Source organism: Lycorma delicatula, chromosome 7, assembly GCF_047948215.1.
Source record: "Lycorma delicatula isolate Av1 chromosome 7, ASM4794821v1, whole genome shotgun sequence".
Classification (NCBI taxonomy): domain Eukaryota; kingdom Metazoa; phylum Arthropoda; class Insecta; order Hemiptera; family Fulgoridae; genus Lycorma; species Lycorma delicatula.
The window spans coordinates 92,884,169-93,028,347 of record NC_134461.1 but is presented as its reverse complement, the minus strand read 5'-3'; the positions used below and the strand labels follow the sequence as shown (position 1 = coordinate 93,028,347).

The window sequence follows — 144,179 nt, the reverse complement described above, 5'->3', positions numbered from 1 at the left end:
TTCAGATATGAATTATAGTTGTAACGTTTTACCAGCAGACATTTCGATGAGCTTGTTTTGAATGTCAAATGGTAACTTAGCAGCTGTAACAAAATTTTCACTAAATGGATTCAGTGCCCATCTCTCCGAGAAATCATTTTTATATCTCGGGAAATACTCCGCCAACTGAATTTTTAGTTCACGCAAATGCATCTTCATGCTATTCAACTGTGGTGAATAATAGTGTCTTCATCAAAATTTTTCTGAATATAATTGGAAGTGAGTGGAAACATATCAAAATTCTTGCTTTGAAGGCGAATAATCCAGATATCACGGTTCGTAATAAAAGCATGAACTTTGACAATCATTAATAAAATACTGTTATCATGTCCTTGTAAATTCACGTTCAAGTAGTTTAAATGCGAAGATACATGATCTAAGTAATGTAACAGCAATGTATACTCATTATTTTGTACAGGCAATTCTAAATGATGACTCAATTTAGTAACTACATTTCCTGAAAAATACATTGACTGTTCTACATAGTAGTTGAGAGAGTAGAACCGAAAGTTACGAATAATATCGCTAGAGCACATGTAGTTGCGTAAACGACCGCTAGAGTGCTTACACCGTGTCAGTTGTGAGTAAAACAGCTTTAATGCAATACAAGGTTTTATATGTTCTTGAGTACGGCCATCTCAGCGTGCAGCGTGCGTTTCGTTTCCCTTTTAAGATTGACCCTACAACAAAGAAGTGCATATGTCGTTTCACCAGTTCGAACAAACAGGGTGTCTCTATAAAGGCAAGAACACGGGTCGAATACGTGCGGCAGAGAAGAACTTGAGACGAACTGAAGAAGTTTTGTATGAAGCCCATGAAAGTTAACGTATACACCGAACAGATAACTTGGAACCAGCCAACTGTCTGGCATGTTTTGAGGGGCCGATTATTTTTCAACTCGTACCGCCTACAAGTTTTATAGGCTCTTGCGGAGGTGACAAACCAAAGCGTATTGAATTTCGTGATCAAATGCTTGAAAACATGGAGGATGACACTTTTCTTCAGCGTTTAATTTTTGAGGAAGAAGCGACGTTCCATTTCAGTGGAAAAGCGGATAGACACAATGTTTGCATATGGGGTCTACAAAGTGCCAATGAGATATTGGAACAGGAGAAAGACTCCTCCAAGATTAATGTGTTTCGCCTCCTATCGAAAACAAACATTTATGGACCTTTCTATTTTACGGAACACACGTACCAAGACGTGCTGGAAAACTGATTTTTTCATCAACTAAATGAAGATTCACGTTTCCATTTTTCAACAGGAAGGAGCTCCATGTTCGCACCTACATGTTCGATGATTGAATCTCTACCTAGACGATGGATAGGATACATCCTATCTAAATGAAGACCTGGCTCTTCTTTCTGGCCTCCAAGATCATCTGATCTCACGCCATGTGACTTTTCCTTCTGGAAATTTGTGAAAAATGCAGTTTACGTGGCACGTCTATCATTAAATCTGGCCGACGGAATCGTATCACAGCTGCGGTGATCTTAGTAAAAGAAGATATTCTTTCTCGGGTGAGGGACGAGTTCAGCTACCGCTTAAAAGTGTGCCGTGCAGCCAGAGAGGGCCACATTGAACATTTATGAGTTGTATCTGCAAACTTTATTGCGAATACTATCTGATGTAATTTACTTCAGATTTGTCATTAGTTTTTTATTTGTAAAACAGAATTACGAAATTGAATCTATCATTCTGAGTTACTCTGTACAATATTAGCGTCGAACAGGTAATCCAAAAGCCAAGAACGCAGAATCTGTAAATATACATCTCCATAAAGGGTATATAGGAAAATTATTATTAAGCCGTTGGTAACACTGAATTTTTTCTTAACGTGGCATCCGATTTTTCATCTACAGCCTCCCACACTTTTTCTATGAAATGTTTGTCGTATAAAGAAGTCAAAAAGAATTTTTTTTCATTAGATCATCGATTTTTAATTTTTTGAGAAACTTTTTGGCAGACGAATTCTTATATACATATACAAGAACTGTTTCGGAATACATGTCCTAACAATATGAAAATATTCAGTATAAAATATCTGCTCGATTGTTTTCCTAAAATTAGTGATATAGAAGACAATGCGCGCTCTAGTCGTCCTTCAGTACTAACTGTGTCGAAGTGATTGACCACATTAAAAACAGATTCTCTTTGAAGTTACTAGAATAAATCATATTTTCAGACAAGGATTTGTAAAAGAATATCGGTTTTTAAAAGAAATACGAAGAGTAAAATTACGACTACAAAAATTTGTATCGTACTAAAACGTAAAAAATCACACAAGTTAAATTAATTACCATAAACAATTTCAATTTTTTACTGTTTATTAGATGCTTATTTTTCAATAATGAAGCATTGTTTCATCGAAATGACTAAATTAAAAGCACAAGATAACCAAATTTGAAGCAGTGACAATCTACACACGTCTCAAGAAAGACCTTTTTTTCATTAAAAAAAAATTTGATATGAAATTTCTCATAGTTCAACTTTTTTTTTAATTTAGTGAATAAAAATGTCAACAAAGAAGTTATTTACTATTTTTTGAGGCTTAAGTTAGTTATTACCAAAAATAAAACGGTGAATTAGGACAGCGGTCGAAACCTCAAAATCGTTTTGTGAGATTCTAATTTCAAAAGTGTTATGAAGCTCCAAGGTCTCCTAATCTCACATCAGTAGATATTTTATCTAGGAATAAACACTGTACATAACAGTAATTCTCATAATACTAAAGGCATATAAAAAATTCCTCCCAGCAAAAAAAACATCATGGGAGATATTCAGAAATATAATTAAAAGAGAGAAGGCTTTCATAGAGATAGATTGTGGCCATTTTTAAATATTATTATATAACTCTACTATAAAATTTTAAAAGTCTACTCAATTAAACGCATTTTTATTTATTTATTTAACTGTTTTTGAGTCACATGATCTTTTAAACGCCTGGTACTTTGGATGCGTTTATATTATATAACAGGTGTACAAATTTAATAGCGGGTTATATATGGATTTACAGCAGAGAACTTTACTGATAGAAAGGCTATTATAAAACCTTTATTTACTATTAAAAAACCGCACGTTCTATGGAAATAATACTAACACTGGATGCTTTGAATTAATGAATGAATGACGTAATCGAATGAATATATAAAATTATCTATTTTTATATATAGTATTAAAATAAATTAATATCAGATTTATCTACAATGTTATGGAAGGTCAAGGAAAACTATTTTTATATAATAAAAAATTACTTACCGGTACTTTACTTAGAAAAAATTGAATATAAATTAATTGAAGAACTTTCACTAAATAAATATTAAACGAACTGTCAGGAAAAATAAATAACCTACAAGTAATGGTGTTGCAGTAATGGATTAACTGACAATGAATAAGTTACTCCAAGTAGTAAATAACTAAGCAAAGTAAGACTCAATGAAAATTATAACCGTACGTATGATTTTTACTTCCTTGTACGAAGTAAAGGAAGTCTTGTGATCGCGAAAAATTTCAGTTTTCAGATTCCAACGGAAATATCCATTTTGACCATCCCTGAATCCATTTTGACTAGTTTGGTCGTGGCGTCTGTACGTACGTGTGTATCTCGCATAACTCAAAAACGATTAGTCGTAGGATGTTGAAATTTTGGATTTAGGACTGCTGTAATATCTAGTTACATCTAATAATGTAATATCTAGTTCGCCATTTGATTGCAATCGACTTGACCAGAAATGTCAAAAAAAAGCCCAACATCAAAAAATTTGGATTTTGGACTTTTTCTTAACTGAAAATAAAAAAAAAAAGTTATAAGTGATACTTATTTTCACTGTTTCCAGAGTTATAGCCAAATAAAAATAACATTTGGGTCTTACAAGGGAAGGCAGATCGGTTCGAATAAGACTTTTTTCTCCTTGTTTATTTATTTAATTTAAACATACTGATTCATTAATAATTATTAATATCTGATTGTAAACAAAATTTTAACAATAAATAATAATTCAATAATAACAATACAAAAAAAAATATATGAAAAAATATCAGAAGTTATAAGTGAAATAAAATTGTATGTACCTTTCATTTTAATTCAAAAAGTTTTACATTCAGAGGTTAATAATTATTAATAAACCAATATATTTGAATTAACCAATATTTTGAAAAAATAAATATATGTATATGAAGTCGGATTTGAATCGATCTGTGCGTGGTTACGGATCCGAAACGTTCTCACACTTATTCCATATAACTACCTGAGCGACATGAAATAAAATTAATATATAAACTAATATAAAAAGCTGATACGAACTCCCCAAAAAAAACTGATGCAATGTGGTGTGAACCACAATGCAATTGTGTAACTATCCACTTTATTAAAGAATTGAAGGATCGTATCTCACTTTCAAATGAAATAAGTGTAAATGAAGTGCAGCAAAAAATGTGGATATAGAATTTATTAGGCTACAAGGAAGTCATGTGGTGTTCACATCAAATTTTTACTCAAAGTCCAGAAAATTCTATTATATGAAGTGATTAATGTAATCTTTAGACACTTTACAGTTTATTATACAGAATCTTCGTAAAAGAATGGTGTGGTTCTGAACGCGAATTAAATGAAAACAAAAATACTTACAGATGATTTTTATTTATCGAATTTATCACGTCAAGCTGCTTTTTTACACAGCTAATAAATTTCAATATGTGCACCATCAGTCGCTGTGCAAAAGTATCATGTCCGATCGATACTCTGTTTCTACCCACGCGCAAATTAACATATCGTCTATTATGGTTCCAATTGCTTCATTAATCCTTTCCTTTAAGTGAAGTAGGTTGCGTTTTTTTTTTGGGAATAAAAATACGTGACAAACAAAAACAATGTTTTTTGTATACAATGTTTTTTTTATAAATAAAAACAACGTGTTTTATATACGCCACGAGAAAAAATCGCAAGGTATCAGGTTTGGACTCCTTGGAGGCCAGGGTAGAGGTCCATGCCGGCCTATCCATCGATGTCCAACTTTTCTGTTCAAAGCCTGGCTGACGAATGCATTAAGGTAGGGAGTGCGCCATCTTGTTGGAAATGAATTCGTTGTATGTTTTCGAGTTCATCCACTTGAGGAAAGCAGTAATTGTTTAAGATATTGAGGTGAACATTTCCATTAATAATCTAATCGGCAAAGAAGAAGGTCCGAATACACGAATTTTCATCACACTACACCAAGATTAGCTTTAGTGTGTCACGTCGTTTCTCAAAAATTACACGTGGGCTTTAAGATCCCATATTCGTGAATTGTGTCTGTTAAAAAAAGATCACCCTACGATCTATGATTTTCCATCCACCGATTTGATGGAATGTAGATTCATCCGTAAAAACTATATCGTATAAAAATGATTCGTTTTCATTAATTTTGTGGAAATTGAAAAATTTTTTCTACATCAGGTTTCAATTCCTGCAGTAGATGGATTTTACATGCGGGTAATTTCCATCTTTTTTGTAAAACTTTGTTAATTGTAGTTTTCGGAATATCTATCTCCAGGCTTCATTGAGGAATGGATTTACTAGGACTTCTAATTGCAGATTGTCTAATTTGTTCAACATTTTCGTCTGATTCTCGTAGTCTGCCGGTTGATTTTTATTTGAGAAAAGATCCAGTTTCTTCGAATTGTCTGAACAAACGTCGTATATTATTTTCATGCGGAGACACTTTTCCATATTCATGTCAAAAAATATGTTGAACTAGAATTACGGAATTTAATTCAGCTAGCCACACGCACACTTTGATTTTTCTTGAACAGTGAACACAGTAACGAATTAAAAACATCTCAGCAACAATACAAAAAGTGGTGTAGTGGTTTGAACTGCTGTTAAAAAAACTGTTAGGTTGGAGGCTATCAGGGCTACCAAAATAACTTCTCAAAATTTCCCTCCTGCCTTGATTTGAATTACAGAAACCTCACCGTTCTTTTATGAAGAACCTTATTACAATACACTTTTTACCAATTTTTCTAACTTTTTAGCGAGTTAAACAGCAACATTAATAATTGAAAAAAATAAGACGGAAGCCGTAATAAAAAAGGGAATCCAACAAGGATGTTCCCTATCCCCGTTACTTTTTAATCTTTACATAGAACTAGCAGATAATGATGTTACAGACAATTTGGTTCCGGAGTAAAAGTGCAAGGTGAAAAGATAAAGATGATACGATCTGCTGATGATATAGTAATTCTAGCTGAAGGTAAAAAAGATTTAGAAGAAACAATGAACGGCTTGAAGGAAGTCCTGCGCAAGAACTTCCGCACAAAAATAAAGAACAAAACGAAAGTAATGATAGTAGAAAAAATGTAGTTCGACCACTGAATATAAAAATACGATGAGAAAAGATTACGAAGGTAGAAGAATTTTGTTATTTGGGAAGTAGAATTACTAAAGATGGACGAAGCAGGAGCGGCATAAAATGCCGAGTAGCACAGGCGAAACGAGCTTTCATTCAGAAATATAATTTGCTTACATCAAAAATTAATTTAAATTTCAGGAAAACATTTTTGAAGGCATATTTTTGGATTGTAGCTTTATACGGAAGTGAAACTTGGACGATCGAAGTACCTGAGAAGAAAAGATTAGACGATTTTGAAACGTGGTGCTATAGGAGAATGTAAAAAGCAGACGGATGGATCCAGTGAAAAATGAAGAGGTGCTGCGGCAAACTGATGAAGAAAGAAGCATTTGGGAAAATATAGTTTAAAGAAGAGACAAACTTATAGGCCACATATTAAGGCATCCTGGAATAGTCTCTTTAACATTGGAGGGACAGGTAGAAGGAAAAAATTGTGCAGGCAGGCCACGTTTGGAATATGTAAAACAAATTGTTAGGCATGTAGGATGTATACTGAAATGAAACGACTAGCACTAGATAGGGAATCTTGGAGAGCTGCATCAAACCAGTTAAATGACTGAAGACAAAAAAAATGAGTTAATAAAACCGAAGATTTTTTTCTTTGTATAAGAAAAAATTGCAAATAGAAAAAAGATCTTAAACATAGAATAATTAAATTATTTAATAGAAAAATTTTAAAAGGTGTTTAAAAACTATTAAAATCTATAAGTAATGTGGGGTTCGACTGCTAAACATTCATATTTGATAAATAATGGTAATTAGTAAAGGTAAACAAAAAATAAATTGCGTTACAATTTTTATTTATCCTTAGGTTTTGTGTACAAAGTAATTTCCAACTGTATCATTTGAATAGAGTTTAATTGTTAGCTGTAATTAAAGATTAATCTATAGTAAAAAACGAAAAAAATCATTGAATTCACTATACTATTACTTCCAGAACAATCATTAAATACAAAAGTTATTAAAAAGATTTTTCAAAAACTTTTATTTTCATACGGAAATATGTTTTTTTTTAACGTAAAATGAGTGGTGAAAAAAAATTTTAATTAAAAAGAAAAATACTTATTCTGTCTATAATTATAAAATAAATTGAACTGTTATTGAACTTCTTTTTGTATATGGATTTGAACTAGAAAGTTTATAATTCGGTTAATACAAAATTTAGATAAATCTATATTACAATGTACCACCTATCAGTAGCACAAAAAAGTAATCCATATACATACGAATAATCTCTGACAAATTTCTGAAAATAAATCAATAACAGGCAACGGAAAAAAAAATTATAATAAAGAAACAAAATAAGAGAAAGGAATTGCGCAATTGGTAACAAATGTTATTTTGCTTTAAATAATTGTTTTGTAATAATAGGTGTTACTATTTTTAAATAATAAAACGCAACGCAAAGGACAATATTCTATATTACACCTAAAAAATTCTTTCTAATATTTAAGGAAAATTTACAAAAATATAGAAGTCAGGTCAGGGGAATACGGAATATACAACTGGAAAATAAAATAGCAGAGCCTTCATCAATTCGATCGGTCAGTTACATTCTGATAAACCTTATTAACACGTATGATCATCAAAAAGCAATTATGAAACGGCTAATATAACATTACACACTTTAGGCTACAATAGATATTTCAGTTAATAATTATAAATACAAGAACATTTTTTTCATTTTAACTTTAACAAAAAAAAAAGAGGTCAAATAGGGCGGCATAAAAGACAACATTAAATAAATTTTAAAAATTAGCCTATTATAACACTAATAAACTATAATACCGAGCAAAACTATTGTACACTATTACACCGCACGAATAAATAATAAAGGAACAAGGCTACAACTAAGCTTCAAGCTAAATATCAAGGTCAAATAAGAAATAATAAAAAAAAATTATTAATTTATTAAGCTAACAAAAATAAAATGATCTACTTTCTTATACGATATATAAACATTTATTTATTACGTGTAGCAACTAGTAGTAAACCTAAATAAAGCAGTTCATTATAAAACAAAATATCAATCGAATAATCTGTTTAAAAGCTCATTGAACCTCTGACCGTCGATTATTTCTAATAATATGACATTGATTCAAATCATTATTATACATACAAATTTATGAGTCTGAATTTTTTTTATTTAAAGCACTAATGTTGTTAAAAAAATAATTAAAAAGAAAAACGGTTCACAAATACGCCTCAAATTATAGTTAATCTTTATTAAATTATGTAAACAAATTTATGGAAAAAATAATTAAATTATGAAAAGGAAGAAAGATGACACTATCCGGTGATAGGATAGTCTAGACCGGAAATGGCTAAAAGAGAGTTAAAAAATAACCAAGACTCATATCTATAACATTAGCTAAATAAAAATGCCCACAGCAAAATATATGTCTAATATACGTAATATATTTGATAAATGAGTTCCTGTTGTTAATTTACTAAGAATAATAATAAAATGATACAGTCAGAAAATAATGGGCGTATTTAACTCAGATTACAGAGGATATAATCTGAGTGAGGTATGTCAATTAAAAGATTTTGTTTTTACTTTATTACAGTAGTAATCGTAATTGAAAAAGACAAACAAAGAATTCTGCAGAAATATTGATTTGAAGTCGACAGTATGTCAACTTATGCTATCATTGCAAAAGATAAACGAACAAATTCATTGTAATGAAAGTTTATTCTATTTTTATTTCGTTGTACGAAGTAAAAGGAAGTACTGTGATCGCGAAAAATTTCGGTTTACAGATTTCAACGTTATTATCCATTTTGACCAACCCTGAACCCATTTTGATTAGTTTCGGCGTGACGTTTGTACGTACGTATGTATCTCACATAACTCAAAAAAGATTAGCCTTAGGATGTTGAAATTTTGGATTTACGACTGCTCCAACAGCCAGATGTGCAATTACCCTTTTTATTGCAATCAACTGGACCAATATGTCCAAAAAAGCCCAAAATAAAAAAGATTTGGATTTTGGAATTTTTCTTAACTGCAGAAATAAACCCTCACTGAGAGCTTTTCAACGATTTATCATAAGTTACATATTTTCATTGGTTCTAGAGTTATAGCCAAACAAAATTTAAATTAATGAAATATTTGGATCTTATAAGGGGAAGACACATCGGTTCGAATCAGACTTCATCTCGTTTTTTTTTTTAACTTTTTCTTTTTAATTTAAATTTATTTATTTATTAATAATTATTAACCTCTGATTGTAAAAACACTTTTGCGATAAATAATAATTCAATAATAACAATAAAAAAAAAGAAAAAATATCATAAGTTATTAAAGATATAAAATTTTATGTACTTTTCATTTTTTTTTAAATCTGATGTCAACACATGACTTCCTTGTACGCCGATTAAATTTAATTTACACGTTTTTTTCTTGCCGTATGGAAGTCAGGATGGTTGATAAAATTATTGCCAAAATAAATTGGAACTGGAATCATAATTACAATTTAAAATACAAAAAAATTCTTGTGAAGTTCCGTGCATGAGACCGACTTTTCGTTACGTTATTTTGTATAAAAACACAAAATCTACTTAACCTCAAATTGAAGTTATGTTGTCGACTATAAATTAAGCGTAACTCAGGAAATTTTCACATTTAAATCAAGTTTTCACATGCACAACATCAAATACACTACAATAGCACATCTAAATCTCAATGAAACTGATCACGTAGTTTTGGAGATTTTCGGGTCACAAATTTTATACATAGGCCTATGTATATATATATATATATATATACAGGCCTAAGGAAATTATATTATTTTATGGAAATTATATCTTATGTGAATGGTTTTTCGAATTCCTCATACCTCAAAACGTAAGGAAAGTTCAATTTCATTCTCCAATCCTACTGTGAGACGGAAAGTAACACCGTACGTTTCTTCTAAAAGTTTGTAAAAGTTTATATTATATTAAACGCACACGGAGAAATATTGAAAGTGTTATTAAAGCCAAAGTAAAATTAAAATGCAAAAAACGTATTTAATAAATAAAGTAAAAATAAGTGTAATCCTTTTATATTGTCACGCAATGTAGAAAATTTTAAATAAAATTACCCGTGTAATAAAGAACCAATCATTACACATATTTTGACATGATGACCGAATAAATCATTTTTCCTGGAATTGTATATATTAAATAAAAAATAAGAATTTACATAACGTACAAGAATAAACGTAATGCAATCCAAGAAACAATATATTAAACGTAAATAATTTTAAATTATCCCGCTGATAGAGCGTAGAAAAAATAACATTAATAACAGATTGAAGTCATCTAAAGCTACTAAGTTAAACACGCCAATTTATTTCTATATTGTTGAAAATTTATAAGACAAAGGAAAACGATTAAGATAAATGAAAGTTTAAGCAGCATCTTGCTTTAATCAGTGACATAACTACAAATTGACATTTATCGTGAATTAAAAAATAGAATTCGTACGGTGTAGAAGTGTAAAGATTAATCGAACAAAATAGAGGAAGAGAAAAAACGAATAAAAAAGTGAAAGAGAGAAACAAGGAATCGTATCCATTTACGGCAATCTTACGAAAACAGAATATGATGGACGGTTATCTTTCAGCATTTCAGTTTTAGCTGTTTTTATTTTAAATCTTAATAACTTCGCGCATGACTTTTGATTCAAAGGAGCCAAGATATAAATATAATGCATAATAATTACCCTAAAGGTAAATTATTGCTGACCTATGGTGACTATTATAATCATTTTTTTATACAGCGATAAAGAAGTACAGTACTACATAAACGACCCTAAGGGAAAGGAACACCCATACCGAAATAAGTTATAATAACTATTCAAAGAGAATAACAATATAATGTGTTATGTCACAAATAAATTAAAGTAACAAGAGATATGTTGTAAGTTAAAATTAATATGTTATGACACTAATACGTTAGTAACAGATAACTTTATAAAACAATGCTACAAGGATACGCCAAGCCGGTGAAGTTCTTTGCTCCATTATTTTTATAAATGTACAATCTTGTTTTACGGCTTTAGTTTAAACAAATAAATGCCATAAATAATGTACCAAAACCTTAAAAGAACATAATCGAACTTTTTTAAAATAGATCAGTGAACATCTACGGATTCTGTAGAATTTTGATCTTTTTTGGAGGAGAACAACGGAATTGATCATAATCGCCCGAATTTCAAGACCAGAAAACCACTCAACAACAAATCTGTTTTACGTAAACAAAATATAAAAAATATGCATCAAAAAATCAAATGACATGAGAAAAAAATTAAAATTTTTAACAGCGTCGTTAGACAATTAGGAGCAATAAAGGGACTTAGCTGACTCAATAGAGATTTTAACCACCAAAACTAGTCAAAATGGATTCAGGGATGGTCAAAATGGATATGTCTGTTGAAATCTGAAAACCAAAATTTTTCGCAAACACAATACTTCCCTTTACTTCATACAAGGTAGTAAAAAAGAATATAATTATTTAAACATACAATTTTTTTCATTAATACATTACGAATGAAACAAAGCTGTCTCACTGTTTCAATCAGCAAAAACTTATTATCAAAAGTTAAAAAACATTCCACAACCCAAATTTTGCAGCCTTGTGTAATAAGTAATATTTACAATACGTTAGTTTCATCATTTAGTGACAACTGACAATAAGACTAGTATACTTTTTAATTTGGTGTTGTAAGAATTCATTATGAATATGATTTGGAAAAATACGTATTACAAAAGCGTACCCTAGTGGACACGAGCTATTAATTATGTAATTTGTTAACAAATTAAGGAAAAAAATTAATTTTTCGCCAATAGGGGCTTTATTTTTAATCGCATGTAAAAATAAAAAGCACCAATATATAGCTGAGGAAATTTCGCATAAAAATCCTCCCGGGTTTTTATGAATAAAACTAACGGCATTAATTTTACAATACTCGCTCTAATTACGGTACTGTAACATACTCATACGAAGTCAACATAGCATTCTGTTCTTGAGCTTACTAACTACTAATTCGATAAGGGATATCTTATTTAATTGTTTATTTATTATTATTTCAAAATTGCATTTTTTAGAAAAAGTACCTTTGCTTTGGTAAGTTGGCTAACGCTCAAAACCAATCATTATTAATTCTGTTTTTTCAAGTAGGCAGTGATGGTTATTTAAAAAGTTTAATTTTTCAATTTGTTTTGGGAAGTAAATTTTAATAAACTTCGTAAACTCATGAAAATGACGAAAAACCAAATTGTTAAAAACAATTAATGTAAACAGATACTTTTATACAACTTCGTAGATTTACGTAAAAATAAGTCATTCATCAATATTTAACCTTAGATTTGATAGATTTTGAAAATTTTTTGCTGTTTGTAAAATTGTTTGAAAAATTATTTAGTCTTTCGTCAATATTTTGTTTAATTTTAATCTTATGAAGAAATAAATAGTTGTATTAGAAAACTAATAATACAACTTTGCATCGAAACACTTTTTTCTACAAGCAAAATTAAGAAATTATAGATAAAATATTAAGTTATCCATTTAGTCTTAATGTATACGAGCAGGTACCAAATTTCCAAGCTATTCTACCACAGAGCGATTTTGGTACTTTTTGTAAAATTCGCTAGCGCCCTTAGTTTTCTCGTAGAACAAGGTACACGGGAAATTTTTTATGCAAAACTTTCTCGACTATCTATTGGTGCTTTTTTAATTTTACATGGGATTAGAAATAAAACGGCTATTGACAAAAAACTAAAAGTTTTTCCTTTATTTGCTAATAAAGAAATTAAATAGTTATTCGCTCGTGTCCGCTAGGGCACACTGTTATTCTACATACTTTTCCAAACCCTTTCCAATAATTTATATGTTGTAATGAATTTTTTGAAGTTAAGACCTTTTTGAGACTCTGTTGACTGAGCTATAAACATTTACTTAAGGTAAGTGTTCCTGTCAATTAATCAAAAGTTCATAAAAAAAACTTAATTTCATTAAAAACTCTGAAAACTTTGAAAAAGCTTGTTAATTTCGGCCATTTTATCACCCAAAATATCGTTAATTCTGCGTTTTAAGTTTAAATTTACGACGTATTAATGTTGTTGATTCTTGATCAGTATGGAAAAAGCACCTCCTAAATAAAACAAATTTTTAATCTAATTCAAACTTGAGAAAAAGGTTAATTGTAGGTACCCGTAAATAAATGAAAAAGAGGGGAAAAGGTATTGTACATACTGTAATCTTAATTAAAAATTTATTGTTTCTTCTTTTTAATTATTATGTATGATCATTAAATTAAAAAGAAATTTAAACAAGTAATAAAAAACTTAACTAAGTGTGATTTATAATAAAGTACAGTTAAGAAAAAAGTCAAGACAAGTTGGTCATGTAAAGTGCACACGATATGCACGAAACACGTGCAACAAAAACTACAGCAATAACAAACAAGTAAGTAACATATATTAACTGGACGAAACGCAATACACGTTCACTTTGATACAATTTCATTTACTCATTCATTCCGATATTGTTTTGTAAGAGCATTGGTGCAGCTGTCTGGCATAAAGTCTAAAAACAGTTATGTAAATTAACATATTATACTAGCACACATGCATCACAAATAAGATATCGTTGATTATTTCTAGCTTCAACCCATAAGTCCTTGAGATATTTGCATAAAATGTTTCGATATATAAAAACACTCTCCCTCCATAAATACGTCTTCCTTCCGGAAAAAAGTAATAAAGTATAAAACCAATTTTTTTTTTATGATAGGCACAAAAATTAATAACTACTTTAAAAAAAAGTATATGTAAACGCAAATATTCAAAGAAAGAAAAGGAACTGTCCATTTTCATACTCTTGACCAAAGATAAAACAGGTTACATATATGTTGTATAATAGCTGACAATATTACAGCGTAAATGCAACCTAATAAAACTTTGTATATAATCAACTTTCTTATATTTTTGCATTAATCTTTCTTAAAACATAATATTACGCATTATAATTAATAATATACACTCCCACTCCATTTTCCTTATTATTGATTAAAAAAAATATTTCATTTCAAATTTAGTTAAAGCAGAACGATCATCTTAATAAATAATAAATATATATATATATATATATATATATATATATATATATATATATATATATACACATATATATATTTTAAATGTACGCCACGAAAGAAAAAACTTATCTTCGAAAACATCTATTCTAAAAAAAAAAAAGAAATGTAATTTGATATTGGATTAAAGCTTTTTTTATGTTACTGTTGAAAGTTTCTACACATAAAAAGTATCCCTCGTTTTCGCAGCTTTACGAAGCAGTGAAATTTCAACGCTACAAACTTTGTTAAAAAGTTATATAAAGAATAATAATAATAATAATGCTGAAGTACATTTAACAACAGTAATTTTTCTGTTTTTCGCTTAAGTATCTTCCTTAATTTATCCGATAGTTTTTTAATCTGAGAAATAAAGGGAAAAAAATCGTGGGTAACTTGGTGAGTAATTGGAATGATAAAAAACTTAACAAAGTTGTAGTACTTTCTTAGTTATTTCTTCTTATAGTGTAAAAATAATTACACATGAAAAAGGTTACCTAAATTTTTGTTTTGAGTGGGGGCAATTTATGATAGTTTTATTGCAGAATTATCATTATTTGTTTAAACAAATAAAAAAAAGTTTAAAATAAACAAAAAAAAATCAGTATTTTTTTTTTATTTTTCGGTGCCCCCTTCCACCAAAATCACCTTCCAAGAAATGTTTTCATTTTTCTACGTTTACTATGTTAAATGAAAAAAACTAAAAAAAAATTCCATTGAAAAATGTACAACCAATAAAAAAATGTTACTATAAAATTTATTTTTTTGGGGTAGGGGTGAATTATGACGAACTTTTAATGTAATGTTATGACTAAAAGTTTAAATAAACAAAAAAAAAATTGATATCTTTAAACATTAATCGGCTCTCCCACCCTCAATATTGCCCTCAAAGTATTTTTATTTTCAGATCACTTCCCCTATAACTATGCCAAGAAAGTGATAAAAAATTCATTCGTGGATGATGATTTGTAGCGTGTGAAAATGCCATGCCTGGCCGGGATTCGAACCCGGGGCCTGCGGATGAAAGGCAGACGCTACCACTCGCCCCACGGAAGTCGGCTAATGCCGGTACCTTTCTTTTTCCTGATTAGCCTCCGGTAACTACCGTTTAGATAATTCTTCAGAGGATGATATGTATGAGTGTGAGTGAAGTGTAGTCTTGTACATTCTCAGTTCGACCATACCTGAGATGTGTGGTTAATTGAAACCCAACCACCAAAGAACACAGGTATCCACGATCTAGTATTCAAGTCCGTGTAAAATAGCTGGCTTTATTAGGACTTGAACGCTGGAACTCTTGACTTCCAAATCAGCTGATTTGGGAAGACGCGTTCACCACTAGACCAACCCGGTGGGTCTTAGTCACATAACCTAATCGGTCATTACCACACTCATCCTTAATATTCGCTTTACCAGCTTCTGATGCACAAAATTTTAGCGCCCACCTACTCACAGTATTTCGATCAACAGTTTCATCATTACATACGCCTTTTAAATAACAATGAGTGTCACTAGAGTTCACTTTTTCCAATGTTTAAAAATTCAATTACTGCACGTTGTTTTAATTACGAAAAAAATTTTTTTTTGAAAAAACGCTTTTGTGTTATCATCACCCGGAATAAAAATATAAAATATAAGAAATAATCAAACACAAACAACTAAAACTAGACTAAAAATTTTAAAATTAAACAAACAAAAACTTACAACTAATCTCATACCCAAAATATTACTTACAAAGCACTTAAAACTAATATCACAGTCGTAAACTTAAAAAATAAAATTTCATGAAGTCCGAGAGGAATGTAAAGGACCCCTTCTCAGATACCAGAAACATTAAAGAATTTACATTAAAAAAAAAACACAAAAATTATAAGAAAACAAAAACAATATAGCAAAAATAATATAAAAACAATATTAAATTCTGTATACAATACTGTTCCGCCGGAGAAATAACACCCGGTATAATACATTTTTATTATTACCTACAATCTAGGATTTCTTTGGTAATTTGCGACGAAAGGCCGCATAAAATTCACAAGGATGTGTCGTACAGTCAATCGGCAGTCGCATCGTATGCATAGTGGTGCATTTTCTGTTGACATCAGATACCCGTGGGTAGTTCTCGTACGTTCTAACCGCAATCGGGAGAGGATCATATCCTCTCGGCGATATTTTCCGAATGAAAAATCCCAAGGCAACACCATATCTTTGATAAGTCAGCGTTTATTATCCACAGAGAAGGGGATAGAATTAATAAAATCGGTAATAGTAACACGAGTGGTGAAAGACGGTTGGCTACATGCTTCTTTAGCAGCGGAATCCAACACATTAGTTACCCAGGATTCTCACATGGGTAGTGATGCAGTTAAGATTTACTACGTTGTGACGATTCAACTTAGCGATTGTATTATGAATTTCGGTGGCATAGGATGTCTGGAATAGAAATCCACTAAAGCTTGGAGAGCATTACACGAATCGCTGCAGATAGGGGTGTGACGATTTTTTCATTTAATAATATTCAAAGCCATATTGATGACGTACAGTTCAGCATTGTAGACACTTATAATACCAGGTAGACAAAACATTTACAACAAAAACGCATCCACCGGTATCATACTGCTTCGACCCATCTGTGTATACTACTGCGTCTGGATTTGTCTCGGATAAAAAATAGTAAAACGATAAAACAGCAAGCGTACTCGACTCCATAACAGTGGCGACTGACAGAAAATGATAGGACGTGGATCAATGAGTTTTGGATTGTTAAGTACGGTAAGTTGAATATTAGAATGTTAGATAAGGTAAAGAAACTACAAGAGGGCAGCAGCTATTACTTAGCCCAACATTTTGTTTTTCTATTACGATCCAGTGCCTTGTGGATTACATTTCAGCCGCCCATCGTATATCAACGAAAAAAAAATGGGTTTGTAACGATGTTATCTGATTCCGTATTATATAACGGTGTAATTCTTTTAAGTGTAAACATAAAAAATGAAAAATGGGTAGGTTCAATTATCAAATTCCGAAAATATGGTTCTGATTTTAAAGAAAACTATACATTTTTTATCTATAAGTTATTTCACAGATTTATTTACTAAACTGATTTATTATGTAATTATTTTTCAAACTATTAATTTACATAATTATTATATATTTTAAAATTTAATTAAATAATTTATCACGTACCATTTAATTTTACCGCGTTATTAATATGAAATTTAACGAATTAAATTTATACTAAACGAAATAAAATTCTATGATTGATTTTATATCGGTTAAATTAGAATGATATTTAATTTAATAAATACTTTATTTCAATTAAAACAGAAATATTTTAATTTCATATAAATAAAAATAGAAAGTGTACCGTAGATAACATTTTTAACAACCAATGACGAAGTTTATTTTAATTTTTGGCGCTGCACGCAAAATTAAAAGTTAATTATTTCATACGAAATTATTATCATTATTTAATACAGTTTGATTTCTATTCAGGAAGTGATAACCTGAAATAAAATTCCAATCTAATTAACATAATAAGTATTCTCTGCTTCAAATGAAGTGTGTTAAACTACTTTGTAATATAAAAGTAATACTTTTATTATTATCAGTTATGTTATGAAATAATAATTCTTTGTAAAAGGGTAATGATGCTTGATATATTATCCTTTTAAGTTTTAGAAAGATCTGGGTCGATTCAGTGGCTTGTATTAATATAGTGGTATTAGATATTACGAACGATCAGGTAATCCATTCAGACAACTAGCTTGCTTATGGTAATTGCATTTATGTAGCCATATGCGTAATAGGTGAGAGGTTATTAAACATGTTGGTACAATTTTTACAGCTTTGATATTTAAAACGTGAAATGATTTACGGAAAACAAATTTTGTGATTACTAATAGACTTGATAGTACTACTAGAAAAACCGTAAAGTGATAAAATGGTAGAAGTGATGGAAAGTAGCCTCTAATCTTTGTTACTTTTCTGGCTGTTAGAAAAAGTATTACTTTTGGTAAAAAAAAAAATTCTACCAAGATTTTCGGATTTTTTCGCTTGAGTTCTGAAAATATTCTTAACCACTTTTTGCTACATTTTTTTCATACTAAATTACTAAAATATAAACAAAAAAAAAGTTAAATTTTCCAAAATGATCTCTTTATACGTATAAAATAAGAAAAGCCATTAAGATTTTGTGTTGATATTAAAAGATGGAGAGGAGATAAAGTGGTGAGAGAGAGTCGGGTGGCATATTGTGACGTGTAAAGGTTAATGAAAAATTTACTCAGAAAAATTCTGAAAACTAATTAAGACATTTACAATAATTCAAAAATAATTTTTAAACGCCAACCCCCAACCCTAAAATAAATAATATATTACAATCATTATGATGAGATTATGACTTCCATATACGGGAAATTGATGTTTTACAATTTTAATAATTTAAATAATGTAAAAGAGATATTAATATAAATTTTAAAAAAATGCTGACAACACAGTCACCCGTTACGCAGCCGTTTTGATAAAACGTTGGACTTTCCCGTTACGCAGCTTTTTTTTTTAATTGAAAGTTTGATAAATCATTAACAAAATGAACATTACGGAACTTCACAAAATTTAACCTTTCTCTTTTTCTCTTTCTCCCTTTTCCCATTTTAATTTTTACCAAATTCCCTTTCCCCTATTCCTCCTTTCCCTTTCCTTCCCCCATTTCTCTTCCGCTTATTTCCTTTTTCCCACCTTCCCCATTTTTTCTATTTTCCTCTTTACAATTCCCTGTTTTCCCATTTTTCTTTTCCCTATTTCCCTTTTCTTTGCGAGTAAATCAGTCCAGTAGTTTTTTTAGTCTGGAACGGACACACGCTTCGGAAACATTGATATGGAATCATAAGATATTTAGTATAGCGTGTGTTGCTTTTACGTCCAACAAGTAGCGATGTGTTTAAAAAAAAAACATGTTTTTACCTGTTACAGGTGTGACATCTTAGGTATTTAAAAACACGCGCGTATTCGAATGCAACGTTGTGTCAAAATTTCAAAGCAATAGGTGAAGAACTTATGGAGATTTAAGATTTTGAGCAAACGAACATTTACATTTTTATTTATATAGATTTAAATAAATTTTTGTACAGCTGTACGTCAGAGCTACACTAGCGCTGCTTGTGGCGACAGGGGGTACTATTGACATAGTATACCTACTTAGCCATCAATTAAGCATTTTTTGTGTTGGAGTAGCGATTTAAAAAATCTTTTTTTGCAATTTTTTAATTGTTAACAAATGTGTCTAAGAAAAATAAGACCTTAATTAGGCGAAATCTCGAAATACTGAGGGTGACCTTGATCTACAGCCTCACACTGTTGATCTTTTAAATTGAACATTTAATGCCATCAATGCCCCGTATACAGAAGTAATCTGATCAATTTTAATCAAAATCGGTCCAGTACTTCTGGAGATATAAGGTGTGAGACACTGAACACACACACGTACGTACGAACGTCCGGAAAATTTCCAACCAATTTTTTGGTTTATTTTAGGTCAAGACCCGCTAAAAACCGCATATGCACAAATTGGACCGATTACAATACTTTCCCCTTCTGCAGTTATATCTCTGTTAGAGCGCTAGACGAGAAAGTAAAAGTAAATTACATCGACGAGTACTTTAAAAAAATATATATAGAAATCTTTCCTTATATTTTTCGAATACGACACATATTAAACCAACACTTCCCTGTTGTGGTGAGAAAGTTATGGAAATCACTATTTTTATGTTTTTTTTTTTTTAAGATATTTATGTTCCTTACGACTTAATTCTTGTAGCATTTTTAAACGAAAAAAAGTCTTATCTTTTTTCAAAAATTATATTTTATTAATTATTCAATAAAAATTTTGTATTTAAAATCTTATGATCTTGTTTGTTATTGTAAAATAAACGAACAAATATCAACACAGCCTTCTGAATAAATAACAATAACTCAATAAGAAATTAACTAAAAAAAAAAATAAAAATTTCAGGGGTAAACAGTAAAAATAATCAGCACATACTATTCATCATCCGGAAAAAAACTAGATTAACAGACGCGAAAATATTAAGAATTCATTTTTTTTAGATTACAACGGTTGCTGATTGTCGATCTTAATTTTTAATGTTTTTCAGTTGTTTTGGAAACGGCCTATATTAAAAATATATATATATATATTATTTTAAATTTGTCTAGCAAGAAAAAATATAAATAAACAAACAATTTATTTAATAATCGATAAGATGAGGTTGATAGCAACGTCATGGTTGAAGTAATCGTACAACCGAGTTGTCCTTGATAGGTTCAGTACCCATGGAATTCATATCGCAGTTATTACACTATCGTATATGTTTATTACAAAAAGATTTGCCTATTTTTCAAAATATACAAGTAAATAGCCCGCGGATCTCACCAAAGAGTAATGAATATGAAATATTAAAAAGATTTTATCTCAGATTTAAAATGTTCTCGGGTCGACGAACTAATCCTCAAGTTTCTAAGATATTTTTGGTCAGTAAAATTCGAAACGCATTTGCTTTTATACGGATTTGAATGCTAGATACCGATGTTCTTTGGTGGTTGAGTTTCAATTAATCACACATCTCAGGACTGGTCGACCTGAGACAGTACAAGACTACAATTCATTTGCATTCATACATGTCCTCATTCATCCTATGAAGTAATACGTTACGATGGTTCCGGAAGCTAAACAGAAAAAGACAAAATTCCAAACGATGATTCCTTTAAAAAATTTAGGAAACGCTCAAACCAAAACACAGTTTGTTTAGTGTTAGATCCCTTGATAGACTATTGGTTGGAGAGACTATTCCTTTTCAAAACTAAGTTATTACAGAAGAAACAAAAAAATATTTTTTCTAAAAAAAAATTGTAAATTAACTTATATTTACCCTTAAAATAACTAATTTTCTTCATAACACCAATTACACTTAACCATCATCTCACACTTTTCAACCTTTCTGTATAATCACATTTTAATGGCTCTTGGTCGAACTCAACTTGCCCGTGGAAAATAAAATCAATTTCTGTGTCGGTTTATCACCATGATGTGTATCATTCTTATATAAGAGTATACGAGGTGTGGCTATTAAATAACGAGACTAATGCTGCTACAGAGGAACTGCACATGCGCCAAATTCGTATGACCAGCAGCTGTGTAGCGTGAAACCTTCTCTTTCGATTGTTGCTTCTCCAGTTTCTGTAGACATATTAGTCTGGCTGTGGCCTTCGTTTGGATACCATCTGTTTTTTTTTTTTGCCGAAAAAAGGATTGTCGTGAAATTTCAAATGAAACTTGGAAAACCGCTACAGAAACTTATATTTTATTTAAATAAAAACGTACACGGCAATGAATATTTATCACTTGCGCGGGGTTTTGAGTGGTTTGAGTGTTTTCCAAGATGGCCGAGAAGACATTGAAGATGATGATCGCCCGGGTCACCCTTCCACGTCAAAAACGGATAAAAATATTGAAAAAATTGGTAATCTGATCCAATCTGACTGTCGGTTAACTATTCTTGTCTTTATTCAAGGTCCTTGTTCAACTCCGCGAAAAAAAAAAGAAAAAATGACACGAATTGTAGAACAAGTCGTAGGTTCTTCATCAGGACAACGCACCGGCTCACACTGCATTGTCTATCAAGAAGTTTCTAGCCAAGGATAATATCCCAGCGTTAGATCATCCACCATATTCGCCTGACCTGGCATCATGTGACTTTCATCTGTTCCCCATCGTCAAATCTGCATTCAAAGGAACACAATTTCAGACCGTTGAAGCTGTAAAAGAAAAAAACGGCACGCGTCATGAAACAGCTCACGGAAGAAGACTTCCAGCACTGTTACGAACAATGGAAAATTCATATGGCCCGTTGTAGAAATAAAAGAGGGGTGTATATTGAAGGGTATAATAACTAAATATGTATAAATTTAAAATAAAATATTTTACAGCATTAGTCTCGTTATTTAATAGCCACACCTCGTGTCTTATCATTATTTCAAAGAAATCTATTGCGGTTGCGCTAGGTAAAGTTAAAAACCACGGAAAATAAGAACGTGATGATTATTCTTTCTCCTTCTCCCTTACAAAATTTTGAATATTCAAAAAAAATTTTTTTTTTTTTTTTTTACAATACATCACGCATAGAAACAAAAACTTTTTTAAAATTTTTTGATTATTATTAGATATATCAGTAAACTATGCATGCCCATAGGGCCAGCTCCTCCTACTACATTTATAACAGTACAACTAACATTTTTTTAGCGCGACAAAAACACAAAAATTGTAAATAATATTTTCTTGGTTTTACGATGTAATAGTAATAATAATAATAGAATAATTTTTAAGTATAAAACGTTTATCTTTTACCCAGTTTTGAAGATTTTATAATTTATATTTTTTATCAATCATAGGTGTCTTCGCATCATTAGCAAAGAATTTCGCATTTCCCGTGACAGTAAAAAAGTTTCAATTACAAAATTTGCTTTCTATGGGAAAACAACTAATACTCTAGAATAAATTACTTCTCTGGAGTGTAAATCATAAAAAAATCTGATACGAACACCATATCACTTCCTTGTTCGCCTATTAGATTACATATACACATTTTTTTTAAAATGAAAAGTACATAAAATTTATTCTATTAATAACTTCTGATATTTTTTCATATTTCTTTATTTTATTGTTATTATTGAATTATTTATTGTAAAATTATTTTTTTACAATCAGAGGTTAATAATTATTAATAAATCAATATATTTAAACTAAAAAAAAAGGTGATGAAGTCGGATTCCAACCGATGTGCCTTGTAAGATCCAAATATTTCATTAATTAAAATTTTATTTGGCTATAATTCTAGAACCAATGAAAATAACTACCACTTATGTTATATCGTTGAAAAAATCTCAATGAGGGCTAATTACTGCAGTTAAGAAAATATTTAAAATCCACATCTTTTGGATTTTGGACATTCTAAGGACAATCCTAAATCCCAAATTTCAATAACCTAAGGCTTATCGTTTTTGAGTTATGCGAGATACATATGTACGTACAGACGTACGCCGAAACTAATCAAATGGATTCAGGGATGGTCAAAATGGATATTGAATGGTTGAAATTTGAAAACCGAAATTTTTCGCGATCACACTACTTCGTACAAAGAATTAAAAAGGAAATTTTACATGAAAATTAACTGATGATTAATTTTAACTAGTCAGGAAATTAATTTTCCAAAACCGAAATAAAAATAAACGAAACGATCTTTATCCATGTACTGTATAGCCAGTTATTTACAAACTGGAACACTAAGGCAAACAAACTATCGAAAAAAATTTCTAACGGTTAAAAAACAAACCTACAGGCTTATATTGACATTAAAGAAAGTACTAAAATTTAAATAAATAATTTAAAACAATCACAGCCCCTACTGTAGAAAATAATTATGCAATATTTATTAAAAAAACTACTGCTCGACCATGATATCTTTAACGATCATAAATAACCACATTAAAAAAAAAAGAAAAAATGTAATAAAATTTGTTATAGATTTTTAATGATAGGCCTAAATATAAGTTACAACAACATAATAAAGTAGTAGGAGTAACTGCAAGCTGTTAAACCGGTATAAATAAATTTTTACTTACTATAAAACAACCGAGAGAATAGAGCGATATTGATGGTGAAATAACAAGAAATTAAAAGTTTAAGGACCAGAACAGCATAGAAAAAAAGAATAATAATTAAGGCTGGAAATTGAAGGACGAAGTAAATCGTAAGATAAAAGAAGAATAAAAAAAAATTATATATATATATATATATATATAAAACATAAACCAAACCAAGCCTCAATGTCTACTATGATCAACTGGGTCAAAACAACATCAATAATAATATTAATGAAATATATTAAATCAACCGGTCCATTCTTTGTTCAGAAATAAAACACAAATGTAAAGAACCTACTAACCAAAAAACTTGTCTTAATTGCAAATCACGTGAATAACAAATCTACTTAAAAAATAATAACAATAAAAAATGTTACCTACCAAAAGTGAGGACATCACCCTCGTAAGACGATGACTGAAACAAAAGAAAAAAGAACAACACAAATGCAATCTCAAGGGCAATGGCTGTAACGTGATAAAAACCCGTTATGCAACAAAATTGCCACTGAACTTTGAAACAAAAGGAACGTTCTACTACTTAAAATAAAAACAGAACAAAAAAAATCAATAAAACAAACAACACAAAGTAAAAAGTTTTAAAAACCTCAATAAAATTGAGTCGTAAACTTAAAAAAAAATTAATATCAAAGTATATGAATTTTACCGTAGAGATCTCTATATAAAAGAAATAGGTATATATTTATAATTCATAATCTTTTATAATGAATCCCGATTCTAAAATGTTCCCGTCCGAATTAAATAATAAATCATTACAAATATTTAAAATTTATTTATTTAAAACCAAACAAGGAATATATAAAACACCATGCTCGATCAATAGATGTAAAAAGTTATATTGGCAGACTTGATAGCTTGAACAAACCTTACAGATAAAATGTGATAGAGAATGGATTATTATACGGTCTAGCTATTATTATCAATAAAATTAAAATAATAAATAAAAAAAACAAAATAATACCTCGGTGAAAAATCACGTAGAAGGGGTAGTCAAATGTATGTAAGGTAAAAAATACTAAACGATCACTGGACTACTTTTTGAAAATTAGTTATCGTATAGAAAATATTTTTCTGGGCGCACAACCAAGTATCGTCATCAGTGCCCTGACACGGTATTTATACAGTAAATAAATAAATATTAAAGATTAACAATTAAAAATTAAAAACCAGTAATATAAAAACACGGCATAAATGGAAAATGCCTACGACGTATATTAAAAGCGAAATAAAATCACGATGAAATATTACACCGATTATTTAAATTAAAATAATAAAATTACCATATGCCACCATACGTCAAACGGCATAAAATAGCTGAAACATAATACAGAAAACTCAAATATTTGAATATAAACGGACGGCCCTAAGAAATCGCAAAATATTCAATAATATCTCATTGTTTCCTAAGATATTTCGAAATTTACTCCCTAGTTCAAACTTCCAACGCAATGCCGCATGACAGACACAATCCACAAGGATGTGGTGCACCGTTAGTTGGCAGCCGCAGCGAACACAAACGGGTGGATCGGTCTGAGTCATCCACGAGTGTGTCCGGTGTGCTCTATACGAAAACGGCAAATAACCTCCTGTGGTTATGCCTGCATGAGGATCTCCACGGTGATACAGTATTCATAACGAGATGAAGTTTATCGTCTACGGTATTACTCCATTCACTTTGCCGTTAATCACGGATCACCACCCTCTTCAGAAAACAGACAAGATCATCAGAAACAGCACGATTAGTGAAAGGAGACAAGAATTATGGCTCTTTTGTCGCAGTATCAGCACGTTGCGTGAAATTCCAATATGGCTGGTGATCCCGCAGAAGCTCACAGTTGTGTTACACTGAGTCACTTCAGAGATAACAGACTGTATGTCATAGACGACAGTGTGTCTGAAGAACATGTCTCTAATCGTATGTAAGGCGCTTATGGAATCTGAATAGACAAGTACGTGTCGAAATGTTAGGTTAATTATATCTAAAGCCTAATTAATAGCATACAGCTTCGCAACGAAAAGACGGAATATGCTGGGAAAGCCAAACACGTATGTTTTATTGCCAACCACACAACCAGAACCAATAGAATTAACGTCTTTAGAGCCGTCCGGATAAACTATAGCATCAGGATTCACGCTATTTATAAGATTATGTTTTTCGTAATATAACCGGATTTGTGTTTTTCTTATGATACCGAAAAATACTAAAATAGTAATTAACGAGAGAAGGCCGCCCTGGGGAGTAATAACATGCAGCAACAGTAACAAATGAAGGTAATTGTATGTAGAAAATCTGTAAGTGCGTACTAACAAACTATTAAACATTTTCTACGTTATATTTTATAGCATTAAGGCATACAACACGACAGAGGTATAAAATAGAACCTTTTATTCATAAATGCTTAAGTTACGGTGGATGAATACTCATTTTTTTACGGCTGGATGTTAAGAGTTCATGGGAGAAAACAGAAAAAGAGAAATACTGATCACAACGAAAACAAAGAGATTCTAGTATCTCTTTGAGGTACGGATAATTGAATTACTATTAAATAAAATATAAATAACTATAAATCAGTATAGACGTAAGCGGTTCATTTATTATAACTAGTTCACATAACCTTATATGCTGTTTTCTTAGGGTTTTAATTGAATAAAATAAGTTGAATTAAAAATGCTACAGTAATTCACTTCATACATCATCTTCATACTTCATCTTTCGATAGCCGTATCGAAAGAAATAAAAGTTGATGTCATCTGTTGAAGAAGACATTAAAAGGGATAACGGCAAGGAAAAGTGGTGTTCACATCTTTTCCTTACCATGGGAAGGTTGGTAGAAAATCGGGTGAAGAATTCAAAGTTAAAAAAAAATTTTGTTTTTCTTAAACTCCTACAATTAAGAACATCGGAAAATAAACAATGATAGTCTCTAGTTGATCTCAAAAATTTTGAACAGACAGATACTAGAACCGAAAAAATCGGTTAACAGGATTGGTATAGGCCAATCTTACCTTGAGCGGTCATCAGGTTCCAGCCGACTTACTACACGAGCTTATGTAAATCAGCCTGACCCGATATAGAACAGTCCGGTATGAGAAACGAGCACTGGTCTGAATTGGCGCCGAGTAAGATGTAATCCCGACCGGTTTGAAAAAAAACAGTTTTCTCATTTTTTTTGTGAGGAAACAAACCTACAAATTCAAATCTCAATCGGCTGACGAGTGAACATTTCAACGTTATTTTCACGTCACAAGAGCTAATCTGTGGAACGAGACTCATCATAGATTTTTGAAAAGCCAGAATATTCCCCGAATCCTGCACGGGACTGAGCTCTGGGTGTACAATAAATTAAACACACAATTAGTTTTACTGTATTAAATTCTCTTATAATCTATATGACAAATTGGTCACTGGATTAATTAAGGGCCACTATCATGGGAATGATTAGCTCGAGAAACTAAGCTTATTATACGTGTAACTAAGCTTATTAGACTATTGAGGTATTATATATTATGGGAAAAAGTTAAGATATACAAATTGATATAAAGTTAAGATATACAAAAACTATATTTTCATTATAAAGGTAAAGTACAGTATAACTGTAAGAAATTATACGTATTAATTAATTAATTAGTACAAGGTTTTTTCCGCATTTGAAAAAACAAGTTTTTCTTCAACTATACAGAATAGTTACAAAAATAACAAATTTTTCCAATAAAAAACCTATGAGAAAATGTCTAATTTATAAAAAAATTGCTCAACAGTTTATTTTTCAGAAACAATTACAATCACAATAATTGTATATTAATGAAATGATAATTTGTAAATTAAGGAATGGACACTCCCTTAAACCAACAAATAATTATATACCACGATAATTGAATGAGGTACGGATAATTGAATTACTATTAAATAAAATATATATAACTATAAATCAGTGTAGACGTAAGCGGTTCATTTATTATAACTAGTACACTCAACCTTATACGTATGTTGTTTTCTTAGGGTTTTAATTGAATAAAATAAATTGAATTAAAAATGCTACAGTAATTCACTTCATACTCTCGCTAATCTAAGTTACTTTATACGTTATATGCGTTTGCGCAAATAATTTGGAAAACCGGGAAAATATTTTAGAATTTACCTGAGCGATAAAATAAAATATTCCTACGAATAGAAAGTCATAGTTTAAATCAAGAGAAATACTAAATTAATGATTAAATAACTGATTTCTATTTAAAAATAATTATAAAACTAACACCTGCATTTTTTTATAACATTGTTACAAAGCAAGGTTTTTAGAAAATTTGTACATATTAAGTGATAGAAATCCAATGTATCCAATGTATTTTTACGTATGCGTATACACTACGCAAAAATCATAAAAGGAGGCAAAGATTAGACTACCGCCATTCGGTAAGAACGGTAAAATATTAGTTGCACAGAGAGAGAAACAATTTATTTATGTTTTATTATAAAACAATAAATTCTGGAGAAAACCGGCTATCTTAAAACTTAACTGGGATACTGATGAGCTAAATACTATGGAACATATAAAATGTCAAGATGAACTGGTATGCTCTTCAAGAAGAAATGGTGGCTGTTTGAACTGGTGGACACAATGATTGTGGTACGCTCACTTTTCGATTACAATAAGCTCAAAAGAAATGTATTTTTCTGTTGTACACTTTATAAACGTAGGTATAAAGTAAAACGTAACTCATTATAGGGGGGAAACGCACGCGCGCGCGCGTACACACACACCGATCTAAGTTCTGATTTTGATTCACGATACAAAAATATCTGTCATATTTGTAGTGTTTCGAAGCCGCTAAATAAATGAAAAAACTTGGTTAGATAAGTTACGAGTAGGAATGATCGTGTTGAATCTCTGCTGATGAGTTTGAAACTGAATAAATTAGCTTTGTAAAAATTTTACACAAACGACACCGATCTTATTTTATTCCGCTGTCACTTTGATTAAAATATTCCCGTTCACTTCTATTGCTACAATTGAACGTAATGTAAAAAATTAAATATAGACCATTCAAAGGAAAATATTTTCTTTTTGATCTAATTTTTACAAAATGAAAATTTATACATAAAACAGGATAATTAACAACGAATTTAATAATAACATACTGAAAGATTTTTTTCATTGTTCATTACTATGAAATTAGCTCCATACGCATCGGAAAATATATAATCAACTAACATAGAGATGAAATTTCCGTATATAGAATAACTTCTCCATATGGAATCTGTACTACAGATTGGAATCAATGTATTGGTAACGCGTAAGGTATAGTCTTTTTTCTAATCGATCAATCATTTAACTAAGAAACCTAAATAAATGTACTACGCTTGTCCACAATATCAATCCTAAAGCTCTGCGAGATAATGTCTTCAAGATTATAAAAACAAATTTTTACACCGATTTATTACTTTACAAAAAAAAAAAAGATTTCTCAAATATTATGCGTCTAAGATTAACTCAAACTCACGTTAACTATTGACTAATCGATCTTAACAGGTCGAAGTTTTGCATGCACAAACAAGTAAATAGTCAAAATATTTTAAAATAACAGATAAATAAAACCAGTTTATTACTCAATTAGATCATTTCATCAGTAAACGCAATTTTAATTATCTAAAAACTTTTAACAATTAAATCAATCAATGACGTCCTAATTTTATTAAAAATTTAATATAATGAAATCGAAAGGTAAATTATATTACCAAATCAGAATTTAAGTTACCCTAAAAAAAAAAAAATTAAAAAATGAAAGAATCTTTATATGTAATACACTATTATATGCTAAATTACTTATGTAATAGTTTCATGATCTAAAGGTACGATAAAACTACAAATGTTAACTTTTTCAACGTACGAAATCATCTGTAATAATATTCTGATTCTCATGAAGTGAAATAACTAGTAAATCATAAAAGAAATTTACTGCAACCTTGACCGATGATGGAAGAAAAAGTAATAAAACGTATATCAATTTATTTAACAATATATAGAAAGTATTAAGACATTAAATAATCATTCTACGACAACAAGAATGTTACATTTATATTACATGATGTAAGCAAATATTTTCTAACATACGTAAAATAAAATTTAAAAAGATGTTTTAAATAAATTTTGTGACCGAACGAGAATGTAACAAAAACCGTAAAAATAAAAAAAAACGAGTGCATCGGTGTGTAGACACTCAACAAAAGCAATGCTTCTTACGTAATATTACAAGAATTAGTGGTACAAAATAAAGTATACGAAATATACACGAATAATAACATTTTTTATTGGTAAAAATATGTACGAACAATGAAATATACATATAAAAAATATTTATTTGAAGCGTATATGCGCGGGCGCGCGCGCGCGCGTGTGTGTGAGAAATTAATAAACATTCATTTATATAATAAACATATATATATATATATATATATATACACGTACTCAGAGTCTATCTAAAGTGGTCAGCTGGCTATCCATTTTCGATTTTAAGTGTTAATGAACAAAAACTATGAAGAAAAGTTGATTTTTCCCTAGGTTTTCCTTCTATCCGCCATTTTTTGTTTATTAATGGAAACTTTTTATCTCAAGATCGGATTGAGGAATGGCAATAATATTTGGTACACACATTTATACCAACACTGTCTAATAAATAAGAAATTAATGTGTAAACAAGTTCAGAGATTTCATAATGGAAATTTTTTATTGATTTTCAAAATTTCATATCAATTTTTCAATCATTTACATCTCAATAATCCTTAATTTTATCGTATTTTATGCGTTAACCGTTTTGTTGTGAAAATAAGACAACTTAGTTTTGAAAATGCGTTGACAAATAACCAACTTCTGAAAGAAAATGTTTGATAATTTTCTGCCAAATCTCATCATCTATTTGGAAGTTGAGAGTTCTAGCGTTCAAGTCCTAGTAAAGGCTGTTACTTTTCTACAGATTTGAATAATACATCGTGGATACCGGTGTACTTTGTTGGGTTTCAATTAATCACACATCTAGGAATGGTCGAACTGAGGCTGTACAAGACTACACTTCATTTACACTCATACATATCATTATCCTCATTCATCCTCTGAAGTATTATATGAATGGTAATTCCCGGAGGCTAAACAGGAAAAAGAAAGCCTGCAATTGCTCGAAGTTATTCACAAAATAGTCCGGAATTAGTTCAGTGCTACTTGTATCGGTTGAAGTTTTGTTCATCCTCATTCATCCTTTGAAGTAATACCTAAACGGTAATTCCCAGAGGCTAAACAGGGAAAAAAGATCTCATCATCTTCTCTATTAAATCAGATAATCAATTTATTATGCTAACAACTGAGTTACAAAATAAGAGGATATAAAAACAAATTTTTACATCGATTTATTGTTTTATCAAAAAAAAGATTTCCCAAATGTTATGTGTCTAACTCAAACTCATGTTAACTATCGACTAATTAATCTTAACAAAGTTTTGTATACATCACATTTTAAGCATAAAGAAGAAAGGAAAAATGTAGAAAATAATTAAATATTAAATTAAATTTATTATTAAAAATATAACAATAAATGATCTAATCTATATAATTGCACTGAATCCCTTTATATAAATTGTTAAAAACGCTATAAGGGTTTCAAATAGTATTTAATTTAAAAAACTCATGAAGTTACGAAAAAAATTGAAAGGATTAAAAACATTTTTAATAAAGCGATTCGATTGAAAACCGAAATGAAACAAAAGTTTGTGGATTTCGATCTGAGTAAATAATTTCAATAGTATCAAACTCACTGAAATGTTAATTATTTCGTAAATAACACTATTTAATATTTTGATCTCCGAAAATCTGATTAAATATAAGGTTTATAATTCATACAAGATATACGTAAAACGATAATGAAAAAAAAAATAAAATAGGTTAATTTTCAATAAGCGATTTTAAAAGCGAATGATCGTGGACTGAAAAAAATTGGAATGATTGAAATTGGATAGCAGAAATTAAGAAAGAAGTGGGATAAAGGAAATGAAGAAAAATTATGAGAACCAAAAAAAAAAAAAAAATGAAAAACCGCCACATTTCAGTGATGTATCGGTATATAGATCAATATTATAGGAAACCTTAATATTATTCAAATATTTTCAAACTCTGAAAATATTATTCAAATTAAATTTCAAAAAAGAAAAAATGTAACCCCCTGGGATGGTCTAATGCTAATTTCGTCGTCCCAAATCAGTTGTTTAACAGCTGATTTTCGAAGTTGAAGGTTCTGAGGTTCAAATCTTACTAAGTTACTAAAAGTTAGTAACTTTTATACGGATTTTAATACTAGACAGTGGTTACCGGTTTACTTAAGTGGTTGGGGTTCAATTAACCATATGTCTCAGGAATGGTCGACCTTCTTTACATCTTCATCACATTGTTTCGGACTTATTGTTCATTAGTTAAACAAATTGCAACGTATACGTTAGGAAAATAAAAAATCTGTTGAGGACTCCACATTACATCCTTGTACGCCTATTAAATTACAAATACATATTTTTAAAAGTACGTAAAATTTTATTTCACTAATAACTTCTGAATTTATATATATATATTATATATATATTTTGTTTTATTGTCATTATGGAATTATTATTATTTATTATAATCATTTTTTTACAATCGGAGGTTAATAATTATTAACCTAATAATTATTAATAGATCAATATATTTAAAATAAAAAAAAAGTTTAAAAAAAGGAAATGAAGTTGGATTTCAATCAATGTGCCCTTTCTCTTTTCCATAGTCCAATTTCTTTTTTGGACACTTTTGGTCCAGTCGATTGCAATCAAAAGGGGAGGTGGACAACTAGATATTACAACAGTTCTGAATCCAAAATTTCAACATTCTACGACAAGTCGTTTTTTAATTATGCGAGATACATACGACGTACGTCATGCCGAAACTAATCAAAATAGATTCAGGGGAGGTCAAAATGGATATTTCCGTTGAAAAAATGAAAACCGAAATTTTTCGCGATTACGATATTTCCTTCTACTTTAAAAACAAAAGAGTCAGGATAGAAGTTATAAAAATAGATTAACCCATTGTGCTGAATGAATTTACATCCAAACATTAATAATGAACTAAGTATTGACAAATCAGCCACTGGTTATCATTAAACTAGTAGTAACTCTGGGATTTTTTATTTTTATTTAAATTCGGAAATACTGGGTAGACCAATTAGTTAGTTTTAAACAAATCTTGTTCTTATGAAAAAAAATTATTTTTATATTTTTCTTTTAAATAAACAGATAATACCGTTGGATATCCACGTCTAAAAAAAAAAATAATAAATAGTGAAACAGGAAAAACAGAGATCCATTATATAAGTTACAACAATTAAAAAACAAATAATTAATGAAGAATGCAAACAAAACACTTACAACTAAAAAAAAAAAAATAGGTAGGACCTAAAGCTAGGGACTGTAATAATTTGTAAATAAGTTACAAATGTCTTGGCAATCAACGAAAAAATTTAGTTAAAAAATGTAGAAGTAAAAGAGGAATATTTTTGTTATTTTTCTGTTTAGCCTTCGAAACCACCATAAGGTATTACTTCAGAGGATGAATGAGAATAATATGTATGAATGTAAATGAAGTATGAATGTAAATGTAGTCTAGTACAGTCTCAGGTTGACCGTTCCTTAGATGTGTGGTTAATTGAAACCCAATCACTAAAGAACACCGGTATACACGATCTAGTATTCAAATCCGTAAAAACGTATCTACCTTTACTAGAATTTGAACCTTAGAACTCTCAACTTCGAAATCAGCTGATTTGCGATGACAAGTAAACCACTAGACCAACCCGGTGGGTTGAAAAATAGGAATAGTACGAATAAGATTGTTAAAGCCTTTATTGAAAATTTCCGTAAAAACGTCTCCTTAGAAAAATTAGTATGTTAAAGAATAAAAAATGAAAATAAGAAACAAAACGCTTCGACATTAAAATTTTACAACTATCATTAATAAGAGATGGCCAACTTGCTGGAGTAGTAGTATCTCCGTAACTAATCTGAAAGATCCAGTTTTTGAATACCGATCGAGCTTGGAATTTTTCATGCAATCCAAAACTTTCATTCTAAATTCTCAAGTGTAAAAAAAATTTCGAGCATTTGTGGTAAATTTTATTTAGCGTATGGCACCAAGACACAACACCAATTACAGTAAAAAATTACAAACAAACATCTAACAAATTAATATAAGCTATTGATTCCTGGAGTCGCCATCAAGAAATCTTCAGGACTCCATAAGCTGTCCTAGGGCAAAAATCTGTGATGTGTTTAACAGTTTGATTTTCATTACACTCCCAAAGAAGCGTCGGTGTTTTACTCCATTTATACAGGAAATAGACGCACCTACCATACTGAGTTCGTATTCTATTTAACGTTAACCATGTCTTATGTGGCAAGTCAAAACCCGGCGGCTTTTGAGTAATACATGGAATTTGATTATTCTGCTTTGTGGTCCATTCTTGACGCCAGGCGTCAGTTAGGATGAATCCATCCTCTGAGACAGCAATTGCTGTTTTGATAGGTGGATTTCTAGATGAAGGCGACCATGATTAGCATCCTCAATGTCCTCATGTATTTGTGGTAAAATAATATAATAACAAAGAATTATAAATTTTATTCAAATAAAATCAATTAAAAACGAATGCCTAATATGTTTTAATAAATAAAAAGGAAAAATAAATAGATTGCCTAAGGTAGGCAGTTATATAATATACAGTTATATAATACACACACACAAAAGTTTCATTAAAGTAGATAAGAAATTAAAATTTTAAGGGTTGCTTCCTAAAAAATATAGTAAAACTATATTAACCGCATGTTTTATTAATATTACTTACAACTAAAAATAAACAGATAAATAGAAAAATCTAAACTGATAAGAATACGCAGGGGTGGTCACATCACACCGATTACACTAGTAAGTAGGGGTCAAGGCGTGGTGTGGCGGCAGTGAAAGGGACGGCTGAGGCCCCGGCCCCGGCCTCCCGGTTTATGCTCGGCCGAGTTGCATCATTCAGCATACGGTCAACCAATATATAAACCTCCTCCGAGGAGTCCTGCAGCACACCTACCTGTTTCTCATCGCTGCACAGTCAACAACAGAACTATCACACAAACATGGCATACAAGGTAAGAGTGTTATTATACTCTGTATAAAACGTGTAGGCTTGTAAAATAATACGTTTCATTTCTTTTTTTTTTAAATCTAATAGCTTGCTTATAATTTTTAAATAAATCTAATTAATAATTAAGGAGATTCTAAGGAATTAAGGAGATTAAGGAATTAATTAATAATAAGGAGATTCTAAACTTAAGCGATCAGAAACTAGATCACTTTTGTTTGATAAAATTATTTACATATTTCGTTAAGAGAAAAAATATATTTCAAAAATACTAATAAACAGGCCTGAACAGCCAAATAATTTTCTTTACATAATTAATAATTTATTAAAATATAATAAATACAACTTTTAAGAAAATTAATTAAAAAAGAAAATAGAAAATGATTAAAAAAAATTAAAGATCAAAGATTACACTTTTCAATATAGTAAGCAAATATGACGGAATGGTAGCGTCTCGGCCTTTCATCCGGAGATCCTGAGTTCGAATCCCGGTGAGGCATGGCATTATTCATACGCTAAAAAATTTCATTTCCATATTCCATGCATAAGTTTTTCAAGCTTATGTGGTAATATTATCAAGTCAAAACAAAAAAAAATTAAATTTATTTATGCACTTGTATTATTATAATAATAATTATTTACGTATTTTAGATTATATGCTTATCATAATCACCATATAATTTTAACTTAAATAGGTACACTAACGCAATCTAACAGTTAAGAGTGAAAATAAAAAATAGCCTAGGTTATATAATAGTAATAAAATTTTTAAATACGAAATTTCCCGATGATTTGTTTAGTTTTATTTACTGATTTAATTGTAAGTTAAAAAACATAAAATTTTCATTACACAGTAATTACTTTTCAAGAAGTCTCAATTACAGTAAAAAAAAATATCTTTGCTAAGGAAGTGTTCTGCATCAACACAATATTGAAATTACATCGAGAAAATAACATTTTTAAAACTAATATATTAATTTTAAATACATAATTTACAAACCATGAATTATAGCAGTTTTCTTTACAAACATACACACACACACAGAATTGCTGATTATAACTGAAACAAATATACTATTATAATTCAAAGAAAAAAGTAAATTCATATACATATAAAATATTTGTTATTAAAAAAACCTGCTTAAAATTCAAAGAAATATCTAATGCATAAAGAAAGAATAAAAACTGCAATATTATACAAATGCACTGATTGCGTAAAAGATCACTGACTTTATTATTATTATTTTTATTATCAAACATGAAAAATTCTTCACTGAACGTAAGCCAACATTCAACCAGTTATGTTAATTTTAATCTAATATCAGTAGGCATATATATATATAGCAGAATAACAAATAATAAAATACATTTAGATGTAGTATAACAAGGCGTTATATGTTAATCTTTTAACGTTATTTAACCGGTAATTGCATATAAACAAAACTATTACTTTAAAATATAGGCTCTATAAAAATAAAAATTCTGAAATTAATATTGGTTATATAACAAAAATAAGAGTAAATAATGTTTATTTTTACAATGTAATAAACCTTTTACATAAAACCTATATATTACTGAAGAAGGGTACTAATAAATAGTTTTACACTGATCATACCTGTTGTTTATAAAATGCACAATAAATCAGTAATAAATAGAATAAAATTTAAAATTTGATACAGTAATATTTAAAAAAATATTTAATTCAACCTAAGAAGTTATAAGATTATTTGCTAAAATTACATGTAAATGAGAATATTATGAACTAAAGTACACGTAATAGTTACTAAAATACTTAATTACCGTGAAATTATATAAATAATTATTAAAGTTAAAGTACGATTTTTAATTAGACATAATACTGAAAACAAAAACCATTAAACATACCAAATACATACATATTACATAGATTTTTCAGTGAATACATTTATGTTATGCGTATTGCATAACTAAAGCCTTACTAAGCATTAAGGATTAATATTTACTTAAAGCATTGAAAACTATTCAAAGGCGTTAGTTATGTAAAAGCAGCATGGAACATTTCGTATGTATATGTTTAGATTACATAAAAGTACAGAACAATGAATAACAATTCATCAGCTGGGAGAATCTATCAAACGGCACTGTCAATTAACCTTCTTAATAAAAAAAGTTTCGTAATTCTAGATGACCCAAATTTAAATTGAAATTCAGTAAATTTTTATAATACAATTTTATTTTCAAGAGTTCAATAAATTAAAGGAAATGACTTATGAATAAACAATCCCAGACTGGAAAATACTAAATCCAATTTTTTATAAATTATAATGGAAGGTGATGAAAACCTCCAGATTTTTTTTTTTTTTGTAACGCAAACAATCAAAAGGGTTATCCCTCTGAAAACACAAGGAATGCATAATATCAACCTGTTACAAATTTAAAAAAATTCTATTAAAATTTTGACAAAAATTTATAAAGCACAAAAATAAAATAATTTTGTTAGAATTTAATAAAAAAAAAGAAATAGCAGAATACAGTAAATTAAAGATGACGGAAAATACATTCAAGTGCCTTAGTAGTGTGTAATATACAAATAGTAATATGTAATACACTTACTAATCTATAAGTAAATAATGTAAGTATTGTATTATAAAGAAAAGCCAAGCAAATCATAAATTTTAGAAAAACTAATCAAAAACAAGTTTTTTTAAAAAAAAAACCACCGGATTGGTCTAGTGATCATCGTAAATCAGCTGATTTCGAAGTCAAAGTTTTCATGTTCAAATCTAAATAAACTTTTATTCGAATATGAATACTAGATCGTGGATACCGGTGTTCTTTGATGGTTGGGTTTCAATTAACCACACCTCTCAGGAGTAGTCGACCTGAGTTTGTTACAAACTCAGGCTACAAACTTACCGGTACAGTTATATTACACTGTAAGTTGCTAATGACTTTAATTGTTGATGCGACTATAAATAAAAGTATTAAAAAAAAGAAAAAAGTCTTTAAAAATGATCTAAAGAAAATGTAAAAGTAAAAATTTTAAAAACAATAAAATTATATGTATATGCTACATGACTTTTACAACAAAACATAAATGCAGAACATTCTTCATCGTCAACGATACTGAACAAATTACTGTTTCAAAAATTAATTTCTTCTAATTAACACATCGTTTAATTTCTTAATAAAAAACTATAATCGGTTGATTTAAACAAAGATCTAAAAAAATAAATAATGATATTAATTAGTAGTTTTCTAACAATAGAAATTTTTCCTTGAAATATTAACGGACAAAGAATGTCTTAGTAAGATAATTAAAATATAAATTGTAAAATCAATAAAACTTTTTAGTAATTTATTAAAAGTGAATTTTAAAAAATCTTAAATTTAATGGATGAAAAAACCACTAAACATACGTTTAATTTAGTTTAATGTAGTTTAACTACAAAGTAAACAGGATGATTACACATGTACGAATTTTAACAATAAACCATTCCAGTAATATAAAAAAACGAAGATTATTTCCAATATATATTTTTTAGATCCAATAATGATATTAATGTAGGTAACTCAACACAAAAAAAATTGAGAAAATGGGTTCAAACATTTTGTAGAATGATAGCCAACCATTCAACCCATTCTAAGAAAAACAAATATCCAAATCCACCCGAGCATTCAAAAGAAAATTACACATTTTTTCCTGTTAGCTTCTTCATTAATCAAATTTTATTATAGGGATTGGTTTGCAGTACAAAACATCATTACTTAAAGAGAGAGCAACTTTGACTGGGCTCTTTTATCAAATCTTCTATAAATTCGTTACAGATATACATCAATTAAGTCAGATATTGTAAACCAAACAATAATGTACCTTTGTATCATGAAATAGCTTACTGTATAAAGCAACTACATATTGCAGAATTTAATTAAATAATTATGACTGCCTTAAAGTTAAATTCAAAGAAGAAGAAGAATATATATGCAAATATTAAGAAAAAGGAAAAAGAAGTTATAATTATAAAAGAACATATAAAAGAAATATTAATTTATGTATTAATAACAAGGTTATTTTCTTAGGAAAAAAATTAGTTAATAAGCGGTAAATTGTTTAAGGTGAAGTACACTAAAGGTAGTTGGAACAAAACGACTATAAAAACCGGTAATAAATGAACATAAAGAATTAGGTTAATGCGGTAAAATAGCATAAGGTAGACATAAGAAATATTATTCATATAGGCCTGGTATTAAATTATGAAATTCCAAGAATAAAATACCATAATCGAATAAATAAACTTTCAGAATATAATATAAAATCGTAAAACATATACGCGTATGTCTAGACTTGTTTTACTTTTTAACATTAAACTTTTAACGTCATATTATGTAATAAAGAAAGAGTATTTAGAATTTTATAAGTATACTGTAATAACATATATCGATTACAAGGAAGTATAACACGACCTAAAAGAAAAAAAATTCCCCCACAATCATTTTTTTTATTTATTTAATGAATATAGATAATACATGTTCTAGATTTTCACACAAAAAGTGGCACTATATGTATGTATATATATATATATGTAGTAGCAACTCATACATGCGCATGTACGCACATATGTAACAGAAATAAGATGCTAGATATTAATCATAACTACTATAACTCACAATATTATACTTTATAAAACTAGTTTTACTCATTCCAGTCGATGATTTAGTTACAATTTTAAAAGATCAAAAACACGTATACGCAAAAAACTTTCTAAAAAAGTTTAATAAAAAATTGTAAAAAATTATTATCAACATCCTTTTTAAGTTCATAAAATGGGAATTTTCTATGTATAAAAACTATGTTGTTGTTTTACTATATTTCTCCATTCTTTCTTATAGGTATGGTTCACTTAAAGCTTTAGAGATACAAGCATAATTTGTCGAAAGTAATTTTCTCTGATATTAACGGTGTTTATTTCAGAATCAATCCCTACGGTGAACGGAATGAAAGTTTGTTTTTTGTAGAGTTGTAAATCCCCTACATATTCATGCGGTTGCCTTGATGATTGTATAAAAATACGTATAAATAATTAAAGAAAACAAAAGGAAATCACTTCACTCCTTGAGTTCCTTATTAAGTTTATAATATGGAACGATTGTTATCTTGAAAAAGTTTATATTAATTTCGGGTGTTTGTCTCATCTTAGATCACATACAACTTCTTAGGTAGTAGCATTTTACTACTACTGTTTATTTTACTTGAAAATACTTTAAAACTATGCTTTACTTCAAAAACTTTTAAACTATTTTCTAGTACTGATTTCCATTAGAAAAAACGATTAAACTTTAGTTCATTTCAACTTCTATAACTGCAATAATTGTATATTTTAGAATTCATGATTAAATAAAATAATACAGAACGAGAAAAACAAAATGGAACAAAAAATTATCTTCTATGATCTGTAAAATAATAAATTGTTATAAAAAGTTTCCTATTTGTAAAATTAATTTAAAAAAAAATTCTCTAACTGAAAAGATTAAACGGTAAAAGGGGGACGACGGTTTGTTTGTTTGCTAAATTTTTATTTTGAATTGAAGCACAAACTTTAATGCGTTAAGGGTTTGAACTGAATGATTTGAATCAATCGAATGATAAATATGACAAAAAAAAGCTTCATTTTTGCTTTATTTTTCTGGGAAATTTCCTTTTTTGTATTGAAAAAATAAAGCAAAATTATCGCAATTCTTTTTATTACTTTTTCATTGCTGTTACAATTTTAAATTATTTAAATTGCAAGCATCGTGCTTATAAATATTTATCTAAAATTATATTTGTATTTTGTGTATGAAAAAGGAAAATAGTGGAGTTAGAGCTGTGTTAAAAAATCACAACTCATGAAACAGTTTAAGGATTTTGAAGCTTTTCGTTGTTGTTAGTACGCTAAATTCATGAGTGTTATTTAGTTACAATTGGTAAAAGCATTTAACAAAATCATGTATAATGAAACATAAACCATGTAACATTTTCGTGACGGACCATAGGCCCATCATTTTTCTAGTATGTAATTAAAACCTTCAAATTAATTTTGATTTTAAAGCGCTATTGAATAACCATGGGTTCCCCAAAACATCATCAAATTTTCATTACTGGAAAATGTAGGTTTCAAACAGAATACTATTTTTCAAGTTTCATACACAAGACGTTACCAAAAATTCAAAAACAGTAAGCAATATTTTATACAATATTTTTTTTTTTTTAAATCAGTATAATTTACTGTTATAAATTAAACAAAAAAATTAATAAAAACTTTCTTGATTTTTAAAGAGAAAGTAAAATATTGGATATAGTACAAGATATTTATTTTTTTTTCAAGTTTAGAATCCAATAATTTTAAAATTTAAAAAAAATCTAAAGAAAATTTTAAATTCAAATTTAAGAATATGTAATCCATTACATGAACATTAAAACAATACTCAAATTTCAATATGAAAGAAAAAAAAATACCTTTCTATAATGATTAACATCAGAATTAACTTTTAGTTTCTTTCAAAAAGAAAAGAAAGCAAAATTCTTTCATAATAATAACAATAATGGAACGTTCATCAATAATACTGCACATATCCCATTATCTGTTGATCTAAAACGAACTTTCTCATTGAAAATTATCGTAATAACTGTAATAAAAAATTAATATTATCACCATAATTACTAAAATTAGATAGAATTGTTCGTGACTATTTTGATTCGACGTGAACAAATGAAATAAAACACTAAATGAATTTCAATATTAACAGAACAACTTTCTCACGACATAAAATTTTAACTTTCAATCGTAACTCTTACGTTGAATTATTTGAAAATTATATTCATAATTACTGAAATCGTAATATGAATAAAAAAATATACACAGAGGGACATTTAAACTAATACAACACAAAGAGATGATAATAATGAATAACCTTCTTTACACAGTTAGTATGCAGCCTACAATACACGTTAGGTAACAACGATTCCTAGTGAAGCAATAGTAGGATCTTTAAGATAAAACCGATGTGATAAGGGCAAACAGTGAATGGTGTGCCCGTTGTATTGAAAAAGAGCGTGATGCTGTTACGTTCCCGATAAGGTGGGAATAACAGTAAGAAGGGATATAATAAACATTACATTACAACGATGATGCTGTAACTCGTGTGAAGTCACAGAATATCTGTTAATCCGATAGAAAATCAACAAGTAAAAAACAACGCAGATTGAAATTGTTGACACCGTATACTGACAGATCGTGAGTTCCTTCTATTATTTACTGTAAACAAAATACCGCCGTAATGCTTTAATACACGCATACTCATACAAGCGTAACAAGTTATAAAATAAAAACACAGGAAATTATTAATAACATAGATTTTTTTTTAGAATTCTAACACTGTAGATTCATAAAATCTTCTTTTTGTAAAGATTTCAACCCCCCACATTAAATTGATAAACTCACCGGGTTGGTCTATTGATGAACCCGTCTTCCCAAATCAGCTGATTTGGAAGTAGAGAGTTCCAGCGTTCAAGTCCTAGATACTTTTATACGGATTTGAATACTAGATCGTGGATACCGGTGTTCTTTATTTGGTTGGGTTTAAATTAACCAAACATCTCAGGAATGGTCGAACTGAGACTGTAGTAGACTACACTTCATTTATACTCATAAATATCATCTTCATTCATCCTCTGAAGTAATATCTGAACGGTAATTCCCGGAGGCTAATCAGGAAAAAAAAATTCAATTGAATAAAAAGATTAGGTTTAAAATTTTATACCGTACGGGTAATGATAAAAAGAATTGTATTTATTTCAATTCGAAAAAAATTGTATTGCACTTATAAATTCGTTTATACAGAATTAACGTCAACTATTTTTATATCTTAAAAATGTTTATTGCTTCGACTTAATTTCACGTAGTTTGCTGCTCGCATGACTCGCTCCAGTGCACAAAACAAATGAATCTTTCATCTGGTATCTGATTTCAAACAACAATTATCCTAATTTACTGCAGTTTTTTAATTCATCATAATATAGACCGGACTTTCGAATCTGATAACGGATGAAACATTCATTACTTCGGAGTGAACAATCAAATTGGAAAAATAAAATTAAGACCGTCACAAAATAGTTCAAACATTACAGGAAATCATTACTGTTAGATGAAAATATTGTGTGGAAAATGTTAAATTTAAGTTATTTCTCCATAAATTATGTTAACTTAGAATTCTTTTTTCTTTTTCAGTTCGTCTTGTTAGCTGCTTTCGCAGCAGTCGCCCGTGCCGGTGTTATCCCAGTCGCACCGGCATACGCTGCCGCACCGGCTTACGCCGCTCACGCCTACGCAGCTCCAGCATACGCTGCAGCTCCGGCATACGCCAAAGTTGCCGCCCCGGTAGCATACGCTGCAGCTCCGGCATACGCCAAAGTTGCCGCCCCGGTAGCATACGCTGCAGCTCCGGCATACGCCAAAGTCGCCGCTCCGGCCGCATACGCCCCTGCCTACGCAAGACCCGCTGAAGAATACGACCCAAACCCACAATACAGCTACGCCTACGACATTCAAGACCATCTTACCGGTGACTCAAAGAGCCAACACGAAAGCCGAAGCGGGGACGTCGTACAAGGTAGCTACAGTCTCATCGAACCCGACGGCACCAAGAGAACCGTAGAATACACCGCCGACCCGCACAACGGATTCAACGCCGTCGTACACAAGGAACCCGCCGCACACCCGGTCGTAGCTAAAGTAGCAGCTCCAGTCGCTTACGCCGCCCCAGTCGCTAAAGTCGCTTACCCGGCCGCTGCAGCTTACGCTGCTCCCGCATACGCCGCCCCAGCATACGCTGCATACCACCACTAAGTCATCGACGCTCATGTATAGTAAATAAATACAAAAAAATCTCCTTGTATGCCATACACATTAGGTTTAAGTGTGTCTGTGTTCGTTTGTTTTGTACCAAAACAATAATAAATTAATATTTGTGTTAACAAAAATCTAGCATTTTTTTTCAACTGAAACCTATTACTATAAAATTAAAATTCAAATAACGCCGAAAACCAACAACCAGTATAACAAAAGAAAGAGAGAAAATAACAAAATATCATTTTTTTCTGAAGTTATAAAACTTGCTTCAAAAAAATGATAGATGTTGTAACAATTTAATGATGAAAATAATAATCTATAGAAAAAAATTTTAACAAATAAAAAAAAATTAATTTTAAAATCAAACTAATGCAACTGTAGAAATACATTTGAAACAAAACGTTACAATAACAATAATAATTAATTATGACATGTTTTTATTGTTATATAAAATATTTCAGATGAAAATGGAATTTTAAAATATTTCAGAGCAATATTAAAGTGAAAAGAAAGGAAATGATTTTTTTTTTATATATTGGCTAAAAAATCTAATCAAACAAAATATTCTAAGGATCAAATTTATTAAAAAAACTTCTTTAAATCTATACAGAAGCAAAAAGAAAAAAAAATTGATATAATTTTTCAACACATAAAAGACAAAAATGTAAAACAAAAAAACATAATACAACTTAATAAGTATTATGAATAAAATTCTCAAAACTATTTTGTATATATTCCTTCAGAAATCCTCAAATTAACAGCTTAACAATTAAATTTCCATTAAAAAGTTTCAACAAAATTAAAAAAAGAAATGTATACAACACAAAGGAACACCAAAGAAATCAACCATTAACTTAAAAAAATAACAGAGCATAAATTTGTTTAAGAAAAAACAAATTAAAAAAAAAAAAAGAATAAGATAAAAAATAAATAAAACAAGAATTATAAAATATTAATTTAATAAAATAACAAAAAATGTTATTGAGAAAGAATAATAAAAACCGTAATAAAAATTAATTATTTATTATAATTATCTGAAGTTTATTTTATTAAAAGTTTTCTTCAAGTTATATCCAACAGATTAAAAAAATTGCAAACAAAATAAACAGAATTTCAAAAAGTTATGTAGGGTACAAATTATATTACAGAAGGTAAAAAATGAGAAGTGGACATTAATTACATATAAATAAAATTTTAGAAACATATACAAATTAATTTTCATAATTTTGAATATCGGTAACAATTATTTATCTCGTCAATTTTATACTTAAACAGTTCTAGAGCTAATTTACAGTGATGAAAGATTTAAATTAAAAATATATTTCATGATTCTTGTTATTCTTGACAACAAGAATATGTCGTTTTCGGATGTAATTGGGATTCATGTCACATCATTTACAATCATCTCGGTAAAACAAAAATATAATTACACATCTCTTAAATAATTATTTATGTTAAAATATTAACTAAAATATCACTACAAAATATGTCATTTGTATACAATTTATAATATACCTATATACATTAACCTGCATTAACTGGAATAAACATTATACAACTTGATGTATAGTTTGCATTTTAATTTACTAATGGTAGTAGTAAAACGCAATAAAAGAACAAATAACACAGTAATATATTGATATAAAATGACGTGTATGTAAATTGAAATGATTTAATGTAATTGGGTTAAAATGAAATCAAACATATTTATTACATCAGACATATAAATAAATAATGTTGCCAAATACGAATGCAGACGAATAATATAATTTGATAGACCAGCCAAAAAAAAAATTATTATTAGGTTATAATATAAAATTAAAATAACGAGATCAGAATGGAATATCGCCAAATTTAAAACAATAAGGAAAGATATGGAAATACAGGTATTATAGTGCTTGGAATATTAATGAATAATAACATACTTCCTTACCTAATAAAACAGAATAGTATGCAAAAGTGATACGCAATCAATAACCTTTATCTTTATATCGTTTGGTAAATGGTAAATAACATTATTAACTGACCTGTTTAAAACCAAACTTCAAATAAATAAATTAAAAATTTGTCTACTTTAAAATATATTTCAAAATTATTAAAGTGAAAAATTTTTTTTTTAAATATTCTTCTAACTTCTAAAAAACTAACAAAGATAGGGAACAACCCAGAGGATTAACAGCTTTATCCAGATGCAATTTGGTAATAGCTTTATTTGGATATTGTTTTTAAATACTATTTAGTAGCTAAAAATTAGGTTCCTTCACTTCACTCTTACCAAAAACAAAGCTCCTCCCCAAAATAAACAAATTCTTGCGTAGTTCTGCGCAAGAAGACCGACTTTTCGTTATTTTATTTTGCATAATTATTGTTTGTACATTTTTGCACAAGAAATATACAAAACATAAATGAGAAAAGTAAAAGAGGTATAATTTTATTTAATATTAAAATACAATTTCTGTTAAAAGAAAACTAAATTATTATTAACACAATTTGATGAAACGATTAAAAATAACGAGTAGAACTAACTACTATGACTCACTGAATAAGCGCGTATGAAAAATGCTAAAAGTTAACATAACCTCAAACTGAGGTTATAACCTTAAATTGAGATTGTGTTCTGTTGCCGACTTTAAATTGAACGTAACTGAAGAACGACTCGACCAATCTTCATAAAATTCACACAAATACAACCTCATATACACTTCTAAAACATACCCAAATCTTAATTAATTTGATCAAGTAGTTTTGAAGATTTTCGAGCCATAAATGTTTCAATTTTATGAAAAGATTGAGCGTAACTGAATAACGATTCGACCAATCTTCATAAAATTCTTCGATATACATCAGATATACTACTACATAAAGCACATCTAAATTTCAATGAAATTTGTCCAATAGTTTAGAAGATTTCTGAGCTACAAAGCTCATACATAGGACTTTTATATCTTTATATATATACATATATATATATATATATATATATATATATATATATATATATATATCCAAGACCCTTCTCTTGGAAAGAGGAGGGTACTTTTATATTTTTATGTAATAAATAATTACTAATTTTCTTTATTATTATTATTGCTCGTTAATTAAGAAAATCAATAAATAAGAATAATTAGGACTCAAAGATTAAAATATGACGATCCAATATTTGACAATATGACGAACATAGGAGAAAAACGTTATCTAGTAGAGAATTTATTTTTCGTTTAATCTTACATTTTGGTTGATATACAAATATTTTACAACGGTGCCACCACAGGAATTTCTTGTTTAAAGTAAAACAGAATAATAAGAATCATTCGAATCGCTGAATAGTACAGATGTTCCAAACGATGATAAAAAAGCTGTTAACAAAATTTTTATAATTTTCTGGCATTGGTTATTTATTCTTATTTAGTGAAAAAATAATACACGTAAAAATTTAAGAAAAAAAAATTTAAATAGATAAATCAAAAAAATCGATTAAAAAATAAGCAATAAATAAAAAACAAAATATTTTCGAGGTTTGGGAAAAGGAGAAATTTTTTTTAAATAATAAGATTAGAACGTACTGAATTTAATATATAGTGGGGTTATGTTTACAAAATTTTAAGTAAATTGACCCCAAATAAACTATCTACCCCACCCCTTTGAAATACTGACCCCAAACTAAATTACCCGATATACACAAGTATCTGCAAACTTTCACAGAAATCGCTTTATCCAATCAAAAGTTACTACGCGTCAAACAGTCCAACACACTGACATACGTACGTACAAACGAATACCACTCCCTTACTTCTTTTTTGTTTCATGACCACAGGTCGAAAAAATACAAACAAACCCATACCCCATTTTTTTAACCGATTAACATAGGTTACGTTTTGCAGCAGAGCTCTGATTTTTAATATTGCTATTTACATTTAAACTGAATAAATTTTCCAGCTATACTTACGAATATTTTTATTTGGATTTTTGAATTAGTTTTTATAAAATGCTTAATATCCATTAGAATAAATGATACTAGACTAAAAATAATAATTTTATTTTTTAAATTCATCAGGACGGTCTAGATGTAGCTTGATCAAGTTTAAAAAGAATGTAAGCCTAAAAAATCTGTTTACATTATAAAAAATAATATTTATTCCAGATTGAAATCAAATAGATCTAATTTATCAATTCTTGCAAAAATTTCAAAAATTACAAAAAAAAATTAATAATTTAATCCTTGTTCGCATCGCTTAATCAAAAATAAGTAGAAAAAAACACTATTTAATACAAATAATAAACTGTACAAATAAAATCAGTTTTTAAAAATATCCAATCAACTTAAAGAAAAATTTATGAAAAAGTAAAAAAAGAAATTAAATAAATTTTCAATACTTTTCAAAATTTTCCGGAGTCAAATTAAAATGATAAGACTTATCCTTTTTAATTAAACTTCGACTGAAAAGTCGAAATTTAAAGAACTTGAAAATAGTTATTTTTACTTTCTTGTACGAAGTAAAGTAAATATTGTGATCACCAAAAATGTCGATTTCCAGATTTCAACGGAAATATACATTTTGACCATCCTTCAATCCATTTTGACTAGTTTCGGTGTAACGTCTGTACGTAGTACATATGTATGTATCCCGCATAACTAAAAAACTATTACGTGTAGGATGTTGAAAGTTTGGATCTAGGACTGTTGTAACATCTAGTTGTACACCTCCCTTTTTGATTGCAATCGACTGAACCAAAAGTGTCCAAAAAAGCCCAAAATCCCCCCCCCCAAAAAAATAGATTTTTGACTTTTTCTTAACTGCAGTAATAAGCCCGCATTGAGAGCTTTTCAACAGTATATCATAAGTGGTACTTATTTTCATTAGTTCCAGACATATATCCAAATAAAATTTTAATTAATGAAATATTTGGATTTTAGAAGGGGAAGGCACATCGGTTCAAATTAGAGTTAATCTTCTTTTTTTAACTTTTATTTTTAATTTAAATATATTGATTTACTAATAATTATTAACCTCTCATTGTAAAAATATATTTTCAGTGAATAATAACTTAATAACAAAAAAAATCAGAAGTTTTTAATGAAATAAAATTTTATGCACTTTCCATTAAAAAAAAAAATTGTAAATGTAATTTAATAGGCGTAAAAGGAAGTCTATGTGTTGTCCAAACCAGATTTTTTTTTAATGTTGTGTTATTTTATTTTTTTAATTTGATTTACATATAAAATATGAGTAAACTTACACAAAATACTATCCGTATTTAAAAACTGTCATCACCAACAAAATGACGAAACATAATAATCTAGGAGAAAGATTATGCAGAAAATCTGATCAGGAACCGGCTAATCAATCGGTCCAACCTAATCTTTTGAAACTGATCGGATACTTTTGAAACCCGGTGACAAGATATAAAAGAGTAAAAAAAAAAAAACAGTTTAAAACGAAATGTAAAATTAGACAACTATGAAAATATATAACGAATACTTAAAATTAAACTAATTACGGAAGACTTCCGGGGAAATTCTAGAAAAAAATAAAAATATATTATTTTGTTTTCAGCGATTTTTGTGACGATAATACATACAATAATCACGCATGCGCCTTGGGTAAAAAAAACTCTCTAAATGTAAATTTACACGCATTCACTTTCATCATATAAACATTTTCATCATATAAAAAAAAAAAAAATTCATCTATGAAAAAATAGCACTCAAATCATTACGTAGAAATAATAATTATTTGAATTACAATCTAATAAGAATGTATAATAATTTAATATCATAAAAGTAAATTCTTTTTTATTAATTATATAATAATTATTAAGTAAAGACCCTAATTCAAATCGGAAAGTTAGTTGCAAATGTTAAATTAATTACCGAATCCATATAGAGTAAAGAAACAATATCATAATAATAAATCTAAAGAACTTCAGAAATTTCTACAGCTTCTGTCAGTTATAATTACATCGTAGTGACGTTATATTAGAAATATATTAGATTTAAAATAAAGAGTATTAAAATAAGGTAACGGTCAAAATAGAAGAAATAAATCATACGTACGATTAGATAAAAGACATACAAATATGGTGAATTAAAATCGCTTTTAATTAATTCAATAATTGCGTAACAAAAGAAACAAGTAACTTATTGCGCTAATCATATTGTAATCACACAGGAAATTGATTACAAGGGTGTCGGCATTGTCGGCAAAGTACTGATAAAAATAGCTCTACAGAACGATGTAGTACTGTACGCCTTAAACGTATAATATGAGTATACTGTACTAATAATAAAATTGTTGGTTCAAACAAGACAGCCCGCAGTAGAATACGGAATAATAGATTAAACAGCAAAGCAAGTTATAGTTCGACAAATCAATACTGTATTATATAAATTCATTTGTTAATTAAGGGTATTTCCTGGATGTGAAAAATACAATATTCTAAACCTTAATCATCTCGTAATGTATTATTTAAAAATTACGGCCCAATCTATTATTCCCTCATTTCGCCCCATTTGATAATATTTCATATCATTATGAATTAAAAAAAATCATATGTGAACACCACATGACTTCCTTGTACGCTTATTAAATTACATATACACATTTTTAAAAGTAAATAAATTTTTTTTTCATAAATAACTTCTGAGTTTTTTGAATTTTTTTTTTTTTTACTGATATTGAAATATTATCAATTGATATTAATATTATATTTGAAATATTAATCGTAAACATTTTGTTTTACAATGGGAGGTTAATTATTAATAAATCAATATATTTAAATAAAAAAAAGGTGATGAAGTCTTATTCGAGCCGATCTGCCTTCCCCTGTCAGATCCAAATATTTGATTAATTAAAATTTTATTTGGCTATAACTCTGGAACCTATGAAAACAGGAACCACTTATGATACATCGTTTAAAATCTCTCAATAAGGGCTTATTACTACAGTTAAGAATCGACTGGACTTTAGGTTCAGTCGACTGCAATCAAAAGGGAAAATGCCCAATTAAATGTTACAACAGTCCTAAATCCAAAATTTTAACATCCTACGGCTAACGTGACGTCTGTACGTACGGCGTACGTACAGACGTCACGCCGAAACTAGTCAAAATGGATTCAGGGATCGTTAAAATGGAAATAACCGTTGAAATCTGAAAAGTGAAATTTTTCGCGATCACAATACTTCCTTCACTTCGTACAAGGAAGAAAAAATTGAACTTTGATTAAGAAAACCATTAATTTGTTCTCCGTACACGTATATATGAAAATTTGAAATTTAACTTCGAATGTAAATTTGTACCATCAAGATTAAAAAATTTCAAACATCCAAACTTCCCTCGGACCGACCCTCCCAGATTTACATGTGGGGGGGGGGAAGAAATATTATATTATAATCTTCTTTTTTCTTTCCAAAGTATGAACTATAGTCAAAAAATTAGGAAACCGTAATGGTGTTCATACTCCCTTACCACATAAGAAACTCTCCAGAAAATTACAAAAATCTGAATTATTTTCTGGTCCCCCACCTTTAAAATCACTTTAAAAATTTTTATTTTGTTATTTTTCTACGTTTACTATGTTACAGAGAAGATACTAAAAAAAAAACCCGCTAAAAGTTGAACAACTAATAAAAAGTTAACAATATTTATTTTTTGTGGGTGGAGGTGAATTACGATGTAATATTATTATTAAACTCAAAAAAGTTTTATAATATTAAATAAATTCGATATTTTTAAACCGTTATGGGCTTTCCCCACAACACTGGTCATAAAGTACTTTTTTGGGTCACTTGCACCATTTCTATGTATAGAAAGACGTAAAAAATAAAAAAAGATAGCCTTTTTCGATTTTTTTTGAAAAGGGGCGATTTTGGGGAAAATTTGTTTGTTTTTAAAATAGTAAGAAGAACATGCGTAAAAGCATTTATCCAGTTAACGTTTCATACATTTTAATATAAAGTTTATTTCCACTTTATATTAAGTATGAAGCTCACAGTAATATAAAGTGGGGTTATGTTTAGCAAAATTTTGAGAAAACTGTTCCCAAACTTTTATCAGAAAATTACCCCATATTACAAGGTTCTATACAAAATTTCAACAAAATCGGTTTATCCAGTCAAACGTTATTAAGCTTCAAACACGTTAACACAGGTACGTACGAACACTTTTTTTAATTTTTTTCGGGTTACTGGGTCAAAAAATGTCAAAAAATGCAAAAAATACACTAATAATTTGGCTGATTTCTATACTTTTCTTCTAGCAGCATAGCTCTAGAATAATGATGCCTGGAAAGTAAAATTAAAAAACATATTGACGACTAAGAGGTTTGTAACATTTTGTCTCTATCCACCTTTAATTAAAAACTGAAAAATATTGTGATATCTCATTTTTACTTTTCTAGACTACCCTGATGTTTTGGGCAATACAAATTTAAGCCCATTTACTTATTAACTTTACAGCCCTTTTTCCCATACAGTCATTCTATGTTACTGAGAATTTAAATGAATTTTTTTGAAATTTTATTTTCAAAAACACACTATTTTTCATTGAGCCTAATAATCCTCAATAATTTCTAAGGGTTCCGAATCGCATGTCATTCCAATTATTTTTCCGAGGTATACTTCATGGTTCCGAACATGTTAACGCCGCCTTTTTGAGCCCTCCCGAACCAAACCGTTTAAAAACGTAAATCTTATAATTATAATTATAATTATTTACTGAAAATTATAGAAATAACATTAAACTTCTTTGTAAATTCCGTTGTTTTCATATTTAAGAATTAAAACTCTGATACGAACAAAATCATTCGTATACCATTATGTACTACTTTTACGAGTTAACTTTTTGCAATAACAAATAACAATAATTTTAATAAAAGCTGCCTGGGAAATTAATCTTAACCATGGCTGAGATATATTCATTCGATCTTTTAAAGTGTAAAGTTTATACTTTACACAATATATCATCAAACAATTTTCATAGAATTTCTACTAATAAAAGTTTTTTTTTATTACTTTTTTTTTTTATTTGAATGGCAGAAAACTCCTGGAATAGACGGAATACCTGTAGAATTACTGCGCAGTGCAGGTGAGGAAGCGATGACAGATTATACACGCTGGTGTGTAATATTTATGGAAAAGGGGAAGTTCCGTCAGACTTCAAAAAAAGTGTTTAGTCATGATACCAAAGAAAGCAGGAGCAGATAAATGCGAAGAATACAGAACAATTAGCTTAATTAGTCATGCATCAAAAATCTTAACTAGAATTCTGTACAGCAGGATTGAGAGGAGAGTGGAAGAAGTGTTAGGAGAAGACCAATTTGGTTTCAGGAAAAGTATAGGGACAAGGGAAGCAATTTTAGGCCTCAGATTAATAGTAGAAGGAAGACTAAAGAAAAACAAACCAACATACTTGGCATTTATAGACCTAGAAAAGGCATTCGATAACGTAGACTACAATAAAATGTTCAGCATTTAAAAAAAAAAATTAGGGTTGAAATACAGAGATAGAAGAACAATTGCTAACATTTACAGGAACCAAATAGCAACAGTAATAATTGAAGAACGTAAGAAAGAAGCCGTTATAAGAAAAGGAGTCCGACAAGGATCTTCCCTATCACCGTTACTTTTTAATCTTTACATAGAACTAGCAGTTAATGATGTTAAAGAACAATTTAGATCCGGAGTAACAGTACAAAGTGAAAAGATAAAGAATCTACGATTTGCTGATGATATAGTAATTCTAGCCGAGAGTAAAAAGGATTTAGAAGAAACAATGAGTGGCATGGATGAAGTCCTACCGCAAGAAAATAAACAAGAACAAAACGAAAATAATGAAACGTAGTAGAAATAACGAAGATGGACCATTGAATGTGAAAATAGAAGAATTTTGTTATTTGGGAAGTAGAATTATTAAAGATGGACGAAGCAGGAGCGACATAAAATGCCGAATAGCACAGGCGAAACGAGCCTTCAGTCAGAAATGTAATTTTTTTACATAAAAAATTAATTCAAATGTCAGGAAAAGACTTTTGAAAGTATATGTTTGGAGTGTCGCTTTATATGGAAATAAAACTTGGACGATCGGAGTATTTGGGAATAAAAGATTACAAGCTTTTGAAATGTGCTGCAATAGGAGAATGTTATAAATCAAATGGGTGGATAAAGTGACAAATGAAGAGCTGTTGCGGCAAACAGATGAAGAAAGAAGCATTTGGAAAAATATAGCTAAAACAAGAGATAGACTTATAGACCACATCTTAAGGCATCCTAGAATAGTCGCTTTAATTTTGGAGGGACAGGTAGAAGGAAAAAATTGTGTAGGCAGGCAACGTTTGGAATATGTAAAACAAATTGTTAGGGATGTAGGTTGTAGGGGGTATACCGAAATGAAACGACTAGCACTAGATAGGAAATCTTGGAGAGCTGAATCAAACCAGTCAAATGACTGAAGATAAAAAAAATTATTTTTTTGTTAGAAAACTATTTTTAATAATGAACATATTACCTCCATGAATATATTTTTCACTAAATATTTTGATTTTAACTTCAATGTAATAAATAAAAAAACGATGTAAGTTCCATATAAACATACTGAAATTTCTATTTTGCTCATTCCAAGATAATTTAAATGACAACGGATTCCAGTTACTTATGTTTATAGTCAAAAAAAGGATATTATGAGATACTACTCGTATTTTTTTTTAAACTACATAAATTACTTCTTAAATTTTAATAAAAGATAAAAGAAATGAAAAATGTTAAACTGTATTTATTTATTACTACCTTAAAACGCTAAGTCTGTTGCAAAAAATTAAGAATGCTTATAAAAACAGATATACCTTGTTTCCTAAACAAACAAAAAAGTCCTTAATAAAGTAAAACATATTTTTTTGTTTAATTTTATCTACTTTTAACCACTATTTTTAGGTAACCTCCGATAATCTCAAAAAAAAATACAAGGACTACGAAGCTTGTCCTTTTCGTTTTTATTAGACTGAATACGATTAGATAAAATATGCAGTATTCAGGACAATATTACAATTTTGTGATATTAAGATCATGTAGACTACAAAATAAGTTTTAGAAATTCAGAATTTTACGACAAAAAATCTAATATGCAAATAAAAAGATGAATGTACTCGGACCTTACCGAAAACGACCTTCATTATAAAAAATAAAAGTAAAACCTAATTCTAAATCTTTAAGGTTAAATAAACTCGATAAGATTGTACGGTGTAGAAGACTAAAGATGAAAAATAAGCAAAAATAATTGAAGAAATGTAATAAATAATGAAAACCGAATAATTAAAAAGAGAGAAGACAATAAATCGTTGTTCTAACGTTTAATAATATTACAGTTATCCTGTAGCATTTTAATACAAGACTAATTTATACCGGTACACAAATGTACTTTAAAGTATTTAGTAATAATATTAAAAATAATGGTATTAAAAAGTATAAAAACTGGTTGGTATTTTATTTAATACCGGTGTCCTGAACTAATACAGTAAACGAAGATACTGCATCATGCAACCGGTTTCACCACTTTACATGTAACATTAACTTATAAAATAAACAGCAGTCTATACCTTGAATAATATTAAGTGCAATGCTAATATATACAAAAAACAAAAACGATTAATTAAACGAAAATGTAAAATAAGAAGACCAGTTCAACGACTTTTATTTTTAGGAGCGTAAAAAAATGTATAATCGGTTTAGATTACAATTTTAGTTCAATATTAAAAAAATGACCTTGATCTTCTTTAAAATTTAAACTTAAATTTTTCTTTCTTTGGAAGTGCAAAAAAAGTACTTTAAATTTATTTATTTGCAATGAAAATACGTTTTAAAAATAGCCATCACTAGCAACTCAGTGGTAAATTTAATAGTACTTAACTCATTCCCGTAAATTGTGTTGAAAAGTAATAAAATCTCATGCCAAGATTATAAGAAAGGGGTCCAATTTCAGGTCATTTTCTTTTGATAAAATATCAATATCTCATATATCATATCATATATGATTTATGATAGAGATCAACTTCTTTGCCGAGTAAAATACTGTTGTAGATCAGCTCGCCAGTTCCACCAAAGTATATGATATTCAGTCCTACAAATGACACATTTTACTATACTTATCTAAAAACTGGACTACATAAAGAATATCATTAGACTATATAACTAAGAGAAATTATCTACTGATTACTGTCTCTTGAACCTCAGCAATTTTACACTGTCATAAGAAAGACTGGATATGGGATAGACTGTAGAGCAAAAAATTAATGAACCTCTTTCCTTCCGAGAAACAATGCGTTATATCCCTGTACAAGGAAGGGGGTTCAAGATCTTTAAATGAAAATTAGTTGGGGTATTGATAGATATATTGAAACAAATGGTAACTAGTAAAATTTTTATGTTAAAATATACAATAACTAATTAACAAATATTACGAATTACAATTATTTTTTTTTTTTAAATCAGTACATAATAAATATCTTTAATAATAAATTCGTATTCCGAAGCGTCTTCGGCGAGTTGTTATTATAATTTTTTTATAATAAAAAGGGGGTGAAAATGAAATGTCATTACATTTTGAGATATGAGGAGTAAGAAAATATCATTCACTTTAATTCCTCATATATATATATGTATATATATATATATATATATATATATATATACACATACACACACACACACACACACACACCGGTCTATGTATATAATTTTGCGACTCAAAAATCTTCAAAACTACTACGTAAATTACAATGAAATTTAGATATGCTGTAGTTGTATATCTGAAGCTGTGAATGTGAAAATTTGATGAAGATTGGTCGAGTCGTTCCTGAGTTACACTCAATTTAAGATCAAAAATATTTGAGCTGGACAAGCTAGAAGCGTGATTCGTTATGATGCTGCAAGTTAGAACGTTGGCGTTTCTTTATCAGCGGTATCTATTATTAGCGATATTGTTCGGCGTATTCAAGTAGCGTTACCTACTTTGAGGGTCTAGATGACCAGGCAAGTGTTTGAGCGGGACAAAAGTAAACAGAATAAAATAAAGACAAGTCGGTCTTCTTGCGCACTAACCCACCGGGATGGTCTAGTGGTGAACGCGTCTTCCAAAATCAGCTGATTTGGAAGTCGAGAGTTCCAGCGTTCACTCCTAGTAAAGTCAGTTACTTTTTTTTTAGCTTTTACTTGTTATTTGCAGGTGAATACAATACTGTCGAAATATTATTGACATAAATTCGAAATGAGATAATTTCTAACATCGACCATTTAGATCTACAATTATAAATTATTTTCTTCCAATGAAGCGTTAATAGAGTATAAACAATTATACTTTTCCGCCATTTTTTGAAAACAATTACTACAGGAACAAATTGCTACCTTTATCTGAGGGATAAAGTAACTGGTAATCCACTAACCAGCAGTTTTCCTGCCACCAATCTTAAAATGCCTTACAGTATACTGTTACAGTCAGTTCCTAGGAATTCTTATATAAAAAAAAAAAAAACAAAAAAAACAGTAATTAATTAATATTATTATCGATAATAATAAATCGATAGTCGTCATAAAAACACCAAACAATTAAGATAAACCTTCGATATATATCAACTATGTAACTAAAAAAAAGCGGGCCTATTGCCCACCGAAAAAATATTACATGGTTTATGTTTAATTGCACATGATTTTGTTAAATGTTATTGCCAACTGTAACTAAATAACGTTGATGAATTTAGAGTATTAACAACAAAACCTTTTACAAAGAAAACCTTCAAAATCCTAAATATTTTTAGCTGTTTCTTAAGTTGTGATTTTTTAAAACAGCTCTAACCCCAATGTTTTCCTTTTTCATCCCCAAAAAAGAGATATAATTTTAAATATAGAGTTCGTATAAAGAAGAATAAATCGTTCGTGCGCTGCGCGCAGCTGCCCGGCGCATCACGTGTCCGCTTTACGCCAATAGCAGCTAAAATAAAAATGTGAGCACATACATCAAACAAAGAAACACACGCACCATTCTTTTTTATGGGAAAGAAAGATATGCGACAACCATCGTAAACAGTGTTGCCAAAATACAAGTAATAATTAATAAAATACATTATTTGCTAATAACAGTCAACTATGATGACTTTCAAAATCATATATGATACAGAGTGTCAATCATCATAAATAAGAAAATTAATACGATAAATTCATTTGTGAAGAGAGAGAATTATTCGTTTATAACGTAACAAACGGAAATAATGACACAAGGTCATCGTTAATATATTAATGAATGGATTAATAAGCCTGAAACCTGTAGGGTTAACTAGGCTAAAAAACAAACAAGCGAATGAAATGCTATTGAACAATATTGCATCATAAGGGCGACACCAGACACATCTGCTTCTAGCACATTAATATCCTACGAACCTTCATTGGGTTCATCCAGTCTTTATTGATACCTCATAAAACACTTATAATTGTGAACAATTTCTTTATTATTATATCCATGTCCATTAGCAAAAACAATTAAAAAGAAACGAATTACTTCATAATATTAAAATTCATTAAACACAAAAATGATAATATATATAGATCTATAAAACAAAATTATATTACAAAATAATAATAATAATAATAATAAAAGAAACCCACCGGGTTGGTCTAATAGCAAAACTTGTCGTTGTAAATCAGCTGATTTTCAATGACGACGGAGAAGTCGAGAATTCTAATTGTTCAAATTATAATAAAGTTAGTTGTTTTTATTCGGATTTTAATACTAGGTTGTGGATTCTGGTATTCTTTGATTGATGGGGTTAAATTAACTACAAGTGTCAGGATTGGTCGGCCTGAGTCTGTTGAAGACTACAAATTTACCCGTAAAATTCACAGTGACTCATCAATAAGTTCTAACACTTAAATTTTTGATGGGACTACAAACAAAAATATTTAAAGAAAAAAATATCAAAAACAACGATAAAATTGTATTATTTTCTTACCGTCTACTATTTGATTTTAAATATTGGATAAATTTCTGCAATAGAAACCTATTGAATTTTATATTAGTGATGATACAAGTCATAAAAAGATTAAACTTTTATAAACACGATAGATATAGGAGCTAACTTAAAAAGTCGGAACGAATTTTCAAGGTACAAAAATGGGCTGTCAGATCGTTCATCTTGCACCTTTATAAATACGAAAAACCAATGTTTTCTAAATTAAAAACTTTGCTAATACTAATAATCTCTTATTCCGAAAAAAATAAATCTAGTTCTATCAAACCCCGGACCAAAGAACGATTTTCCTCAAATTCAGCCTAATACTTCGTTTTGTGGGAAAAGTCTTTATTATGCTTCCTTTATCATTTTTAATAAATTAGTAACACATTTAAACGATTTTTACCACTTTAGTCATCCATATTTCAGTTTCTCTTGAATTTCTGTATTAGTCTGGCCTTTCGATTTTCCTAGTAGTTCTTCATCCTATCGGATCGTTGCTTCCTGATCTCGTCTTTGATCAGGAAGCAAGTTTATAAGTTTAAAAACTTATTTAAAATAAAATGATTTTCTTTTACGGTCAGAGTATTATTCTTTCGTAAATTAAAAACTTTTTTTTTTTTTCTAAATGTCAGTATAACGTGTTCATAAATATTTACACAAATAATTTTCAATAACGACTTCCGAGTTATTATTTATTTAACTTACTAATTATCATCAGGCATTTAATTTATTATTTTTATTTCATGTAATTAAATTTTAAATTACTGATACGGATTTAACCGTGGATATATTTTGATTTTAGAATTAATTATGAATTACGTGTCGCTACTCTAATCAAAATTTTATTATGATTTCGCTTGATCCTTGAACCGATCAGGATAGAATATTTATTTATTTATTAAATCAAATTAATTTAAAAGTTTTAAAATTCCAGTCTCGTTCAGAAATTTTAATTTCTTATTAAAATATTTATTATATTTTATTATTATATTATAATATTTATGTTTATTTATAGATAACATTCCTAAACGAAAGGCCCAGAGATAATAATAATAATAATAATAATAATAATAATAATAATAATAAAAATGACTATACAAAAGAGATACTTCAGGCCATAAAATAGAAAAGACACTTTAATTAAAGTTAAAAAGCAATAGTTATATCTATTTACACTTATGGAAGCGAAACGTGGAGATTGTTTACAATAGAACAGTCACGCTTTCAGGCAGGTAAAAAACGTTATCAGCATCTAGTGAAAGGTTGCATAACTAGACAGTGATAAATAATGATGACACATCAGAGAAAAGTTAAAAGTAAAACATTTAATTGAAATAAAAATGATTTTGAATGGAATTTAAAATATTTAATGAAAAAATGTTAGCAATCGTTGTAGAAGTTATTACTTGATAATGAATGACTAAGGCTAAAAAACTACTGAGTCTACGAAACCGTAACTACTGGCCGAAAATATTACCCTGATATGAGTTATTATGAATTAATTACTGACACTAGTTTTAGAAATCTGTGCACAGCCAAACATAGATTAACATTAAGTAGTTCTGAAATCGAATGAAAATGAGAAGCATTAACTAAGAATCTTTCTAGGATATCTGAGGGTTTTTATGAATTATGTTCTTATTTCTGAAGTACTACTGACAGCAAGGCACTCGAAAATTTTTCGTACCGGAAGGTTTGATTTTGTCTTATAATAGACCGCAAGAATAAATAAAGCCCACGGTCAAAGGCGGCTGGCTACACGACAATGTTATGAAAAACGCACATTCATTTCGATAAGAACAAAAATTATCTTTTTCAGTGTCATATTATAACTTTTTTTTTGGCGGGTTAAGATTTTTTGCGAGTTATTTTTTCGCCGTTTGCCTATGAATACCAAAAGCAAGAACATTTTCGTGCGAACTGATTTTTATAACTTAGGTTAAATTTTTTTTATCACTTTGAGTTAAAACATATTTTATGTGAAAAGACAATTTTTTTATTTCATCAGTCCATCCCTGGCTGATGGACAAACAAATCTAATTAAATAGGGTTCGATTCGTGAATATTAACGAATAAATACCATAAATAATTTATATTATACATATTATCGAATCGGCAACGCCACAAATTTTAAACTTTCTCTTCATTAGATCATTCATTTAAACTAATTAATTAATAATTTTGCAACACATATCTTGAAAAATACAGCCATAAAATAAATAAATATATAGATACACACACGTAGAAACACATGTAACTGAAATAATGAAGAAGGAGAGAAGACAGAGAAAGGTTGAGCAAGAAGAGGGTGCGGGAAAGACAGAAATAAAAACACAAACAGAAAAAACACATAGGTAATATAATTTATTATCAAATTAATATGATTGATGAAATACTAACATTTACAAATGTAATGTAATGGTTTAACTTAGTAATTTCAAATGATCAATGACGTAGGGTTAATGCATTTTTTCGTATCAAAATATGTCTGTTACAAATTAGTTAACGTCAATCTCTAAACGCAATAAAATTATTGCCTTGAAAACAATCATCATCGTGTGGTAATTTGCTTGTTGGCACGTTCCTGGCACCATTGTTGTCTCCATCTGTTTCTGTCCCGTACTTTCCTTTAAGTCTCATGATAACTTTCATTACACTTTATGTCATTTATAACTTCAACCTCTTCCTTCCTCTTCTTTTTTTTCCTTCAACGGAGCTTTCAAGCACTGTATTTATTATTCCTTTTCCCTTAATTATATGCCCGATGCAGTTTCCTTTCACTCTTCTGGTAGTCTCCAATACTGTTCTATCTTCATTTATCCTTCTTAATACGTGTACGTTACTTACTCTGTCTACTCGTTTTACAAGTATCTTCACCAGCCTCAGACCCACATCTCAAAAGCTTCGATCATATCTTTTTTCCTTATTCCCCAGCCCAAATTCATCCCATATACTACAAACATATTTTACCAGTCTATTCCTCAGGTTCAGATTCATGTTGCTGCAGAGTAGGTTTTTCTTTCTAAAAAACGCTTTTTTTGCCATTGCAAAGGAAGCAAAAGTCTTAATCTTAATTCTCATTTTAATATCTTCTTTACACCTCCAGTCTTCAGCGAGTACTGTCCCGAGATATCTGCACCTTTTTATTTGTTCAATTTTTCCTTCTGCTGTTACAACATCCATATCTTCCTTCTCACTCACCTTCATAACTTTTGTTTTCCTCACATTTATTTTTATCCCATTTTCCTTCATCCTTATTCCAAAGCTTTCATCATTCCTTGTAATGTCTGAAAGGCAATCAACATAGTCAGCAAATCTGACACAATTTATATTTCTTCCGTCAATGCTTACTTCTTTTTGGTCATCCAATATTTCTTTCAACATTTCCTCCATATAAGGAATGAACAGTGTTGGTGATAAACAGCAACCTTGTCTCACTTCTCTGCCTAATTCTAACCCATTTGCGTGAGATTTTAATTTATTTTACAAATGCTTTTTGCTTCGTATACAATTTTCTGATCAATCACAATCTTTCCAATCAACTCTCTTTTCTTTCAGAATTACAAATAATTTTTCCCGCAGTACTCTGTCGAATGCCTTTTCCATATCCATAAAACATCAATCCTTTTCCTGTTTCAAAACATCTTTTTCCAATCATTCTGATCAGTCCTACAGTTCCTCTTATTCCTTTTCCTTTTCTGAATCCAAACTGTTCTTTCCCAGCGTTCTCCAATTTTATAATCAACTTTCTACTCATAACTCTCAGCATTATTTTTGCAGCATGATATGAAGTTGATAGCTCTACGTTCTTTTTATTAGTTACAACCCTTTTACGTAGCGGTATCATTATTATTTTAACAAAATTTTAATTTTAACAATATTTTCTAAACATTCAAAGAGTTCAATTGGAAATTCATCTACTCCTGCTGCTTTCCTGTTTTTAATAGCTTGCATAATTTCAGATCTCAAAACTCGTGAGCCTTTCTCCACTTCCATAACTTCTTTCATCTCAACTTCGCGTATTCCCGTTTCTTTCTCTCTACATACTGGTCCTCTATATAATCTTCCTGTCGTTTCTTTATCTTATCTTATCTTTTTTATAAACGCTTTTACTACGCTTTCTATTTCTCTCATTTTATAAGCAGGATTTCTTCTATCCCGTGTGGCGTTTCTTACCTTCTTATACAACATGTCATATTTTTGTTTCTTTTCTAAATCTTTTGTCTTTACATTTTCTTTCAGCCACCTCTGTCTAGCTTTATGTGTTTCCCTCTTTAATCCGTTATTCAATCTTCGATAGACTGCACTGTTATATTCTCCTTCTTTTTTATCTTTTTTATCTTCTTTCGTCCATTTTTCGTCTCATTTCTTGTGACACCCAAGGTTTCTTTGCCAGGGTGCCTTCATAGAAACCGATTCCTTTCTCTGCAGCTTCCCTTAGAGATGATTTTGTCCTTGATCGTATTTCCTCTGCTGCTTGGTTCATTTTCCCTTTTACCTAGAGTAATTTGTCACCCACTTTTACTCTCCTTATGCCCTCTAACCCCTCTATATTTCATTTCTTCATCTTTGTTTTCTTTACTGAAAACAAGAGAAAAAAAAACCAATTCCCTAAGAAAAGCATTATTTTTCATTATTTCAAAAGTATTTCCTTTCTTCTTCTACAAATATCTATTCTGGGTATAAATCAATAAGATTTGATCATTTTAAAAATGATAAATTTTTTTTGGACAGTAAAATAACAAATTTTAGCCACTTGTGACTTCTCGAAAAAAGTTTTCGAGAATATAGTTATCTCCATTCCTGATAGTGAAATTTCACAGCTCAACAACATTCATTGCGTATATAAAATATTTATATGATTTTTCACTTAAACTTGTTTAAGTATTTAAAACTTTATTCCCAATTATCGGTTACAAAACGGCAGCTATTTAAAAAGAAAAATGCTTCTGTATTTTGCAGTAAAGATAGAAATTTCTTTTGCACTGAATTACGGACTTAACAAAAATTTAATACATTAAAACAGTACAAATATAGTTTCATAATCTCAATTAACAATAGGGAAAAAGCAATTCGTTGAAAGAATTTTTATTGAAGTTGTTGGGGATATCGGCCGTCTGTTAGATAACAACAAAACAATGCTTACAGTGACCTGAGGGAAGCACTGTATATACGAGTATAAAAGGTCAGCACTATGCTCTACGCTTACCAGAAGCAACTGATTTTTATTTCTGCTTTTATTTTCACATATTATTTCTAACAGACGCGAGATGTTGAGATCAGTTTTACGATAATTCTTTTTTAATTATTAAAAAAAATATCCGCCATATTGATACACTATCAGGGTATTTCTAATCTGTTTTTAACTTAACCCACCAACTTTCTATTATGTCTAAACGAAACACCGAATTTCAGTATTGTAATATCAGGAATATAGTTAAAAAGCGGGTAGTACTTTTCTGCGTAATTTTTAATTCCTACACGTTTTCATCAAATAAATCACATCTCGAAACAATAATGCAGGAAAAGCAAAATTTAATTCGGAATAAAACTAAATTTTTACAAGGAAAGATTCCTAACAAATAACCTTAAAAGATAATATTTTTTTCAGTCGAGACGTATATTACATTGAATTTTGTGGTGGAAAAAATTAAGAATCAAAACCAGTCTACATCATACTGTTAAAAGAAACAACAAATCTTACTTTAAAATTACGTAAGCATCTATAAATTAAGAAACATTTTATATATCACAGCTTCTTTTAAATTTTTCTAAATTTATTAGTGCGCAATCTGACTTTGAGGACAAATCATATATTCAGTTTTCTCGATAAAAAATTCTCCTTCGATGGAGATATTCTTGTTAGATAAACGGAGATATTTTCGTTAGTTAAACGCTTAGCGGAATAAATAAAAAGTTCACATTCTTGTTTATTAATGTAGTGGCAAACCAAAAATTTAAAATACCAAATATACCATTCCAGTTTACGCGGAAAAATGAGGATAAAATGAATTTCCTTGTTTTCTCCACAACGCCTAACAGCTATTACAGATTAACATGATAGGTCCAACACAACAAACTCAGTCCTGCAAGAGGTATAAACTGTTTTATCACTGGGACTGAGCGTATAACGATACAAGGAGATTTAATTTTTAAAAATCTTTTTCATTTTTTATTGTTTGAAAAGTAAAAAAAAATAGTTAAAATAAAAAATAAAAATATATGGTGCTATGAAGAAAATAATTAATTAATAAAACGATATATTCTGGCAAGCAGTCACTGACATTGATATTTTAATTTAACTTTGGTAGATATTATTTTTCACTTATCGAAAAAGTAATTATCCAGGATATTTACTTAATGGAACAAATGTTTAAAAGCAATTTAAATAAAATTCATTTAAAAAAGAAATCCGTTTCGGCAAGCCGGAAAGCTGGAGGTAGATTTTACCGCTGCTAAGTAGGGGATAAAAAAGATGTCCACCTTAAAGTTAAGCTGAACTTCAAATTTACTCAATACGAAAATGGTTGCACGTGAAAAAAGTTTCACATGTTTAGCATACGACAAGCCCCACTTCCTTACAATTCTAGCAACATTTTGGTCATTTCATGCCGTAATGGTTGGTCATATCAAATATTGTTTTAGACAAAAGTTTTAGGTAATGTTTAGAGGAGTATCGACCACTTTAACCGATTCGATACTGTGCCATTAAGGGAGGTATGATTTTTTTTATCATCAAAATTCTATTTTTTCCACACCCCGGGTCAGTGATTGGTGATATCAAAAAACTTTACTTAGATAAGTTTTAAGTCCTTATCCAAAGACTAGCAGGAACTTTAAACGAATTCGATATTTTACTTAATAAGAAAGTTATAGCGATATTTTGTTTTTTCGAAAAAGGCACACATGGTCCGATTTTGCCCATTAACGAACTCGACCGAGATTTTGGGTCGTTATATTTTATGTATCAGTTTGAAAGTGATTGTCGCAAAATTACGGCAGTGATCGTATCCACAACAAAGTGAAAAAAAAAATATATATAAATGTGTAAATAAACTTTTGAACTGACGGTGGTTTTGGGATCTGGGGGATGTGTAACACGAAGATATGTCGAAATTTTCCGGAAACCGAATCATGGAACCCATTACAATAGATAGTTTTCTTATGAAATCTACCTAAAATTTAAGCTTAAATGAAATAGATCAGAATTACAACAAATCTGCCTTAGCAGTGCAAGTAATGAATTTAAAACTCTAATTACAAATAAAAAAATTATTAATAATGATTTAATGAAGTGATAATACGATCGATCCACAGTGTAACATACTGAATTGTATACAGACAAAGAAGATAAAAGTAAACAGATAAGCTACCACGTAATAGCGTTGTAATATACTGTACAAGTTCTGAAAATATATTACATGATAAAAAAAATAATGATGAGTCACGGAATAACAAATCTATCAGATAATCGATTGTTTTTATTCATCTATTCATCAACCAGAACAATGTTATAAATATATACAGATTGTGCTACTTCTATTAATCACGAGTAATTGAAACAAAATATTGCATCAAACGGAGTTGGAATTAAATATGTAGTAACTTACAACTCGCATTATTTTCAATTATGTATAATCATATTATGGCAACATAAAAAATGCCTAATTATTTCATGTCTTTCTCGGCTATTAATAATAAAAATTAAAATTAGAGAAACAACAGAATTTTTTAGAGGAGGAGAATAAGTTTTAAGTAAAATTCCTTGAAAAATATTCATATATAGGTTAAGCTTAACAAATTTGCTTAGATAAAGTTTTCTCTGAACCAAACGCTCCCATCAATAAAGGCTAAAATAAGAAAAAACAAATTTAAACAACTTTTCTTCATTTTAGGTCTGGGTTTTAACATTTAAAATAATTGTAGATATTATGTTAAACGTTGAACATTAGTAATCAAAATATTTTTGAAAAATAATTAAACCGAAAAGTGATAGAGTAAAACAAAAGGAAAACATACATTTCAATTTTAAGAGGTGTGGGAGGTTGATTTTTTTGAATTTATTTATAAATGGTAGGTAAAAAATTTGCTTTAATAAAGTTTTCTTTAAAATGCCTCTGAATAAACTCGAAATTTTTTTTTGCGATATCCCCCACCCCTTTAACGAATTTTGAAAAAAAAAAAAAAGATTAATTCCCCAAATATAAAAGTACTTGAGCCCAAATTCGAAGAAAAAGGGTAATCCTGACATATAAGGCCAAAAGTTTATGCGAAGTACATACGTACCTACCATGCATGTTTTTTTGATCTAGATAAATTACTTAGATCCTAAAACGTACAGATTTGCAAAAACTCTGACGCTCTATTTCATAATCACCATCACCAACATTATTACGACAAAAATACTTACAGTTTACTCGCAAGTTACAATTTAATAATCACTCAGACACATACGTTAAAAATAACGACACTTTGTCGTAAAAATGAATTTTAAATTATAAAAATATTAATAAATATAAAAAGAAATGCGTACGTGCTATTTAAAAGTAATTTCGCAAATAACTACGCCAAAAGAAAATCATAACATTGTAGCTTATAATAATTAAACAATTCATTTCATATACTTTTGTATTACGTCATTGTTATTGTTTATTTATATATATGTATATCCTTAGTTAACATACTTGAAAAAAACAACATATACTTTCAAGGAATAAATTTATTACTTCATATATACATCTTGAACAAAATATTAGGCATAAATAATTTTATTTGTAATAACAAAATACCAGAAAATATTTCGTTACTATAATAGTGAATTCATAATTAGATACAATGCAAGTCATTGCAAATTAATTGATGTGACTTTTGGAATATACTACTTCGGCTGCTGATGTGAGAAGACAGCGAGTGGTGTTAAAAGCAGTGGAGGGGATGCCATAGCGTACTATGGACCCGCCTTCAGATATTACAGACAATTATAGGTTAATAAATTGCTACAGACAGAAGGATATAATTATATAAAAAAATACATTTTCATTTATTCACTGTTCATTTTTGCTCTTAATCTATGTTGAGTGCGGTCACAAAAATTTCTGCTTTCCCAGAACATATGCATATAGAAATTTCAGATTAAACCATTTAAATTTTAAAATATAGAGCGATACGTCCCGATATTAAAATAACGCAGTATTATAATAGTAAATGAGATGGTAAACATGTCTATAATTCTTTTTTGCACTTTTTAAAAAAAGTATCCCGAAAGATGTTGGCCAAATTTATGACACTGATTCAGGTCATTAAAATAAACATAAACGTTCATGAGGTCATACGCCCTATCTGGTTTTATTTTCCCTCATTCATCTGTCAGGAATTGTTTCATTTTTTTTTTTTTTTAAATAAAACCATTTTATTTTAAAAAGGAATTGAAATACTTCAATAAGATTTGGTATAAATGTATTTAACAACATCGTTATAAGAAGTAAACAGTTTGAACATTTTACGTGTAAAAATTCCAAAATTTAAGGAATTAAAATTTTTTAATCACTAATAGCTCCAAAAAAAATTTTATCGAACTATGTTTTATTTTGACTTTTCATGTGAACAAAATGATACATAATTTATTCAAATCGTTTAATAAATAGCTGAGATTTAGCTGAAATTGTAAAACGGGTTAGCAAAAATTATTCAATCTGACCGTTTGTATTTGGTTTCACTTCCTTCACTAATTGGAATAATAATTTTTATTATTATTTCTCAATTAGTGCCTTAACTTTCGTTAACGCCTCTCGGGATACCGCTGTATAACATGTTGAGCTTTTTTTTTACGAATGATTGACACAGTAAACAAATTTTCAATTAAGTTTTTTATACGCTATATTTTTAATTTTTGGAGTACGTTTTTCAACCTGTAATCTTTACATATATACCTTCTGACAACTGTAAAAGCATTCAACCATTACAAAAAAAAAACCCAAACTATAAGTAATTCCCGATCTCCGATGCAAAGTGGTAGCATCTCGGCCTTATATCCGGAGATTCCGGGTTCGATCCCCTTTAAACGTGGAGTTTTTCATAAGGTAGAAATTTCCATTTTCATATTCCAATGTATAAGCTTTCTTTGTAAGCTTCTATAGTGAATTAATTCATTAGTTAAACAAGAAACTTTAATTTTATAAATAACGTATATTTGCAGAAAAAAGAACTGTACCATTCTATTCATATCATCACTTTAAAACATCAAATAGAAAACCATAGCTGTTATCCAGTCTGTATGAACGGTATACATTGCCACGCTATAGAAGCAGGAAAACAAGTGTACTTACCGCATTCATTCCTCGTTTAACTAGCCTATATTTAAATTTTTTTATAGCCTCTACTGTAACAATCTATTTTGTTTACCGTCTTTTTTTTTAATTTATTAACTATTTTCTTATTAATCAATTTTTATTAATATCATCATAAAGTTAAGGTAAATATAAAAAAAAAACTTTCACTAATAATAAAATAAAAATAAAAAATATATATTGAAATAGAATCACGATGAAATAACATTACAAACGATTGATTAAACTAACGATTGTTTGGATAAACATAAGTTACTTTATGCATATGTAAATGTATATATGTAGTTAAAATGAATGAATAGCTATAACCTTTTAAAAATGATATTTATCATCCTTTCTTTTTTCTTTTATAAACATTAGTTTTTAAAGAAAGACAAAGAAAGTAATATTGTAATGAAGGACCAATAATCATGGGAAAAAACACGGCCGGTTGATTGGTAAAACAAACTATTAGTACAAAACAATATAAAATCCTGACCGTATTTTCCTTTCCTTTTACGTGCACTTTATACTAAACCAACGTATTCCACGCAGAAACGACGCAAATATTACGTATATATAATAAATCAACCTTCAACAGTATAGGCCTGTAAAAAGATGCCACGAAGGGATGATATTTCCATTTATAAAAATAGTAATGAGATGATTGAGATGATGCTATATAGTTGCACAAACGATTAAGGAGGATTACATAATAGAAATGCCATATACGCAATACAAAATCATTCTATATAATTCTGTAATGCGTATATTTCTTATTTACTGATAAGTATATAACTCATAATTTCTATTATATTTATTCTGCTGATACTGTATTTATTTCTATCTTTGAAAATTGCACGAGTATCAACTAAGACGCATGTAATAGTTTATAGGTAATGAAAAAATAAAAGCCTTTACAATAATAATAATAATAAAATAACAATAATGAAAATCTGTATGTAGGACTAAAATCAATTGCTTGTTAATTTATAACAACTCGCTTTTACTTTCTCTGTATTATTCCAGGTCATAGTTATCATTAATATCTGTTAGAACGAAAAATATAATAATAATAAATAAATAAAAAACAATTGTAATTATATTGAGATGTTACTTTTTATAACAGCTATAGTTTTTATATTTGTCGTATTTTTTAAATATATTTTTTGAAACTTAATAATTTCTTGATAAAGAAAGGTGAAAAAGTTTTATTCTTTAATATATATTTTTTTTATTAACCCACATTCACTACTAAAATTGACGAAAATATTAAACTGCATAATTAATATTTTGTCAATTTCCGTATTTTATTTGAAAGTTTTTAGGCCGATGGTTTAAAAATTATCTGCCATTTTTTAAGCGATTAGAATTTTACTCAGGAATACTTATTTTTTTTTAAATTACAAAGTAAAATCCTTTATGTTCGCTTTGAAAAATTGGATATCAAAATGTTCTTTATTATAGTTATATATAATTATTACTATAGAGAAAAAAAGGTACCATACGATTTAGGCCCTCGACCACTGGAAGAGATTACGAACGACTACAACCAACTTTGGTTTCTACGATTATGAGCAACTCGGTTCGTCCTTTACAGACTAGTTCGCGCGACTGTCAGTTTGCTTTGTACAAAACTTATATAGTACTTATAGTATTGGTATCTACAGTTTTTTTTAGATTGTTGTAGTTTTTAAGGCGTTGAAAAAGTGATTGACCGTCCGTGATTTGCGTTGTACATCCCGCGAATGATAACGTTTGTCCATCATATTCCATAGAGGTGATTATTTTATAAACAGCCTGATCAATTTTTCACTATTAATATCCATGTCAAATACGAAAAAATAACAAAAACAGAGTTTAAATATTAAAATTTGTTTATGACGATAGGCGGACGATTAAACACAGGTTGAACGAAACCGTAGTGTAATGGCGACCACGAGAGACAAACCCTAATTCAAGGGAATCTGTCGCTTGATGTGACCAGTTGCTCGCAATGGACGCGGCACGTTGCACTCTTTTCGTTGGGATTAGAAGCGTTACTACGAAAATACTCGCGTGATGTTCTAGTCACTCGTAGCCTCTTCCACTGGAAGAACGGCCTTATACCTTCAGTTAACGGCTACACAATAAACACATTTTCATCATTGAAAATGTATACAGAATGATTCACGTAGAATATAACAAACTCCTGGGCGATCATTTACTGGTGAAAATAAATAAAAAAGAAAGTTCCCATAAACACAGGTTCGGAAAAGCTACGTTAGCAAGTATCAATCGGCGAAAGATTTCGTCCTGATTTTTGCGCCTTCGGTAAAATTGAGCTAGACTGTAATTCTTGGGGCCCTAATTAAGGAATAAATTTATTGGGTTTATATGAAATCTAACCTGAAAAAAAAATAGGACCAGAACTGTTTTTTTAGTAATTTTTGGGAAATCTACGGTGAAAAACAAGTGTTCGGATCGAAAAACACATCATTCTACGTTATAATAAATATAAAAGGTTTTAAACAAGATTTGTAGAGAATCTGATTCCGACAAAATGTTATGAAAAAGTCCACAAAAACTAAATACAAACGTAAGAATTTGAAGTTTATTAAAAAGATAACAAATCAAAATGTGGTATATTTTAACTAGGTATTAAACGAAACAGAAATCAGTATTACAAAACAAAAAAAATTAAATATTTTAGAAAAATAACAAACAAAAAATAATTAAACCAACTTTTTTTTTATTGCCCTGTCTGCCGGAACCAGACCCTCAATTAAGAATGAACACGGTTCCAGGAGTTGTCTTCGCCTGTAGCCGACAAATGGAAACGCCAGGCCCGACTATGCCGTTCCCGGCCTCCATCACCCAGCAACCGGGACTCGGTCCTTTGTGTTTCGCCTCTAACCGGGAGACCCCCGGAAGGGACAGCCCCGCCGGGACTCAGTGTTTTAGCTCAGGGGCTCGAGAGTCCCCGCACTTCATCACCACCACTCATCCGTGCAACACGGGCGAACGGCAGCTCCGTACGGAGCTGTCCCTAATCTCTTCGCTTCCCGATATTTCATTTACTCAAGTACTCCCGACACAAAACCCGTTAAAGTGTCGAAGTCCGGTGGACTTCGACTCTTTGACTGCGTAACATCGTTCCAACGATGATCCCTACCTCGAGACACACAGTTACGGCAGCACAGTCGCGGCGTTACTCGTCCCACCGCGGGCACTGAAATATCACGTGCTCCGGCGTGTCTAAGTTCCGATAGTAGGAGGAGAACGGTTCTTCAGCTCTTCTTCATCCACACAGGTATGAACGAAAGACCTCATGGCCTGTCAGGAATTGTGTCAACCAGAACCCTAGTTCGCCAAACTTTCTCCCAGCCAAGCCTGCGTGATCAAGCTCAATGTGTGTGATGAAGCGATGCGCCCACCTCCCTTTCGTGGACATATTCGAACAATGTTTTTGGTGGCTTTTCGTATTTCAACACGGTTATTCTGTACAAACTGTACCGCACTGAGAAATGTAATAGGGAACTATTCACTTGTAATAATGATTACCTAGTTCATGATTACCTAAGTGTATGCTACCTGATTAACACGATAAAAAAAATTATCCATGCATAATTTATATCTTATACTAAGAGGTTATGATTTTTTTTTTTAAATAATCGTTTTATATTATATGTATATTTTATACATTTATTTTTTGGGGGGGAATTGAAAAAGAACTTTATAATTTTGAAGATGTATAACATTTTTCTTCAGAATTCTTAAAAAAATCTATTTAGATATTAAAAAAAAATCAAGTTTTGATTCTCGTAAGATTGTACTATGAATCCTTTGTACTACGAATGATAGTGGCAACTGTTTAATTCAGCTAGCAAAATGACTGATTTCGCTCAAAATGACTGCATCCAAAAAATCTAAAAAATGCTTAAAAATGATCTAAAAATGTTTTTTTTTTTCTGTACAATTTAATTGAGGACAGTTATCAGTTCATAACAGATATGAGAACTGTTAACAGATTTGTGCATGGTCTTAGAAATCAAGGACGAAGTGCTACTCGTCAAACAAATATTCTATAAATTAGTTTTTTATGTATTACGTAAACCTACACTACAATATAGAACGTTTTAAATGCCCTAACACATTTTCTCACCTTTCCGTCGGACATACCGCTATTTCCGTTCACTTCACTAATCTGTCGATGAATTTCGGCCGCTTTCGTACCTCTTGTAATTAAAAACAGAATTACAGTACATATTTCACAATCGGCGGCACTTTCTATAGTCATAAGTATTTTAAGAACGCACAGGAAACTGTAAACAAAGATTAACAACCACGTAATGGCGTCTGCAGCAAGCCAATAAATGTAGTTAATCAATGCACATGCGCAAAACGGCGACAGCCGCGCTGGAGCGACATATATCAAAACGGTAATTATTTAAAAAAACATACCCTTACCACATACGTATGAAAACACTTATACATACAGAAAGCTTAGTAAAAGAAGTATATAAAATAAATAAAAAGCTAATTTACTGTTAGTAATTTTAACATTTAAACCGTACATTAATTTTATTATTTACATTATCTATTGCAATCTTTTATCTTGGTTGTGACGCATGTAACCTATTATAAAATAACCTATACAAAACAGAAATATTTAAGAGTTGATTTCTGTGAGAGTAATGATGTTTATTATTATACAGCCAGTCCTTATACTTAACAGAATTAAGGTATCATTCTAATTTTTGTAGGCTAAGAATGCTAAAATGCTACAATACATTGAGAGCTACGAGAAAAGCATGGAGAAATCAATTAACCCAGAAATCAATTAAAATTTTTTTGGTAAATTTATCTTGTGACAATTTTTATTTTAGGGAATAATAGTGCTATTTTCAAGAGCAACTTCTAACTCATATCATGTAACTCACAGCATGTATGCAACAATATAATTTTTAATTAATTATAATAGTCTAAAAAAAAAATAAGAAAACTGTTGTAGGGTAGCATCATACTAATTTTCTCACCTGGAATTTACTATTAAAAAATTATCGCCGAAAAAATTACTTTTTACAAAACGAAGTATTATCTTTCATAATATTATGCTTTACGTCATCTTTAATTTATCAAAAATTCCTTTTTTTTGGATACGATTTTGTAGCGTGGTCTATAAAATATTTATCAGTTCACAAATACGGCGTATTGCTATAATAAAGCACTCAAATTAAAAATCTATTTATGAAATATTCATCACAAGTATAATAAGAACTGTTTTATTTAATCGGCATTAAAAACCTATTATTATACGATAATAAAATTTACAAAATAAAGCTCTTCTTATATTAAATATAAAAAAAAAAATATTTATATCAAGGTCAGATAAAATAACGGAGGAAAAATAATAAACGGAAATGTGATTAAAGAATTAGGACAAAAATCACCACCAAGGACATATTTGTTTAACTAACTATTAAGACCGTACGGTTCAAGAATCTGAACTTATAAACAACATGTGAATTAACTAAATACAAATTTTTAGTTTAAATAAGATAAAGATATTTTATTGTTTGTACATAGGAAACATAAAAAAAAAACAACTATTCGGTGCTATACGAAAGATAAAAACAATTCAATTATCAAGGTTGTAGAAATAAAAGTTACTTTATCCTTAATAAATATATATAACAAACAATAAATAATTGAAAAAAAAAAGATTAAAATCAATACTTAACTAATATAAAAGAAAATCATCAATTATATAAATAAAAAAATAAAACTAAAAGATATACTCTAAGCTCATACTTAAGTATAATTTAAATGATATTTAATTTCAAATGAAGAATTGGAATACCTTGGGAGAAAAAATAATACAACGGAAATAATAAATTTCATACAAAAATTAAAGGGCAAGGGCAATAAGATAGAGACATAAAAGAAACTATTAATAAATAGTTTAATTAACTTACAGTTAAAGGTAAGGTTGGACAGCTTAACCTCGTAAAAACAACATACCTGAAAAAAAAAGAAAATAATACAAGTATCTTAAAGAAGGTAAAAGTTTTTAGATAATTTACCTTAAGGCTAAATAACGGTTAAATATAAATATATATATATATATATATATAGAGTGAAACAATTTATTAGCTTCTTAATGTCAAAATAAATTCCTTTATGTTTATGACAGATTTCTTCTAACACAATTCTAATAAGAATAATAAAATCTCTAAGTTAATAATCGTAAATTCTAATTAATTAAGAACATGAAATATGTATATGTAAATATAATGCAACGAATCTTAATAACACTGCAAGTAAAAACTGTAGTAAATACTTCAGGATGTAACCTTTCGATAAGGAGAGGTAATTTTCGATAGTGTAGCGGTAATTTTGGGAAAACATTTATAATTAAAACACCGAAGCGGGAATACCTGATCATCACAAACACCATACGAGATTTAATTTCAATAAATAATATTTAAATGCAAGCAAAGATAATAAGGTCAGATATGTTCTTATTCAATTATACTGGGCGACTCAAAAAAGACTTCACAATTATAAAAGCATATAAAAATTTATTGAGACAACTTGCAAATTCAATTGAGGTCTCATTTCACTGAAAAAGACATCAAGTTTGTCACCCAACATTCACATTGATTCGATATGGCTTCCATTTATAATGCCACATACATCTCTCCTGAAGTCTAATTTATTTCACATTGTAACCAACAAGTATTTACTGCCTGTTTATTAACGGAACGATTTGTAATACTTTCCTAGGCATAGTGATAGTAACCCACCAGGTTGGTCTAGTGGTGAACGCATCTTCCCAAATCAGCTTATTTAGAAGTATAGAGTTTCAGCGTTCAAGTCCCAGTAAAAGCAGTTACTTTTATACGGATTTGAATACTAGATCGTGGATACCGGTGTTCTTTGGTGGTTGGATTTCAATCAACCACATATCTCAAAAATCGTCGAACTGAGACTGTACAAGACTACACTTCATTTACACTTGCTCATTTATCCTCTGAAGTAATACCTGATCGGTAATTCCCGGAGGCTAAACAGGAAAAATAAAGGCATAAATAGTGGTAGTGCCAAGCGACTCAAAGTAAAACTTTGGGAGCAATGTTGTGGGTGGGAGAGCTGATCAAAGTTTAAAAATATCGATTCTTTAAAAACTTTTTTTGGTTTATTTAAACATTTAATAATATTAAATAAACCTTTAATAATAATATTATAATATTACAATAAAATTCCATTGTAATTTTCATCCCCCACCCCAAAAAAAGAAATGTTAGGTAACGTTTTATTGATTGTACATTTTTTAGTGGATTTTTTTTTTAGTGTCTGCCATTTAACATAAAAAATTTCTTGTTAAGTGATTTGGAGGTGGGGTGAAGAAAATATAAATACCGATTTTTTTAATTTTTAAAACGTTTTTTTTTCGTTTATTTAAACATATAATGATAATTTTATAATAAAACTTCACCGTAAATCATCCTCCACTCCAAAATATAAAATCTTAGGTAACTTTTTTCATTTATAATTATTTTTCCTTTATATAACATAAATAACGTAACCAATGCCAGCAAAGTATTACAGGTTAGTTACCAGCTTTTCACTACGTAGAACTGAATGATAAAACAATTCTGTATAAAATATTAAGTCGATGGAAAAGAACTTCACATAAAAAAGTTTTCATTCTTAAAACTAATATGACATTTAAAATGGTTAATCTAGAATAACAATAGAAGCACTGATTTTAATCTTAATATTTACGACCCATTCATAAATTTTAAATTACAGATAAAAGGAAACTAAAAAAAAATAACATAATCAATTTTACACAATCTTCAGGCTAGTTGAAGCGTGAAAAAATACAGGGCAATTATACCTGCATTCCATTTCCAAATGACACATTTACTTTAATATTATTAGTCAATTTCACTTACCCTACATTCCTGCCATACCTAGATACCTAATCTTAATACTTAAGTAATATATCTCATTTTAATTTAAGTTACATTTTTGCAAGGTTGATAATGTTAAATTAACGTATAATAGTAATTTTTAATAACTTTTTAACCTTAAAAAAATGTTTTTCTATTTTTTAATGCAAATGTTTCGTTAATAGTAATTGTTAAAAATATCAGCCATTAGATATAGCCTAAATTACACAATGATTGATTATATTTTTAATTATTTTTTTTATTAAAAGCTGGTAAAGTATTGCATAATTTTTTGCCGGCTATTAATAAAAATTAAAAGAGACCCAAAACTAGTAAACAGAAAATATTTTTTAGTGTTGGGGAATATATTTTTTTTTAAAAAATCGTTTTTAGTAGTTTTTAAAAATTCATACGTAGTTTAAGGATAACAAATTTGCTTAAATAAAGTTTTCTTTAAATTTAACTCCAAATGCAATAAAGGCTGAAATAATAAAAAATAATTTCCAAAAATCTTTTCTTCATTTTAGGTTGGAGGTGTATAATTTAAAAAAATTGTAGACATTTCTTGATAGCTCAATATATGAAGATTATTTAAATTTTAAATCTAAGGAAGATATAGCAAAAGAAAAAAATATTCCAATTTTAAGAGGTGGGAGTTGATTTTTGAAAAAAACATTTTTTATTATTTATATTTGCATTGCAGGTAAAAAATAAACTTTAATAAAGTTTTCTCTAAAATTCATCAATGAAGAAAATTGAAATCGGTTTTTTTGCGATATTTCCTCACCTCTTAACGAGTTTTGAAAAAAAAAATTAATAATATTTTGCCTCAAATATAGAAATATTTGAACAAAATCAATAAGGTAAATCCTGAGATATATGGCCAAAAGCAATGGCGACTCATACGTACGCACACACAGACATACAAAATAATTTACTCAATCAAACAATTAAGTATATAACAGTTTATTGCTTATTTATTAGTAGATAAACATACATATGTTGTAACAAAATGAAACGGGTATGAATAATAAAATAAAATATAAGGTCGAAAATAAATAATCATTTAAAAGGTAAATAATAATTTATTTACAACAAAATAATAAGTTTTACTGTTGATAATTTACTGAAATAATCCCTTATCTGGTTTTAATAAAGTATTTAAACATAAATGTACATTTTTACTCTTTGTACGAAGTAAAGGAAGTATTGTAATCGCGAAAAATTTCGGTTTTAGATTTCAGTGAAAATATCCATCATGACCATCCCTAAATCCATTTTAACTAGTTTCGGGTTGACGTCTGTACGTACGTATGTATCTCGCATAACTCAAACACGATTAGCCGTAGAATGTTGAAATTTTGAATTTTTTAGTGCAATCGACTCAGCCAAAAATGTCCAAAAAACGCCCAAAATCCAAAAAAAATCTGGATTTTGGACTTAACTGCAATAATAAGCTCTCATTGAGAGAAGGTAATGATATATCTTAAGTGGTACTTATTTTCATTGGTTCCAGTGTTACAGCCAAATAAAATTTTAAATAATGAAATATTTGGATCTTACAAGAGGAATCGCACATCGGTTCGAATGCGACTAAATTTCCTTTTCTTTTTTTTTTAATTTAAATATATTGATTTATTAATAATTATTAACCACTGATTGTTAACAAAAATTTACAATAAATAATAATTCAATAATAGCAATAAAAATTTTAAAAAATCAGAAGTTATTAGTGAAATAAAATTTTACGTACTTTTAAAAATGTGTATATGCAATTTAAAGCGTACAAGGAAGTCATGCGGTGTCCACATGAGATTTTTTAATTTCTTTAAGTAATTCGTTGAACTTTATATCATACCATACCTCTACGTTCTACTATCAAAAAAATTCAATTTTTTCAATTTTATAGAAATAATCTTTTATCCTTTTTAAAAAAGGTATCTCGTATCCTTTCTACTGTTAGAAATCTTAATATTGCCATGATTTTCTTTTGTACTTCCTTTTCTTTCAAAGGAAAAACAGAAAAGAGAAACAGCAATGTGAAGGTTTTACTTAAGTCAGGAAAAAATTAATCGATTTTGTATTTTAAATGTAACTGAAAAATTTAATGATGAAATTCTGTAGGTTTTATGGCAATGTACGCCAAAAATTATCCCCATTATCTGTTTATAAGATAGAATAATTTCTAAACAGATAATTTACGTATTTTTTTTAATATAATAAAGAAAAAACTAAAATTTTAAAGGGTACGTAAGAAAAGATATTTATCTATTCCTTTACTTTAACTTTCCCGGTGAATATAGCTAGAATAAATGTATTAAAGAGAAAAACAAAAATGGGTTTATAGCAAATCTTTAAGTTTTACAGTCCAACTAGTACATCTTGATCAAAAAAACATGTACATACGTACATGTTTACATACGTAAACATACGTTTACGTATGTACGTTTACATACGTATGTACGTATGTACGCAGAAATCTACGTAAGTGTGTCGCAGTGCTTTTCGCCTTATATCTCAGGATAGACCAAACCTATAACCTTAAAACTTGGCTTAAAATTTTCTATATTTGAGGCAATAATAATAATATTTTTTTTTTCTAAATTTGTTAACGGGTTGTGGAAAATCGTGGTAAAACCAACTACGATTTTCTTCAGATAGTCATTTTAATGAAAACATTATTAAAGCCAATTTGTTGCCTACAGTTGAGATATAAATAATCCCAAAAAGATATTCTCAGAAATCAACCCCTACCTTATTAAAAGTGAAATACATGTTTTTTGTTCTTTCGCTCTATCTCCCATTGGTTTAAATATTTTTCAGTTTTTTGAAATTTTATTCTTCATATACAAAGCTATTAAGAAATTTTCTACATTTTTTTTGAAAATCTAAATTTTTTCTAAAATATAGACCCCGGACTTAAAATCTAGAAAACGTTTTTTGATAATTTTCTTTTTCTTACACTAGCCTCTGTTGAAGGGAAAGACAGTTTTAGAAAAAAATTTACTTAAGCAACCTTGTTAAGGTTAACATATGAATGAATATTTTTTAGAAAAAAATTGCCTTAAAATTTATTCTCAACTTCTAATATATATTATTTTTGGCTTAACTCATTTAATTTTTATTATTAATAGCCGGGAAAGTCATGGAATACTTTGCCAGATTTATTTTCATTCGTCGGTTACATTATAGCAACCATTAAAAAAGGAATTATTAGTTTAGCTTTCAATAAAGGAAGGAACACGGGATGGTGAGCTTTAACAACGCTATTTCGGTAGAAATATCTTCAGATAACGGTATTAGAATTTTTTTTTAAAATGAACAAATATTATTTTAATAATAATAAAAAAAACAGTTATGGATGATTTAGACCTCCCTTATCCTTAAGTCTCCATTAATGTATATGCATGTGAGCGCGTGCGCTGTCTCTCTTCACAACCAATTCGATTTTAAATACGTACATACTATCTTATGCAAAAGACAAGTAGATTTATATTCGGTTTGAACTGAGTTTAACTGAATAAATTAAAGAAATTAGAAAAAGAATTGGTCAATTACAAAAATAATTTTAAAAAAATAGTTTTAATTAAACAAAATTAAAATACAAAAAAATATATATATATGAAAAACTAACATACGGTGATGTTAATACATTTAATTACATTGATTAAGTATTTAAAAGATTACAATTACGAAATATAGGAGGAAATTTCTTCATTTGATTTATAATGTAACCAAATTATAAGCTAGGAACCTTTCATCGACTGCAAATTACATCAGAATTTTACATGACTAAATAAATAGCAGGATATTAGTAATAACTAATAATCAGATAGTAAATAAGTAATAACGAGTATTAACTACGTTTAAGAACCGGATTAATAAAGTTCATATTATATATTTGTATATACATAAATAATTATATAAGTGTGGGAAAGAATGTAAAAATTTATTACAGTCCGATACTGCGTACTAAACTAACTTAATATTAACTTACTAATCGCTTAACTTACGTACGTACATGTATATTGTTGAAACAAATTCCAACCTTCGTTCTTGTCGGAAATTTATCGGATTTAGCCGATTTCAATAACAAATATAAAAATCTGCATAAGTAAAACAATTATTGACAAACTATCCGATCCGTCAAGCCAGAACCTGGACCATCGGGGCTCAGCTTAACCCAGGAGAATCCCGCAGCCAACTCAGGGGCTCTCGGGGTCTTCCCCATGGAGCAGAGCTCGCTTCGCTCGCCATTCCAATTTTCCAGGAGGAACGGCTCCCTGGAAACCTCAGAGCTTCCATCGGTCGCCATTTCCATCTACCCCCAGAGGACTACACTTTCTGGACCCCTGCATTGTACGTTATCCTCATGATTGTGAGAATAATAATTATAGTATTCAGGCTTTATAGAAACCTGAAAAAGAAACTAAACTACAAAAGTTAGAATAATAGTAACTATGGTAACTAAAGTATAAACACCTTCGACAACGAAAAGTTCATAATTTATTTCTTTGCCGTGCTGGCAGAAATACAATAATGAAGTAAAAGGATTAAACTATTTTTTCTAATCTTATAATCTTTAATTTTTTTATAATATTTAATTAACAACTTCACCCTCCTTGGGGACGAAGAAATAATAAACATTTTTAATATCTTAACCTTCAAGGGAGCTACAGCCTGGATTAATGGCTTAAAACCTTCCCTAAGATAAAACGAACGCATCCTGCAAATATGAAAGTAATCGGTTCGTTGCTTCTTGCGTGATGCGATAACAAACACTAAACTTTTACATATGAACACATTTCAGAATAACAGCGATTTGTTAGATGAGAGTGCACCTGATGCATGCAAATGTTAGCCTTCAATCTTACTAACAGATATCCCGTTTGAAATTTGAAAATCGGACGATTGTTTGCAGAGGTATTATAAGAGCATCCCATTGCACTTCCCAAAAAAGCGCCTCAGGGGCATCCCGTTTGTTACCAATAGGTGATTATTGGTCTAATCTCCCACGAGGTGCTCGCATAACTCACCATTCTAGACTCACACGCAGTCCCCAAGAGAAGCACATTATTGTTAAACAGAAATTTTTTAAATTTTATTATTCATTTATTTAACGTAAATTTAATCATATTATTTTTGCGATATTATTTTTTCGATTGATTCGAATCATTCAGTTCAAATCCAGCTAACACAGTGATAGGGACTAACAATTCACAGTTTATTGATTCAATTCATAAACTTTTGTGCTTCAATCGGCAAATTTCCACAAATTTGCCGATTAAATTAAATTTTGAGATAAAATACATCTAAAAACTTTCTCAGTTATGTCAAGAAACATGAGTAAAAATTTGGTTGCGATTGATGGAGTAGTTTTCTTGTTTGTCCCGAACAAACAAACACCCACTTCCTGTTTATATAATAACTAGCAGCAGACCCGGCAATGCTTCTCTATTGCAAGATTTGAGTGTATAGATAGATTAAATGAACAAGAAAGTTTAATAAAATATTAAAAAACTGAACATTACAGAACTTCATAAAATTTAACTTTTTACTTTATAATAGTCAGAATGTAAATAAATCCAATTGGCAAAACAACAGCACTACCTATCCGATTTAATTCAAACCACTCACTGATCACTGTAGTCGGGGGGAAATAACTTTTTAATAAAAAGAGATGTGACTGCAAAATCATCACAATTAATACTGAACATTAAGAAACTTACAAAACATTACGGAACTTCAAAAAATTTAACCTTCCACCTTATAAAAGTCAAAATGTAAATAAATCCATTGTCAAAACAGTACTACCTATCGGATTTAATTCAAACTACTCTTTAAACCCAGTAGTCGGTTCAAAATACCCCTAACTTTCTTTCTACACGTTAGATTGAGGATTTTAATAGCTTTAAAGGGCCTTCTCCAAACAACGCGAACCATTCCGCAAAAACCCGCGCGTAAATCGATCCAGTTGTTTTTTTAGTTTATAACGGACACACATACGAACACTGTCTTTTATACGTACAGAAGAATATGTAAATATCTCGACGCCGGCGCCACCTAAGGGGTATAGATTTTGCAAAACTTTTTCTTTTCACGTAACTGTTATATATTCTGATAATGAGCCAAGTCGGACCATAAATGCAATTTTTTCAAACATTTCAACCCCAGCACAATCTAACGGGTCCATGTTTTGCAGAGGTCTTTTCACGTAACTAATATACATTATGAGTATGAGCCAAATCGGACTATAAATAGAATTTTTTGAAATATCTCGACCCCAGCGCCACCTAGCGGGTCCAAACTAATTCAGAAACCCTTTGCGGGCGTGCGCACAACTTCCCACATTTTCATAGAAATCGGATGTATGGTATACGAAAGCATACGGGACAAACATTCATTTTTATATATATAAGTAGAATAGTACAGATATAGAAATAGGCTAAAAAGAGTGAATCACGTAGTATTTATCACGCTTTCTGAGCTCATGCTATTAGAGAAAATAATGAAAAAAGTTCATTAAATTATTCGTCATTACGACATAGCTTGTTAGGCTAGCATACTTTTCACTCTGATTCCTGAGCAACCCAAATTAAGTGGTAAACTTATGGGTTCTAATGTTTTTTACTTTGAAAAATTAAATAAAACAGGTTTCACAATCATTTCTCCAGTAGTTTTTGTAATCTCCGCCGTAAAACAGAAAGATTTGTTGTATAAAAACACATTATTTTACGTTTGTAATACAAAAGCTAATAAATTACTAATAAATTCGGAAAATTTTATATCCATACTTGTAGAGAATTCATTTTTGGGAAAATTTATGTAAAACAACCCACTGTAAAATGAAAAAAATATTAAAGTAAAATAGAAATGTAAAAATCTATATAAATAAAAATGTAAATATTCATTTGTTCAAAATCTTAAATCTTCGAAAGTTCTTCACCGATTGCTTTGAAATTTTGACATAACGTTGCATTAGAATATGCGCAAAGTTTTATATACCTATTATTTAAATACCTAAGATGACACATCTGTAACAGGTAAAGACATGTTATGTTTTTTTTTAAAACAACGCTATCTGTTGGACGTAAAAGCAACACACGCTATTCTAAAAATTTACGATTCCATTTCAATGTTTCAGATACGTGTGTCCGCTAAAGACTAAAAAACTACTGAACCGATTTACGCGCGGAGAAAAGGGAGAAAGGGAAAATCGGAAAAGGGAAATAGGGAAAAATCGAAAAATTTTAAAGGAAAGAAGGGGAAAATTTAAAAAAGAAAAAGTAAAAAACGGGGAAACGGAAAGGGGAAAATATAAAAAAGAAAAGGTAAAGGTGGGAAAAGGAAATAAGGGAAAGAGAAGTGTGGGAAGGAAAGGGACAGAGGGAATAGGGTAAAGGGAATATAAAATGAAAATGGTAAAGGGGAAAGGGGTAAAAGGAAAGGGTGGTGAAATTCCGCAATGTTCATTTTGTTAATGTTTTATCAAACGTTCAATTGTGTTCATTTAATCTGTATATATATATATATACTCAAATTTAGCAACAGTAAAGGTTTGCCGAGTCTGCTAGTATAAAATATAATACTATGAAGGCTTTGAGAAAGAAAACGAACAACTCAATATGCTAACAAAATGCCGCGCAAGTGAAAAAGACATTCGAAAATGAAATTTTTACGAAAAATTCCATAGAAGATTTAACGAAACTGTCATGTAGGTACAGATGAGACAAACTGTTAAGGCGTAAATAAAATATAAACAGCCACAAGTAAATACAAATATAATGTTACTATTCAAAAGAATTACTATGTAAAGGAAAAAAAAAATAGAAAGAGCAGGATACCTATTACAAATATTTACCACCTATTTGACATAACGTTGCATTAGAATATGCGCAAAGTTTTATATACCTATTATTTAAATACCTAAGATGACACATCTGTAACAGGTAAAGACATGTTATGTTTTTTTTTAAAAACAACGCTATCTGTTGGACGTAAAAGCAACACACGCTATTCTAAAAATTTACGATTCCATTTCAATGTTTCAGATACGTGTGTCCGCTAAAGACTAATATTACTAGTGTATATACTCACAAAATATACTTGAGTTTATATTTTCATATAAAATATGAAAATTATAAACTGAAGCCGAGTGTAAAGGTTACAACCCAAAATTAATAACCGATTGAAGATATTCAAATTCAGATAAATTAAAAAAATTTTGAAGTTTAAAAATTCATCACTTAAAATTCCGCCAATTTAAATGAACAAAGCATAGCGTACACCAGGATAATTTGATGAACCAATACTTTGAAGTAATCCAAGGGATATGAAAAAACTACGTATTACCAGATGAAGCTCACATAAGGAATTTTTTCCTTAAACTTAGCGTATCACAAACACGAAACGACAAAGGAATTCTTCTGGAGGTTGTTATGCATTACTATATTCCATAGTAAGATAAATAAATAAAGTAATGAAATTAAAATAAATATTTTAATGAAATGTATTTTACTGATGATATTTTTCAAATAAAAAATTAAAAAAACAACCATAAACGTACTCTAAAAAAAGTAAAAATTGGCCAATTTTTGAAAATACTTTAAAAACAAACCTATTTCAGTACATTATAAAAAATCTGAAAAAAATGTAACAGCAAAATGATGAGAAATCATAAAAAAATAAAGGTACACTTATTCAAAAAATTATAAAATCATAAAGAGAATATGCTGAATTATTTTTTTTACAAAAAGAGAATTTCATTTTTAAACAATTATCACTGGATGATGCAGGAGAATCAATACTAGTTTATTATATAAAACAAAGCCTTGAACATGTAATAAATTTAGTCATTAAGAATAAAATAAAATATGGTCTAGCGGTAAACTCGTCGTCGTAAATCAGGTGATTTCGAAGTCGAAGTTCTCGGGTTCAAATCCTAATAAAGGTAGACAGACAATTACGTTTATTCGGATTTGAATACTAGAGCGTGGATACCGGTGTTCTTTGGCGGTTAGGTTTTCAATAAACCACACGTCTCGAGAGTAATCGACCTGATTTTGTTCAAGACTACAGATTTATCGAAACTGTTACATTACACTGATAAGTCGCTAATGACTTTAATTGTTGATACGACTATAAATAAATGTATTAAAAACGAATAAATAAAAACAAAAAAATATATATATATATGTGTATAAAGAAAAAAATTAATTGCATTTTTGTTTGAAGTGTAGGTTTTTCTTTCCTTATTTCTTTTTTATCGTTAATTCATTTAATATTTAAGTTTCTAAATTTTGGTTTTAAGTTTTGTTTTTTAATGGTTTACTTTTTGTTTTAACATTTATTTTTATTAATTCTATTACATCTACTGAAGATGATTTTTAAACAATCGAACTGCTCAAATTATTTTATATTTTGAAATCTATTCATGATATATTTTTTCACTGTTAAATTTTATTTCTATAGTAGTAAATTAGCTCATTCTTTAGGTTAAAAATCAAAAATACAAACTTAAATTTTTTAGGTTTGATAATAAATATACATGTTTAAAATTATTAATGATCACTAGTTATGATGTAATTATTTTTTTCCAAAAAATCCTTCAGAAGAAAAAAGATTTAATCGAAAAAACCTAATCATAATATTGAATAATTTAATACAAATAGGAATTAAAGGAATATTTCTAAATAATAATAAAGACAGTAAAATACTGACTAACGTTTTATTAGAAATCAGTCATACAAACGCAATACGAAGAACATTCATACCAATAATTTATACACAATTAAAAAATTTGCTAAGGACGATGAGAATTATCGAAGGGGTGGAACGATGGCAGGATACCCGCCAGGAAGTATAAGTTTCGATATGAAAAATTAGTGGTAGTATGCTGGAGCGGCGTAAGCTGGGGCTACAACCTTGGCGACTGGAGCGGCGTAAGCTGGAGCTACGACTTTGGCGACTGGGGCGGCGTAAGCTGGAGCGGCGTAAGCCGGAGCGACGACTTTAGCGGCGACTGGGTGACCGGCGGGTTCCTTGTGTACGACTGCGTTGAATCCGTTGACTGGGTCGGCGGTGTAGTCGACGGTTCTTCTGGTACCGTCGGGTTCGACAAGGCTGTAGCTACCTTGAACGACGTCTCCTTGACGGCTTTCGTGTTGGTTCTTTGAGTCACCGGTCAAAGCATCTTGGATATCGTAAGCGTAGCTGTAGCTCGGGTTCGGGTCGTAATCGGCATCAACTACGGCCTTAGCGGCGTAAGCTGGAGCTACGACTTTAGCGACTGGAGCGGCGTAGGCTGGTGCAGCGTATGCTGGTGCGGCATAAGCTGGAGCGACTACTTTAGCGACTGGGGCGGCGTAGGCTGGTGCGGCGTATGCTGGTGCGGCGTAAGCTGGAGCGGCGTATGCGACTGGAGCAGCGACCTTAGCTACTGGAGCGGCGTAGCTAAGAGGTGCTCCTGGAGCATATACTGGAGGAGCGCTGATGACACCAGCGTGGGCGGCGGCCATGACGGCGCAGAGAACAACCAACTAACAAAATAAAGACAAATCGTCAAAATATAATACAATTCAAAACTAAAAAACTGAAATTTAAGTGATGAAAATCCCCTAAATACCAAAATATAACACATTTATCAATATTTTTCTACATAACAATTGGAAAAAATAAAAACAATAATATTCTTTAGCAACTAAGGCAAGACAAATTTAGAAACCATATTGTGAAAATAAAAAGCTATTTCGTAAAAAAATCTTACTTTTTATACATTTTTTGTTTAACTCAACCACTGCAATAAATTAGCAAGTAGCGAATAACATAAAGAACAGTGTAAAATGACGCATTAGCAAAATAATTTACAATATTAGTAAATAATAATGAAGTAACATTTTTCTGAAGTGATTACTAAACAACAAAAAACTATATCAGAATTTTTTTTATAACGACGTGAATCTGAAATGTACTAATAAATTAGAAGTATAAAAATTAAATGCAACTACTCCAGGTGTAAATAATAACTGACTGCAAAGAGAAATTCTAAACTGCAAATGTCTGAATTAAAAATAATAATTTTACTATCGTAAAAATGTTTAATAAGTTCATATTATTATTCAGTACATAAATCATAAAAACACTCATATCCATAAATAAAAAACTACGTTTAAAAAAAATTACAATTTTCAGATTAATTTAAAGAAAAAAATTTTAATTTTTATTCCCAGAATAATTTTTAGTCGTAGAAATAATTTAAATTTCTAAAATATAATATAGCCTTTAAATAAATAATCATATTATATAAGTAAATTATAAAATATATAAACAAAACATATTTTCCATTAAAAAAAAAGTAACGACCCATAAATATAGACCACTGATTTACTGACGAAAAACGAAAATATTACATGGTGTTAAGCTGACATCTATATATATATATACTTAGTCGTATCATGATTTGATATATATATATATATATATATATATATATATATAATGAGAAAATAAGTTTAACAAAACTTGATTTCAAATATCACATATACATGTTAAACATAAAAATAAAGCGTTCGAATAAAATATACGTTTATAAATCGAAAATCGAAAACGATATTATAAAGAAATAAAGAAGCACTTTAAAGACGATATCCACAAAAATATTCAACAATCGTTTAATAAAAAACTACATGCATAATATCACAAAATTAATCACTTATTTCATAAAAGCACAATGTTACTCACGGAGTATGCCATGTTGTATGTATTGCTAGTAAAGCAAGCGAGAAATGATAACTGATCGAAGAGGGTAGCTCAATTTATATACAAGCTGAGACGAGGCAATACTATGTGTAACAACCCTCACTCGAAACACCCCACCCTCGAACGATTAATATAGTTTACTATAACATGACCTAAGCGAAGCTCTGCTTTCACCCGACCACACCTACGATCAAGGTCGATTCATTACTATGGAATCACAAGCATAAAGTTCTCGCTTCGAGGTAATCCGCGTACATATATAAAATGTACTTGCGCATACAGAAATCTTTCACTTCAGTTAAAAGTTACGGTCCGGAAAAAGCACCTCGTAAATTAAAACTATAGTTAAATACGTATTTAGGAGTTAGGTACTGACACCAATATACTTGCCAAGATTGCATAAGTACAAGCAACGGACAGAATACGTTACGACAACCAATAAAATACGTTAAAAAGAATTTATAAAAATTACTTTACTCGTTAAAAAAAAAAAATTTAAATATAATTAATTTCTCAGACAAGGTATCGCTGATATGTTAAATGAATAAATTAATAATTAATATAATCCACCTTACCAGCACGTTGATATGTACTCTAAATCTTTCGGCTTACTTGGAAGCCATCAACAGGAGTTAAAATTAATTAATACATTTAAAGTCAAAAGTTTAAAAAATCATAGTATACTTTGAGTATACTAGTAGGATTGGGACAGTCATGACTGTTTTTAAATTTTAACTATCTTTTTTTAAACTTTTGATTTTAAATATATTAATTTTAATCCCTGAAAATGCCTTCCAAGTAAGCTGAAAGATCTAGAGTACATTTCAATGTGCTGGTAAGGTGGATTATATTAATTGTGCTAATTTAATAATAATATCTGTCTAATCATTAAACTACATTAAATCATAAAACACTTTAATTATTTAAACAATGAACAATCGGAAAGTTTATTACCGTCTGAAAAACAAGAGCAATAGTTCACCAAATTTTGGCGAAAACTTAAAACAAATATGATAAAATAAAAACACCAATATTAAAAAAAAATATTAATTAAATAATGATAATTTTACAATAAAAAATCCCTAACCACCATTCTCATTTTTATTCACTTCATAATCGCACACAAATTTCAACGTAAAGAAAAATAATCTTAAATTATAAATTCAAATTCCATTTACTGAAAATTAAATATGTTCAATAAACGCACATATAGATCGTGCACGCCGAACATAAATTTTTTTTTAAAATACCTGAAAACTTCAGTGGAACAATTAATTTATTTAAAACAATTTATCGAATTATTTTATTTCTATGAAATAAAACATATAAATATATAAAACTTTCTTATAAAGATTCATCTTATATTTTTCATATTAACTATAATTTGGTCTGTTACGTGTGGATGGAAACTTCATGAGTCAATCGATCGTTAACGTTCTACTGATCGATAATTGAAATTTCTATTTTAATTATTACTTTACGAGAGGATTTTTCTCAATTAAATAATTTACTACCTTAACTAACAAAATCTGATATCAGTAATAATAATAACATATATTTTCTTTATTTTAACCCCTCGTATATTAACTCTCTCTTGGACTATGTATGTGCGATTCATGGTACGGAACCTTTCAGTCGAATTTTGAAGCACTTCCGCTAATCCATTCGCTCTGAAATTTTGCATGCATGTTTGCTCCTGATGACAAAACATTTTAGCAACATTTTCAAGTCGCTAAGATGCCCCTAAGTTGTTAAGTGAAAAAACTGTCCTTTGAATTTACACAACCTCGTTTAAATAAATGCACATTTTCTTAGTGAAAGATAACCTAGGCTGTTTCGATAAGTTTGTATCTAAAATTATTTTTTACCTTTTATTGCGTAACTTAAGAGTGGTATTTTACATATTTTTTATTTTATATTTTATAGTGCATTTAATATAAGAGTGGTTTATAAAAAGTTTCTTTATATATTTTGTATCAATTATTTAGTACAACAGAACAGCTAGTTAAGCGTTTGTATACTGTACACCCAACAAAAAACTTATGTACAGATGACTGTAATTTGAAAAAATAAAACGAATACAACCACCAATTAAACACATTACAACAGAAAAAGCGGAGCACAAACAATATTAGTATAATAAAAGTCTGTTATTATGTTATCTATTTTAACCTTGGCCTATTGCATAATCAATACAGAGCGTATTACCTCCTTAATTTTACTTTTGAATTTGTTTTCATTGAACTGAAAAAAATCAATTTCCTCATTTTAAGCATCGGCTACTTCTGTACAATGCTCATTAGGTGATATAGATCAGACATTCGATTATACAAAAACAATGTTCGATTCCTAAACGAGGAACAAGGTACTCGAATCTGAATAACTGATTCCTGGACAAATTTCTCGTGCAGCAGACGATAAAAATGTAGGGCATTCCAGAGACGTCTTCTATCAGAAAGAAAAGGAAAGTCAAATTGTCGACGGATACATTCTTCTGTTAAAATGGGGAAAAATGAAACTTCCTCTTAATCCACGAGAGAAATCTTTCCTGGATATTCTAAATCGTAATAGAGTACATTCACGACTCCAGATGACTGTACAGTATTCAAGATGAGACCTCACAACTGACTTGTATAGAATGTAGGTATTCACGCTTCTGAAGTTACCCGCCATCCATTGTAAGAGACCAAGGTTTCTTCTAGCTTTCCGCCATCTCTCCACGTGCTTTACTAACAGAAGCTTATCGTCCGTCAAACAAGATTCGTAGATCCTTCACTTCATACATTTTATTTTTTAGATACATTACCAATGCTGTAAATGTAATATGATGTGGAAGTCTTCCTTGAGAATGACACAACCTGAGTTTTTTTTCACGTTAGAGGCATTAAGTTGGTTTGTAAAATACTCATCGTACAAATATTATATTATATAATTACACATCGCCCGCACACAGTTGGAATTTGCAATCAGTTACATAAATGTCATTAATGAATGAAAGGAACAGAAGGGGGCCAAGATTTGATTCTTGTGGAACCCCGGAAGACGTAGAAAAAGGAACGAGAAATATTGCTAGCATAACACATCGAGGAAGTTCTGCCTTGAAGATAAGACCTTATCCAGTTGACGTAATGCATACTAAATCCAAAGTTGGGCAACTTTTAAAGCAGCAAGTGATGAGGTAATTTATCAAAGAATCAAAGTATACTACATCTACTCCTTTTTGCTGTTCAATTGCAGGGTCTGTTATTGCAAAGAATGCTTCTAGATTGAACGATGTTGATAGACCCTTTCTGAAACCGTACTGCATAATCGGTGAAGAATATATTGTACGTGAGAATAGAAGTTTTAAAAGACAATTCCCTCCAAGACGTCAGATATAGTAGTACGTCAGATATATGATGTAGGACGATGATTCTGCAGAAAAGATATCAAGGTATACAAGGTATACCTTGATATCATATCAAGGTATACCAAGCAAAGGTATCAATGACTTGGGGATAGAGCATCTGATAAATCTTTATTTTTTCCCCAGCCATACATAAAATATCTAAATAGTAGTTAAAATATGTACAATTGCTATTTTTTTTGTAGGGTTTTTAAATAATTTTTTTTAAAAATATATATTCTTTTAATATTTTTATTTATAATTAATTAAACGCTCAACATTTTAATAAAAAAAAAAAAAATTACTAATGAAATTAGTTTGCACATTCTTTTTGTTTTCAACAAATGAACAGCCCATTTCATCATTTTTAGTTTATTGAAATAGTATCTAAAAGAGATGACTTAAAAAGTAATAATAAAACTGAAATCATTAACCTCACATTAAAAATTAAAAATCTCCAACTTTCCTTACAAGTTTGACAAGAAATAAACGCTTAATCATAAAAAAAATTAACTAACTAATTTTTAATTTGGGATGCCATATTGCTTATTAACAACAATATACATTGCTACTTGAAGTCAGTGGTTCTCAAACAGTAGAAATTTAGGAAGAACTGAAAAAACATAGTTTTCTTTGTTTTATTAAAAGCAGTTATTTTGAAGTTTTATTTTAAAAATATATTTTATTCGATATATTCTAGTTTTCATTTTTATATAAAATAAGCAAACATTAAAAAAAAGAATGGAATTAAAATAGTATTTTTTTGAGTCAAAAAATCTTACATCATGTTACAGTTCATAATTTTCCCAGGTCGGTCTACAGGCAGCTTCCAAGATCCTAATAAGCATGAACTGGTCCAAGATTCTGGTATTCTTACAATAGAATAGAATCAAAACTATATTCGCAAGATCGAAATTAAGGAAGACGGGAACAAGAAAAATTAAAATGGGACAGTAAAGTTCAAAAGAAACGGTGTGTGAGGCAAACAACCACACCTAGAAGGAACTTCGATGTTCAATGAAGGTAGCAGACGACAAAACCGCCTCAATCACTTAAAAATATCAGTGTAGATGACAGCAACATAATAAACAACTGTGCGTTTATTAAACCAAAATGCAGCAATAAAAATTGAAAATAAAGGATTATCCAACAGTAGATTATAAATGGCATAAAATCGTCCATTTCTTGTGTTACGTAGAGCGAGGAATTATTAAACTATAAAAAAAAAAATGTTCAAATAAATTCAGACTGAAGATAAAATCTCATAATCGTAATCATATACGACGAAATATTTCTCTGCAAGTAACAATTGTAAATATTTAATTGTACTACAACATAAATAAAAGTTTCAGAACTACTGCACAACTGCAGTTAACATAACTTTTGTATAAACACTTTTTTAATTAAGTTACTAGATTGTAATTTCTCTTAATATTTTAAAAATATATTTTTTAAATGTTTGATTACTGGATTTCATCATAAAATAATATGAAATTTACTAAGCATAACGTCAATAATAATTAATATTGCATATATTAATTTGCCCTGATTTCCTAATAGCGTAAAACTAAATTTCATGCGATAAATTTGCTCATAATCAAGAATTGCATAAAGGTCATTTATAAAACAATTATAGCAATAGGCAAGACACATAATTCCGTTTTTTACTTAATACTGATCCGTTAAAGTTGTACAAAACCGATTAATTAATTTCTGTAGAGATCAAGGAATGCAGCAGCAGCTGATTCCAAGACTAGGTCTCGGTTAATACACGTGACCTCGTTTCCTAACAAGCAGTGAACTGATTACAACTATGTATTATTATTATTATTACTTAGAAATAATATACATTGGTGGGGAATTTTTTTACCCGTTAGCTAAGTTAGTATGTTCTTGAATTAGACTAAACCTTTTTATGTTAAACTCGATGATGAAATTAAGCAAAGAATTTCGAGAACAAAAAATTATATACACAAAATTTATAATATTTTTTCAGAAAAATTGTAGTCCAATTTGAAAATGAAAGTAAAAATGTTTAAAAAAAACCCTTGCGCAATTCTGCGAAAGCAGATCAACTTTTCGTTATTTTATTTTGTTTCATTTTTATAAAGTATCAATGCATTCTAATCTAAAATTTTACAAAGAAAACCAATTAAGAAACAAATAAGAAACAGAAACAAGTAAACAATCGTACAACAAAATAAAACTGTACATAAATACAAATAATAATTATAAGAAAAAAAATATATATATATATTAATATACTGTTAACAAGAAAATCAGTAACGAATCCGTAATTACGACATCCTAACTATTTCGCAGCCAGAAACGAAGAATTTCAGAGCTGCATACGTTGAATTAACGAGTAGACAAAAGCATTAAGTTTCAACTCACTCACCACTATGACTCACACTGCATAAGCGGTTTTGAAAAATACACCACACGAAGTCAACATAACCCGTAGTTAAAAACCACATACCCAGTCATCATGACTCTCAAAGAAGGCAACACTACCTGAATATGCCAAAATACACACATAAAGAAACTTCAACGTTTCAAATTGCAGTATCATAACGAAACACGCTTCTACGTTGCTTCGCTCAAATTTAAGTGGTTCAGACTTTAAATTGAGCGTAACTAAAGAACGACTTCACCAATCTTCATCAAATTTCCATATGCACCACTTCAGATACACTACAACATATCCAAATTTCAATGATTGATGTAGTAGTTCTGGTGATATTCGAGCCACAAATATTTATGCATAGGCCTATAAATAAGTAACATATATATAACGAAACCACAATTTAAGTGAATGGTATTTTCGTACCCTCATATTTTACAACGTAAAGAGGATTTATTTTCACCCCCCTGATCAAACCATGCGATCTAAAGTAATTCCATATTTTAGTTGAAAAGTAGATAACTATTGAATTCGTTTAGATAAGCCAAGTAAGAAAACTGCAACGGTGAGGTTAAAATTATATTTTTAAATAAAAATCTAATAAATATTTTGTGCCAATGAAGACGATGTAGTTTTCCAAGAAAATGATTAAGCCTTGTTTTATGAACAACAATCCACAATTATTAAAATACTTTTTTCTCGGCACACCATTACGATCAACCATAACAAATATATATATTTTTTAAATTTAAAGAAAAGGTTTTTAATATAAAAAGTTAATTTTAATTTTTTAAACTCATGACAGAATTATCAATTAAAAAAGTAATTATATAAAGATAATAGGTCTGAATGAAATAACTATTAGTTGAATAATGGCCGAAAACTAAAACATTTTGTCCGAAAAACTTGTAAATCGATCAATAACAATAAAAAATATCGGTTATTAGACATTTAATAGAGACCGTTGGCTTGGATCAGAACTATGCTAAATCTAAAAACTCATTTTTTCAGGATAGCTCAATTAGGCTACTTCTGCACGAAAAAATTAGTATTTTTTTTTTTATAGAATACTTTCTGTTTTTTTTTGTTTTTTTTTTTAGAAAAATAACTTTTTTTGTTGAATATTGGACTTCGAATAGTTTTGCACTCAAAAGAAATGCACCCAAAGAATATTATTATGGAATATCTTAAAACTGAAAATTTTGGATTTGCATAGTTCCGATCCAATAGGATCGGAACTATGCAACTCCGATTATGCAGCTATTGTCCAATGACAATAGTTGTAAAATTAATTTTACGCGGTACACGGATGTAAAGTAAAATTAGTTAAAAAAATAATTATTTTTAAAATATACACATTTTATTGGTCTTTTTCACTTACTTGAACGATAAATTTTTAGTAAAAAAAAAAAAAATTGAACATATTAAAAAACATTGACTGGGCATCTTCGATTTTTTTTAGCCATTTTTATGCGAAATTATTACTTCAAACTTATGAGCAAAGATACAATGCGACTGGCATAAATTTAAAGATTAAAACTCCACGGCGGAGGGTAGCTTCTCGGTTTGTCCTCCACAGGCCCCGGGTTTGAATTCCGGTCAGGCATGGAGTTTTTATACGTTACACAATCTCCATTTCATATTCCACAAGCTTCGAGCTTATATGGTGAATTAATCGTCCAAAACAAAACTCGAAATATTACTTTTATTTTGGTCAAAACCAAGAAACCTTTACGCCGAGTTCAAATAAAATAAGCTGGTATCAAAATGACAGAATATTGATATCAACTTCATTTAATTTTATTATATATTATTACATCAATTTTATACTATTATTCATGTTATTACTTCCTTGAACAAAGTACAAAAAATTTTTCGCGATTAAATTTCGGTTAATCGGTAATCGCGAAAAATTTCGGTTTTCAGATTTCAACAGAAATATTAATTTTTATTATTCCTGAATCCATTTTTAATAGTTACGGCGTGACGTCTGTGGGAATATATCTCGCATAACTCAAAAACTATAAGCCGGAAATTTTGGATTTAGGACTGCTGTAACTTCTAGTATTGCACGTCTCCTTTTGATTGCAATCGATTAGACCAAAAGCGCCCAAAAAAGCCCAAAATCCAAAAAAAAACAGGATTTTGGACTTTTTTTTAACTGCAGTAATAAACCCTCATTGAGAGCTTTTCAAGATATATCATAAGTGGTACTTATTTTCATTAGTTCCAGAGTATAGCCCAATAAAATTATAATTAATAAAATATTTGGATCTTATAAGGGGAAGGCACATCGGCGAGAATCCGACTTCATTTCCTTTATTTTTAACTTTTTTTTTAATTGAAATATATTGATTTATTAATAATTATTAACCTGTGATTGTAAAAAGGTTTAACAATAAATAATAATTCAATAGTAACAAAAAAAGTATTAACAAATATAGGCGTACAAGGAAGTCATGTGGTGTCCATATCAGGCATTTTATTTTAGTTTAATAATTCAAATGACTTTAATTATTAGGCAAAATTGTTTAATTTAACATTATAAACAGAAACAGAAACATCAAAGCTCCACTTATCTCGGTTATATTATAATGCAACATATACCTTACAAAACTCAATCATTCAGATTTATGTTTAACATAGTATATTTTAGTTTTTACATTATAGAAAATAGGTCTATTCAACAATACAGTGTAATAAACATTAAATTTTATAATTATAATACAATATGTATTGTACTCGTAATTGAATTTATTATTTTATATTATATATGCTCAATTTACAATCTATAGAAGTACACATATTTAAATTTTCTATTCCATTCTCTTATACAGATTTCAACACGAAACTTATCAATAAAACCGTATTCTTTAATTTAAATGTATTCAAAATCTTTCTTCAAGTGAAAAAGCGATTTCGGTGTTAGTGATAAAAATTACTCTGTTGGTCACATTGTATTTTTTCAATGTGAATGATGATTTTTGTATTAACGAAAAGCTGTATTATATAAACAATTTGAACATATTATTAATTTTGTTTCTAATTGCTTATTATATACATATATATATATATATATTTATATCACACCCCCAACACACACACACACACGCGATTGTGATATTAATTTTTTTTTTCTCAAAAGGAAAGCTAAGAAAATTACGAGAAAAATTTCAGGTGAAAAATATAATATTTATTTTTGATGATTACTTAACCATATAAGCTTGAAGCTTGTGCATGGAAATATGAAATGGAAATTTTGTAGCGTATAAAAAATTCCATGCCTGATCGAGATATTAAATATATTAATACATATTCTCGTATTTCACAGTCTTGGCTAACATTAAAGAGTAATTCTCGTTTCTTGGCAATCCTAATTGTATTTTTAACAAGGTGCAAGTCTCTCTTATTTTTACATTTCTTGCAAATGGATTTTACATATAGACAAGCATGTTTTTGAAAAGGTACTTGTATTAAATAAAACTATATTTTTAAAAAACTTCAAAAATATTTTCTAATAAATAAAAAAAACGCTCTTCAAACTTTCTGAAACCGGTTTCAAATTAAGGGTTCAAATAATTTTTGTATTTTTTTATTTTGCACCGATTTAAATAAGAAAAACTGATAAAGAAGTTGTATTACTTATGGGTTATTTATTCTTATATAGTGGAAAAATAAATCGTACATGAAAATAAACCAAAAAACGTTTTAAAAAATGAAAAAAAAAAATCAATATTTTTAAACTTTGATCAGTTCCCCAACTCCAATACCGTCCAGAATGCGTTTTTTGTTCATTTAGATTACTACTTTCCTAAGAAGACATTAAAAAATTCGTTTAAAACATATGCAATAAAACAATTTTTTTTTCAATTTTTGATGAAAGGGGGAAACTTTTGGGCAATTTAAAAAAAAAATTGTACGATAGCATGATAAACAAACACGCATGCACTAAACGTAACATCAAGTGGAATTATATTTAAAACATTTTAAGAAAACTGATCCCAAAAAACCTATCTACCTGGCCTCCTTAAGATACTGAATCCAAAATTTTACCAAGTAATTTCCCCGTGTACAAGATTTTCTGTACAAAATTGGTTTATCCAGTCAAAAGTTATTAAGCTTTAAACACGGCCAACACACATGCGTAGGTACGAACATTACCTCACATTTTTTTTCTATTTTGGGGATCGCTGGGTCATGAAACGTCGAGAAATGTAAAAACGCATATCCCATTTTTTGACTGATTACCATACTTCCAGCAATGATGCCAGGAAAGGAATATTTAAGAAAATGTAGTTAATTATAATTTTTAATTGAATTTTTGGTTTTTTAATTATTTGATTTCATCATTTAAATTTATGATTTCGTTTAGTATATTCCTTTCATAATCAGAGATTACGAACCAACACTATTCCAAAATTTAAGAGAATTCCAATATTTAACTGTTATTAAAAGCATTAAAAATGAAAAAGTTTTTTATATAAAAAAATTGATTAAATTAAACAAGGGTACAGAATTCGATCATTACAGTTTACATTAATTCAAAAACTACTAGCTGTTAACAGTTAGTAATAAAAGTAGAATTTTCAAATAATTTAGTAGCCCCTCCTTAACGCCATTTAATTCCAATTATATGGAACATTAAAAAAATGTAAAAATATGGGTAAAACAAACTCATTTACTCATCTCAGAAAAACACTGAAGAAACGTAAAAGACAATGAAATTATTTGAACTGCAGATTACGGCATAATTTAACGGCTCCATAAATCAATAAATAATAAACACTAAAAGTTATCATGGTTATGCAAACGTATTATTACACCACGATATTCGCTTTTACCTGTTTTTATTGTCAATCAATTAAATTTTGCAATCCGCGCTTGGGTAAGAACAATTTTAAAACAATATTTTGCAAATTTTTAAAGCTGAGTTTCTTAACAGAGATAAAAAAGTAAAATTGGTAATAAAGTTTAAAATACTTTTCTTAACTGTATAACGTTACAGTTAAGAACATTATATTTTTGTAAAAGTGATAAATTTTCAAATAAATTTTCTTAAAAAATGTTAGTTTTATTTCGATAAAAGTAATACTTAACATTTGTTGTCAGCAAAATATTATTTTTTTTACATATTTTAGCACCTATGTTCACGAAAGTATTTGAAAAACAACCTATTTTTATTTTAGGTTATAGCGATTTAAATTACTGACTTGACACAGTTAATTTACTCTTCCTACCAATCCTTTATTCATAAGTCAAATAAATAAAAGATAAGAATTATCAAAATCATTTCTAAATAATTGGTACATGAATGAATCCAAAGAACCCTATAATATTAATACCTTATGAAGATTCAGAAACATTTTTAAAAGCTTACTGTTTTTTATGATTTTGTTAAAATATAATATTTTATAACGAAAAAATTAAAACGATGTAAACAATTTGTAATCGTATAGGATACACAAAGTATTGATATTTATAAATAGTAATACGACTACTCAAGTGGATGTTGTATTTGGATAGCAGTGTCACACATATTCATATTTGTCAATATAACAAAGAAAAATCAATAATTTATTCGTTTTCAAACTTTAAAAAGATGGTAAGAATAAAAAATAATCGGTGATATCCAATCAGAATTTAATAAGCAAAACGAGAATTCATTTTGAACACTTTCACAGTAAAATATTTTTACATGTTAAAAGTACGTAATTGATTAAAAAAAATATATATATGTAAAAGATGAAATGTCAGCCTACAAAATGCCGCAAATAAAGTAAAAAATAAAAAAATCATTAACATCACTGATGACGAAATGAAACTAAAAAATTATAGAACTAAAGGGTATTATCATAATAAATTAAAAAAACAAAAGCAAAATACTGCTTAAATATTTTATTCGAAATCATTCATACCGCGAGAAACATTCAAACATCAAATAAATTACACACAATGAAAAAACGAATTTGCTAATGATGAGAATGAAAGGAGGAGTGGCAGGATACCCGCCAGGAAATTTAAGGTTTGGTAGGAGATCTAGTGATAGTATGCTGGAGCGGCGTAAGCTGGAGCAACGACTTTGGCGACTGGGGCGGCGTATGCTGGAGCAACGACTTTGGCAACTGGAGCGGCGTAAGCTGGAGCTACGACTTTGGCGACTGGGGCGGCGTAAGCTGGAGCGGCATAAGCTGGAGCGGCGTAAGCCGGAGCGACGACTTTAGCGGCGACCGGGTGACCGGCGGGTTCCTTGTGTACGACTGCGTTGAATCCGTTGACTGGGTCGGCGGTGTAATCGACGGTTCTTCTGGTACCGTCGGGTTCGACAAGGCTGTAGCTACCTTGAACGACGTCTCCTTGACGGCTTTCGTGTTGGTTCTTTGAGTCACCGGTCAAAGCGTCTTGGATATCGTAAGCGTAGCTGTAGCTCGGGTTCGGGTCGTAATCGGCGTCAACTACTGCCTTAGCGGCGTAAGCTGGAGCTACGACTTTAGCGACTGGAGCGGCGTAGGCTGGTGCGGCGTATGCTGGTGCGGCATAAGCTGGAGCGACTACTTTAGCGACTGGGGCGGCGTATGCTGGTGCGGCGTAAGCTGGAGCGGCGTATGCGACTGGAGCGGCGACCTTAGCTACTGGAGCGGCGTAGCTAAGAGGTGCTCCTGGAGCATATACTGGAGGAGCGCTGATGACACCAGCGTGGGCGGCGGCCATGACGGCGCAGAGAACAACCAACTGACAAAATGAAAAAATAGATCAAAATATAATCCTGTACGAAATGCAAAAATCAATCTGAAAAACCTACTGCATTTCTCTTACCCTCCTAAACACTTAAAGAAGTCCCTTACACAGAAAATGTAAGAGAACATAAGAAGACAAACACCGAACTTAAAAGAAATCAATCACAATATGATTATCATATAGATTGCTTCTTCCAGTCTAAAGTGAGACTCCATCTAAAATTTAATTCAATTTAAAATTATATAACAATTTAGTTTAATTGTTGCCAGTTAAGTAAATTAACCTTTTTTTTTAAATTACACAATTAATATGCTGAAGTTCCTTCCGTTAAGATGAAGCAGTTTGTTGATTACGAGAATTTAATGAAATGAGAAACAATTTCAAAAGAAGACCTAAATCTTCCATACATAATTAAAATTCAATGCTGTTTTATAACTACTAATTAAGTTTTGATTCCTCGATTTCAATCAACAAAAATAAGATTTATAATAAAAACTTTCATTAACAATTTGACAATATTTTTTGGTCTAAAACAAATGATTTTTAATAGCGAACTTCATACTACTGTAAAATTTAACATGTCTTCAAGTACAAATTAAACTCTGAAATTATCTTCTTTTTTCATTAGAATATAAACGTTACGCCAAGTAAGATGAATTTAAAAACAAAAACTAATACTTACAATTGTAATCCTGTCAAGTTAATTTAAAAAAAAGGGAAACAAACTTCACACAGTAATAAATTATTTAAGTCTTTTAACTTAAAGAACCAGGTTCAACAAATATAATCATTACGGAACATTAATAGTAATGAAAATCTAAAAAGCAAAACACTTTTTCCCACATAACCACAAAAAAAAAATTCACCGATTAAAAACACAATTGTTACTTACAGAGTAAGTCATGTTGTCTATGTTGCTAGCAAAGCAGAAATGATAACTAATCGTAGAGGGTAGTTCAATATATATACCGACTGAAACACGTTAACGCTGTGTATAACAACCCTCACTCCATGTACCCCACCGCTGGATAATTAATATAGTTTATTATAAGCGAAGCTCGGCTTTCACCCGACCACACCTACGGCCAAGGTCGATCCATTACGGTGTACAGAATCACAAGTACTAAGCCCCTAGCTTTGGGCATTACGTATACACATATACGACATAACAAACATACTGGCGTATATTTACAAAGAGGTCGTTTGTGAAATAATTGTCGAGACAAGCAAGGCCCTCAACTCCGTTTTTAAGTATGATACTGATTCGCTGAATTGATATCGGCCTATATACCGGTAATATACATTATTAAAATGTAGAGATCAAGGAATGTTACAGCCTATTTGAGACTAGGTCTCGGTTAATGTGACTGACCTTGTTTTCGTACGGCAGCCTGATAAAATTTTTATTATTATTATTATTGAAAAATAAATTAACAATTATTCCTGTTAGAGAAAAAAATGTATTAATAATTTTATACATTTAAAAATTAGTGGCAATACAAATTATTTTTCCAACAATGAAAATCAAATTAAAAAAAAAAAATAAATTCTAACAAACATACACAGTAACCAGGTTAAGAAAAACGAAAAAAATTATTTCATGACATCCAATCATCGTAAATGATATGATTAAAATTTAAAATATTTGAAACCAGTTTGTTTTAAGCTTATACTAATTAAAATTTAAATAGCCTGCAAAAAACCCTAACTGTTTGCAAGAAACTTTAATATTTATTGAGTTGCATTCAAATATTTTAAAATTTATTAAAATTATACACTAACAATTTTAGATAGAGAAAAACAACTAGATAAATTTTAAGTATATACTGATACAATCAAAGGCAACAATTAAACATATTAAATAAAAACTGATAATAAAACGAAAGAATTAGGGAAAAATTAATTTTTAAAAAAATAGACTAAAATAGCCGATCTCCGTGGTCTTTCTTTCATCCAGGAGTCTAGGATTCAAATCCCAGTAAGACATGAAATTTTTCATAATATACGAAATTCAATTTCCATACTCTCAAAAGCTTTTCAAAGGTTATTTTGGCGAACAGCCGTAAGGTATTACATCACAGTATGATATATATGAATATAAATGAGGTGTCTTGTACAGTCTCAAGTCGACCATTCCTGAGATGTGTGGTTAATTGAAACCCAACCCCCAAAGAACACCAGAGACTGTATAAGTCTACACTTCACTTACACTCATACATATAATCTTCATTCATCCTCTGAAGTAATACCTGACGGTGCTTCCCGGAGGCTAAACAGGGAAAAAAGAAACAAGCCACCAAAGAACACCAGTATCAACGATCTAGTATTCGAATCCGTATAAAAGTAACTAGCTGCCTTTAGTAGGATTTGAACGTTAGTACTCTCAGTCTTGCAATCAGCTAATTTGCGATGACGAGTTAACCGCTAGACCAGCCCGGTGGGCGGCTCTATAAATATATAATATATGTATACACATAAGGTAAAACATAGCAAAGCAATATTATTAAAATGCAAAATATCAGCTTAATTATTAAAAATAGAATTTACAATATGTATTATTTGATATTACACATAAGGTAAAACATAGCAAAGCAATATTATTAAAATGCAAAATATCAGCTTAATTATTAAAAATAGAATTTACAATATGTATTATTTGATATTGCAATTTTATTTTACAAGGGAAACAACCAGGGATTATTGGCTGAAACTTACAACTCCAATTTATTAATTAATTGAAAAAAAATATTCTTAATTTTAAAATAAACCCCTTACTTAATAAAGGGTATTCATATAAAACAATTTTTAAAAGTAATGATATATGGAAAAAAAAATCAGAGTAATGAGGAAAAGGAATCATCCTACAGAATTTACATCTAACGAGGAGTTAAAAAACTCATTAAAAAAAAAATTATATAAATTTGTAATAATATATATATATATATATATATATATATATATATATATTGTATATACGAGGGTAAGTCAACTATTATCCGAAATTTAGTTATATTTTTGTTTATGTTGGTAGCACTGTCTTGTGTAGATGACGCATGCGTGGTTTATTGTTGTTATGTCTGTGCAGGTTTGATGCTGCCGAAATTCATGGAAGACTTTCGGTACAGTACGGGAACAGTGTGTTGCCGCAACGGAGTGTCTACGAATGAATTGAAAAATTCAAATACGGTCGCACAAGTGTTACGCACGACGAAGGAGCCGGACGACCGTTACCGTCACAAATGAGGAAAACATTGAGCGTGCACGTGACATGGTTTTCTTAGACAGACGAGTAACTATCGATGAAGTGGCACATCGTCTGCAAATTAGTTACGGTTCTGCCTACGAAATCATCCACAACAGACTTAGGTTTCATGAAGTCTGTACAAGATCGGTCCCAAACAAACTCACACAGTTGCATAAACGAACGCGCTTGGACATCTGCCAAACAAATTTGGATCGCTATGGTAAGGAACTTCTTAGACAGAAGAATCATCACCGGTGACAAACACGGATCCACCATTACGAGCCAGAGAGTAAACGGCAGAGTATGGAATGGAAACATCGAAATTCGTCCTGCAAAAAAAAGTTCAAGACCAAACCGTCCGTAGGAAAACCGATGCTTATGGTTTTTTTGGACTCACAAGGCCCAGTACTGGAACATTATGAGGAAAAGGGCACGACAATAAACAGTGCGCGTTACAGTTAGATGCTTACTGCCAAGCTGAAGACTGCAAATCGAAGCAAACGCCGAGGACTGCTGTGGAAATGTGTTGTGTTGTTGCACGACAATGCCCGTCTACTCACACATACTCAATGCTGCTCACACTGCTGAAACGCTCTAGAAACTTAACTTTGAAATACTGGCTCGCCCTCCATATAGTCCTGATCTTGCCCCTTCTGCGTACGAATAGACGTTATATCGTCTATACGTACGTTATATCGGCGTAACGTCTATACGTACGTTATATCGGCGTAACGTCTATACGTACGAAACTAGTCAAAATGGATTCAGCAATGGTCTAAATGAAATAAATTTCAGTTTTCAGATGTCAACGGAAATCCGTTGAAATCTCAAAACAGAAAATTATCGCTATCACATTACTTCCTTTGCTTTGTAAAAGGAAGTAAAAAACCGATAATTTTTACTTTCTTCTCTACTCCCACCCTAAAATCACCTTCCAAGAAACTGTTTTCATTTTTTTTTTATACTATGTTTAATGGAAGAAACTAAAAAAAAAAAAATACATTGAAAAGTTGAAAATGAAATATTAACAAATATTTCTTTTTTTTGGTGGGGGTGAATTACGTTAAAATTTTACTGTAATATTATTATTAAAGGTCTAAATAAACAATAGAAGTTAAAAAAAATTCAAAATATTTTTAAAATTTGATCGGCTTCAAATATTGTCCAAAAGTATATATTTTTTTGAGTCGTTTGCACTAACACTATGCCTAGGATGACAAAATGATGAAAAATATGCAATAAATAAAAAGAGCTTTTTTTCGATTTTTTGGAAAAGAGAATATGGAGAGAGGCAAAACTTTATGAAAATGATAAGGCAAGCATGAACATGTTTGCATGTACACTTTATGTTAAGCACTTTATGCTTAACATAAAGTGGGGTTATGTTTGCAATGTTTTGAGAAAATGAACCGTAAAGAAACTACCTATACCATCCATTGGAAAATATTGACCCCAAACATTTACCAACAAATTGCCCCACATAAACAAACGTACGAAATTTTATCAAAATCGGTTTATCCAGCCAAGTAATTAAATTTCAATCACGCCAATACACGTACATTCCTCCAATTTTTTTTTTTGGGGGGGGGGCTTCACCTGGTCGTAAACTTCTACAAATGAAAAACATTCATACCTCATTTTTTGACTGACAATCAAACTGTCCTTTTTGCAATATAGCTCTATAGCTATGGTGCCAGGCGAGTAAAATAATAAAAATTGTGGATAAGAATATAATCAACGAAATATAAAATGACTTGATCAGTTTCATTTAAATTTATACGTGCTGCAGCAATCTATCTGACGTTGCGCAAGTAAAAATATCATGAAAATTGGTTTAAACGTTCTTCAATTACGCTCAAATTAAAGTAAACAAACAACTAACATACATTTGATTTTTTTTTTTCAGTTGAATAGGGGGGTGAAAATGAATTCTCTTAATCTCTTGAGATATGAAGAATACGAAAATATCATTCATTTATAAAATTTGGCTCGAAAATTTCCAAAACTAATATATCAATTTCTTTGAAATTTAGATATGATGTCCCTGAAGTTGTGCAAGTAAAAATTTGATTACGATTGGTCGAGTCGTTCTTAAGTTAAGCTCAATTTAAGTCAGAAAACAGACAACTTTGAGACAACCAGACTTTGTATCGGTGTATTTTTCATACGCGCTTAGCCAGTGAATCACAACGGTAAGTGAATTTTGTTGCTTGCGTGTAGGGTCTACTCGTTAATCGAACGTACGTCGTGTGTTGTAATCTGAAAATCAGTGTGCGTTTCTGATTGCGAAAAAGTTAGGGTAACGAAAACGAAAAGTCGGTCTTCTTGGAAAGTCCTTACAGGTTTATTAATTTTATATCTAAGTATGCATTTATAAATTAAAAAGGATCAAAAGACAAAAAAAACGAAGTGATTAACATTTTCGCAACTAACGGTTCACGAATGTTGTTCGACAAATTTCCGCCAGAGTATAATACAATGGTTAGGAGTATTTATTTATTTAGCGTATGACACCAAGACACAACACCAATTACAACCAAAAATTACAAACATCTAACAAATTAATATAAGCTACTGATTCTGGAGTCGCCATCAGGAAATCTTCAGGAGTCCATAAGCTGTTCTAGGGCAAACTTCTGTGATGTGTTTAACAGTTTGATTTTCACCACACTCGCAAAGGAGCGTCGGTGTTTTACCTCATTTATACAGGAAATGCGCACCTACCATGCTGACTTCGTATTCTGTTTAGCGTTGACCATGTCTTACGTGGCAAGTCAAAACCCGGCGGCTTTTGAGTAAGGGATTGGGTTACTCTGCTTTGTGGGAGAATAATCTGTGGCATCGAGGTAGACCGCTCCAGATGTTTGCCCACATAATTAATGAAAAAAAAAAAAACAAAAAAAGTTCTAGTTAGTCTGAAAAATGCTACTGATTAGATTACAACTACATTCTTTACCATTGTAAGAACATATTCAAATACAAAATATCCAAAGGGATAACTATTCAAATCTACATAAAATTAAATAAATAACTCTCACGAAGTTGGAAGAGATTGAGCAACGGAAAATAACAATTTATTGGCATAAATTACAATATTAAAATTATAATACAATAAATTAATATCAAAGGATGGATAGTCCTATTGTTATTGTTATTATTATTACTACAGCTAATTGGTGAGTTTTGTGAATCAAAAGACAAAGGTAGATGATGTAACTTCCTGAGAAAGAATGTAAGATACTCCAGTTTTGAATAGGATGTCGTTCAATTGTGCGGACTGTATAATTAAAACAGTTGATAATAATTACTAACATGATTTGTAATGAATAAATGTTTTTTAAGGAGTAAAATAAGAAATTTGAAACAAAGTTCAATCTAAGTTTCATGAAAAGAAATTTAAATATGTTATTTATGTATTAATTATAGTCGTCTATTTTTAAAAATCTATTTTTCTTTAAAAAATTGGTTTTTTGGTCTGATTTCTTTTCGTGTGCGATAAAATCACATTTTTAATTCCAGAAAAAAAATATTAGAATAGATTTACAATTCGGAAGTGTATTATATCAGAATCTACAAAAGAAATTCTATTAGAATATAAAAAAAATTACATCAACAAATACAAAAAAAATTATCTCAAAATGTTTTCAAATGTTACATATTTGAAAGATGTGTCATGTACACTGATTTTTAAAGATAAAATAGCAATATTAAAGACATTATTATATTTTTTAAAAAATTGTTCGTCTTTCACTTTTTAAAAATTTCATAAATTTTCTGTAAGTGCATGCGACATAAAAGATTAGAATTAGGTTCGCAGAAAAAAATAAAAATAGTTTAGGAAAAGAAACTTCAAAAGGTAAAGACAATACGTTTAATGAGAGTATAAACTGGTGACTTTAATAAATGGTTATTAATGAAGCCTTAAAACATGTCACTACAAGTAATACAGTTTATTTTCCTTAAAAAAAATTTTTATTTTTTAGGGAAAAAATATCTGTTAAAACTACATGTTGAAAAAATTAATGCGGAAACCAGATGCCATACGAAGATAATCATACTGATCACAACTTAAATAATAATTAAAATTTAAAATTATATTTAACGAATAAGAGTTTAAATCTCTCTTTAACGATGTACAATGGGAAGAAAAACCGATATAATAACAATGAAAACAAGCAGATTTAAAAAAACTACCACACAGAAAAGACTAAAATTTCCCGAGACGCAAAATAAAATACACTATTAATAAGTCTGGGTAGGCAAGTAAAGGCTCCGTTACTTTCCTTCTCGTACATACAAATAAATAACTGAGTGGTGTAGGTTCAATTCTCCAAATGGAATAAACTTTTTGCGTAACAATAAAAAAGGAGCAAAGCAATACATAAAAATCCAACAATTTAATCCCAATATCTTATATATATATATATATATATATATAACGGAACGGAACGGAACGCAAAAGTGGCAGGAGTTTCATAAATTCTCCCTTCGAATCGAAGAGCCTGGACAGTGTTCCTTGCTGCTGTATGATTCTGTTAATCGGGCGTGTTTCAAGGGTTTATTTTAATTTCGGGCGTGTTTCAAGGGTTTATTTTAATTTCGGGTCTGTTTCAATTTTTGTTGTATTTTATGGACGGATTGTGAATAGCGTTCCATATCCGTTTGGACCAGCGTTCTCAAACCTATTTCTGGGTCCGACCGCGGGAGACTAGGCTTTTAAAACCTGTGCTCCCGACGTAATTCCCCTTCAGACCGTCCACTGAAAAAAAAGGGAAAAAAGAGAAAAGGAAAATAGGGAAAAGGGAAAAGCAGAGAAAAAAGGATAAATTGAGAAGGGGAAAAAGGGATAAACTGAAAGGGTAAAATTTTTGATGTTCCGTAATATCCAGTTTTTTAATGTTATGTCAAACTTTCAATTGTGTTAATCTATATATACTCAAATCTAACAATAGGGAAGCATTGCCGGGACTGCTACATAATTTATAATTTTAAGCTAAGTAAATAAAGATTGATTCCAATCCAAACAAATTCGCTCACATCATTTTACGGAATGATTAATAAACAAGTGCAAAAAAAGAACGTTCAAAAACAATACAGCATACTCGTATTTATATTTTTAATTAAAAATATACATCCCAATAATATAAATAAAACGTTTAATTATATATGAATTTAATGATTTTAACTATTGAATAAACGAAGTTTGATGTGGTAACTTGAAAACATGGTTAAGAACGAAGTCCTAAATAAATGAAGGTATTGAAAAGAATTACTTCATTAAAATAACCAGTAATTAGCTTTTCACGGCCAGTTATGAAAATACATTTTTTTTATCTGAAAGTATATTTTAAAATCAGTTACATATAACATAAAAAAATGAATTCTCCGATTTGACTGAGAACTTTCAAAATTAAAAGCTTTATAATCTTATACATCCTCCTCCTTAAAAAATCTCTATTAAATGTTTTTAAATTATTTTTAATTTTCTCTTTATCTTCTATACATAAAAAAATATTTTTTTTCTTTGTCCCGTATGCGTTCTTATATCATTCATCCGATTGCGATGAAACTTAGGTGAACTGATGTGCGCAAGCCCGCGAAGGTTTCTGACTTAGTTTGGACCCGCTAGGTGGCGCTGGGGTTAACCAACCGGGTTGATCTAGTAGTGAACGCGTCTTCGCAAATCAGCTGATTTCGAAGTAGAGAGTTTCAACGTTCAAGTCCTAGTAAAGGCAGTTATTTTAATACGGATTTGAATACTAGATCGTGGATAATGGTGTTCTTTGGTGGTTGGGTTTCAATTAACCTCAAATCTCAGAATGGTCGACTTGAGACTGTACAAGTCTACACTTCGCTTACATTCATACATGTCATACTCATTCATCCTCTGAAGTAATACCTGACGGTGATTCTCGGAGGCTAAACAGGAAAGAAAGAAAGAAAGGTGGCACTGGGTACGAGATATTTCAAAAAATTGTATTTATGATCCGATAGGGCTCATATTCAGAATTTATATTAGTTACGTGAAACAAAATATTTTTGCAAAAAAAATGAACCCGCTAGGTGGCGCTACAGTCGAGATATTTCGAAAAATTGTATTTATGTTTCGATTTAGCTCAAATTCATAATATATATTAGTTACGTGAAAAGAAAGATTTTTGCAATACCTACACCCGCTAGGTGGCACCGGTGTCGAGATATTTACGAAAAAATAAACAAACAGACTTTCTATATATATAAAAGGCAATGTTCGTATGTGTATCCGCTATAGACTAACAAACTTCTGAACCGATTTAAGCGCGGGTTTTTGCAAAATGGTCCTTGTTGTCCGGAGAAGGTTTAAAGCTACTGAAATCCCTCGATCTGATCAGTAGAAAGAATGATAGGGGTATTTTGAACCGACTAGTGTGTGTAGAGAGAAGTTTGAATTAAATCTAATAGGCAGGGGTGTTTTGACAATTGTATTTATTTACATTCTGACTTTTATAAAGTGAAAGCTTAAATTTTGTGAAGTTTCATAATGTTCATTTTTTTACTGTTTTATCAAACTTTCAATTGTGTTCATTTATCTATATACGAGTATATACTCAAATCTAGCAACAGCGAAGCATTGTCAGGTCTACCAGTTTGAAATAATATCTAACCCACCCAGTTCTATCATCGGTGTTAGAAACTCTATACAATTACAATTTGGGAATTTTATAATCACGGATTAAACTATGCATCAAAATAAGAACAAAGGTATAGAATTTTACCAAAAAGAAATTTTTTCTTAAAAACCAAAACAACATTAATACCGTTTGAACATACGGAATAAAACTCTGAGAAACGGCTGCCTAATTTAATTATTTATATAAATAACTCTGCACCGATGCTGTACAATATGTCATGAAAGAAACGTTACAAAATGTTCTTACAACCCCGTAATAAAAGAAGAAATTACCGAAGTAGAAAAAGACATCTGCATCGACTCGTCGTCAAATTTAGTTAAAACTTACTTATTACCAACAGTCTAATATATAATATAAATCAGAGATTTAAGTAATTAATAAGTAAACGAGAATAAATAAAAACAACAGACATATATATGTATATATATATTACTGTTATTTACAAGTTCATTAGAATCTTATATTTGTTTTATTATACGTTAGAATTGTCTGAATTATATTTAAGACAATTAGGCAGTTGAATCAGAGCTCGAAGACAGATTTAGTCTTTGTTTGAATCAGATCAGTCTTGTTCAGATTTAATTGGTTTACTCTTGGAATATTTTTTAGGGAAGTAGGAAATTGAAAGAAATTAGTCGATATATGAATATTATCTACCCTTTTTTTACTTTTTTAAGATAAAAATTTGAAAAAATATAAATTGAAGACCATACAATTTCAAAATATTTTTCGAAATTTCAAACGGGGATCTGAATTACTTTTTTGAGTAACTGCTAATTTATGATGTGCATGCTTAGGACTAATTTTAGCAAAGAATATCGCAAGATCACGGAATAAACTTTTATTTTCAACAAATATCTAAGGAAAGATGTTTAAAAATTCAAACAGGGGCACTTCATTTGAAATTCTTCCTGGCCAATTAGACAGAAATATTTTAATTACGAGACTTTCCTAATTGGCAGAAATTGTTTCAAACGAAAGATTTAAAGATATTAATAAAATGAATCGAAATTTAAATTTCTTTACATAAAAATGTTTTTTATTTTTTTAAATTACACCAAGGATTCTGTTTCGGGTAATTGATAACTAACTGGGGAACACCTGGTAATTCACTAAGTGTTCTTTAACACCCAACATACACAGATTACTCAATTCAATGTAGAAATCGTATGTTCGTATCATTGCTGTTTAAATATTCATCTCTCTACGCTAGAAAACAGTAATATTTTAAGATTAAGGTTAAGGTGAATGTAAAAAAATTCATTACCCGTAAAAAAAAAACACAAAATACAATTTTTAAAAACAGAAATCTTATTATATTTAAAAAATTGGAAGGAAAGGTATTTGGTTTTGTTATACATAGTACACAATAACAATGCTGGTTTATAGTCGCAACCAAATTATTTCAATTTACATCGACTGAATAAGCAGTAATATTCCGACTTGAACGAGGAATTCTCTCTTAGAGATGTAAATGTAAAATCAGAAATAAAATGAATTCCGGTGAAAGATTCCATCGGTGTTATAAACTTTCTGAAGAAAAAGAGACGTGTGAGTATATTACTTTTTTGAGAATTTACATAGTCGAATTCAAACGGAAAACCGGAGGTCATACAAATGGTAGTTTGTTTCATTTATAACTGGAAGTAAGAGATTACAATTAAAAATTAATTAAATTCTGTGAATTTAAATTAAATTCTGTGAACAATAACTGGAGATAACCAGGCATGTCTGCTACTGGAACTATCTCATTTAATGTAATGTCTCTCTCATGAGAGAAAAATATGCATATTACCGTTACAGCGATCGAGTCAACTTAAAAAAAAAAATATTGTCGTTATAGATATAGATAGTGGAAATCGAAGAAAGTGATATGTGAAGGAAATTGCTAGTGCGTTCTTTGAAGAAAGTCTGTTGGAATTTACAGACAAAATAAATCCTTTTAACAGATTAATATAGAAAGATTACTCGATAAAAACCAACATTAAAAAGGGATATATCATTTAATTTTATTCATGCGTATTGTATTAAAACACATGAAACAGCTGATTTCTAACGTTTCCCAGTCAACCGGTGATATAACTGCACGCAACAAGAGAATGAAAATGTACAATAAACAGCAAAATGTTACGGGAAATTACATAATAATGTAATAAACAACTTCAAAATACAGTAATAGTTAGACAAGTTTCAGTACCGATAGCATCTCACAGACGAAGCTCTTATAGAAATATTATATATTATTAAACAGTTTCTATCGTAGCTAATCAACCAACGAAATAATTAAAAATTGGAAAATAATTCTTTATACGTACAATTTATGAGAATAGTATAATATATTTTAAGAAAAATCTGACGTGGACACCACATGACTTCCTTGTACGCCTAACGCCTATTAAATAACATATACACATTTTTTTAAAATGAAAAGTACATAAAATGCTATTTTATCAATAACTTATGATATTTTTTCATATTTTTTTATCGTTATAATTGAATTATTATTTATTGTAAATATTTTTACAACCACAGGTTAATAATTATTAATAAATCAATAAAATGAAATTAAAAAAAAAGAAGAGATTAAGTCGGATTTCAACCGATGTGCGTACCCTTTGAAATCCAAATACTGTATTTCATTATTTAAAATTCTAATAGGCTACAACTCTGGAACCAATTAAAATAAGTACCACTTATGATACATCATTGAAAAACTATCAATGAGGACTTATTAAATTTTTTTTTTGATTTTCGGCTTTTTTGGACGCTTTTGATCCAGTTGATTGCAATCAGAACGGGGGGTGCACAACTAGATGTTACAACAGTCCTAAATCCAAAATTTCAACACCCTACGGCTAATCATTTTTGAGGTATGCGAGTTCGGCGTGACGTATACGTCACGCCGAAACTAGTCAAAATGAATTCAGCGATGGTCATAATGGATATTTCCGTTGAAATATGAAAACCGAAATTTTTCGCGATCACAATACTTCCTTTACGTCGTACAAGGAAGAAAAAAAACCATCGGCATCTTGTCAGTAAATAAGCACCTAATTTTTAATAAAATTGTAATCCCAAAAAAATTACTAATAAACATGCAGTTTAAATAATTTTAGAAATTAAAGAACTACGAAAAAAGAAATTGATGAAAGCTTCTAGGAAACACGAAACACACTCGCAGCATTTACCAACTGATGTTATAGCGATGAATAAAAATGCAATAATGAACTGGAATATGTTACGTTTCGATTTACATAATTGTACAGATATAATAAAAATTAATGTGGCAATGATATAATGTAACACGAACAACGATAAAAGAAAGACTATATAAATAAATAAATAAAGTGTTTTCATTTTGATTTGAGTAGCTTGAAAACGTAGTGTAATAGTAAATAATAATTTAATAAAATATGATAATAAAATAACCTATTTACGGGTATTTTTAATTGTAAAAAAAAAAAGATAATGAAATTATTATCGTAGAATATAATAGACCAAATAATATGTATTATATGCATTTTATGCGTAGTTACATCAGTGTGGGTGGCACACACCCAATAATAACGTCACTTTATAAAAAGAACACATAAGCTACTCGCACACAAACGTATAGTAAGACACACACACATACACAACATACTTATGGTGCAACAGATTACGTTGGAAGTTGTTTTTTTTCTTTAACTTCTTATAACGGCAACAACCACCCCTTGGCGTACAAACACCAGCTTAATTCAAGTATCAAGTAGAATAGCAAAGCAGCCCAATTATTCTACTTTCTATTCTGACATCTAAGAAATATTACAAAGCTTTGGTATTACCGGTCGATAAAGCAATACACACTAAAACAGAATCTAGTACATTTAACACACTAATACTCTTTCTCTCTTTATATGTGTACAGTTATTTTTAATGTACACAATATCTTAAATACAATCGATAGCCTATTTATAGATGCGTTAATCGTCAACATATAAAACAGTCACATAATGTAAATTATTGCAAGTAAAGGGGAAAAATACGCAGCGTAACCATAAAGAAGAGTACCTACTCTATATGTATAAACATTATACATTACATCATTTTTTTTAAAATTAACTGTTGCTCAATAATTTCTAAATAATGCGGTACCAATATATTCAACGTAATCAGCATAAATAACTGTAGTTATAAATCTTGGAAATAAATTTATTATTTCAATAAGAATTATATCCTAAATTTCATCTATAAGAATAAAATAGATAATATATTTTTTAAATACTGTAAAATGCTGTATATATATATAATATTAGCTGAATTACCAAAAGTGTTTATCAAGATGTATTGCTTATATTAACGAAAAAGTATTTTTAAAATGTTTATAAAAATATAACTAAATATATATTTTTTATTTTATAGTCATCATCAATCAAAGACAAGTCTGATTTGATATTCTTTAATAATTTTTATTCTATACTAATCTTTTAAGCTTATAATAATTACTACGTTCTTAATTATCTATTTCATAGATTTCTATTTATGATAAATTGAAAACAGAAAAAAGTTCTAGATTTTTTTTAAAAATAGTTATTAATGAACTAAACTTTTATGTAAATAAAATCTAACGACGACTATTACAAATATATGACGATTATTTTGTAATTCCACTCGTTAAGTAGAGGCGCACCTGAAAGATTGAAGGTCATTCGGCTTTTTAACACCGTTTGCTGTAGTCTACATTTACCACGCCTCTTTATGGCCGTCGATAATAGAATCGATGTCAGCGCCGACTATAACTTCAGGCAACGGCACGTTTTTTGGATTTTCAAAGCAAGATAACGGACTGACATTCATAGGCAATTGGTGCGACGAACTGTAATGATGCAATGAATTCAAAATCTAAACGATGTTAAAGCCACGCTGCCCAAAAACGGGACAAGTTTAGTCGACAAAGGAAGTTAGGTGGGTTGTTGCACGAAAACGCGTGTCCACAATTCGGATGAGAGTTTTCAGTTATTTGGAAGTCGAGAGTTCCAGTATTCAAGTCTTAGTAAATGCAGTTATTTTTATACGGATCTGAATACTAGATCGTGGATACCGGTGTTCTTTGGTGGTTGGATTTCAATCAACCACACATCTCAGGAATGGTCGACCTGAGACTGTACAAGAGTACACTTCATTTACACTCATATCATTATCCTCATTCATCCTCTGAAGTATTATATGAACGGTAATTCCCGGAGGCTAAACAGGAAAAAGAAAGCTTGCAATTGTTCGAAGTTATTCACAAAATAGTCCGGAATTAGTTCAGTGCTACTTGTATCGGTTGAAGTTTTGTTTTAAAAATCTGATAAGATTTTTTTTTATTTCAAAAGATTCACGAGTAACGTGAATCTGATTTGATTTGAAAAAAGCTGTTAAATCGGACTGGCGACAAAGAGATATAATGACGTATTCAGAATTGTAAACACAACAAAAATGTTTCAATATTGGCAGCAAATATGTATAGAACTTAACTAAGTACGTAGTTTTTTTAGAAAACACGTTTAGTTATAATATTTTTGCATAGAATATTATACGCTAAAGATTCTTACTTTTAAGATATCCTTTCGTTACTTGTGTTTTTTTTTATTTTTTAGTCATATAATCTAAATTATTATTCATTAAAGTTTAGAAAGTTCAGTTGATGTGCAGAGGGAAGACATTTTAGATCGGCGATTGGGTTCTTGTACCTTTTTTTTAACCTCCGGGACCACCGTTAGGTATTGCTACAGAGGATGAGATTAATGATTTGTAGTGTGTGTCAAAATGTCATGTCTGACCGGGATTCGAACCCGGGACCTCCGGATGAAAGGCCGAGATGCTACCACTCGCGCAACGGAGGCCGGCGGGTTCTTGTACCTACGACGTTCTGTTCACACTCTATTCCTAATACTGAACTATTAGCAGTGCCAACACTACTCCAGAAACTCCAGGTTTCTCTCTTTTTCCTGTTTTAGCCGCCGGTAACTACCGTTCAGATATCACTTCAGAGGATGATATGTATGAGTGTAAATGAAATGTAGTCTTGTACAGTCTCAGTTCGAACATACCTGAGATGTGTGGTTAATTGAAACCAAACCACCAAAGAACACCGGTATCCACGATCTGGTATTCAAATCCGTGTAAAAATAGCTGACTTTACTAGAAATTGAACGCTGGAACTCTGGACTTCCAAATCAGTTCATTTGGGAAGACGCGTACCCTACTAGACCAACCCGGTGGGTTACTTCAGGTAGAACTATTCTGAATATGTATTTACGTTCTTTCTAAACTTTCATAAGTAATAAGCTTAACAGTAGTTGATTGTTTTTAATTTGGTAACAGCTTTAAAAAGTAAGAATTCAAATTTTATCACTATTTTCATTTTAGTAATTTTTTTTAGATCATTTAATTTTATAAAAACAGAAAATTGAAAAAAAAAAACTGATGGCTTTAGAACTACTAAATAATAAATAAACAAAACCAAAAGCTACTTACAAAAATTGGTATAACGTAATCTTTATTTCATATTTATAAGCATTTATTACCTATAGAAGTATTGGGTATTTACAGGTGTCTATCCTTCTTACACGAGTAGTGCATACTTAAATAAATTAAATTTAATCTGCAGATATATATATATGTATATATATATATATATATATATATAATAAACATTATCTGCAGATTATAATTCATCAACATTATCCGTATAATTCATCAACATACTGATCACTGTGCCAATTAAACTCAAAAACCAGCAACTTAACCACCAGCAAACACAGTTAACAGAAACACTTAAAAAACTAATAACAATAGTCGACTTTCACAGGATCCCGCATCGTAAGTCAGTAGATAATTCTAAAATTACAAAAAAAAAAAGAAATAAAAATATATAAAACATAAACCCTAACATCACAAAATTTGTAACACAACTTCACTGTCATACTTTTTTGTTTTTATTTGTTGATGTAATTATACAATTACGTAGAGATGAGATGGATGATCCCATTAAACGACTACTAATATTGTTTTTTTTTTCTGTTTGGTGGTTAAGTTGTTGTTTTATATATATATATATATATATATATATGATTAATCTCTACATTTTTTTATCGGGAATCGACTTAAACAAATAAACAATATTTCGTTGTCTTAGAAACAAAATTTAATTTTCATTAATCCTAGATTATATTTTTACTACTTACACAAATTCTCACTGTAAACAAAGAAACGACATTTAAAGTTTATTCTTTAATGTATCAATTCGTTCTTAACAATCCTTGTAAATTTGTTTTTTTTTTTTACGTTAAATCACAAATTATTATATTCAATCCATACGGGGCTTTTTTCAACCTTAGCCCCTCTACAGTACCGGGTTGGTCTAGTGGTGAACGCGTCTTCCCAAATCAGCTGATTTGGAAGTCGAGAGTTCCAGCGTTCAAGTCCTAGTAAAGCCAGCTATTTTTACACGGACTTGAATACTAGATCGTGGATACCGGTGTTCTTTGGTGGTTGGGTTTCAATTAACCACACATCTCAGGTATGGTCGAACTGAGAATGTACAAGACTACACTTCATTCACACTCATACATATCATCCTCACTCATCCTCTGAAGTATTATCTAAACGGTAGTTACCGGAGACTAAACAGGAAAAAGAAAGAAAAGCCCCTCTACAGTGTAAGCCGATTACTACTCTATCTACGCACAGCATGGCAGATTCAATATTAAAGAAATTTAATTTCTTTACATATATATATATAATAATTCAATATTATTAAAAATCATCGGGAAGGTACCCAGTACTATATACCTGGTAAAGCTTTTTAAAACATGTTAAAAATCTTGCTTGTTTGCGTACAGACAGGCATGAATGAGCACAAATATCATACGAGGGAAATTCTATACAAGTATTTAAAAATTATTATTAAATACAATAAACAAATGTACAATCTCACCCAAATTCTAATTGTCATTTATTATGGAAATACACTGAATATATATTACGAATTACTACAACATATAATATTAAGGAAAAATAAAAAATAATATTTTGAAAGTAATATTAAGTTTGTTTTGATTTTTACAAACACGGAAGAAGTGAAATAAAAAGTAGATTATAACATGTTTTGAGGAAGTATAGTATCATATAAACTAAAACCGAACTTGAAGTATTACATTACAATACCATCTCCAGCAAAATTATAGCGGTCAATACAGAATTAACGGCTAGAAATTATATCCTTTCACAAAAAAAGCAAGATACGAAAATTAATAAAAATAAAATTTGTTAAAACAAATTTATCTTTCCTTTCATTTATTAAAGATTTTTTTTCATGAGAAAAAAAATCTTCTTTTATATAAATGTCATTAACGATTTAATAACATCAGATAAGGATTCCATACAGGAAAAAGTAACAATAAAACTAAAACAATACTGTATAATAATACTGTAACAGCAACAAGACGAAGTGAGGACAACTGAGACTCAATCGGACAAGCATGAACATAAAGCCTGGAGCTTGGTCGGTCGGTGAAGGTAAGGTCGTAGGGACGGCCTTCATCAAGGTTGTCCTCTTGCCACTGAACTGAACGCTCTCAACCAGTGTACCTTACCGTATTAACTGAATTATGTACATAACAAATAATCTGGTGGTAATGTACTTTAATATATTAATGAATTAAATAAAATACCTACGGTTCCGGTATTATTTCACTTTCATTAATTCACCAATCATTAAAACACACATACACACACTAATGTATTATCTACATTCCTTTCTCTTTCTTCCTACAAAAAAAAAATGTTATAAATCGACATTGAATAAAATATACTTATAAGAATTAAATATTTAACACATTACTCGAAAATTAAAAATTGTTTCAAGCGTCCTTTTTTTGCAAACACACGTATTTCATTTCACACTATTTCATTCAAACAATTCTCTCTTCATTTTTAATTATATCATATTAATTTATTGTTCATTACGCGTTTTATTTGTTCATTACGCGAAAAGTACTGCACTGATTATGATGATTTGTTTTTTTTTTTTTAGTAGAGACGTATGGACTACAAAAAAACATGTTATTTTTTTAGAAAAAAGAAGAAATTATACAATTTTTTAAAAATATATCAGTTGTGAAACGTGTAAATCTCTTCTTTCAGCTTGCACAACTGCACCGATTTCCATGAATCTTTTTTTAAATTTTTTTATAGATAAATGTATAGGCTACAAAAAAAACCCAAGCTGAATTTCAAGCACCAGAGCTGTCGAGACTGAAGATCAAACAAATTAGCGTTAAAGTATTCAAACTATACGTCAATACGCGGTTGATTCATGAAATACAATAAAATTGTGATATTTTCTACATTTTTTAATTGAAAAATTATATAAGAAACTTATATTGAAGGCTTCCTTTAAACTAAAGTCAATTTAATACTAATTTTACAATAATAGTATATGGTTCGTAAATAAAAACGAAAAGAAAGCGATGAATATTAATAGAGAAAATTACATTGTGAATTAAAATAAAAAAAAAAATAAAAGAAATCCATAATAAAAATAAATAAATTAAATTATCATAAATTGTATAAATTACAACTGGATAGCCATTATGTAAAAAAAAGGTATACTTATTCTTAATTGGGAAAAATAATGCATATAATATAAAACTTATCTTACTATGCTTACCTGTCTATAAATTCAAACCGATGTTACTAACTACGGGTGATGAATAAAACTAAACAGAACTGCTAATAAAATTTTTATTTATAACTAATTTTCTAGTATTTTATTCGAAAAAACGGGTAACACTGTTACTGAACTTTTTTTAGCTTGTCATTTGTATACAGCATAAATTTTATCATTAACTAGATGATATATTTAAAAATTATACTTAAACTTATCTTCTAATTAAAAATCTACTAAAGAAAAAAAATTTTTTTTTTTCAAAATCCATAATGATCGTTTTGACGTGAAACGTCTTTAAAATCACATCGAAACATACGGGTAGCAGAACAGAAATCTGTAGCGTAACGAGGTCTATATCGACCTGCCTTAATAACTCCCTAACTATTAATCTCAGAAACGTAAATGCGATTTCATTTTATAACTTACACGATCGCCAATACGACTTTGAGTTTGCATCACTGGCGAGTGGGTTGGCAGTTAAGGGGCACAACGCAGATCCGCCAAAACTAGCGCTCTCGCCCATTTCCACTCAGTGTAGCTCACGACTAAGACGTGATAGCGCGGTGATTTGTGAGTTTGTATTTACAGTTTGTCGAGATAGATCGACTTAAGTAGTAATAAGTGTATTTTGGACAACATCTGTAAAAGCTTAAAGTAAACATGTAAAAAAGTATAAAAATTCAATATGTTAGCCTCAGCCTACGCAAAAGCCAGCCGGAAATATGAATTACGCATATAGTTGGAAAAGGGTGATTGTGGGCCACGCGCAGGTACTCCAATGTCCGGTGCCGAGCGAGCGAGACTGTTTTAGGAGCGTCGCAAAGGTGGCACGGCGCGCTCAGTGAACGACGCCAATGGCGCGCACCTCTACCGCTGATATACCCGAACTAATGGAGATAACGAGTAAACATAACACCCATACATCTATCGAACTCGTCTCCAGGCTGATGGATATCAACATCAGTCGAAGCGATGCGATGCCACTATACCACTGGCGTGCAGCAGACAAATGCTTCAAAACGGGATTTAAAAACAATCCTTTTGGTCTAACTTGGAGCGTATATATCCTCGGTGCTGTAGATATAAATCACAAAGCGTCGGTCGAAGATGTTAAGCTTTGTCTTCATTATTCGGTCCTGCCATATTCAGCGAACTTGACGAAATTATTACCAATCTCTCGACCAGACTTGGACACTCCGTTCGTTCTCTATGGCGATTTCAATAGCGATCCACGACACAACAGCTCCCTTATTAACTTCATGAAGAATAAATTCGGCTTCAACTACGTACCCACAGAACCAACACCACTGTCGATTGAACGTTCACCAGGCACGTTTATGTTGATATTACGCCTTATGTCTCTTAACTTCTCATATCACAGACCAATGTTGAACAAAACTGTCGTCGAATATTAGTCGAAATAAATATCATGTACCATTTACTGTCTGTTTTATGATAAAATTGAATTTAGTTCGCAATCAATGTCTCGTTTTTATTTCAATCCAATACACCAAAAGTGACTCGCTAACATACATACCGACTAATTTATCTGTAGAGTTGGCCAAATGAAGGAACTAAGGTTTTCCATTGGAGACTTACAGTTTTGTTCAAAAAAAGTACGATGGTAGCTCACCCATTAACCCTACAAATAAGTTGGTAGGTCTGTAGCTCTGAGGAACTGTATGCAAGACAGTTTAACTTTCACGTTAAACCAACGGCCGTGCGCCCCGACATAGCCCCACCCGATTTTTTAACGAAGTAATTTGTTACCCAAAATTACCCCCTCTTAACACCCTTACCATAAAAAAAGACTGAGCACCATGCGACTTCTACACTCCTCTTTTTATTACAATTGTATTTATTATTTAAAAAATCGAAAAATTTGGCATTTAGGCCAGTAATATATTTTTGAAGAGAGGAGATCGGAGAGTAAAACATTGTTTTAAGCTACTATTAATCTTCAAAATCGTCTAAGTTAAGTTTTTATCAAACTGCACTTGGGTTTCTGGTTTCCAAAAAAAAGCAACCCTTTCATTCGTCAATTTTTTTGATTTTGAGTTGGTGGTAAGGGTTTGGGAATCTTAAAATATCACTAATAAAGTCTCCCCGGAGAAATTTTCACCAAAATGTACTTAACCTCGAGATAATAATCGTATGTTAAAAAGAAACTACCCCATAACATGTTGGATAATATAATCCCAGCACGTTTATCATAATAATAATTCTGTTAACAGCAGATTTCGCTTACTTTGTACAGAGTTTAAAAAACTGAATTCTGTAACGAAAACGAATTAAAAATAAAGTAATAAACACAATTGTCGATCGAAATTTATTGTTGAAGGTTTAGCCAGTTCCAAACTATGCGGTAAGGACTATTTTTGAGGACACTAGATTTCAGTAACTGATGGCTGATAGAACCTTTTCAAAAAAAATATATATATCGCTATAACTTTATTATTAAGTAAAATATCGAATTAAAGTTCCTACTATTCTTTGGATAAGGGCCTAAAAGCTTATCTAAGTAAAGATTTTTTGATATTATCAACCATTGTTCCAGGGGATGGAAAAATTGGGATTAGAAGGCAAAAGAAATCCCTCCCTTAATAGGCACAATATTGATCGGTTTAAGTAAAGTCCTCTAACCATTAGCTAAAACTTTTGTCTGAAATCATTTTTGATAGGACCAACCCTTACGGCAAGGAATGAACAAAATTTTGTTGGAATTTTAAGATGGGGCTTGTCGTATGCTAAACAACTGAAACTTTTTTTCACATGCAACCATTGTCGTATTGAGTAAATTTGAAGTTTTTGTTAACTTTAAGGTGGAAATCTTTTTAATCCTCTACTTAGCACTGGTAAAATCTATCTCCGCCTTCCGGCGTGCCGAAAGGGATTTTTTATATTTAAGCGGAAATATTCACCAAACAAAGGATAGTAATAATTATAACATATTTAAACACTGAAAGAAACACGTAGAAAAAAACGAACAAACAAATTCTCAAAATGTTGAAAAAAAAAATAAACAGTAAAGGGTTGAACAGCCAAACAAAAGAACACCATTGATATACAAAATATTATTTTATAAAATAAAGCACAAAACCCGTAAATATAACAGAATGGACATAATTTGTATGTCTATGTATCCTTAAAATGAACGATACAAATTGTAAAACAATTTACTCACAAAAAATTTTTTTTAAATATCGAAAAACGAACTAAACAAACATTAAAAAATAAACGAAACGTATGTTTTAACATAGTAAACCTTAAAGCACTTATTGTATCTACATTATATAATTATATAAGGTTATCCTTATGAATATTGGAGTAAAATAAACAAAAAATGGGGTACAAAATATCCAATTAGAAAAGTTACCTTCAATGTTATATCAAAATTATAAAAGGAAGTATTCTGTTTAACCCACACAATATAACAAGGTCTTTAAACGCAATTTGCAAAATATAATTACAAGGTAATAATTTTTGCAATAATCTCAAGGATGACTTTTGATCAATACCTTATTTCACCAAAAATATCACGTAAGATTTAAACAAATTTAAAGAATATTCAGCTAATAAGTTTAACATTTAAAACATAGCATATTAGATATCGATTAAAGAAAGTTGGTGATTAAGTAACAGAGATGAGTTAGTCGACTGTTGCAATAAACAAACAAACAAGTCAAATAATCAGAACGACATCCAATTTTTAGGTTTTAGAATCGGACAAGCGATAAACTGAAAACTTAAGTACACGGTAATTTTTAACCGGCTTAAGTGATTCCACAGAGGGCGAGGTCCAATAAGGGAGGACCTTGCGGGGGACGGAATGCAGAAAGAAGGAGGCGAGGCGATCTCCCCCTTAATCTAGGGCACCAACACATACGCATGTCAAGGTCCTCTTTCGATACGTAGAATATATTGTGTACCGTACTTACTACAACGCCTGGGCGTGTCCTCTTCAGATTCACACTATATATGTCGCCCTTTGCTACCCTGACAGGTACAGACAGTTTTACACGAGTCTTAAGACATCAACTATGGTTTATCAAGTAAGTAACAATATGCAATGTGTATATGTAATTTTTTGTAATTTATTTAAACGATCGTAGATTATATAAAATTAAAGCAATTTAAACTGTATTAACATAATATAATTAAAAACTATTAATTAAAAAATTCAATGAAATACATTAAAACTTCATGATTTGATTTATACAAAATAATAAAAAGCTCAAAATAAAAATAAAAATTACGATTAAAATAAGGAATTGCAATCAAAGCGTAAGCTATATAGAAAACCTATTTCGAAATTCTTCTTTTACTTTTAATTATATAAATGCAATAATTAAATATTTATGGATCATCCACCATGTTAATTGCAATTTTATACATTACAGTTTTCTATTTAATTATCATTTGAAATTTTAACTTTAAAAGAATTTAATAACATAAATGGAATATATTTTTTTAAATTCTAATAATTAATCAAGCTGTAACAAGATTATATGGGGTAATGACCGTAGATATTGTTACTCGCTCTTTCATAACAAAAAAAAAATTATAATTTAAGCGAAAAATTAAAAGTTAAAAATTTACCAATGAATTATTATTTAGAACAAATATGCAAGAAGAATATTAGTTATAAATATTTTAGAAAAAATATTATGATTAAATTACTGGTACAATAAATAAAACTAATTTATTGTACCAGTAATTTACTCCCGACTATGAGCTTGACTTCATTATTTACAGATTAGAAAATAATTTTTAATTGGTAATTATTTCCAATTTGTTCAATTCGATTGGTGAAAGAAATGTGTTGAAAACCTTTAAAAAAGAGAAATGTCATTTTTAATACTATATATAAACCAAAAATTATTTCACCCCATTTTGAAATTTGTATGAAAATGTGTAAATTTTAAAATTGATAATGCCACAGTTTTGAAATTTGTACAATTATGAATTTTATAAAACAATAATTTTTTTTTAGAAATTACATCGTTCGTCCACTATTTAGACTTCAAAAAATTATTAATAAATCTAGTGATTTTTTAAAAAAAATTAGATTTACTACGAAGAAAATATAGTTCTGTATAAAAAATGTAAAGTTTATTTATATACAGGAGGAAAAAAAGATGATAAGTAAATATACCAATAAAATTCTTTTTATAAATTCCATTTATAAATAATCTAACATTTTTAACTTTCATTGTTAAGTGTAATTAGTAACTGCGGTTCGACATATTCTTAGGCCTTATTGTGCATTATAAATCATAGCGCAAAAATTTTTTTTTCTTTTCATAATCGTAAATTTTATATATATAAAATTGGTAATAATTCTTAAAGTACAATTTATGTATATATCTATGATAATTAATTTGATTAAGTTAATTGCAATAAATGATAAATTTTAATTATAATATCTACAAACTATATCATCATTAATTTCGTTTATTTTAAACCTAATAATACAGAATATTATAAGTATACGAATAATTTATATTATTTTTATTTAAATTATAAAGCTAAATTCTACCTACATTTGCCGGATTATCTTACCTTCATACGCTTCTATGTTAATTATTAATGTTAAAATTGTACTTAGCAGCCCAAAAAATTTGTATAAAACTCAAATTTAACCAAAGAAATCAAGCAAAATGATTTTATATTAAACATGAATTTCAGAATACAGAGAGGTCAAATACTGGAAATTCCTACGAAAATATTCGTAATTTAATATTATACAAAATAAAAATCGTATTAATATCGGGTATGACAACTGGGGTGAAATTTTTTCATTGATAATATCAAATAAGCTATTTTCTCAATTAAAATATTTATAAAAACACGTTCAAGATCATAATAATGAAAATATAAGCACTTTTATATTAATAATTTGATAAGTTACGATCAATATATATATATATTAATAAATTTCTTTTAAATTCTAAACTAAACAAATAAAATTAGCCAGAACACGGAAAATAGCAATAGTTATTTTTATAAAATAAACATTTTCTTGTCCTCTCGTACATTAAGAATTTACTCTTTTCAATTCATAAGACGCACATTTTTTTCTATATAAACATACAAATTATGTAAATTATAAACACCCAAACATAATACATTATAACAGAACCAAAGGTAATAAATCGTATCAAATGTTACACAATAAGCAATGTAGAACTCATAACGGGTGGCAACAACACATTATAGCACGTTATATAATATTATAATACAATACTGCTTATAATAAATAATCGCAGCTGCTTATTATATGTAGGCTAATGTAAACGATAAATAACAATTTGAAATTGAATTAACAAGTTTTTTAAAAACTAAAAGACAGAATTGTTTTTATAAATTCACTTTTATTTCTTTGCTCTTCATTTCTAGTTAACATTTTAATCTTTATATATATATATATATATATATATATATATATGAGGTTTCTAATTATTAAAAAAAAGAAGAAAATTAGTAACATCATTTTAAAGTATAAGGTTCAATACAACCAAAACAGAATTTTCATTATTATTATTATTATCTAATTTGATCAAAGGCAGTATTAAAAATTCGAATTAAATTGTATTACTAATATAATTAATTTCAAATTAATATTAAAATATTACAAACGACCTCGAGTCATTAACATTTCAATGAACTGGTTGTTATTTAAGGATAAACTGAGGTAATATAAATAAATTAATAAATTTATTCCCTTTATTTATTATATTATACTTTTTTTTAAATAAAGTTCACGTTCATATAAACACAAAAAAAATTATTTTTTTTTAAAAAGTGAACTTTAAAAAGTGCTGAAAACCTGTTTCCGGTCCGTATGGGATTCTACTGGACGGATTCGGTTCATTTTTTTTTTATTCTGCTCAGAATGACAGAGATATATCATCAAGCGTCATCTGATCCCAAACTTGAAACTCCTCTATGACTCTTTCAAAAAATCCCATTTATTACTTAATTGAGGAACTTTCCAAGGTTATTTCTAACTACTCTTAGGTTATTCTCTACTCACTTACTCAAGGTTATTACAGGAAAATCACTTTGAAAATCTGTCGATGCTTTCTGACGTATCTGAGGACAGTTTCGAGAAGAATAAAAAAAAAATCAGTGCGTACTGGAAATAAATTTTAGCACCCATTTTACCTGTAGTAGGAAGGAAAAGAGAAAAACAAGGGAGTTGGAAGTGAGAAGTGTTGTAAATGGAAAAGTTTTATCCGATCTTTTTAAATGAATAACATTACTTTGTAATAATAACGCTGGGACCACTAATAATTAATTAATATAAACTGAAATTTATCTTACTAGCAAAAAAAACAAAATAATATCTTAATATGAAAAAAAATTTAACATTTGAATTTGCCAGTTAAATAAACTTAATTTAAAAAATAATGAAATACTGATTGCCAAATTTAAAAACTCAAAATCACTAAAGCAGCACTTAATTTTAATGTTAAATGCATTTAATTTAAGGCACAAAATTTGAGTAAAATTTATAACTATACTTTATTTCGAATAGAATATACAGCGCAGAAGTTTTGAAAAGAGGAATTAATTTCCTTTATTTGATTACAAATAAAGTACCATAAACAAAAAAAGATATATTTTTAATTTTGTGTGTTAGTTAAAAAATTAAAATCAATAGAATAATTTTTTTTTGGAGCAGACACCTAAGTTATTATATAACCGCCTTTAAACAGAAAGCGTAAATAGATTATTCGACTTTCAACTTTCGCTTGACGCCAACCGCAGACAATAGTAACTTGATCGTAGCTAAATAAAATATCAAAGTTTATGCCAGACAATCGAGTATAAGAACCGCATATTTAACGTTATTGCATGTATTACGCGTAACAGATATTTTAGTAAAAATGTAATCTTTGCTTTCAGATCCTTTTCCTCGCTTCCGCCCTCGTGGCCGCCGCCCAGGCCGGAGTCATAGGTGCCCCCGCCGTAGTCGCCCCTGGTGCTCCAGTAGCATACGCCCATGCTCCGGTAGCGTACGCCCACGCTCCGGTAGCGTACGCCGCCCCGGTCGCTAAAGTAGCCGCTCCAGTAGCTTACGCCGCTAAAGCCGTAGACGCTGACTACGACCCAAACCCGAGCTACAGCTACGCCTACGACATCCAAGATGTATTGACCGGCGACTCAAAGAGCCAACAAGAAAGCCGTCAAGGAGATGTCGTCCAAGGTAGCTACAGCCTTATCGAACCCGATGGCACCAAGAGGACCGTCGAATACACCGCCGACCCGGTCAACGGATTCAACGCCGTCGTACACAAGGAACCCGCCGGTGCTCCAGTCGTCGCTAAAGTCGCCGCTCCAGTCGCATACGCCGCACCAACCGTCTACAAGGCCCCGGTCGCTTACGCCGCTCCAGTCGCTAAAGTAGCAGCTCCAGTCGCATACGCCGCTCCAGCCGCATACGCCGCCCCAGCATACTACCACCATTAAATATAATCTTCACATAAACAACTAGTCCATCAACATCACGCTCATATTATCACTATTTATTAAAACACAAAACTGCAATAAATTTTTAAAACCTATTCAATTGTTTGTTTATTCAGTCCTTTACATGCTGCCTCTAAATATTAATACTTATACAAAAAAAAAAATGTCAAATGATCGTTATGACGATAAAAATAATAACGTTAGTTATAAAAAAAATTGTTATAATTTAAATTTAAAACTAGCAAAATATAAAAAAAAAAATCATGTAAATAATGAACTAAGTTCCACTTTACAAATGTAAAAGGCGCACAAATATTACACCGCACATAATTTTCTAATTAACCTTTGTTATTTGATAAAATTGTATAAAAATCACTAAATGTTTGTACAAATCACATATTTGTACAAGAAAACAAATATTTTACTGTAATGAATAGCTTTAAACAAATAAAATTACGTGAACCATCTTTTCCACGACACACGCATAACACACGTGCACAAAAGATGTAACTTAGAAGAATATTTCAAAAATGTTGTAAATGGAAAAAAAATATTGTCTCTAAAATGTTAACTGGTTTTATAAGTAACTTTTTATCATATTAAAACGACTGAATTAAGAAATAAGTGATATGAAAAATAGTTGCTTGATTGTTTAAATAAACACATATCGTTACATATTTATAATCAGAAATCCATGAGCAGACATTACTTCTTTCCAATTTAATTTGATATTCCTTAATTCAAAACAATAACTCCCAATCCAACATGTAATTAATTTTTGTTCAAGCCAAGATAATGATAATAATAATAAATAATTTAAATGAATCTATATTTAAATAATTTAATAATTAAAACTTAAAAATAAAAAAATTATGATTGATAATCTGATGAATGTTATTTGATTGATATTTTGAATAGGTATATCATTCTTATCTACAATTACAGTAAAGTAATTCTATAAAAAAATACAGCTCTCTCTCAAAATATAACATAATACACAATAATTAAATTAAGTGAAAGAAAATTTTGTTTCTCGTAGCTTAAACCTTTAAAATTACATAAAATAAAAATTCTTATACAAGTTTGCGTAGATGCTTTCGTAGATTCTTCCTCAGTGACAATTATTATATTTATTTTTAAAAAAATTAAAAGAATAATTTTATTAAGTTAAATCAAAGAAGCTTCTACATTCGAAATTTTGTATCGGTTAAATGATAATACTACCTATAATATTTACTACAAGTTTCAAGCAAATGTTCGAAATTTTGCTGTATACATTTAATCATTTGCAAATTACAGTACAGAAATAAAACAAAACAAACGCACTTAAGTTTTCAACGTGATATGCAGTGTACTTTTTTATGCCCGGTCAAGAAATAAAATTAAAAAATATTTCATTGAAAATTTGATTCAATGTATTCTGTTACGCAATACAGAACATTAACTAATATTAATTTTTGAGGTTAGAAATAAACTGAACTATTTACATCATAATTATTAATTACATACCAGTACTATTTTGATGCCTGCAATATGTCTTAAAGACTAAATTTTGTTTTATAAATATATCTGGCTTAATAATTAATTACTAATGAATAATTAAATTAATAAAACATATGTTAGGATTTTATCTTACCCTAATTAATTCAAAAAACTCAAACGCTTTCGGTTTTCACGCCATCATCAGGAGAATAAAAAAATAAATATACACATACATACAAATATATGTATTTTTTTTTGTCTTCATTCATTTGACTGGTTTGATGAAGCTCTCCATGATTCCCTAACTAGCGCCAGTCGTTTCATTTCGGTATACCCCCTACATCCTACATCCCTAATAATTTGTTTTACATTTTCCAAACGTTGCCTGCCTGCACAATTTTTTCCTTCTGCCTGTCGCTTCAATATTAAAGCGACTACTCCAAGATGCCTTAATATGTGCCCTATAAGTCTGTCTCTTTTTTTTAACTATATTTTTCCAAATGCTTTTTTCTTCATCGATTTGACGCAAAAAAAAAAATGTATGAGTCGATCGGCGAAGCTGGGAAAATCATGCAATACTCTGCCAACTTTTTTCTTTTCCTTATATAAAAATTGCTAAAAGTTATTATTTTTGTTTAGAAAACAATTAAACAGAACAAATAAGAAGTAGTTTTATTCATTTTTATACTCGATTCTGTTTTAAGTTGCTCACCAGTTATATGTTTATATATGTACATACTTTTTTGTGTGTGTGTGTGTTTGTAATACTGTAAATTTATATTCATTATGGGACGAACCGATCCCATAGTTCTAAAGATTTTTTTCTTTAAGCTTTTCTTGCGTTGAATCATTGTAAATATTTTTTTTTAAATCCATCTTTAAAAGACGAATTATTTTTATAGAGTGTGATTATCAGTTCATGTCCCTAAAATATTTAAAAATAAGTATCTTCTGAAATAATTCTTTTTTTTTTTTTAATTTAATTTAGTGTAAAATGTTTTAATTGTTAAAAATCGCCTAGTGAAACTTAGTTAAAAAATATATAAAAAACAATGAATAAATCTTATATTGTTAATGCAGTACCTTAGTAACGAATATTTTGTTTAAAAATTTAGTCTGCGATGGAGTGGGTTTGTGTGAGGTAGGGAAGGCGGGCGGGCCCTGCCTCAAAAAAAAAAAAATATTTCTTTTTAATAAATGAATATTCATAGTAGAGATTTTTAAGTCTTACTGAATCTAAATATTAATAAAAACGCAGAAAATTACTTTTGGAAGATGGTTATAATCAATTTTAAAAATTATTTGCATTAATTTATTAAATTATAATGAATTTCTTCCATTTTTTACAATAACATAAGCAGTTTGTGTTTTTCCTTTTGTAGAGCTGCAGTAGCTCTACAAACGGAAAAACAGGATAAGTACACATCGATTACAATAGTTTAGGTTCTAGATAGTACTTTTTTTTTTGTCGTCATATGACTGGTTTGATGCAGCTCTCCTAGCCTCCCTGTTTAGTGGTAGACGTTTTATTTCAGTATTCTCCCTACATCCTATATCCCTAATAATTTATTTTACATATTCCAAACGTTGCTTGCCTACACAATTTTTCCCATCTACCTGTCCCTCCAATATGAAAGCGACTATTCCAGGATGCCGTAAGATGTGGCCTATAAGTCTGTCTCTTCTTTTAGGTAGATTTTTGCGAATGCTTCTTTCTTCATCAATATGGTGCAACACCTCTTGATTTGTTATTTCATCTATCCCCTTTAATTTTTAACAGTCTCCTATAGCATCACGTTTCGAAGCTTCTAATCTTTTCTTCTCATGTACTCCGATCGTCCAAGTTTCACTTCCATATACTCCAGACATATACTTTCAAAAGTTTTCCTGACGTTTAAATTCATTTTTGATGTAAGAAAATTATATTTCTAACTGAAAGCTCGTTTCGCACGTCCTATTCGACATTTTATATCACTCCTGCTTCGTCGTCTTTAGTAATTCTACTTCCCAAATAACAAAATTCTTTAACCTTCAAAATCTTTTCTTTTCCTATATTTATGTATAGTGATCCATATTTAGTATTAGTGGTCCATCTACAATTTTTTCTACTACATTTCATTTGTTCAAGTTTACTACTTTCGATTTGTTCTTGTTTATTTTCATACGGTAGTTCTTGCGTAGAACTTCATCTAAGCCGTTCATTGCTTCTTCTAAATATTTTTTACTCTCAGCTAGAATTACTATATCAGCAAATCGTAGCATCTTTATCTTTTCACCTTGTACTGTTACTCCGGATTTAAATTGTTCTTTAACATCATTAACGACTTGTTCTATGTAAAGATTAAAACGTAACGGGAATATATACATATATATGTGTTGAAGTATTGAAAGAAAGTATTTTATTGCTTATAAATTTTTTTTTTAATTTGATGGATTTCATTATCACGATATCGCATGTATGAGAGATTTTTTTTTACTTTACTTATAAGAAGTTATTATAAATATTTTTTATAGTTATTTATATCTGTTTGATCAGCCTACAATGTAACATGGAAAAAAATGTATAAAAAACAAAAAATAAAGCATAATTGATGAATACGTTACATCCCCACTCTTTAAAAAAAATCATAATTTAATACAGTTTATTTCTTTATTAACTAACTTACAGACATTCCACTACTTCTTAACACTAATCCACAGAATTTCATTACAATTTAAATGAAAAATTTTAGTCTTAGATATAAATGTTTGAATATAAAATGTATAGGTAGCCAAACCAAAAAATAAATAGCACTTACAATATTTTGAATAATAATTAAAAAAAAAAAACTAAAATAATTTTTTGAGTTTCCTTTATTGTAATGAAATTGAGAATTATCATAGATTATAACTTAAAATTGGTTACAAAAAATCTCCAACATTATATTTCCTCGGTAAAGTCATAAAATACAATATGCTAGTGAGCTTCTCATTAAATTTAATACGGGCAACCGACTGATTCTAAAACATATCCTCAATATGATAAATATAATTACGTTACTTATTGTAAATAAAACATGGAAATAGTTGCAGTCGTCAAAAACTTAAGGAAAGTCGATCGATCCACATTAAGTTTGAAAGTAAGTTTACTTTTAACAATGAAAAGTTCAATTTATTAATAATTTAATAACTCATGATACCGAGAGAAGAAAATTACCAAGTGATAGTATAATGTAATTGCATATAAATTATTTATAATGCATATATAATAAGCCATATTATTATTACATCAAAATTTAAACGTATAATAGTTACGGTGGAAAAAGAATATATAAAGTATTATACGATAATTGAAGTTTAATTTAAGAAAGAAACAAAAAACAAAGTAAAATAGAAGTAGGTATAGACTAACAATAAATATAATAATAATACATTTTATATACAATTAAATGTAATAATACGTTACATTACACTTACTTAAGTTAGAATGACGTCACAGTACAACATGGCGTAAGTTATTGGCATCTACAGCTATACAGCTTAGTAACTGAGAAATTATTCCGCCCTTATTTCGAAATCATGCCAGTTCAGTTACTCTTAAGACAAGAATAACGGGGCAGGGTAGTCGATGGCAGCTGTTGAGTAACCAAGCATCTTTGCTACATTAGGCTATATTTTTTCTTTTTTTTATAAATACAAAACGTATAAAGAAAGGATATAACCGCATTAAATTTAAAACAAAACGGACAAACGAAATGTCGGATGATGAAACCATACTCTTCTTGTCCTAATAACAAACGGAATTCAGTCAAACAAAAAATACGTTCTTTTACACGTATATAAATATATATTTTAATGCGGGAAAAATTGTACGTATAAAATATACGATCATTTTTATAATGAAGTTTATATAAAATAAAAAAACAAATAAATAAAAGAATGGAAATTAAATACGGCATTGAACTTGCATGTTTTATAAAGAAGACCAATTGTGGGAGAGAGAAGGGTTATTTTAACGTAATATTTAACTAAATACAGTAATTTATTCCATTCTCTGCAGACGGTAGTTTTATTAAACAGCTATTCAATAGGGATTAAAAACATGAAACAACCTTTTTAACAGTAAACAAATTACATTTAAATATTTATATTTAATTAAATTCAATTTTAAAGAACTTACGTAATTACGATTAACTTCATTCAATAATAACTGTACGATTTTTATATTAATGTATTCGACATTAATCATCAATCATCAATACTTTTCGGTCAAATTCTTAACATTACTAACACAATTAATAATAAATAGATATCGATTGGTAAACTGTGATCCCTCATCTTGACATTACAGTTATTATGTACTGCAAACAGAATGTCCCAAATAAATGTATATACTCTTCACTTAGTTATAGCTAGATAAAGAATAGGAACAGAAATGACAAATCAGCTAATAGTTTAAAATATTGTTTTCACTCATCGCTTGATTGGATGTAATAATCGCTTGATATTCCGTAATAAACAAGGCTGAAATTCAGTTACCTTTTTACCAACGTAATGGCTTTTGAATAGTCACAGAGAATCTCTTTGAATCTGAGAATGGCTTTGAATCTCTTTTACAGAGAAAAGAGTATTCAAAAGAGAAAAAGAGTAAAAGTGATTCAAAGAGCACTGGAATTTGGAACATCACCAGGATAGAGAAAAACAACTGCAAGAATTCGTAACAAGTTTGAAGCTAACGGAGCAGTGAGAGGAGAGGTCTGGGCGAAGAAAAACCTCTACAGGTAATAAAAATGCCGCTTTATTAATGCAAACATTTACAAGAACCCCAAAGAAATTATTCAGGCAACCTTTTCGTGAGACTGTATTAAAAAGAAATCCAGACCTCCGTAGGGAAAGACACCCGCTTTCTGACGATCCCGTTCGCCAAATCACCCCCTTCGTTCCTAACCCTGATGGGCTTTACCGGAGGTCGTCTTTTAGATCCTCTAAACTTAACACAAACACAGCCATCAGTTTGGCCTCTGTCAGGATTCCATCGATGCAAGTGGATTCCACTTGCATCGGTGGAATTATTAAAACGTATTTAACAATACGTAAATTTAAGTTTAATTTAAAGTTTAAAACGATATTAATAATTAAAACGCCCGTTTTATCCCCTTCCTGATGAAATGCTCACCAGATGTACCAGAAAGGGGATAGCCAGGGGTGAAGGTTTAGCCGGTAGTGCGCAGGAATACATACGCACCTAATATCATCTAGCGGAATATGTTAGCGAGTCCAACACTGCTTCGACGCCCGTAAATGAGGTTCCTCCACCTCTAACAAAAAAGAAGTTATAAAACGCCAGTCTATAATTTTTACGTCGGAAAACGAGATCAAAAACTATCGTTGTCCAAGAAGAAAATCACAACTTCACCTCCAAGGGGGCTAAGGTCTCCATCTATAACTTTAAATCTTCTCTGGGAAACAGAATGGTTTAAAAATTTGAAAGCAATCGATCGGTTGGTTTTCGCGTCATGCTGTTGCAAACGGACAGATCCGCCACAAACGTTCGCATTTGTATATTAGATTTTGAGGCTGAATAAGTATATTTAAGAAAAATGTTACTTATCGTTTAAAATTTAAACGAAAAATGTTTCTTAAAAATTAAATATTCCTTTATTTACTCAACGGAAGGAAAGCGTGTTGTTAAGGATGAAAAGTAAGTAGAAACTATAGGAAAAAACCATCAGTAAAAAATAAGTTGAACCACATTAATATACACTTAAACGGTACTGCCAAGTTGCACATCTGTATTCTAATCCGTATTTACGTTAAACAAATACAATCCGCAAACAAACCTTTATGTAATTAATCAACGCCGAGATTACAATTTTAAAAATTATGGCCGCCATATTCAAACCGATCGTCTAAATGTTTAAAAACATTATTAAGTAACAGTAAACTCTTTTCCTTAGACCTTTTTCCATAAATTTTACTTTACCAACTTTATTCAAAACTTGCACATGGTAAAATGTTAGAAAAGAATTGAATTATATATAGAAAAAAGGATGGTAAATTGCCTACAGTATTAAATTACAAAATCAAAATAATTTGTAATGCAGTGATACGTTTATTATTCGTAAAATTAGTAAAATCAACCCAATTTATGTAGATTATAAGTTCAATGGATCCAATAACTTTACCTTAGAACCGCTTTAAACAATTAAATTATAAACAAAAATAATTTTTTTTTTATATTTTAAATGCTATACAATAAACAAATTATTATACTAACAATATTTATACATCGATTATAAACACCAAAAGTACAAACGTTTTGAATGAAGAGATATTTACTAAATTAATGACAAGCTGGATTGTAAATGAGAGAATAACATATTTAAATAAATAATGGATACCTTAGGTAGAGAAATTAAGAGAGAGAACGATAAAAGAGGGAGTTATACATTCAAGTTCATTCAATAAATCTGATAACCGAGGGCAAATAAGAGAACAGGCATAGGTAAGTCGAGTCAAGAAAGTCAGACAAAAGTAGGTGCGGGTGTCGTAACTGAAGTCGCAACAACAGCCCTAACTAACCTGAATACCAGAGTACCTTAACACCGGCTGACCGCCGAGTAGAAACACTGTTCTACTGCCCTTCCAGTAATAATAATAATATTAATAACAAGCCTACACTATATAACTTACTTCAACGATTGGCTGACTGACAATGGACCAGTAAGGTCATAGCATATTGAATCGATCAAATTATTATAGCGCAATAGATTTATTGGTTAAAAACACCAATTAGATAATGACTAAATCGTATGTAAAAATAAAATATCATGTGATATAATAATTATTAACAAATTTCCAAGGATAAATATTAACACTCTTTTTCAGTGGATAATTAATAATATCCATTATAATGAAATTTACGAGAGGTTTAAAGTAAAAATCGTTTCACTGTAAAAAAAAGTTATTCAGAAAACTTTATAAAAATTTTCTATTTCTCTTAAACCGCATACCTTATACAACTTCTCAATATAATCGCCACATGAATTCAGACAGTCATTTATCGTAGCGATTCACCAGCTTCAATATACCGTCGTCGTATTCTTCTGCCGCCAGTCCATTCAGATACTGATTTAGTCCATTTGGACAGCATTTTTAAGTTCATTGTCACCTGCAAATTGCTTACCGCTCTAAAATTCTTTCAATTTCCCAAACAAATGGTAATCAGAAGGAGCTAAGTCCGGACTATATGGTGGGTGACCATAAATTTCCCATCCAAATGTTTTCAGTAAATCACGTGTCAGACCTGCCTTATCGTGCAGCAGGACGACGCCGTCGGTCAGCCACCCACATCGCCGATTTTGAATGGCGCGCCGTAAGTTACGTAGAGTTTCGCACTAGGCTTCCGAGTTTATAGTCGTTCTACGAGGCATGAAATCAATCAACAGTATGCCAAACCGATCCCAAAAGACTGTGGCCATCAGTTTGCGTCCAAGTGGCTGAAGCTTGACCTTTGTTGGTCTGGTTGGTGACTGAGGATAACGCCATTCACTTGACTGCCGTTTTCTCTCTGGCGTGTAACACGAAATACACGTTTCATCGCCGTAAACAATTGAACTAAGGAACTCATCACCTTTTTCTAAGGAACTCATCATCTACTGCGCATAAAAAACTCAGCATTGTTTGTTCCTCGTTTGATGACCGAACGGCAGAAAGAACATCGAGTGGAAGTTTGTCGAAAACTTCTTGAACAAGCCGATGACGAAGAAACGTGCATGCAAAGAATCATAACGGGAGACGAAAGCTGGTTTTACGGCTACGACTGTTACCCACTCAAATAACAATAACACGAAAACTAAATGAGATATCAACAATCAAAGAACATGTGGTTACAGAGGAAATTATGCAAAACACATTGCTGCCCAACTGCACGTCACTAAATATTTCCGTTGGCGCTTACTTAAAAATGTACTTTTTGAGCAGACCTCGTGTATGTATGTATATCTAAATATATAAAAATGTTAAGTTCGTTTGTGTACGGCTACAAAAACTCAAATTGTTCTGCACCGATTGAGCTGAAATTTTAGCACGATATATAACCCGCATCAAAGATTGTTTTCATCTATTTTTAATAAATCTATCTATCTATTTTTAATTGGAAATGTAAACAAAGGAAAACCAATCAGACCAATGCAATATGGCCGCTGTCAAACACAACGACCAATCACAAAGAGCCCGTATAGCCGTTGCCAATGTAAACAAAATCACAAGCTACAACATCTGTATTTTATTAAAAAAAACACCAAAACAAAAAGAAAAGCCACCAAGAAGGATGACTTACAGTAAATAAATTAAAACACCCAACTTTCTTATAGTCCAGATAAACTTAAGACTATGCAAACAAAAAAAGTAGAAATAACCAAATACACAGAAAATAATATCCCTACATAATGACCAAAAAATCCTTTGTTAGGTTATTTTTTTACATATATATGACCAAACAATCGTTTTTTGGTCATTTAGTGTTCTTTGCTATGTAAAAGCAAAGAACAAAATTCACAAATAGTAACACTGAAACCACACAACTAAGTATTCGTTTTTTTTTTGTTTTTTTTAACCTCCGAAACCACCGTTATGCATTGCTTCAGATGGTGATATGAATGATTTATAGCGTATGAAAATGCCATGCCTGACAGGGATTCCAACTTGGAACCACCGGATTAAAGTCCGAGACGTTACCACTCGCGCCACGGAGGCCGGCAAACATATTCGTTAGGAGTCGAATAAAAACACGACTTACCAATATAGCGTTGTGTATCAAACCAATTTTATACGGACTATAATTACTTAATACGCGAAACCCTTTGCAATGATTGAACATTAACTTAAACCTCTTCAAAAATTATTCCTTTTGAACTAAGCCACATTTTGATGTCATTGCTTTTCTATAACACAACACGGCTGGAATTCTTTTCGTTTAAATGATAAGAAGCATTGTCGAAGACAATAACAGAATTCTCTTCCAAAGGACATAATACACCGATAAACTATTTCTAAATAATTCAAATTCGTGTAATTTTTTTACGAATCGCGTTTTTATCAAAATCTCACCTTTTTCCCAATTGACCTGCGGGGTTTTGTTTTCTTTGGAGACCGTAATTCATTAGTAGATTCATACTCGAGAATCACGTTGTACACAGAAGCAGCACAACTTCTACTTTCGTTAGCAGTTTATTAACATCTGAAATCAACGCCGTTTGATTATTCTGCAATTTGTAAGCATTATTCTGCTTTTGTAAGCATTTAAAATTATATGTTTTTTCGCACGACTTAAGGGCTTTTTTCGCAGCCCACAAATCTTTATATATAAAAATGTTAAGTTCGTTTGTGTACGCTTCAAAAACTCAATGTTCTGCACTGATTGAGGTCAAATTTTACGATATATAACCCGCATCAAAGATTGTTTTTATCTATTTTTTGCATCAGTCACATACCCGCGACCGCGAGAAAACAGTTTTTTTAACGGTCAGCTGTGTACGAGTGACCGCGCCATCTGCCGGAAGCGAGGGGAACACTCGCCATACTAGCTAACGACAACCGCAGTCACATGTGAAACAATACCTGTTCCCAATTACATTGTTTATTAACAAAAAAAAAAAACGTATCCACTTGCCTTTGATTCAGATTATTATACAATCTGAATTAAATATTCACTTTAATCGAGGTACTTTTGTGTGATCGTGTCGTGATTGAGCTGCGCCTTTCACCAAGCTCTGAATTTATTAGAAAACGACCAACAGTGGGATATATGTATTAATGACGCGTGTAACACTGCACATCCAAACCAAATTCGCGCATTATTCGCAATTATATTGACCGCTTACTTCCCTTCATCTCCCACAGAGTTATAGGAAAGATATCGTTCGCATATGGCTGAGGATATTTTGCATAGAGTACGCCTAGAAAATACCAATATGACCATCGAATTTACAGAAGGCATTTACAACGAAGCATTGATAAATATTGAAGACAAGTGCTTAGCTATTGCAAATAAAGTTCTTAGTCAATTGGGAATGCCAGCACCCACCCGAGCTGCGATTGCTTCATTTGATGTGGATTTACGCCGTGAACAGAGTTACAACATTGGTGATCTTCAGTCATATGTCCAATCAAACGTTCCCAAATTAACGCGTGAACAGAACGGCATTTATGATCGCATAATGCAAATGATAAATGACGGAGTTGGGGGGACCTTCTTCTTGGATGCGCCAGGAGGAACTGGAAAAACATTCCTCATTAGATTGATTCTAGCAACGGTTCGATCAAAAAATGACAATTATCCTGTTGCGGAATATTAATCAGCCAAAACTCTGCAACGGCACGCGACTTACAGTTAAGAAATTGATGAATAACACAGTGGAAGCAACGACTTTAACGGGGCCTTTCAAAGGTGAAGATGTCCTCATTCCTCGAATACCCATAATCCCGAGCGATACACCATTTTAATTTAAAAGATTGTAATTCCCAATTCGATTGGCATTTGCAATCACAATCAATAAAGCTCAAGGTCAATCTTTAGAATTGTGTGGTTTAGATTTAGATGCGGATTGCTTCTCACATGGGCAACTGTATGTTGCGTGTTCCCGAGTCGGCAAACCAGATAGCTTTTATATCTACGCAGACAGTGGAAAAACAAAAAATATATCATATCCACAAGTATTGCAAAATTTAACTTCTATGAAACGTATGCTTTTGTTTTATTTCTCATTTCTCATCCATGCAACCACAATGTGCCGAAGCGTGGCGGGTAGAGCTAGTAGTGTATATATATATATAGTCTAAGACACTCCTGGTAACGTAAGGATTCCAAGGAGGGGTCACACATCTAAATCAGTTCAGCCGTTGAATTGCTACGATGGAACAAACATACATACAATACACCTTACATACAATACACTCCTTTTTTGGAAGTCGTGTAATAGAATAGTTCATTCCTAAAATTTATATGAGTGTTTATCGATAATAATCTGATACGAGAATTTAGTCATCTCGATATCCCATCAGTTTATTATCGATAAACACTCAAAGAAATTTTTGATATAAACTATTTTATTCTATACAGTGTATGGTATCTAAGTTTTTGTTAAATTTATAAATAAATATATTTTTCACGAATTAAAATAATTAACTACAAGAAGTTTATGAAGATTTTTTTTAATAGCAGTAAAAAACTTATTTACATTAAATTATGAAAATATTTTTATAATATACCGCCAAACCTAAGGTTTATTATAAAAAAAGTCAATAATACCTTTATTTTAATTATTAATGACCTTAACCCGCAAACTACTTGTTAATCTTTGACCTATTAGTCTGACGCATAGTATTTTAAAAACTATCATCAGCGTCAAAATAAAAGATCAAAAGGTTATAAAAAAAAGATAAGCAAGAAGACTTTCATAATCGATGGTGATTCCATCGATTGTTTCACCATTTCTCATAATATTTTTGTTACCAACTACCTGTAATTCATCACTGAAACCGACTCGAAATTCAAACTAATAAATACAACTCAAATCACGATATTACTTTAAACAGTTACTTATTTGTTTTTAAAATAGCCTATGTACAAACAGTACGAGTATAGATATTTTTAATATAGAATCGTGCATATTTATTTGTAAGCCGAAAAAGCTTATAATCAGTCTTTGTTTAAAAACAAACATAAAAACAATCGGCGTAAAATGAATTTACTTACATTTTAAGGGTAAAAGTCAGTTCACATTTTTTTAATATTTTTCTACGGCGAAACAATAAGTTATTACAACCTGAGAAATATAAACAATGGAACATGCATTATTTAAAAATAATTTGACGTCTGCAATTTTAAGAAAAGGCTACAAACTAAAATATAAAAAAAATAATAAAAAAAAAATTTTCAAAAAATCTGAAAAATGCATATATATATAAATGTGTACGAATAACCGTGCCTAAATGCACCTTCCAGTATTCAGAACTTAGGCCGCCTCTGGATCATTAATATCTTTCAATAAATACTTTAGTCAGTGTGATCAATTATAATTTTATTATGTGTAATTTAAAACAGATTTAGATACATTTCATTTATTTTAATATTGTATTATTAGTAATTTATTCCACATTTTTGAAGTTAATTATGATGTACATATACATTATTTATATTTTAAGAAGTATTATATTAAGGTATTTTATTTAGACTTACATATTTAAGTTACATCTTTAACAGAACTGAATTAATTTACATTATTATTACAAATACAAAATATATATTTTAAAACAGCTGTTGAACTCAACTTAGATTAACATATTTATATGCTTTACGTAGTTAAGAAGAAAAGTTACATAATTTGTTTATCATTAATAAGGAAGACATGAAACTGAACAGTGGAAAAGGAAATTCAAGCGTTTTCGTTTAGAATAATGCACGCACAAAACAGGATGATCTAATAATATAGAAGTTGTAAACGTCTAGAAAATTGTATTGTGAACACTTCTAAAACTCAAAATAACATAAAGCAAGGTAGTCCTAATAATTTAGGAAATAAGGTAATCTCGATATCCCATCAGTTTATTATCGATAAACACTCAAACAAATTTTTGATGTGAACTATTTTATTCTATACAAAGTATGTGGACTAATTTTTTGCTAAACTTATAAATAAGTCTATTTTTAACGAATAAAAGATAATAACTACATGAAATTTTTTGAAAACTTTTTTAACAGCTGTTT

At 29.8% G+C, this 144,179-nt stretch overlaps 3 protein-coding genes across 3 annotated transcripts; 1 reads left to right on the top strand and 2 right to left on the bottom strand.

Annotated features, from left to right (window-relative positions):
• Window positions 1-35,397: 35,397 nt before the first annotated feature.
• Window positions 35,398-130,044, top strand: LOC142328338 (uncharacterized). The gene is made up of 4 exons (XM_075372044.1): window positions 35,398-35,464; window positions 43,704-44,312; window positions 125,440-125,526; window positions 129,386-130,044. The coding sequence occupies exons 1-4, from the start codon at window positions 35,453-35,455 to the stop codon at window positions 129,947-129,949; spliced, it is 1,272 nt and encodes a 423-aa protein (XP_075228159.1). The 5' UTR covers window positions 35,398-35,452; the 3' UTR covers window positions 129,950-130,044.
• LOC142327478 (cuticle protein 18.6-like) lies at window positions 87,403-88,098 on the bottom strand. The gene has a single exon (XM_075370589.1). It carries the CDS (start codon window positions 88,096-88,098, stop codon window positions 87,463-87,465), a length of 636 nt encoding a protein of 211 aa, XP_075226704.1. The 3' UTR covers window positions 87,403-87,462.
• On the bottom strand, window positions 101,164-101,835 carry LOC142327477 (cuticle protein 18.6-like). Its single transcript, XM_075370588.1, has one exon. It carries the CDS (start codon window positions 101,833-101,835, stop codon window positions 101,164-101,166), a length of 672 nt encoding a protein of 223 aa, XP_075226703.1.
• Window positions 130,045-144,179: the final 14,135 nt, after the last annotated feature.

Coding starts and splice junctions, on each gene's coding strand:
- LOC142328338 (XM_075372044.1), top strand. Junction 44,313..125,439: donor CCCCAGCATACGCTGCATAC/CACCACTAAGTC, acceptor TGTCCTCTTCAG/ATTCACACTATATATGTCGC. Junction 125,527..129,385: donor CATCAACTATGGTTTATCAA/GTAAGTAACAAT, acceptor CTTTGCTTTCAG/ATCCTTTTCCTCGCTTCCGC.
- LOC142327478 (XM_075370589.1), bottom strand. CDS start 88,098: ATGGCCGCCGCCCACGCTGGTGTCATCAGCGCTCCTCCAGTATATGCT.
- LOC142327477 (XM_075370588.1), bottom strand. CDS start 101,835: ATGGCCGCCGCCCACGCTGGTGTCATCAGCGCTCCTCCAGTATATGCT.